The 144179-nt window shown below is 42.2% G+C and overlaps 3 protein-coding genes across 8 annotated transcripts; 2 read left to right on the top strand and 1 right to left on the bottom strand.

Moving 5' to 3' along the window:
* Positions 1–20763: 20763 nt before the first annotated feature.
* On the bottom strand, positions 20764–83469 carry TAF4B (TATA-box binding protein associated factor 4b). Of its 4 annotated transcripts, XM_083451622.1 has the most exons (16): positions 83348–83469; positions 75574–75738; positions 58957–59105; positions 58262–58366; positions 57055–57222; positions 56844–56966; positions 55652–55741; positions 54351–55010; positions 51884–52016; positions 49859–49964; positions 43867–44036; positions 40855–40985; positions 39622–39747; positions 37467–37523; positions 30876–30983; positions 20764–22425 (listed from the first exon to the last, which is right to left on the bottom strand). In XM_083451622.1, exons 3-16 carry the CDS (start codon positions 59068–59070, stop codon positions 22282–22284), a joined length of 2235 nt encoding a protein of 744 aa, XP_083307748.1. In that variant the 5' UTR covers positions 59071–59105; positions 75574–75738; positions 83348–83469; the 3' UTR covers positions 20764–22281. The 4 variants fall into 4 exon arrangements, with proteins under 4 accessions (XP_083307748.1, XP_083307747.1, XP_083307746.1 ...); XM_083451621.1 differs by lacking the exons at positions 75574–75738; positions 83348–83469 and adding an exon at positions 67907–68772 and having other exon boundaries at positions 51935–52016; XM_083451620.1 differs by lacking the exons at positions 75574–75738; positions 83348–83469 and adding an exon at positions 67907–68772.
* Positions 68875–71489, top strand: LOC310682648 (malignant T-cell-amplified sequence 1-like). Its single transcript, XM_083451686.1, has 2 exons — positions 68875–68941; positions 70626–71489. The coding sequence occupies exon 2, from the start codon at positions 70779–70781 to the stop codon at positions 71322–71324; it is 546 nt and encodes a 181-aa protein (XP_083307812.1). The 5' UTR covers positions 68875–68941; positions 70626–70778; the 3' UTR covers positions 71325–71489.
* Positions 83304–106609, top strand: SS18 (SS18 subunit of BAF chromatin remodeling complex). 3 transcript variants are annotated; one of them, XM_083451657.1, is made up of 11 exons: positions 83481–83790; positions 86661–86737; positions 87819–87903; positions 93131–93284; positions 94583–94804; positions 95701–95868; positions 96699–96803; positions 99054–99146; positions 99851–99967; positions 103689–103822; positions 104980–106609. In XM_083451657.1, the coding sequence occupies exons 1-11, from the start codon at positions 83722–83724 to the stop codon at positions 105004–105006; spliced, it is 1251 nt and encodes a 416-aa protein (XP_083307783.1). In that variant the 5' UTR covers positions 83481–83721; the 3' UTR covers positions 105007–106609. The 3 variants fall into 3 exon arrangements, with proteins under 3 accessions (XP_083307785.1, XP_083307784.1, XP_083307783.1); XM_083451658.1 differs by lacking the exon at positions 99054–99146 and having other exon boundaries at positions 83455–83790; XM_083451659.1 differs by lacking the exons at positions 96699–96803; positions 99054–99146 and having other exon boundaries at positions 83304–83790.
* The last annotated feature ends 37570 nt before the right edge of the window (positions 106610–144179 follow it).

A 144179-nucleotide genomic window follows, 5' to 3' on the forward strand; every position in this document is an offset into this window, starting at 1 on the left:
CAGCGCTGGCCCCCAGCCTCTTTGAGTGAGATGGGCGCACAACCCTAGAGTCTGTCAAGACTGGCCCATACGGGCAGGGGTACCTTTACCTTTACCTTTATGTTCTTATGCTAGCAGCAGCCCAGGTAGGTTTTGAGTAGGTTCTTGTTTGATAGTACTGATGCCAGTGGGGCAACAGTCACTTGGATGTGCTGTTAAGGGTGAGTGTGTCAATGCAGAAACTGGAGATTATAATAAATTGAAGCTTGGAGGATGAAGTGAGGAGCCTTTAACGTGTTTTACTCATGTGCAAGCAGTAAACTTGTCCACACTGGGTTGTTACCTGACAGGTCTAGTAAGTATTTGGGAAGAAGCACCAACTGCACATGAAACCAACAGACGGAACCAGCATTCACTGCTGAAGTTGTATCAAAGAACAGCTTGATTCTTCAAGGAAATGTAGTTATTGCTGGTCTCCTTTTAATGTTATACTAAGTTTGGTTTTGCATTTGTAAGCAGATGCTAAAGAGTTTTGAATACACCTTCTTAAAAGTTGTATTTGTAGTATATATTTTTGTCTTATGATGACCAGTTTGCCAAAGAGAGTGTGTGCTTTGAATTGGATTAAATATGGGGAAGGAACCCCCATGATTGCAATATTGACAATTGTTCAAATTATATTTTTATTTTTGTTTAGAAGCTAAAACCAATTACTTCATTCTGTCATTCCTGTCCTGGAGAATTCTATATTATGAATTATTTCTATTGGACAACTGGTATTTGAATGCAGACATTCTTGCTGCCTGAGGTTTATTTACAGTGGAAATGAAACCAAGAAACCTTCAAGGCCCTCAGGCCAGTTGATTTTCTCAGACTTCAATGTGAGTGGTTTATTATTTCTTGAGGGACTGGAGGGATCACCAGTACCAAGATCAATACTTTGCATTAAGGTTTTCTGTTATCTTTGGCTATTTCCTCACTGATCTGGTTACCCAGGCCTCAAAAAAACAAACAAGCACAAACCTGGACATGTTGGATCAGATGTTCTGTATTTAAGGCTGAAACTGTTTCTGCTTCAAATACAGTCTCATTCTTGCATTTGCAATGCAAGATGTCATGGGAAGAGATGGGGAAGCTGGCTGGTTTGTTGTTTGTAAGGGAAGAGAATCCATAGCCCAAGGCACAGCATCTATCTACATTTTCCTACAAACTAACAACTAGCCTTTGTTGATTTGTATGCTAGCTATTATTTAACATCAGGCTGCATAATTGTATTGTGTGACTTTTGCAGGGACCATGTGTGCTCTTCAACAAAAGGGAGAGTGAATGGTTGTGTGTATTTAACTCTTGGACTTGCAATCAGGAATCAAAAAGTAAGGGATATTGAATGCCAGACTAAGTACTCTCTGGCATTTAAGGTAGAACTATGTTTTATATATGGAACGTGGGTGGTGCTGTGGGTTAAACCACAGAGCCTAGGGCTTGCTGATCAGGTCGGCGGTTCAAATCCCCATGACGGGATGAGCTCCTTTTGCTCAGTCCGTGCTCCTGCCAACCTAGCAGTTTGAAAGCATGTCAAAGTGCAAGTAGATAAATAGGTACTGCTCCGGCAGGAAGGTAAACGGTGTTTCCATGCACTGCTCCGGTTCGCCAGAAGCGGCTTAGTCATGCTGGCCACATGACCCAGAAGCTGTACGCCAGCTCCCTTGGCCAGTAAAGCGAGATGAGTGCCGCAACCCCAGAGTCGGTCACAACTGGACCTAATGGTCAGGGGTCCCTTTACCTTTATGTTTTATATGAGAACACAGGAAGCTGCCTTATAGTCTCAGACAAGCAGTTAATCTAGTTTGGTATTGTCTACACTGACTGGCTGTGGTCCTCCATGCCAGGAATTGAACTTCTGTTCTTTCGTGTGCAAAGTTTACCCTCTTCCTCCTTAAAATCTAGTTCAACTTACTCATGCCTTGACCTCATAAAGGTTTTTATTTCCCTGCCATTGCTTCTTATCATTGTCCTACTGCCTACAGGAAAATGCATACCATTATAGTGTCAAGGCTAAGTTGAACTAGACTGGAGGAAGGGAAATTCTCTGCAAGGCTGCTGTTCAGGATGCCAGCTCATCTCTTTGCAGTGTGTACTTGTGCCACATGTGTCCCTAAGATTTAATGTAATGACTTGTGGTGTGTAGCATTGTTGTTGTTTTTGCCATCCCAAATTTCAGAAACTAGTGCTGCATTAGAAATTTTCTCTCCTAAAAGATGGACTACATGCTCAGTATACTTGTTTGGAAAGAAACCTCAGTGGGTCTAGTCTCTATGCATCATAAATATTGCATTCTTGAGACCACTCTTGTTTGGGGGCTTGCGCTAGGATGGAAAATTTGTCCTGAAAATTTATCATAACAGGGGTGAGTTCTTGTCTGCAAGCACCAAGCCAGTGGGCAACTATATTAGAGTTGCTATCCTGAGCAGATGGTGGACTGGAGCAAGAGAGCTATGTTAAAAGAAAAAAGAAAAAAAAGTCTCTGTAGTCTGAGCCGGGGAAGATGACAAATGAGCTACCTCGTAATACAAAAAGGGTACTCTATTATGTTGTTTGTCAGCATTAGTTTTCCAGAGGAAAATCTGCACTGTTGGGATGCCTGGTCTTGCCTAGTCACTGGTACAAACAGCATGTGATTTATAGGCTTACAACATGTTAATTGTCTTTCCTAGCACATTCCGCATGTGGCCAGTGGTTCATTTAAAGGCGAGCTGGGCACATCAGTTCTATGCAGGGCCAGATTTAGGTTTGATGAGGCCCTAAGCTACTGAAGGTAATTGGGCCCTTTATATGTCCAGCTGTCCTTTGTCAACAACAAATTGTCGCTCTTTTTGTGTTGAATATATGCTGTATAGTAATTTATGGACCTAATAGGTATCTAAAGCCATTTGCACACGCAGAATGTAGGCACCCTATATATAGAAATTAGCAAACCAGTGATATTTTAGGGAGCAGGCTAGCAGGCGGGGCCCATTACTTACATCATAGGAGCCTACACAACACAAAACACTGTTGTTGTATGTAGGTTTTTATTTGTTTTCTATCTTATATTTTGGAAATGTACATCGTTGTTTTTTCCTTTAATTTTTGTGGGGGCCCCCAAGAGAGTCGGGCCCTAAGCTATAGCTTATTTAGGTTATACTGTACAAAAAAATCCAGCACTGGTTCTGTGCAACACTCTCATTTTTGGTTGTTTTTGATTTGAGCAATGTTTTCCTTAGTGTGGTTGATAGAGCAGAATTGAACATGATGCAAGAATAGCTGTCTGGTGGGGTTCCTTCTTTCCCAAAGATCTGCATCTGCTACAGTCCTTCCTAATAATCATTTATTTGACTTTATTGTGCAAAATGGAACAAACTGGAGTGACTCTGTGCATGCATGCCCACATAATCACTGAATGCGTTACGCAGCTTCCTGTTTATGTCTTAATAAATACACTGGTCTACAGACCATTGCTTTGCATTATGAAAGGGCTGTGGAAACAGTGGCTTTAACTGAAGTATTGCAGCTCCCTAGTGAGGCTGGTAAGCAATACCACATAGAACGCGAACCAAAGACTGAAATCCAAGTGCCTCTCCTAAGGCTGCCGAGATGGTCATAGCAGTGTCTGGATTAGAGCCTGGCAAGCTACTTGGCTGCTTTGATTGCTTTTGGGAAGCATGTATTAGCACATTTGCTCCTGTTTTACTCCCGTCTCAGCATGGTATATTTTAAAACAGGTAGCATTTGCAGATCCAAGTCAAAAGATCAAGAAATGGTAACACCAAGGAAGTTGCTTCATAATTAGCATTAATACCAAGTACATGTTTGCATAACAGAAATTTAGAAAAGGATTGTCATTTCATGGGTGTGGGGTTTAATCTTGGTGCATGAGGGGATGTGTTGAGTGCGATATGTTTTGTTCTTTAGACATTTGATTCTGCAAATCCGTATTCAAGTTGCACTCTTAAGAAGGTATCTATTACTCCTGTACTGGGAGTATTTTCATTTCAAGGCCAACCAGTGAACATTTTACTTAGTAGTATTTTTTTTTTTAATACATAGATGACCCACATTAAAAGACTATTCAAGAAGCAAACCATTTTTGTCTTAGAGACAAGACTACTGCCACACACACAAACACAAAAATACCCTCTCCTGGTGCATTATTGATCATTAAAAGTTAAAGCCACAAAGCTTGCAGCGTTATCAAGCAATATCTACTAAATCCTGGAAGCATGGAAGATAACTGAAATGTAATCTACTGCAAAGCAGCTCCGCTAGTGATGGATAGCGAAACAGAAGCAGGACTAATGAAAAATTAATGAAAACAGTTAGTTCCATAAGAAAAATGATCTGTTTTCTCCCACCTTTGTATCGATTTTAACTGCCCCTGTAATTGGAAGTGTATAATTTTGTCCTAAGGTAAATATGAAAGGGGTTGGGGTGGGGGTGTTAGGTGAGCATATCATTCTGGACGCATTGCTGACATACTTTCAGCTAGAAAAACAAAGCATTTTCCTTAGGATGTTGAGGCCTCATGTGACTTGAGTCTTCAAGCGCCTTTCCCCCACCCCTCCGCCCGTGTTCAGGCAAACTGCCATGTGTTTGCCTGAAGCCACTTACTGCTTGATCAGTGGACTCTGAACATTTTGCAAGTATGTAGAAAAATATTTAGCAGAAATCTATTCCATGTAATGTTTGTGTGTCTGTGTCCAGCATGTCTTGTGCATTGGGGGGTTAGTTTCCGATTGATCTTCATAATGCCACAAATGTTCCCTCAAGTCATGTTTACATTTCAAAATGTTGCACAAGATGGATGAATGTACAATAAACAGGTCGCAGAAAGACATGAGGACCTAGAAAATACTTGCAGTAGCTCAGCACCATTGCTGAAGTACAGAAAGTGTCCTAGGGTGAGGGCAGAATCTTGGCCATGTCAATTTTCAGCGGTGGACTTGGGTAATATAGCATCCTGAGCGAGGACAAAAGTGACTTCTGGTCCCCCCCCCCCCCGGTGGTTCTTAAGTTTCCTTTCACTGCGCACTTAATTTTATGTCTCCTAGATTCTCTATCATTTTTGTTCTGTAACAATCTCTTGTTTTCAAGCAGAAACTCAATCCAAGCCTGCGAATGAATTGGTGATATTGTTTTCGTTGAGTTGTTTAGTCGTGTCCGACTCTTCGTGACCCCATGGACCAGAGCATGCCAGGCACTCCTGTCTTCCACTGCCTCCCGCAGTTTGGTCAAACTCATGCTGCTAGCTTCGAGATCACTGTCCAAACATCTCGTCCTCTGTCGTGCCCTTCTCCTTGTGCCCTCCATCTTTCCCAACATCAGGGTCTTTTCCAGGGAGTCTTCTCTTCTCATGAGGTGGCCAAAGTATTGGAGCCTCAGCTTCATGATCTGTCCTTCCAGTGAGCACTCAGGGCTGATTTCCTTAAGAATGGATAGGTTTGATCTTCTTGCAGTCCATGGGACTCTCAAGAGTCTCCTCCAGCACCATAATTCAAAAGCGTCAATTCTTCGGTGATCAGCCTTCTTTATGGTCCAATTGGTGATATTACAATGTTCATTTAAGTAGTCTCTATAAATATTCTACTCTCTTGAATATTTGAGCTGTATAGTCTTGGAATCTTGCTGTTAATCTTGCTAGTTCAGCATATTCTGACATTTTACTTTGCCAATCTAGCTTTGTGGGCGTGGAGTCCCCTTTCCATATTTTAGCAATAACGATCCTAGCTGCTACTACCACATATTTTCGTTAATCTTTTTGGGATTTCATTATTCATTATGCCTAGTAGGAAGGCTTCAGTCTCTGAGGAGCTCGAATGCACGACCTGTTTCAGGACGCAGCTAAACCAGAAGTCTGAAACTGTCTTTTAGTTCGACACTCCACCCTAATATTTGTTATTTTCATGCCCCCCCCCCCACTTGCAGCAACTCAATTGCCCATCTGACTGGGGCTTAACTTTGAGTAGGTACCTGTAAATAGGGTTTAAAAACGTTTTATTTTGTGCCCCCTTGGCTCACGTCATGTGGGGAAACCACCTTCACTGTCCTAAATCCAGGACTGCCATATTACATAGAATGCTGCTATAATCCATATATTGCTTCATCTTTATTTATAAGATCACTTTTGAGAGTAGATGCCCATGCCTCTTAATGAACACCAGCCATTTTGGGGGGGGGGGGATTGCACACCATGGCTCAAATTGTGTTTACTCTTTGAAAAATGAGATTATGCAGCACATATTTTCTTACTGCGTCTTCTTAAATGTAGAGCGCAAAACTTTGCTAGCCTCATGTGAAGCCATATAACTGAATGAGTAACATTACATTCCAATGTATTAAAACATACCCTGGGAATGCAGGTCTATGGATTTAAAAGGGGGCAAAGAACTTTTTCCATTTGTAGTATTCCAGTTAGCTTCACTCTGGGTGCTTTTTGATAGACTTTAATATTTGGTTTAAATACTATCTCAGTCTATGCAAGGGTATCTTGTAGCTTTGCAAGGAGAACCGTTTCTTAATCTTAAAAATGAATTGCCTCAATCTGGCAATTTGACACAAATTGTTTTACAAGAATGCTACCAGCACCGAACATCCCTTCCTGGGGAGAGGCCTGATGAAAATCCAGTTAAAGCGCACACTAAATCGGTGAGTAATTAATTCATTAATCACACAAGACAATTAGTGCTTTCACCCCGAGTATATGCTTATTCTTTGCAAGCCCAGGAAGGAACAAGACGGATGCATCTACAGCTGGAGGTATGTGACGTGTCTCTAAACTATGGTCTAAACCTGTGGCCTTATTTACACTTCTGCTTTAATTCAATGATGAGCTGTTTCCCTAATCATGCTGCTTTGTCAAAAGTTTGTTTGCTTTTCCAAATGTCACCACGCTTAAGGCTAGTCAGTAGGTGGAGGCTTTGCTGAAACACCAGCGGACCCTGGATGCAGCTGTGCCTCAAATTCCTGCAAGCTACTCCACCTGTTCTTGAGAGCCCTCCCTAACTCCTCTGTGAAGTGAGGGGTTGGTGCCTGCACCTTGAGATGGATGGCACCACAGGTTTATTGTTACTCTGTGTCAATTTTTCTCAGGTGCTTTTATGAGTCTCTTCTGTCCTGTTTCTGTATTAGTTTTCAGATCCATTTTTTAAAAAGTATTTAGATAACATAGTTATATCAAAATGTATTTTATTTCAAAATATGCATTTTTACGTATGCTTCCCATCCGCCTTAGTTTCGTACTGTATTGGAAAATTTGGAAACTGAAGGATAGTTGTGTCCCATTCGATGTAACAATAGCCTGAAAGATATGGATTAGTTTATTTGCTTAAAAATGCAGGCTGGACTAATTTTTCTTCCATTCCTACCTGCCTAACTAACTCATAGGCTCTGCTATGGAGACCAGGACCAGTGTGATGTAACAGGTTTTCCCTAATTACTACATTTGGAGTGATGTTGGGCCAGCCACTATGTATCAGTGCTATTGTGAATATGAAGGAGGCAGGGGGAGAGAGATGTCCTGCGATCCTTGGAGGAAGAATGGGATCTCCTTCCATGAGGACCTGTGATTTCTCATTTATTGAGGGAAATGCCCCATTCAGCCATTCTTTGAAATACTGTTCCTGTTTAATAAATAAAATGGCTTTCAGGTACATCCATGTGTTCAAACAAGTTCTGGATCAAATTAAGCTCTGTCCCAAGGGGGGGGGAGCGAGTGTAATTTGGTATGTGTCCTCAAAAGGACTTTTCCATCCCACTTCGACCAACAATGCATCAAAATAAAATGGCAGTAGGAAATGTCAAAAGGTGAAATATGTCACCTCAGAATAAATGACGGCAATGCATAAATTGTATGTATTCCTTCTTCACTCTACTCTGCAATCTGGAAAGTGTATCAATATCATCTGATCCTTTTCAGGCGAGATGCCAGGACCTGATACTAGGATAGATGCTCTCCAAACCATCCCGGGTCAAAAAATAAGTTACCGGTACCTTTACTTACAGCACACACAAAGAGGTGAATTAATGTGTTATATGACAAATACCATGCTTTTCTCCCAAAGAAAAGATTGCGCTTGGTTTTGTCACAAAAGGGATATTTGTTTTGCTGCCATCTACAAGAGCTGGTTGGATAGTGTTCTCGAAGCTACCAGCATGAGTTTGACCAAACTGCAGGAGGCAGTGGAAGACAGGAGTGCCTGGCATGCTCTGGTCCATGGGGTCATGAAGAGTCGGACACGACTAAACAACTAAACAACCACCACCACCAGAGCTTGACTTTAAAGGCTGAAGTATGGGCTGAGTGCAAGAAGCAATGCAGGGGGAAAGGCTTTTGAATCTGATGCCACACCTCCAAACTCTTTTTTTTAAAAAAAGTGTATGTGACTCCCGCTCTCACCTTCATCTCCACCCTGCATGCATCTCTGCCATCTCCCAGTCATTGCAGCTCTCTCTCCACCACTCCTTTTTCCTGCATCACTCCATCTCTCTCTTCCCACTCTTGCCTTTGGGCTCTTTTTCCACACCACTCCCTCTGCATGGAATGACCTGCCCGTCTTGCTCCACAAAGCTTCCCTTCCTCAATCACTCCTCAGGCATCTCTCCCAGCCTTCTTTGCCCCCATCTGCTTCTATATAATCATGGCTGCTCAACCTCTTCCTTAAAATAAAATCTTTGGGGTTTCCCCCCTTTTCTTTTTTTAATGAGAACCATGTTTTGCTTGCTACATAAATGAAGGCCCAGGATTATCTAACATGGGTTTCATTTACATTTCTTTGTTGACAGATTGCAGCTGTAACCCAGACTTCATTGTCTGGGTTGTTGTATTTGAAATATATTGTAAGCCATTGCAAGGGTACAAATTCTCCCATCAAATAATGCAGGGCTGAGTAGTGTTGGCTTCTAGATGTCAGTGACAACCTGAGCCACATCTGCAGCTTCTACTTAAAGTACTTTTATGCCGCTTTAACTGAGAGAATTCTGGGAGCTGTCGTTCCTTAAGGGTCAAGACTTTTTCCACGTGTAAGGGGAATTTTAAAAAAATAATGTAAGAAAACAACAAAGAGCTCTACAATTAAGCGACATATAAAGATTATTTTTAAAAATCAAATGGCAAACAAAGGTTTGCAGAGGAAAAAACAAGTCAGGATTCTAGATTTCATTCATTGGCATCCAAGCATTGTCCTCATGGGCTGGCTATGGCTCTCTAGGGTTGCAGCCAGCCTTCCTCAGCCCCACCAGAGATTGATCTTGGGACCTCAGCGTGCAAAAAAGATTCTCTATTTCTGAGCTACAACCCTGCCACCTCAAAGAGGACTTTGGCTCCATGTCTAACATACCACATAATACCAAAGAAATCAGATGCTTTTTCTTTCACTGTAAGAAATACAGATTGTTGTCTGTGGTTCATGGTCTTCTGAATATTTGAATATACTCAGGGCTTTTTTTTTTAAGCCATAATTTGCTGGAACTCAGGTCTGGCACCTCTCAGGTGTGTGCCATTGCCATGATAAGAGACCAAGGGAAGCATTCATAGTGAGTTCCGGCCCCTCTTTTTCTAGAGAAATAACACTGGGTATACTGTGTCTTCTCATAAGTAAAGGCAGCTGTGTTGGGCTCTCAGAAAACAATCCACAAAGTTGCTATGATGGCACCATACCTTGTTCAGGGCATTCACAAGTGTGTGCCAGCTTTGGCACGCTCCAGACTCTGTACTGGACTAGATGAGAAACAAAGGAGGTATTTGCTTGTGGGGCAACAGGGACAAAAAACCTGGTGTCCATATCTGGATCTTGTAATAGTCTCAAGATAGAATGTGGGTGGAGGCAGCAGACATTCAAATAAGGCCCTTTTACATGCTGTGCAGGTATAAGCTTGCACCAAGGCCTATTGGGAAGCAGCACGGCTGATGGTTCTTGCAGAGCACTTTATCCGTTATGCTGAAAAAAGTAATATTAAATGAGTTAGCAGCAGCATCTGCGTTTTCTCCATCTGGCTTTCCACAGAGCAAAGCAGACTGAATTGACCCCCGTGTGGAAAACTTGCAGCCTGACCTGCTTCCTGGCCAGGGTTTGGTCTCCACGCCAATTATTGTAGCAGCTCCTTTAGGCTAGGCTTGTTTCATGAAGCTTCAACTCTTTAAAAGGCCCTCATTGCACAAACAAAGCAGCGCTCCCGTTCCCGGATCGTTTTGAAACATCTATCAGTACATCTGAAATAATCCAGGAACACCAATTTGCTGCAGAGCTGAGAATTTGCATCTTGCTAATAAAACATTTACAGTGTGGGGGGGGGACAAACAAACAAACAAACAAACGGCTGGAGAAGGAGAGGTTTGGAGAGAGGAGGGGGAGAATATATCCGCCTGAGATAAGAAATCTGGGGCAGAAAAGGACACACACCAATTACTGCAGCTTGCACATGCATCTGCCAGCTGAAACCGGTTTCACTGGCAGTTGCCCAAGGACAAACGCCACAGGGCTGCTGACTCTCTGATGCCCTTTGGTGGTATGCCTGGGTAAACCAGACTTTAAAAAAAAAACACACCAAAAAGGGGGTTTGGCATGAAGGCAAGATAGAGCTGTGCTCTTTAATGCCAGCTTCAGATCCTTGTGTTCTCCAAGCATCAATTAAAAATGCCTCAGTCTTGTTCTGCTTGCTTGCCAGAGGACAGGGTGGAATTTGCTTTCTTTCCATAACTCCTCAGATTGCTTTTTACAAGAGCAAAAGTTAGCATTTGCCTGCAGCATGGCAGAGAGAGGGAGAGAAAGGCGGGGGACCCCTGTTTTCCCTCGTTCTTTCAGGCTATTTACCCCCCTCTCTGTTTCTCCTTGCAGAGAAGTAAAGGTATTTGATGTGTTGGCTTGGAGAGGCGCTGCAAAGGGCGGGAAGTGCGGTTAATTTGCAGTGTTTTTCTCAACAGCACCAGCTCTTTCCCGAGGAGTTTGCTCTAATAGCTGAGGCATGTCTGTGGGAATCACGCTGAAGCTGTGAACTAAAGTGTAGGTGTGGGGTGTGGGGGCCTCTTCCAACCTGCCCTCAAAAATCATATCTCATTAACCGTGCCTAACAGAGGAAGCTCTACACTGCCGTCATTTTACATATTTTGGGCTACAGCTGCCCGAGGCAAATGTTTTTAGGCTATTTCATAAAGCTGTCAGGCCAACATGCCTGCTTTTGTTTGAAGGAGGAATGCAAAAATAATCTCTGGTGCATCTCTATTTTGCTAAAAGAGAGAGGGGGAAGCAGGGAGGCAAAAAAAAATCATGCCTTTAAAAAAAAAGTTGCTTAAAAAGGTTGTCAGTATTTTGGTTCTGTTCATTAAACCATACATTTGTGGTATGCCCAGCTCAGTAAGCCTGGCCTCAAGAGTTTTTTTTACACACACACACACGTGTGTGTGTTTGTGTGTTGTCTACAGTGGCACCTCGGGTTACAGATGCTTCAGGTTACAGACGCTTCAGGTTACAGACTCCGCTAACCCAGAAATATTACCTCAGGTTAAGAACTTTGCTTCAGGATGAGAACAGAAATCACGTGGCAGCGGGAGGCCCCTTTAGCTAAAGTAGCACCTCAGGTTAAGAACAGTTTCAGGTTAAGAACAGACCTCCGGAATGAATTAAGTTCTTAACCCGAGGTACCACTGTATATATTTTTCTCTCTTTTCTGCTTCACGCCATGACATCTGCATTCACAGTGTAAAAGGTGAGGAGGGACATAGGGAGGCCTGTTAATTTCTTCACTTTAGTATCATTTAGGAAAGAGAAAATGGTTTGCTAATAACAATGCACGCAAGTATATTTCTTGAGTTTCTGCTGCTAAGCACAGGTCAGTTATTGCCACTGCTAGGCTCACCACAGCTCTTGTTACTAAGTGGTTACACTAGAACACAGTGGGCCAATGCGTAGTCGAAGGGCTGCATGTAGCTTTCAAGGTCTTTTGGGCGCCCCTCACCAACATGTGACATACCCTCATGCCGCCTTCTCAAAGCTAGTTGGAGACATAAGATGAAGGAGCCTCAGGTTGCTTAGGAAGGACCTGAGGGAGGAGGAGCCTTAGAGAGCTGTGAGAAGGCAGACTTTCAGTCCTCGCAACTGCCAGATGGGAAGAGTTACTGTACTCATTAGTGGTATTTGTTTCTTTGAATAAACACTTTGTGAGTTCTTCCTGACCTGCTGATACCCGTCCTGACATGAACATACCTAATTTGATTTTTCTGGTAAAAAAACAAAATGTCAACAAACAAAATGTCAATTCTCCAGCCCCAAATGCATGAAAATAAAATAAAAATGCATTGCACTGGGCAAAATTGCATACAAATGTGTGTATATTAGGAGGAATTTGCAGTACAATTCTGATGAATTTTCATGAGGACTCAGGTTAAAAAACAACAACCTGTTATGAAAATATGAAGACCTGAAATTACATTTGGAAAAATGAGAAAGCAAAATGGACATTTTCCCATTCCAGGCTACAAATTAATACTTATCACAAAGGTTTTCAGGGAGGTGGGTAAGAAAATAGATTTGATGGACGAGAGCATGGAGCTTTTGAAGAGGAAGGTTTAAAAGACCTAACAATGGTAATAGCCTCAGGGTCTATTGTAAGGAGTGGGGCCTACCTACAACAAAATGTTGCTTTGTGGCATTGTCTTGGTTTAGAATGCCAGCCAGCCAGCCATGCTCACTCCCAATCTACTCCATTACAATTCCTGCTATTTGTTTTCACCTCTCTGGCTGGGGACTCATTGGCCTGTTTAATTCTAACCCCCTTCCCAAAGGTGGCGTTTTAGTCAGTTAGTCAGTTTTTGGTAGGCAAAACCCTGAGTCCACCCCCCAAAAAACCTCCCTCTTCTGTATGGGTGGTGCCATTTTGGCTCCATGAATGGTCCACACTCAATGTAAGTGTGCTATTCATGTGTGGCAAGGCTAGGCAGCAAAGGGTGCTCCAGCAAGCCGTTGAACCATAGGCTCCGCATTCCTGAGGGAAAGGATTGAACCTTACCGCTTGCTTAAGAGGGCAACTGGCATGTTAAGAGTTTGCAGGTTGCTTACCTTTTTTATGGTAGCAGAGCCAGGATCACTCTTTCCTCTTCTGAGTTCTCACACCCTGCAACCCCAACTGGATTGTGCTGGCTCTTCCCCATGACTGGTTCCCAGCAAGGCTTAGGACTACCCTGTGTTCCTGCTTGCTGTCCTGTTCTGTCTGATGGGTTGCAAAGACAGCGGGCCCAGGGGCTTGCCTCAGGCTTTCCTTCTTGGGGGAAACAGCTCCTACCACTTTAATGATAGCTTTCTACCTTACAGCTCTTCTCTCTCCCACCCCATGCCCCACTTTGAAGTTGCACATCATGCACAGCCATTTAAATTAGCTGAAGGCAGAGCTGAAACGATTCAATATTTTAGGGCCTTGCAGACAATTCATGGGTCTGTTGGGCTTGTGGGCATTAGCACTGGTGCCCACTTCTGAACACCTATTAAGTATTATGTCTGCTATGAAGAGGGACCTTTAGCCACCGCCCACAAAGACAGAATTAGTACAGGGACATGGAACCTCCCACCCTCTGGATGTCACGGGATTAAACCTGCCATTGGCCATGCTGGCTGCCTCTGATTGGATATGGAGTTCAACATCATCTGGAGGACCATAGCTTCCCCACCCCTCTCATAATACGCAAGTGCGGGTGGTGGTTGGATTCAGCCCTGGCCTTCACAGACTCTAGCTAAAAGTGCTCCCAAGAAAGAAGATCTGTTGGAGCCCTTGGCATCATCTTGATGATGCGTCACTTGGCTTCTCTCTTTTCTTTCCTCCATCTCTCATTTTTACACACTTTCCTTTAATGGTGGCACTTCTCATGCCAAAAATCAAGGGAGAGTATGTCTAATCGACTTATTAAAAGTAAACCTAAAGCAGCACTCAATGTGGCATAGTTTCCCTAAAATGTTGGCAGCTGGCTTTCTTGGGGGGGGGGGGATTTGAACTGAACCATACAAAAATATTAGACATGAACTTTGGAATGTTGGATGATAACATTGTTAATGTATATGTTAAAGGGAACGCAAGCTGAGCAGTTGATGTACATGACAACCAGCCATTGTGCACATTCACCCAACCTCATGGACATGCACATTTGCGATCTGCAATCATCATCTGAGGCCCTTTTTTGTGTGCCTCCTCCACAAGAGTTCCAGAATGTGGCAACGCAAGAACAGGCCTTTACTGCAGTGGCCCCCCATTTGTGGAATGCTCATCCCAGGCACCAGGCAAAAACATTCCTCTTCAACCAGGCCTTTGGCTGATTCTACAGCCTTTTAAATGTGTTTGGAGGAGTGGGCATTTTTGTTTTATTTTTATACTATCTCTGCTTATATTCTGAATTTTTATCTTGTGATCTTCCCTGAGATCTTCAGATGAAGGGCGGTATATGAATTTAATTAATATATGATTTGCTAGTCATTGCACACAATCCCTAACAGGTTGTTGGGAATGTGCATATATTGAGTGCATTTTGTATATTCCCCCAGGCAATCTGCACATTCTCCAGTCAGTATGCAGTCTCCAAGAAACATGCCCCGCCCCTTCTTGTTCAGAAATGTGCATTTGCACTCCCCAGACTGCTTCTGGCCCACAAAATATCCTTCCATTGATCAGCGAAGCAGCAGGAACATTCTAGTTTCTCTACCACTCTACCCTAGACTTCAGTAAGAGCGATCGTGAACACTGCATGTTTATAGAGGGGACCATAACAAGAACAGCCAGGTACACAAATACAGCAAGACAGTATCTCTGCAATTAAAACGGCTGGGAAAGCCATCAGTCCCCATTCCCAGCTGCTCAGCTACAGCCACAGTTCACACCTCGTTTCCCAACCTGAGTGCATATGCAGCAATGGCAGCCATTAATCTCTTGGCAACATTTTCCGCACAGAAAGTGACAGCTCTTGCTGGCACAAAGCCAAGGGAAGGCCTACATACAAATATGCTTTATTTACAACCCTTAAGCATAAATAGAGATCAGTCTCCTATCACCTCTTGCAAAAGCAACCTTGCACCTACTTCCAGACTGCATAAGACTCAAAGCATGCTACCACCTTCAAACTCTATGTAAAGTCATCAACTAGAAACATGCATCAGGACATAGGAACATGCTAAATGATTTGGGTGGAGATTGTTAGCAAGGGAATGCTGGCAAACATCCTGCTGCAACTGTACATCTGCACTTCTGCTTCTGTATATCTTTCCATATGTATCACTAACTAAGGACATGGGAGAAATTAGATTCAGTTCACATTTGAAGACGAGTTTTTCCAATTGGCACTTCCCAAAACAATATGCGGATAGCAACACACCTATCCCTTGAAACTCACACTTCTCTGATTTTTGCAGTTCAGTTCTCCAGCAGCTGAATCATGTTTAAAAATGCATATATTAGGGGGAAAGTGTGAACAAAGATAACTATATTCACAAAAATAACATATTAAAATGCATTATATTGGAGAAAATGGCTTGCAAAATTGTGTCGTCAAAACTACATGGAAAGATTGAGCAGAAAATTGCACTAAAACCCATCAGGATTTTTAATTAAAAAAACAAACAAATTGCTAATTCCTGCAGGAATGTGGAAAACTGGGTATAAGATGGGGAAAATAAGAAATAGAGAGAACCAAAATTGGACAGATCCTTCCATCTCTGTTCACTACATTTCTGGATGCTTTCTATTCTCAGTGTGTTGCACAGTGTTTCCCCAACACAGCAGGAGGCAGAGTGAAACAGAGACAAGCGAGAAAAAGGTCCCCATCGTCTTCCAACTGAGGTTGGTAACACCTAGGAAGGATGCCACCCCACATCCCTCTATGCTGCTTTTTAAGAGCTTGCAGCCCACAGATGCCTTGCTAGCCACTATCACATCCATGATAGCAAACATTCACATTGTATACCAACATTCCTCTAGCATACAAGGACACCTATAAATATGAGTCTAATCAAGATTGCAGAAGTATGTTTATGTCACTAGGGTAGGAGGGAATCTAGTTTTTTCTCATTGCTTATCTAGGTAGCTGGCTACATACAGAGCTACTTAGAAAAAACTTACATCATGTGATGGCCCATCTAATGCCCAATTATATGTACTGTGGTACTTCCGGTTGTGCACGGGATCCATTCCGGAGCTCCAGTTGGATCCTGAGGAGTTCGCAACTGAAGGTGCCGCTTCTGCGCGTTTAGCGAAACCTGGAAAAATACTTCTAGGTTTGCCACATTCACATCCTGAAGGATACACAACCAGAGATGTACGTATCCAGAGGTACCACTGTAGTATCCTTTCTTCACAAATTCCTTACAGCTATGGAGAATCTTTGTTGCTGAACTCCAATTCCCATCATCCCCAGCAAGCTTGGCCAATGGCCCAGGGATGATAGGACTTGTAGTCAACAATAAATGGCCCCCCAACCCTTGCCATAACAGGTCATTATCAGCCCCATTTTACAGACTAGAAGAGCGAGTGGGACCGCGATTTGCCAGCGACCATGGCAGAGTCATGTGCACATTAACTACAATAGCTGCGCTGTGTTCTCACAGCTGAATTTGCTTGGTGAGGCTCAGCCCCTCAAAGCTCTAGCGGAGCAGTGCTCTCGCACAACCCAGAGTGTGCAAATTAAAATGTGCTCCCACAGAAGAATCATTAACTTTGTGTCGTTAGGGACCTGAGGGAGATAGGAAAAGATTTTTGCTGGTGGCAAAGTTTCCAGCATTAGCTAATGAATGTTTATAAAGTACTTTGCATATATAGTACCTTTTATCAGAGGATCTCCAAGTATTAGATTTATCTAGGAGGCCTCAGGCCTAGGCACACTCACACACAAGCTGCACACAGCCAAGGTGGTTCACACCGGGTTTTAAATTTTGATCACATCTTTGTATTATATGCAAAGGACATTTCGTTGTAGTTGAGAGGCAAGCCATACTAACAGGACAAAAAAATATATGGAACAAAAGCATTTTGACAAGGAAGTGAAAGGAAGAGGAAGCGAGTGATAAGTGGCTGTATCAGGTGTGCTGATAGCTGGAGCAGAGGGTCAGATAGCACAGGAATGCTGAAGCTCCTCTCTCCCCTAAAGCTCTTCTTTGCCGAAGGGGAGGAGAGCAACACACCTGATTTGTCCTTCAAATAGTCACACGTTGCAGACTCGGCTGCTGCCTTGCAGACTAGCAAGCCGGGCATTTCTTTCCCAATGACCCTTTGTAATGGCAGAGATGCAGTGCTCTCTGTTCTAGAGTCAATATGCTGCTACATTAAAGAACCATCAGCAGGGAATGCAGAAACAAGAAGATGGAAGGCAGAAACACCCTGCAGGATTAATGCTGGAAGGTTCCAGCAAAACAGAATCACCGGCAGCTACAGAATTCAGTTTTAAAGGGCCATGCCTTACTGCCTCCAACTGTGAATGCAGAACACAGCCATCTTGGCTAGTAGCCATTGGTTTGGGGAATATGCTTCTGTGCTTCATTAACTTTGATATTACTGTGGCCTCAATTTAGGGCTAAGACATTTGGTTAAAACAAATTGGTTATATAAATTTTAATATGCCAATAGTGTGTATTACTAGCTTTATTCTACGTGTGACTTTTGAGGGCCAAACTTGATTTTTGTTTTATTGTTTAAATACCTTCATCCTTAAAAAGAAAGAAAAACAGAAATCCTAAGGCAGCTTTCAGCCTGTTAAACTAAACTAAACTAAAATGCATCCCTTATCTCGGATGTCATTAGTGAGGAAGCCACCACGTTCCTTTATGAAAATCCCCCATAAAACAGTAGTTTGACCACAAGTTGTGCAGAAATGTAATGACTCAAAACACTTAGCATTTCCTCATGACATATTATACACAAAATGGTAAAAATATAAATAAATGCAACTGCATGTGGGACAGCAGCGAGGATAATGTTTGGATGTGGGAAATCCAAGTTCCGTTCAGACCACATAGAACCTAAGCTAAGCTACTTTACAAGACAGAGAGTGGCTGAAAAACTAAGAGGCAGCTCAGAGCTCCTGGAGGACAGGCAGAATTACAAGCTAAGAAAAATAAAGCTCCCAGAACGAGGACTAGCTTGGCATGCTTACATTCTGCAAGCTGCCTCTGGGTGTTCTTTGCCTTTGTGCTTCTCATTTGGGTAATAAGCAGTCTTTATACAAATGCTTGTCCCCTTCCAGGCCAAGACATCAGCACCTCAGCTGTACCTTACCTGTGACAGAGGAAAAGTGGCACACGAGTGACGCTTCTGCTGGTCCCCTTCCTTTACAGCATCCAGAATCTTGGAGGAAGCAGATGCTGAAGTCTTGTGTCATAGGCTGCTACAAGAAACCTGGCTGGGAATGAGCTACTACCAGGGCCGTCTTAAGCATATCCGGCGCCGTGGTGCAAAGATCTCTCCGGTGCCCCCTCCCCTTTCCCAGAGTTGATTTTTTTTTAGGGCTGGAGGAGGCAGGCAGTGGCTGGAGGGCAGCTTCTCTGGCAGGGAAGAGGCAGAGGCTGGACGCAGTGCCTCCTGGCATCACACTGAGCAAGTGAGCAAGGGCACGTGCGCTGCTCTCGCCAAGCGTCAGCTCAATTTTTCCCTTTTCGCCTTCTGGCGCCCTGCAGAATTCGGCACCTGCAGGCTAAAAGGGAAAAAACCGAGCCGACGCTCGCTCAGCGCGCTCATTCGGTGTTCCCCGGACTCTCGCCTGGCGCCCTCCAGAACTTGGTGTCCTGGCACCCCACACCACTAGCCTCAAAGGGTAAGACGGGCTTGGCTACTACACTATTAGCCTTGCCACTGTCAAAGCCCAGCTGCTGGCGATTTCCAAGGCAAAGGCAAGTAAGGAATACTTTGCATAAAGACTAGGGCCTAGTAATGCTTGTGCATTGGAAGAAACTCCATTTTGGAGAGGCATGGTGCACCCCACATTGCAATCTGTATTTTTGAGCTTATTCTGCACTCTTCAATCCCAAGATTCCTCTTCAAAGGTCACCTCAATGTCTACAACAGATCTCAGTAGCTTTAGTTCTTTTCCCACATGAGTTCCCCAGACTAACCCCCTTTGTACATTTTTCCAGCTAAGATACTACCTCGGCTGTCTTCATCTCCTACTAGTGGGTAGGATTGCCTTGCTTGTAAGGGGATTTTCAAACCTCTTTCTTTAGTTAACCAGGGTTGGGGACCAGTCCTCAACCAGGAACACCAGGTTTTTACTATAGTTTCAGTAGCATCAGAAGTATTTAAATGTTCCACTCAGCTCCACTCAAAGAGCTTTCCACAAGTCTGAGGAGGAGAGAAAAAAATATTTGACTTGGAATTTGAAGCAGCCACTTCCAAGTTTGGTAGCAATATGCCACTTCTTCCTAAGGGACAGGTTTATAGAGTCCCCAAGGGCTTCACATAATTTTTTTTTTTTAAATCTGCAGCAATAGTTGTTTTCGGATATCCATCATTGGGTATCCTCAGGCAATGAAAACACCAAGATGTTTTGCAGAAGAAGAAAGGTCACAGGAATCAGAAAACAAGTCCCTTTAAATAGGATTTTATGCATTCAGAGCTATTCCTGCACAAACCTAGTACCATATTTAGGACAAAGGTTGCAAGCCTACACATATAATTTGCTCATTCATTCATACTTTGCCTTTCCCTGAACTTGAACATTCTGATCTTGTTTTAACCCCTATACTTTTAGCAGGTTTGTTTCACTGTATATTTTAATTGTGGGTGCCTTTAATGCTTTGATGGAACTGTATCCATATGTAATTTAAATACGGTCCCATCAAAACACTCACAAGAAGAATTTAAACAACTAGATCAGAATCTTCACATTCAGGGGAATGACATCCCTAGGAGAACAGAGTTGCGAGTCAAGAAAATTTTGGAGGATCGCTGATTCCCCGTCCCTGGCATAAGGGATTACCTACTCACAAAGAACAACTGGAAGGTTAGAAGAGCCAATTGTGCAGAGCTGCAGCAAGTAGCCTTTGTCAGTGGGTACCTTCAGGGCTCGCAGGGCACAATTTCACACAGCACACTTGCCCACCTCTATTGCAATGTTTGGGGATTACTGGCTTGGCTTACGATGTGATAAGGTGACAGAAGACGTGCTTAATTCCTCCTTTCTCCTGGGCTTCCATGGGAGGAAGGCTATGATATACACTGGTTCTCATTAATAGCAACAAATCAAACTAGATGTGTGGGGCAGTCATATAAGTTCACAAATGGCAACACGCATCTACCCTTATCTTATGGTGTTCTGCTGCTTTCAAGCCATTTTTTTGCAGCTCAGTTCCAATACCAAAGGTGAGCTAGGTAATGAGATAATTGCATAAAGCCCTTACAGGTCTAGTTTGAGGGCACATGGTGCAGTTACCTTGCAGAAGCTAAGCAGGTCCGAGTCTGGTCAGGGCCTGGATGAGAGACTGCCTGGGGGAAAGGGAGTTCCTTGATGAGAGGCAGGATATAAATGTAATTAAATGGGATGGGGGAGAGGGAAGAAAGGCTGGTTTCACTTCTCACACATGCACTTTTGAGGGAAAAGACCCCAACTCCCACCTTACATGTGAACAGTGCAGACAAAAATGCTTTAACACAAGCTATATGCAAATTTTGAGCTATATTCTTGAAGTATTCTCTGCTATTGCGGACATTCTGCTTTGATGTGCTGACAGCAGTGACAACAGTGCTGGATGCAATAATGCCATATCTGATGTTTGATGGAGTAAATACTCGTTAACATTTTTAATAAAATAGTTATTTTAATGCAGTATTTAAAATAATTTTAAACATCTGTCAGCAAGACTGAATACACAACCAGGGAAATGCTGTACTTTACATAAATAGTAAAGCTATGCATTTTATTATACAATTATCTTTCTTCTTCTGTCTGCCTTATCCCACCAGTATCTTGCTGACATTTCACACACACAAATAATTCACTATGTAGGTTTAACTAACTTAGTTCAGTTTTTCTAACAGAGAAACTAACTAGATTAGAGCCTCTCAACATTCTGCAGTAGTCCTGGTGTCTTAAGTTAGACGGTTTCCCCAATTTGTAAGGTGGCATACCCAAAAACTTTGAAAGCCTTTAAAAATAAAGACTTTAATGATAAAGACATTCAGCTGCTATCTCTTACCCATCCCAGAATACACCCAATGTTATACATTATGTGCACAGGGTAGTGCAGAATTTGTAGAAAAGTGCAAAAGGTGTCTTCATATGGCTCTCCAAAACCAACTTCTTCTGGAGTGATTCACAGCAGGCAAACCGGCAGGCTCTCTTTAAAGTCCACCAGAACTATCACTTCAGCTCCTTGCAGAGCTTTGTGCTCTCCCACGAAATGCCACAGCAGAATTTTTCTCCCTATTAATCGGATTTCGGAATCGCATCCAAACTTCCAGTTTAAGATCAAATCCCTGATAACTGTATGTCTGCTCTTTGATTCCCATAACGTAGGAAGCAGGAGATCAAATAATTACATTCTATACTTTACATAAAGCAGTGTTCCACACTGCAAGAGCCTCCAAGATAGTTCCCTGCTTTAAAGTCTGCACAGATGCAAAACCGAACGCATCCAAAGTCATTGTTATGCTGGAAATGGAATGGAAAGGGCAATCGGCCTGTGTTAAGTGTTCCACCAGATTTGCCTTTTAGATTTCGGCAACTACATTTCCAAAAGCTGCTCGCCCGAACTCTTACAGTTCCAGCTTGATTCATCCGTCCAGTAGTACTGGCAGCACAAGCCATGCCACTGGGAAGTCCCCTTTTCTTTGGAGGCAATAGATTGCAGATCTCACTTTGGCACTTCTTTGGCTTGCTCCCAAGTGGTTTCTCTTCCAGCTAGCTATAGCGAACTCTAAAAACTAGGACAGCTAGCGAGGTTGAATCCTGTAGGCAACAAACTAGCAAGCTGCTTGCCTGCTGGTTTGTGATTAAATACATTCGTCATACCACCCTTCCCCAACTGCAGCATTACAAGGCACAATATTCATGGGATAATATTGCAGATTGAAATACTGAAACAAGTGTCGCTTATACTGAACTTCGCAGGCTCCTGAAGCCTTCTGTCTCCAGTGCATTCAGGCAGCATACATGTTTCTAGTAACCACCCAGTAGACTGTTCTAGGTGGTTCCCTTCGTTTAAGAAAAAAGGAAAAGGAAACAGGTGATCACTGTAAACCAAGGTTTCAAGATAGTGCAAACAGGTGTTCTTTGGCAACAAATGCTGGCAAGCCCAAACGCAAACTGCCTAGCCGTTACTTCAGAAGAGCTCGGTACAAGGCTAGAGAGTGCTTCAGCTCTTTTTCTTGTTCCATACAGAATATCAAGTCCCTGAGGCAGATGCGTGTTATTCGTGGATGAAGATTTGGTTTTGCAAGGCTGGGTGATCTGTTTAAGCCCTAGAACAGGAGAAAGGAGAGAAAAGGTGAGTAGTCATTAAAAATAAATAAAACTCACTGTACAACGTAAGTGCAACTCCAATAGGATCTTATACTGCATGAGCTTCACCCCTCATTATTTGCCCTAACTTTAGAGGTCTCCCATGCAAGTGATTGCTCGACCGGGCACAGCTGTTTTTGCAGGAAACACATGCAATTCAGTATGCTGAGACCCGTTTCTCAAAGAATTGTCTTCAGGAAAAAATAGGATAAAGCTCTTAAATGGCCTCGTCCTGAATATCCGAAAGGAGACCTCAAAAAACTCCACCCCAGCCTTAAGATCTATTGGAGAGGTCCCATTATCCATACCCAGATGTTTAAAGTGTGACGGCCCATGTGCTGCTCCTCCATGGTAGTATGTGGAACTTTCCTAGGGGTCATGGGGTAGCCAGAGACTCTTTCACTTTTAGGAGAACAGCAAACACCTTCTTAGGCTTCATGTCAAGCTATCTCACACTGCTTTTAAAACTGACCATATAACCTTAGTATATGGTTTCATTATTGCTGGAAGCCACCCAGAGTGGCTGGGGCAACCCTGTCAGATGGGCAGCATACAAAATATTGTTATTATTAACATTAGCTGCTTTAAGTGGGACAGAAATGGGTTTTTTTATTTAATCCAAACCACCTTAAGGATATAGAACAAAAGAATTTTAGACTCGTTTAGAAAGTAGGGAAACAATACAAGTCAACACATTTAAACGCTTGGCGATTGGCATGAAGTATATCCATAGGAAGTGCTACTGCTACTACTTTGACATCAGCAAACAGACTTAAGTTGATACCTGCTTTCTCTCCCAAAAGAAAGACTATTTCTCCCACTAACATGATACAAGACAACACCAGCTGAAAACTGAAATAAGAATGCCATCGTTTTGAAGCTTTCCATTTGTTCAATGGCTTGGAACAAAATAGGCATGGGAGAAATATCGGGGCCATGTACAGGGAGAGAGAGAGGTCCCTCTTGTCTTGGTAAGACACAAAAGGGTCACAGTTCAAAGTAAGACAACCCCTTACGGGGAGGGGAAGCAAGGGGGGTGGCTAGCTTTGTAACACAGCTGCCACTACAGGGTTGAAGAGGAGGTCACTCCAACAGGATGCAGCAGAAAGCTCAAGGCATTATTACAAATGAAACAAGCCTCAGGGGATTCCTCAGCAATCCAATAGCCATGTCCTTCAGAAGTCAAATAACTTTAGGGAGGGGAAAGTATTTACTTTCTAAACAGAGACCAGCTTAGAGGGCTTAAAACTGAGCATTCACACACAAACCTGTTCATTCTCATGTAGCCCTTTGGAAAACAAAGTGTAAAGGACAAAAACCTCAAAATTCCCCATGAGCAATCTCCGTATCTGGATCCATCTCTCCACCCTTGAGAACAGTCATAGCTTGAGCTCATGTAAGGTTTACTCAGAGGTTTGAGTTCAGTGGGACTTCCTTGTGGGATAGTGTGTACTGCAAGGATGGGGAATCTTTTCAACCTGAGGGCAAGCATGAGGGGCTTGTTTTTGATTTTCTTAAACCAGTACAACGCATGTGGATTATGGGTTTTGCCATATTCACAAAAGAGCACACATATTTGTGTATGCTTCTAATCATATGCAAATTTACATCCTCCCTTGCGTGGGGTGAAGGTGACAAACATAAATTAGGAGCCAAGTGCAAGCAAGCAAGCTATGTTTCTGACAAAACAATAATTGTATTTCTATACTAGAAAGGACTTCACCTGTTCAATTTCTGCCTGCCACACAGCTGTTCAAAGCATAAGAGCCCGGCTCTCCCCCCGGTGCCAACCCTAAACCATGCAAATAACACTCTTTTGATTTTCTCTGTAGATTAAAATAATGGAGAAAGACTGCCTGCCCTAGTTCTTCGCAGTTACTCAATGCACGGCATAATTTCTGAAGCATATGTTACACCCTTTGCTCTGAAACCTCTTCCACTGCTTCCATGTTTGAAGGTGCTGGCTGCAATTACTTAGGGATTAAAATAAGTCACTCTGTTGTAAATCTGAGGAGAGTGTCTGAACATGTACATACATGCCGTAAACCAGTCCCAGCATAATTTAACTTGACTCTCTCCCTGTCATCTCAAGTTTTTACTGACCATATAACCCTTGGTTATTATATTTGTCCTGCTTTTTGTGTTGCCTTCATTTTAGCCTCTCTTTCACAGGCCCAATAAGTAGACTACTCATACCACTGGAGACAAGGTTGCCCAGTAATTTACATATCTTCCCCATGTATTCTCTTCTGTTCAAAGTACTGAATTTGCATCATTCACGTGTTGTCTCACAAAGCACAAATATAAGCGCTGCCTTTTTTGTGATGGAACAGAGTACCATCACCTCTTTTTTTACTGGCCATGAGTGTTGGTTAAGGTTAAGTGAAGTTTTCCTCCAACATCTATTTAACCAAGCAACACTTGAGTCTCTCTCAGGGAACTTTCCCAAGGCAACAGATTTGAGCTTCTCCCACACTGGGTGTGGAGTTGTTTAAACTTTGTCAGGATGAACTCGTCATTTTTATGATTATTTTGTATTGTCTTTCTTTTATATTATGTTTTATTGTACTTCTAAATGTTGTTGCATACACCCCCAATATTTTATATGAGGGGCAGTCTAGAAATATTTTTATGAAGTAGATAAATATGATAACTTAATCAAATGCACACACTAGCCCATATAGCTTTTAGCTTACATGTAGAATTTGGAAACAGATGTGCAAACTGAACTCTAAATGGAAGATTGGCATAAAATCTGGGAGACTTATCCAAGCCTTTCATTATGTGCCAAAATAAAAGAACTGTCATGCAAAATCCTATCTAGGGCTCCCCCCCCCCCCAAATAATATACAAAACCAGATTGGTCTCTGGTTTAAGCTGGTATGCATGTTATGTTTTTTAGATGCTTTAATTGCTTTAAAATGTTTTTAGATTGTTTAAAGGATGTTTTCATTTCACTTTAAATTGTATTGTTTAACATTCTGATGTTTGTTGCTATGGCCTCCTTTGGGCGGCAGGGCAGGATACAAATTTAATAAATAAAAGTGTGCTTTTCCACATTGTGAGAATGTGAAGCTGTAGCAAGGTTTTCGTTTTTCCTGCTGCTGTATATGAAAGCTGATGAGTCGTATCACAGACACCAGCCTTCCTCGAATCCAGCCAACAATTTGCTGCATTCTTTTAACAGTTAGCATGACAAATACAAAGTTAACAGACATTAGCAATAATGTTACATGGTTGATGGACTAAGCTAATCATCACTGGTCCAAGAAATACTCAAGGGGCAAAAATACAATTATATAGTATCCATTCTCAAGAGACGATCAGAAGAATGAGCATTAAATTTAAAGGTTCTGCAATTTGTTCCAAAAGCATTTATATAATGTTTTCTTATGCATGTACAATATATACATGTAATGAAGTCATGCCAGGTAAGAGATCCACCCTTGTTTCTCATTTACCGTTGGCAGATAAGCTTGAGTTAGCCAAACAGTGGAATTTCTTTCACTCTCCCCATCAAGTCAATTGCAGAATATTCTCATGAGAAATCTACACAGCAAACTTTGGCCAAATGAAACAATACAAAAAAAGCTCAATAGCTTTTGTGTCTGGATTTTTAACTTTTTGAAATATGGCAACCTTATGCTGTGCTGCATTTTGTTTTTTGAAAAAGTTTTAAACCTACACTGGCTTTTTTAAAAAATATAAAATAAAACCAGTAGAAATCTCATGTAAGACAACTTACTTTAAGGTTTTTATTAGCCAATGCAAGATTAGGGTTTCACAATGAAACCAGAATTCTGAAAACGAAACAAACTTCAGTTGCCAAGAGATTGTAAAGTGGAAAACATGCTTCAAACCAGAGAATTCTGCTTTTTTTCCTTCTTCTTCTACAGGTCAAGTGCCCACAGCACCACTGTGAGGTGCTCCATCAATGTGCCATGTTGAAAAGCAACACTTAGAAAGAACTTCAGTTGACCTTCTATTTCTTACTGGGATGAAAAATTCTCCAAGACAGCTCTCTGACAGTAAAATAAGTAAATGAAAATATTTTACTCTCTGACAGTAAAATAAGTAAATGAAAATACTATACAGCACTTTTGATTTTTAAAAAGGAGAATGAGAACTCTTAGGACACCTCATGGCATGACAGACATGTTTTCACTTGAACAATTTAGGAATAAATGTGTATGTTTATGATCCAATTATCTTCACTCATGCTGGAACTTCACTAAACTGTCAAAGATCTGCAAGAGACTAGGTATTAATATTCTGTTGTGTAGCTTTCCTCCCCCAACTTACATTGTGACATTTCTACAAGTCCTTTCAAATGTAACCAACAGAGTGTTTTACATATTGAGACAAATTACTGGAAATGTAGTGTCAGTTTACTCATGATTATGCCCAAGATTCATGCTTACATGTCACTATCTGTGGCTGCATCAGATCCTTAATCTGTACCTGGAGGTAACAAATACTGTACAAAATGTGTCATGTTAACTTAATAGACGATTATTAAACTGAAATATTCTGGCTCTTTGCCACATCATTTTAGGCAATATATCATCAACTAAATTATAAAACTCTTGACCCTTCACATGTCATCAACGTTTGTGTTATCAATATGTTTAGCCCAGAGCTACAATACAATTAGTCATTTAAATTGCAGATATCTTTCACACAAGAAAATAATTAAGTTCATCTCTGTACAGGAATGGCATTTTATGGGCCTGTGAGCTGCACTGCTTAAACCTATAAATGGCAGTCTAGAATATTTTAGCCAATTTACAGGCAAACATCTGACGTCGTGAGTGTGGCCCAAACTGACAACCTTCTACGAAATTCAGAGATGAAACTGAAACTCCACCATCCACTGACAGATGTGACATACAACACATTTGTTGCTTCCTAGTCTCTTCCAATGAGACTGTGTCTCAGTTACAGAGAGTCCCAAGACGCACCAAGCACTTACAATTGAGGGGACTCAGTCAGCATGCAAGTCAAGGAAGCTGACAAGCTTCTGAACCCAGGAGTAAGGAATCTGCAATCCTCCAGAGGCTGTTGGACTATAATTCCTATCAGCCCAGCCAGTATGCCCTACGGTCAAGAATGATGGGGCAGCAGTAGGATCCACAGCCCTGCTCTAGAATATACATTTTTCTGCACAATTAGCTGAAAGTCAGTCAATTTGTGCATTATTCCACAACCACGAGAGTCAGCGCTTAAGGGGGCTTGAACTGTTACGAAGACACAAGTTTCTTTCTGGCTACCCTGTGCCTGTGTTAAGGAGTACAGAACATTAGCTCCACAATCATGGCAACAACCTGGTTGTCCCCATAGTTTTTGCCAATGCACCAATAGTGTCAAGTATGGTGCACACACTGATACCGAAGAGATAGCTATCAACCCTATTTCACATAGATATGAACATATAGGCACAGTGCTGCAAATGTGATTTTTGAAGAATCAAATCAAAAGGTAAATCTTGCTTCAAACCTCTAATCTTCAGGAGAAGAGTGTCCAGGGTTATGCAGTCAAAATGGCAGCATCAACACAGAAGAGGGTACTCATAGGAACCCTGGGATTGGAACGTCACCACCAACTAATGTTCTATATGTGGCAATGAATGGGAAGACTTCCTTGGGCAGAGTTTAACTGCTTTCACAGGAAAGTGCCAAGGAGAAGTCTGGAAAAAGTGACCTGGCCCTCAGGTAATAATGGCAACCTTCCCAGGAGATGTCTACCCAAAACACTTGGCACGCTGGGAGGGGGATGAGCAACATAAACTAGTTCACTCCCCCCCCCCAACAAAAAAGATGCTTTAGCTATCCATATAACTGTATATATATATATGAATTAAATGCATGCTTCTGCTGCATTACCACTAGTTTTATTTAACACTTATAGAAAGATAAATAACTGGAAACGGTCAGATGTGTGTCAAACTGCTTAAGCTCTTTGACATTTTACAGCTTTAGAAAATAAGTATCTTTGCACTCGATGGATATAGTTCTACATATTTAAATTAGACATGTTTTCTCAAAATATGCTTTTGGTGATTCCTAGTGTGTACAGGCCCCCAAGCCATATTCTTCCATTTCAAGGCCATCCTTTCATCTCTGAACAGAACACTGTTTACTCATCAGGATGTTTTGCTTTCCTTGTTATGCGTATACTGCAAGCATCCTGCTTCTATAAAAAAAAAGATTTCTCAGAGATTATTTGATTTAAAAACTACTTTACAGTCATAACTCTTCAGATCCATTTACAATGCACCTCACCATTTCTAAACCCCAGCAAAGAACCAGGACACTTCAACACTGGTTGGAACAAACTGCTTAGTGGCTGGACCCTTTAGCACTCTAATATCCGACAAACTAAAAAGGAATTTGCACAGGAAGTCCCAGCATCTATGTAAAAGATTAAAGCTCCCAGAGATTTGTGTACTGTAAAATGTTACAACACATGCCACTCTTCCTCTCATGGTTAGAAATCTAAGCCTCTGCAGCATGGGCTGGCAAATATTGGTGGCCACATTCTCCCACTCCCATACCTAGTGATATTAAAGTTATGGCCTGTCTCAAATTACTTGGCAAAATTATATTCAAGAAAGCAGGCCCCATCACACTCAAATATTCAACCTGGGTCATGTTGCTTTTTTTGTAGTTGAATACCAAAATATATTCTTCATACACCTAAAACTGTTAAGTCTTAACACAACATTGTGTTCCCACTTCACAGCTACACTTGCGGGTGAGCTGCAGTTGGTTCTTTCTCCCTGTTGAAAGTCAACTCTGGCCAACCTGGATTAATTTCTGTAGTGCAGGGATAGGGGTCCTTCATGCCTCCAGATGTTGTTGGACTCCAGCTCCCATAGGTCCTTCCCAATGTGACCAAAGGCCAGGATGGTGGGAGTTGGGGTCCATCAACATCTACAGGTCCCCCACCTCTGCTATGTTTGGAGCATCACTCGTAGGTGCTTAGAAACCAAATGAATTAACTGACTTGCTACACATTTTATAGACACCCTTATAAAGATGCAAAGTGTAGGCATAGCATGCCTTAATGAGTGCTTCCCTTTATGTTGCACAAAATGTTGGATGCTATTGTTCTGATGTATAACTCTATTGCCACTGGCATTTTCATCTAGTGTTATGTAGGGTTACAGCACAAGTGTTTAATAAGGTAGGAACAGCATCAGTGACAGCAAGAACATGTCTAAGGGGCAGCCATTATATTATCCTCTAGAATTATAGAAAAGTAAAAGCTAAGAATAATTACTACCTTGCTCTGCTGTAGCCTTCACCTACTTAATAGTAAACACCATGATTTACCTAATGAAAGCCGAATGGTTAAGGGAGGGACCTGGGAAAGTTGTTATACCAAGCTCATGATTTAAAATCTTTTAGCAGTAATTAAGGTAGATAAAAGCTCATTCTACAGGCTGCAAGAAGATAGCCACTAATTTATTAAAATTTCAAGGCACACACCCAAGCTCAAAGGCAAGATAATATCCCTGTTGGTGGACTGATTCACTTTTGTTGGCTAGTCAAAAATTTATTCCACCATTCTTGCCCTGAGAAGCAAAATATCATACCAGAGCTCACTTGTCCCCTGAACATCCTTAAAATTCTGGGCAACATTGTTAGGGAACAGCCATTGGTTTTAAACATCCCATGTGGGTGTCCTCCATTTGCAGGCGATGGGTGCTCCAGTCCAACCTCATCGGAGTACGCCATGTTAGCAAAGGCAAATAGGTATTTCAAGTGAACTTTTAAATTTCGTTGAAATAGCTGGCTAGTTTTATAATGTGGGGGGGGGGGTTTGAAATGTATTCAGATGATCATTCCAGCTTTTTAAAAATATTCGTTTTATATCTAGACTTAACAGCAACCAAAATAGTTAGGCAGAAGAAGAGTTCTCGACTGACGGAAACCCAGGAACTTTCCATTCACCATCATGCAGAAGCAGGTGGGATAACAAGAGCAAATGGATTTTCTTTCATTATTCGGGAACTTATATAGAGAGAGAGAGAAAAAGAGAGAGAGAGAGATGAGATTCAGGATGAGAATTCTGAAATGCTGTGAGACATCCAAGATAGGTGGGGAAAGACTTGAGGCTTGCCTTAGATATCATACAAATGATGCCCATGACATTTGCACAACCACAGCCAACGGAAAAGACACTAGCCACCCTTGTCCTCTTGCTACGTTCTACTACAGGAGTAGTAAAACACCATTCCTTTTCAGAACACAACTCATAACCATGCAGAACTTTTCTGGATGCCAAGAGGCTGCTTCATTGCCGCTAAAACTGATAAATATCAAGTCGCGTGAAATTCCAACAATATACAAAACAAAAACACAGTTCAGCTGGAAGATACTAAACCAAGAAGGGTTACTGCACGTACCTCCAGTCCGGATGAATCCAGTGGCCTCTTTTTTCTTGGCCCAATGGCTGCCAGAGCTGCATAGTTAGCCTCCATTTGCTGCATTTGTGCAAGTTCTAATTGCTGCAACTAATTTAGGAAGAAAAGAGGAAGTTATGAGTAGGTTGGTCTGCAGTACCCTGAAAGTCACGGCTCAACCTGAGTCAGTTAGTCTTAGACTTGGCCAGTCTTCTACAGTTAGAAATTCATGAACCGAGTGTGTTCTTGTTTGCTTGTTATCCCATTTGTATAGCAATAAAAAGGTTCAACAAGAAGCATATTTAGGGACATCATTCTATAGGTCACTATACATTTGTTTCGGAAAAAAATATGTACTTCAGTGGAACATTTACCATTTAAGAAAGTATGTAATAATCTCTTTAATATTAAGCATCCCATTCTCCATTTCCTTTATTAAAAATACAATTTATTCTGAAAGAATCTATTAATACTATTTTAGCTTATGTTTCCTCCGTCTTGCAGGAAGCAGTTTTGATTTATGAATATTTACCTAAACCTCATTCTGACTGCTATTTGTAATAGGCTGAGATGGCTAGAGCAACGCAGGTAGCCACCACGTACATCTCTTAGCACCAGATCACAAATACATACAAGCAAGATACTTGAGAACTCTGCACTGTGACAAGATGCAAATATATGAATCACTTCTACTGAGAAGTATTGCACAGGAGGTATCAAGTTCCAACCTGTTAAATCTGCCATGGCCAATTCACAAAAATAAGTTTACTGCATGTTGCAGACAGACAGTTGTGCTATGTGAACCAGCTCCCATATGCCTTTACACCCTAAATTCATCCCTTGAGGGATGAATTCAGCTACAGCAGCTTACAGCAGGGATAGCTACATGCACTCCCGATGTTGTTGCAACTGCCATCAGCCCTGGCCAACATGGCCAGTTGCCAGGGAGTATGGGAGCTGGGAATCCAAAACATCTGGAGAACCACAGGATAGATGTGTTACTTATCCCTAAACCAGATGAAGCAATGTCCCACCAAGTCTCAAGACTAGTACTCTATAGACTTCTCAGCACTACTATATATTTGCTCAGAAGGCACAAGTCTTGAGATCAGAAGCCAGCCAGAAAGCATTTCAAGCCCATTTTCCCTTCTTCGATTTTTCCATCTGCTACAAGTACAAAGATTTTTTAAAAAACCTGTGTAAAGATCAAATTGCTATGAAAACGTTGCAGAAATTGTAAAATGGTCTTTGTTGCTGCTGGCCTTTTTAATAATAATATATAGGTTTTTTAAAAGTCTGGTCTTGAAGCAGTCAGGAGTTTCTAGGTGACACAATAACCATTTTAGTTAATCTGACCTGAAGCACAAATAAAGTGGAGGCACATTTTTTTAAGCCCTTCCCAATGGTGAAATGGCATTTGCAGCATAGCTGTAATCACATGAAGCAATTTTTAAGAGGGGAAACTGCTCTGTTCTCCTGTTCAGTTTTAAGAAAAGATTTCCTTACCATCTCACAGAAATTGGATTTTTCCACTTTCATAAAACTTGCACACACACACACACACACACACACACACACACACCACATTTCAGTACAAGTAGGAAGGGCAAGTATTTTAGTTTAGGAAGAAGTACATTGACTTGTTGCTTTTGACGCACTTAAACTCTTCAGATGCTAGACAGTTGATGGTCACTTGAACTATTGTTTTATTTTGCCCATGCACCAGGGCATTCTGAATACTTAATGTGCTTTAATAAACAGAAAGCATTATCTACTTCACTGTGGTACAGAGCAAGCATTATCCACCTGATAGGTACAGAAATAATACATTCCAGAGGGCAGTGAAGGCCCCAAACAGCCTTCAAGTGCCATTTTACATTCAAGGGAAGCTGGTTTGAAACCTTTAGCCCTCATAGGTTCATAATTTAGCCAGCAGAATTCCTCTCCATGTTGCCCTTCCAACAGGAGATGCAAATGCAACTAAACTATCCAATGACTGTTGCACCTATTACCACCTGTCATGCCATCTGATATGTAAAACGAGTGACATTAGTTCAGGTCAGATGCAATGGGAAACTAATCTCTCATGGCATGAATGAGGCATGGAAAGTTTCAGGCTTGTATGCACTTCCCTCTTGTCTCATCTACTTGAACTTTCAATCCCGATTTTGAACTGTGCAGTTTTACATGGTGTGCAAATCTGACTTGGTGCATTCTCATGTGGGACAGCAAACAGCCCACAAAAAGAACAACTGCAGCTGAAAGTTTATAGGAACAAAGGCTACTATGTGGTTTTCATGGACTGATGGAAGGTTTTATTGGAAAATGTATACCTACTCAAAACAGAGAACTGTGTTAAGTCTGGGTGTCACAGTTTAAGGAGGCCTTTGGAAAAAAACCTGTAGTGTGTCCAATAGGCAACCAGGACAAAAGGCTTGGAAACCATGTCCATAAAGAACTGTTCAAAGAACTGAGTATGTTTAGCTTGAAGAGAGTATAATGGAGAAACAGGATAGTGGCCTTCAAATATATCAGGCACGTCCAACCTAAAGTTGGTTTCGATCTATCAACAAGTATCAAAAACTGGCAGTGATCTACCACCCTCCAAAGTCATTTAAGTTAAATAAATAAATAAATGGATCTTTATTTCACAGATATAGTAGCTATATTTGGATATCATTATGACAGATCCAAATAGTTACTAGATGGACAAGTAACTAAACAAGTGAGGAAAGTCAAACTATATTTTTATATTAGTTTGCACAGATCTGAGGAGCCAGCTTCTCTTTCTGTGTGTTAACTCTTTCCCTTCTGAGTTGCTTCCTTCCTTGCTCCATGATTCTCCTTCGCTGCTTCTGTCCCCGCCCCCATCAAAGGGAGCCTTCCCAAGCAGCTCCTCCTTGCGCCTCCCTCTGTCTCTGGCAGCCGCCTCCTTCCCCATTGAGAAACCCAGGCTAAACCCACCTCCCCTCTTCCAGCAGCATCACACAGACCTCCCCCCACCTCCCTCGTGCCTCCCTCCATCTCCCCGCATGCGCTGCTCAGAGAAAGGCCCTGCGATTGACCAGAAACAACCTCGCGGTCCACCGAGGTCTCGCAATTGACGTGTTGTACATGGCTGAACTATATGAAGACCTGTCACACAGAAGATTGAGCAGACTTGTTCTCTGGTGCTCCAGAAGAGCAGTGCTAGAAATAATAGGTGGAAATTGCAGGGAAGGTGATTTTGGATAAGCATTAGGAGAAACTTCCAAATAGCAACAGCTTCCCCACTAACAGTGGAACAAACTGTCTTGGGAGTTGGTGGGCTCTCCTTTGCTGGAGGTGCTTAAGCAAAAGTGGGCATCCATCCATCAGGGATGCTGTATGTCCTGCTTTTAGGCAGGGGGTTGGACTAGATCTCCAAAGTCCCTTCTAGCTCAACCACTCTTTAAAAAAAACACCACACACAAACACACACAAAAAACCCAAACAAATACACAAGATGAAAAATGCAATAAAACCAAACACTATTTTACAGCCTATAATATTCACGTATGGACTCTGCAATCTTCCTGCTCTCTTTTAGACCTTTGTTGTCAAAAAGTTCAACTTACTGTCTAGCACAGTGCTTCCCAAACTTGGGTCTCCAGCTGTTTTTGGACTACAGTTCCCATCATCCCTAACCACTGGTCCTGCTAGGTAGGGGTGATGGGAGTTGTAATCCAAAAACAGCTGGAGACCCAAGTTTGGGAAACACTGGCTTAGCAGCTTTTCCTGTTCCTGGTTTATTTTTTAAAAAGAATGTATTCAGCCATCAGCTTCTCAAATTACTTCTTTGCTTGCTTCAGTTTATGCTCATTTATGAGAATCCCCCCCCCCCTCATTTGGATAAGACTTCTATTTTTTAAGGAACCCTTCTTCCCATTTATAGCTTCCTTGACCTTGGCATTTATGCCTGCTTGAATCCTCTTGGCACTTGTTCATCACCATTCTAGTCTGTAGTACTACTGCAGTGATTTAAAAGAAACTTCAAAGCTGCCTGAAGAGGTCTGACCCACCTGACCCACCCCTTCAACTTCCTTTTAACTAATCCCCTCATTTGAGAAGTTTCATCTTTTGAAGGCAGGTGCAAGTGCTGAAATTTCCAAGCAACTTTCCCCTTACATATTGTGGCCACTTTTCCCAAGTGGTCCAGCAACACTTAAACACCATATCATGGGTAGGCAAACTAAGGCCCGGGGGCCAGAGCCGGCCTAATCACCTTCTAAATCCAGCCTGCGGACAGTCCGGCCCCCCACAAAGTCTGTGGGGAAAAAATTGCTGACCCCTGCACTACATCCTGGGTACTGCATGATATTAGGTTAACACCTTGCCTCTTGCTCTGTGGCCTCCATGAGGAATGATTATGACTTAGAATAACTTGCAGCATCTTGAAATTTTGTCCAGCATTATCTTAAACCACATTTTACCTACTCACAGTGTGAGGATTGTTGAAACCACCACCACCACATCTTATGCTCTGGCTACAGGTAAGAGTTGAGAATGAAAGCAATATCTAAAGCTTACCATAAAGCCAGAGGAAGGGTGGTATTGGAAAGGAGAACAGATACCAGAAGGTCAAAGATGAGCTGTTTTGACCAACAGGTCAAACTTGTAATCATCAGGAATGGTTTCAACTTGGAAAGCAATCCCTTTTAGTTATTCCCATCCCAAAATCAACTTTGAAAGTTACCTCTCAAGTTCCATTTCTACCTGGGGAAATGATGGCAAGGCAGCATGACAGTACCAAAGCACTGTTATCCATGGAGTTGTGCATATGAAATACTGATAGATACAACCCTGAAAAGAACCAGAGTGACTCCTCTGGTTGAATGTGCTTCTGGTGTGGGCATGAGTATACGTAACTGAAACGGCATATTACTTTAATTATTATTCCCATTTCCTCCCCCGGTACTGAATTTTGCATTGTAAGCTCTTTGGGGCAGGCAGCTCACCTTTTGCACTCTAAAGCACTACTGAAGACTAATGGGAGTTATGTATAAGGAAGTCAAAACGTTTCCATAACTGGGCGATGCACCATTCTCAAGTCACTCCTCCCCACAAGGTTTAGGGTAGTAAAGTGCAAAACTAAAGGTAAATATCCATTAAGAGTATCTTATAGGGAACTGCTGTCTTGATAGCAAAACTTAGAGGGGCAGAGACGAAGTAGCATTAGGCAAGTAACAGTGGTAAGTTGTAAGTAACATGCATATTTTGATGTATAACGTCAATCCCTCTCAAAGCGCCTAAGGAAACCTTCTGATGCAGAGGGCCCAAATTCCCTCACTTATGCTCGCCTTGCATTCTGTGGGCATTCCTTTACTTTGGTTGGAGTCTGGTGCATAGATGCCGAGACCATTTCACGGGATTGCCATTTGTACTGCCTCTCCTCCTACATTAATCCAAACAACGAGGGCCCTTTAAAGCATTCATAAATAACCTGCTGCTGCTGCTACTACTATTGGCACTTAGAAGCCAACCGTAGCAATGTTAAGCAACAACAAATTTGATAGTTCAAGAGGCACAGTTAAGAAAAAGATTGCTCAGAAAAAAACAAAACCACTCATTTACCACAGAGATCCTTAAAAATGGCATGGAATCAGTCAAGTAACTATAGAAACCAATTTCTTCAGCTCTGTATCACACATCTCACACCTCAATTGTCTTTATTATTGTCTGCTGTCAGATCCTTAATCAGAAATGTGAACAGGCTTGATTTATTCAGCGGGGAAAAGAATCTGTAGGTCAAGTAAAAAAAAAAATCTCACTCACACAGTCTTCAACCTTAGGTATTTTCATTTAATTCTGTTCCCAGTAGCTCTGGGGGCAACTCCAGTGAGATCCAATATTAAGGCTCAATTAAAATAAGCTCCAATTAGTGGAGCTTTTTTCTCTCCGGCTAGAAAAGTCAGGAAATGGATATTGGGAAATGTAAAAAGTCAGCTACTGAGAGGAGGCTGCAGCAGACATAAATGAACTTATTTGTTGATTTCTGCAGTTGCTATGCAGAGGCCTCTGGGAGTAAAAGCTTAACCAGTCTAAGCTATAAACTAAAACCCCTGCAGCTAAACATGAACTGCGTGAAACAAGGGCTCCATTCCAGAACAGAAAACTGCTGGGCCCAGAAAATTAAAAGCCAGAGGCGTTTTCCATTTAAAACTAAATCCCAGTACCGCCTCCCAGCCAAAGAATTATAAGCAGTATCAGATTTACAAAACGAACAATTACCCTGGAAAAATGTAGCCTATTGTACGGTCCCAGATGCTAAATCTCAAAGTGTCTTTTTCCCCCCCTAATCCCACATTATATTCCTACCAAACGCACTGCTGTATAGTTTAGGCCTGTCTAGAAATAGTTCTTTGTAAACTATGAAAATAAAATGTTAAGAGCTCATAATTCATTGACCTCATTTGAAGTGCTGCCCTTGCCTGTAGCAGTTCCTGTCCTTCCCCAAGGCCTCTGCAAATGGTATGCAACAGCAAAATAAACCCTGACCTAATTGCCAGGAGAGGAGGGCTGCCAACCTTCCCTCAGAATACAAAGGCAAAGCGTGGGGACTTGAAAAAGTCATACCTCTTTTGCTTTCTGCTTTAATCGCAGCTGCTCCGGATCTTCTTTATTGGTACGGCTCTATCAAAAAGGGAAGGAAAGGAAAAGAAGGGGGGAGGGAGAGGAAGAAAAAGAAAGACGTTTAATAGAAATTACTAGCACCCAAACACAACATTATCTTTAAATATTTAATAAGTTACAATTTTCTCTTCTGATTGGAAATCTTAGCTGCAGGGAATGAATGCCTCAAGCCAGGTTGGCTCTCTCTCTCTCTCTCTCTCTCTCTCTCTCTCACACACACACACACACACACACAAAACCCCTCTCTTCATCAGGGACTGCTGCCTCCATTCTAGCCCAGAGGAAGCTTGAACTAAAAATGATGCTAACATTGTCAGTCAGGTCCAGCCTAGGCGTGATGATGTTCATGTCAGCAACAGACACTTGGGAAAATGAGAAAAGCAGCAAGGAGGGAGACAAAAAGATCCGGCACCATATTTGATGGGCATGCAGAAGACCTCCTTAAGGAGCCTATTTTTTCAGTTCCTATATTGGGCCATTTTAAAATAGGTCATTTGCAAGAGTTATAATAGGTTACATTTAATAGGTCCCAGGCAGCTACCAGTGGCTCATCCGGTAGGAGAAGGAAAGACTTCTAGGTCCATTAGCAAATTGGTGTAACCTTGAAGCTCCTAGCTCAGTGCATAAGCAACTTGCTGAAGGCCACACAAAGCTCAGTCAGCCCCTGAAATCTAATGTTGGATAATAGGAATGTACCCTTTAAGTTAATTCTAAGGCATGTATGGGGAACCTCAGGCCTGGGGGAGCCCAAAGGTGGCCTCTTCAGTCCTCTATCTGGCCCTCAAAACTCTGTCCAGGAAACACCCATTTCCCCAGGCCACGCTGCTCACCAGCCCTACTTCACACCTTCTTCTTGAGAGTTTTTGCCTGGCTGGAATCTGTCCTTGAACTCTGCTTGCTTTGTCAGAGGATAGGGAAAGGGGTGTGTGTGAGAGAGAGAACTGCCCTACTGTACAAAGGTAAAATTCATATTTGTTGCACCATTGACCTGTGGTTCCAGGAAGGTTGCCAATCCTTGCAAATCATAGCTAGAATTCACCTGTCCCAAGATACAGTCCCCTGCCCAGTAGTTTGCAGGGGGCTAGAGTTACATCTTCATCAGACCCAAGTTAGACACATTGAACACTATATAAAGAGATAACTTCCTGCACTTCTATGCTTGGCTACTGCATTCTGCACAGACCCATGAACATGCAATATGGAGGTCTCTGGCAAGAGGTACCAGCTGCCAAAAACTCAGAAATCTGGTGGGAGATGACTGAAGTGGTTTAAGAAATGGAAGCAGAAGTGTCCTCTAGCTGCTGCTCATCCATTTTTGTCTTCAACATGAAGCAACAAAAAATAATAATAGAAGGACAGGCTACAAACTCCCCACCATCTAATTCTAATTTTTGAGTGTTTGGCTCTGTCTTATATCTGTTTTTAGCAAGAGCAGCATTCAGTAAATGGTCTAGAGTCATACAGCCCAGACATAGGCTTATTACCAACAACTTTGAAATAGTGATAAATAGTAATATAACCAAAGTGTATGACGTTTTCCTATTTGCTTTTAACATCCATCTTATTTTTTTCTATGGGATATCTTTCCTACGCATTTCAAGTGTCAAGGGGGCCCACTGGCACCATACAAAAAACACACAAATGCAAGAAGTGTCCATAGATTACAACAGGTTTAGACTCAGCAGCCCTGTTTAGGGAAGTTTTTAATGTTTGAAGTTTGATCGTGTTTTTAATATTCTGTTGGGAGCCACCCAGAGTGGCGGGGAAACCCAGCCAGATAGGCGGGGCATAAATATAATACAATAAAAATTATTATTATAGAAAATATTGGAAAGCTGGAGAGTAGTAGTCCACTGTTGCGGAAAAACTTTGCCAGAGTTCGAACCTTTTTGGTAAACCTTGGGATCCACAGAGTCCATGAGAACCCCTATGAATCCCTTCTCCGAGGTCCAACTTCTCAAGGTACCCAATTACTGTAAAATACCCATCTCCTACATGGATGTGCTTGTATAGTTCTTTCAGCTGCAGCAAACTGGCAGCAGCTAGGTCTAGGAATATTTAGCTGCCGTAAGTCTTCTGCAAATAACAGTTCTCTCACCTTGGCTGCCCGCAGCAACACCTCTCTCTCTTCTTCATCCTTCCTCTGCTTCTCGATCTGGTCCAACTGCTCAAGAAACCGAAGCTGGGCCCTTGTATCACTAGTTATTGTGTACTTGTCATTCCCCTAAAAAGCGGGGGGGGGGGGGAGGAGAGAATGTATGGTTGTTTTAAAATACAACATGGACCACTGGCCCCCACCCTAGTTGTTAAAAGCAAGTCAGCTTGCATTAACATAACAGACAAATTTAAAAGAAATTCAATGCACATTTGCTTATTACCAAGATTGCATCCGCTTTTTTATTTTATTATTTATTAAATTTAAATTCCATTAAGAGCTGCTTTCCTCCAAAGCGTTTCCAGATTTTCAGTTAGCTTATCTATACTAGCTATTAAAACCAGCCCTCCCCTCCACAAAAAACAACAACCATTTTTGCCTATGTCCAGTTTCAAGCTTCCAAGATCAGAAAACAGGCCCGGCTCTGAACTAAATTGATGCCTGAAGGCAGGGAAGGATGGGGGCATATAATTGGAAGCATGGTGTACCTCAGTGACAGGCGTGCATGCTTGGGTTTGTAGACAGTCCCAGGAGGAATCTTTGGAAACTCTAGTTAAGAAAGAAGCCTGGAACTGCTGCCCGTTAAAGCAGACATAAAGGTAAAGGGACCCCTGACCATTAAGTCCAGTCGTGACCAACTCTGGGGTTGCGGCACTCATCTCACTTTACTGGCCGAGGGAGCCGGTGTACAGCTTCTGGGTCATGTGGCCAGCATGACTAAGCCGCTTCTGCCGAACCAGCGCAGCACACGGAAATGCCATTTACCTTCCCACCGGAGCGGTATCTACTTATCGACTTGCATTTTGACGTGCTTTCAAACTGCTAGGTTGGCAGGAGCAGGGACAGAGCAACGGGAGTTCACCCCGTTGCGGGGATTCGAACCGCCAACCTTGGGATCTTCTTGATCTAAAGCGGACATACACTGGACTAAATGAACCAGTAGGTGGAATTGGTATGTGGTAGCTTTCTTCTGGTTATTTCCATTTCCATGACTGCATTTTATTCTTACAACCTAATAGCCTAGAACCTCCTGCATCCATGAGGAAGCATACTTTAAGGCAGATTTTAGATATAGGATGCCAATACAATTACTTTTTTAATTTTTAATTTTTTAAAAACCACCGACTGGAACAAGACTGTTAGGAGACCAAGAAGCTTAATGATTATTTCCTTTACCTTACAGGTCATCGTACGATGCTGAGCAATTACAGTTAGTTTCTCCAGAAGCCCTCTTAATCTCTCTTGTGTAGCATGGGAGATCAAGTTCAGAACATCTGAATTAACTTCCGTAATGTCATGGCTTTTACCTGTGGAGGCAGAGAAAATCCATTACGTGTTTTAGTACTGGCTGATAATTGAAATAATTAGCACAGCAGGCATTCTGTTCCCCCTGGAAGTCATACCCATTATGAATAAAGGTTTGGGAGATTGTGATTTTCCTGGTAAAGCCACAACTTCAAAGATCTTAGACATTACATTAATAAAACCTAGCCTACAGCTTCAGAAAATAGACATTGTTTCACTTAGCCCCTAGAATCACTTTCCTTGCAAGGTCATTTATAGGACAAAATTAATAAGAATACAGAAATCAAGCCTTGTGGTTGGGAGAAGGGAAGTAGTAGTAGCTGTAGAAATTAGTGCCATATTTGGTTAATTTCAGTAATTAAAAAAAAAACACAAAACCACACGCACAGTTACGTTTTGCCCTGTTTTGACACAGTGCTTGTTAAATCTTGACATGTTAATGAACTGAGAAGCTTTTCGCAACATACTGGGCCTTTTTCATACTCCAGTCCAGCCAACAGCATATGGCAGCTTGACCCAGCGTCTCAAGGCAACAGCTTGGAAAACAGCGAAGTCCAATAGGGCCTTAAAGCGGCCCCCTTTCCTCTTCACCCATAACTGCAGCTTGCCTGGGTGAGCTCTGCTTCTCTCTCGTTCTGCATCCCTTCACTCCCCCTAATATTTTCAGAGCAATGGCACAGAGGCAGACTGCTTTAAGGAAAGCTGCTTGAACCCTACACTAAGGCTAAGCATCTTCTCTGCAGTGCTCTGCAGTAGCGCATGTAACTAATGAAGGCTTCCTCTGGTTGACAACAGACCCTGCTTTCAGCACAGGCTTCGTAAGGTGTAGCAGCTGCCCAGGCAATTCAGTGCCATGGAAGCAAAATTACTATTAAATGCAGACCCAAAGGCATTTTCCTGAACCTGCACTCTCTCCCCTTCAGAGATTTGAGAACTTAAAACAACAAGTATACTAATGCAGAAAAGGCATATTTCATGCCAAGAATAAAATGTACCCTCAAAATAGGTGTGCAAGGGGTTGCTGGCTGCTATCACGAACCTCGGCAGAGAGTAAGACAAGCTACTGTTTTAATATTAAAATGGTCACCTTTTACATTAAGTTGTTTATGGGCAGAAAGCATATTCCAACATTTGGTTTAGGCTGCACTTTACACTTATATGCAAAGCAGCTTCACTGTTGGTAGCTTGCAAACATTTGCGGAAATTAAGATGTTGAGATTTGGGAAAACAAAGAAAACTAGGATTTGTTTAGAGCAGAGATGGCAGATTTGCAACCCTTGGGCCAAATGCAGCCTCCAAAGCAATTCTGTTTGGCCCCTGGTGGCCATGCTAAATTTTAAACCAAGGTGTGTGCCCAAGTTTCATCCATGAAGGACAATGAAAAATGCTACTTGTACAGTATTAAATTCACACTTCTAATGTTTAACTCTTTGGGTTTTGCATGCAGAGTCCCTGTTACTAAACAGCATCTGTGCTCTATATCTGAAACACTTGCAGCTAGATGATTTAGGCTTTGTAGGACCTAGCCACCTAACTTCAGTTTGTGGCCATATGCTTCTGCCATTCTCCTTCCTCTGGCTGAGACCATTTTGGGGCAGGGGAGAAAAGCTGGGGATCAAAGTCAAGGTGGTTTTGGAACAGACTTTCACATGACATACTGGTAACCCCTTTCCAGGAGCAACCTGTGGCCAAGACACACCTGCACCTTCTACCCCCACCTCAACCATAGGGGAAAGGTACGCACACCCAAAAAGATGTTTAAGGGGAAGACAACCCTAGAACATCCCCTCCTATTTAATTGTACCAATAGTGGAATTTGCCTTAAGCACTGCTGTTGGACCTCTTTGCTGTCTGGCTGATGAGTTGGGCACTATCCTTCTCATAGCTGCTTGGTCAAATGGCCCCAGAAGCCTATGTACCAGCACAATGGCTCATGGAACATGTCTCTAATCTACTGCTTCAAAGATGTATTGCTGGCCTGCTCAGAAATAGAACAAAACCCTCAAACATCAGTAAAAAAAATCTCATCAGTAAAGGGATTTCACAAATTGGAAAACACTACCTAGAAAGCCCCGTCAGCAATAAATATCAGGTCTCCCCTGTTGATTATAGGTCCAAGATGGCTTGCGGCCCGAGCCACATAGGGCTGTGTATGCTGGTATTAACACGCTAAACAGAGTCCAGTAGGTCATTGGCAACCTGCACAGCGCTTTCAGGACTGATGACAGTCACATTGTGTTGCCTCACTGAACTAGCAGCTGCATTCTGCACCAGTGGCAACTTCCAGACAGTCTTCAAGGGCAGTCCCACAGAAAGCACATTGCTATAGTCAAGATGGGAGGTCAACAGAGCATGGACAGCTGTAGCCAGGCTATCCCAGTCCGTAAACAGCCATAGCTGGTGAACAAACCAAAGATGAGCAAAAACACTCCTAGCCACACAGACTGCACTTGGGGATGCAGTGACAGGCTGGAATCTATAGGTACTCCCAGGCTGCAAACCTGTTCCTGCAGGGTGAATGAAGCCCTTGCAAGAACAGGTCATCCACCCAATTCCCATGTTTCTTGCTTGGGCACGGGTTGAAGTCTTTGACTGCATGTGTTAACCAAACAGACGTTAGCACTGAGTAGTAAAGACTGCAAAGCACTGGCCAAAATCTATAGTTTCCCATTTTTAAGATTAATATTGCTTCATAATCTCACTTTCAGTGCTCCTGCGATCCAAGCTAATTTGCTATTTTAAAATTTGGCTGCTGAAATACAAGTTCCGTAACTCATTACAGAGCAACGCCAGTACATTCAGGAAAGAGGTGGTGTCAAAGTTAAGATTTATGCAGCCTGTTTTGCATTCTGAAGTATCCCACCCCCGCCCCAATTTTCTCACCCATTTCTAGGATCTTCTTCTGCAGTGCATCTGATGAAAGGAAGAGTTCTTCTGGACAAGACCGGATAATTGCGCCGATTGCTTGAGATTTCGAACCGAATATGCATGCACTCTCTTCACTCAAGTTGACCCCAGCCATAGAAGTCACATCGTTGATGTCATCTTCATCTCTACAAGCAAAAATTTCTATTATATTTTGTATTTGGTTATAAAGGCAAACTGTTCTATTAAATACTGTGCTTACCAACATGGCTGTAGGTCCTGTCACTAACCAGGCTGCTTTATTTCTTTGATCTGCACTAGCTAGAATTTAGCATTGCAAGTTCAATGTTTAGGTAAACTTGGCAACTTTGGCATCGTTTTCTACACATGACATAAGCGGGAAAGTGAAGGCTCCTGAGAAAGTCGTCACTGACCATGATTAGAAGTTTGAGGGCTGAGTGAGCCATTAAAAACAACAACAACTGAAGAGACTTTGTGGGTAGGGAGATTAGGATCAGAGAAGCAAGTGGGAACGTCCTTGTAAAGAATTCAAAATTCCGCAGAGGGAAAACTCTTGGGAAAATGGCAATTTGCAGCACTGAAGTTCAACCCCATTTAGAACAGGTAACTGATTTATTGCCTGGACATGAGAACCACTTGCCCACAAAAACGCTCTTTTGCTAGGGCTTAAACTCAGTTTGTTGCCCCCCCCCCCCATACAGCCCACAACTGCAGCCACACACAGCCGCTCTTAATTAGATATTGTGGAGAAACAGAGCTGTGTGCCATCAGCATACTGATAACACATGGCTCCATATCCCCCGATGACTGCTTCCAATGGGTTCATATAGATGTTAAATAGCACTGGGGAACAAGAGAGTTCCCTGCAGCACCTCATAACAAATGTCACGGGCCTGATGAACATCCCCCCCCCCATACCACTCTTTGGAACTGATGCTGCAGGTAGTATGAACCGGCATAAAACAATGTTCCTGACACCTATGTCACACAGCCGGTTCAGGTCCATGGTTGATGGTATCAAAAGCCACAGAGAAATCAAGCAAAAGCACAAAGGTTGCACTCTGCTTGTTGCTCTCCCTTCAGGGAGACCAAGGTTGATTTCATCCCAACATCAGGTCTGAAACCAGACTAAAATGGGATCAGACTATCAGTTGTATCCAATAATGCCTGCAGCTGCTCTGCCACAACCAGACAATGACTACCACAGACTAGGGAATCCAGGGCGAGCTTTTTTATATATATAGCAGTGGACACAGCACCGGCTCCTTCAAGGTAGGCCCAATACTTTAAGCTTGCCAAGAGCAAGATCGCATAGAAAAATAAGCACAGTCAAGTCAGAAAAGTACTCAATCTTTTCGTTTAAAAATTAAGGTTATCAAAGAAATGAAGGAGAAACAAGGACTTGAACTTGTCTATGTAATGGTTAAAAGAACTTTACTACAACAACAAAATGAGTAACAAAGGTATATTTCAACATGAGTTCAATTGTCCAATTAACCTAATATTTAAAGAGAACTTGATAAGCAAGCTGGGGCCATTATAGTTCATTCTAGTAGAGCATTTGATATGATACCACAAGGAAAAATACTTTCAGCAAGTAAAAAAAGAGTTACAAGTATTGGGGAAAAAAAGTGGGATTTTGTTGGGATTGGTCTTGAACCCATTTGTTCATATTTTAGTGAACATGGTATTAAAAATGCACTTAAGGGTCAGCTGAGTAACATGCTCAAGATTAGGGGGTGGCATGAATTGATCTTTTCACTAGGACCTAGCAAGCAGGTATGCTTGGGACCGAATCCCCAGGATCAGACTGACTGCCAACATCAATAATATTTCCTCCTGTGGTAGTTATGGATTATCCACAGAAACCATTAATATTGGGACATTTATTTTGTCAATTACAGAAGTTGCTTCTCTACTTAAGCATTTTATTAGTTTGGCTCATAACTATGCCTTTAAGTGTGGAGTACACTGATCTAATCAAACTTTCCAATTGAAGCAAGTCCCTCCTGGTTTTCTCATTTAGTACCGTATTTTTCGCTCTATGGGACGCACTTTTTCCCCTTCAAAAATGAAGGGGAAATGTGTGTGCGTCCTATGGAGCGAAGGCGCTATAGTCCCGCGACCCTCTCCCGGCTGGAGAGGTGACGCGCGCCTATAGCAGGAGTCTCTATAGCCGCGCATCACCTCTCCAGCAGGGAGAGCGCGCGCGGGGCTAAAGCAGCCCCCCGCGACCCTCTCCTGGCTGGAGAGGTGACGCGCGCCTATAGCAGGAGTCTCTATAGCCGCGCGCCACCTCTCCAGCCGGGAGAGGCGCGCGGGGCTAAAGCGGGCTTTTGCGAGAGGTGAGGGAATTCCCCCACCTCCCAGGAAAGCCAAGAGAAGCCGTGCAGCCCTTTTAAAGTGCGCTCGGCTTCTGCCGGTTTTGCGGGAGGTGGGGGAATTCCCCCACTTCCCAGGAAAGCCAGGAGAAGCCACGATCTCTTTAAGGGGGTTGCGTGGCTTCTGCGGGCTTTTGGGAGAGGTGAGGGAATCCCCCCACCTCCCAGTAAAGCCAGGAAAGCCCTGCACAGCCTCTCCAGGCAAGGAGAGGCTGCACGGGGCTAAAGGGGAAGCCATCCCGCTCTCTGCCTTGGCTTCCTCCATAGCTGCGCGCAACCCCTCCGGCAAGCAGAGGCTGCACGGGGCTATGGATTCTTTAGCCCCACGCAGCCTCTCCTGGGAGGGAGAAGCTGCACGGGGCTAAATGGGAAGGCAAAACAGCCTTGGCTTCCTCCATAGCTGCGCGCAACCCCTCCGGCAAGGAGAGGCTGCACGGGGCTATGGATTCTTTAGCCCTGCGCAGCGTCTCCTGGCAAGGAGAGGTTGCGCTGGGCTAAAGAGGAAGCCAAAACTCAGCGGGATCCATCCTGCTCTCTGCCTTGGCTTCCTCCATAGCCGCACGCAACCCCTCCGGCAGGGAGAGGTTGTGCGCAGCCTGTACGCTGCTCTTTGGTGCTGGGGGGGGGGATATTTTTTTTCTTGATTCCCCCCCCTAAAAACTGGGTGCGCCCTATGGTCCGGTGCGCCCTATGGTGCGAAAAATATGGTATATCTCATTTAGTAAACTTTTCAATGAAGAAACACACAAAAACTTGACAAACAAGTCTTTAGCACCCTCTGCTGTTCAAATATTGGCCCTGCACTTTTCACTATTTTAATTACACAATTGTTCTAAAAATAAGGACAGGCTTGAGCTAAAGCCTGTAAGATGCCAGCCAGAGGCTGCTAATCAAAATCTGCATGGAGCAATTTAAAATTTAATCTAGGATTAGGTTGGTAGCAGCTACATACTCATCTGTGTTCATTGTCTTTCTTTATATTTAAGAAAGCTCTCACACAGGTAAAAAGCTAAATTAAGACATCTGGACAAAAGTAAGATTGTTCCAGCTTTAGGATGAAGGATTTCAGATTGCCATTCTTTTTACTGAAGCGTGATGCTGCAAAAACAATGGCTCCCAAATGCTGTTCACCATGGACCACCTGAAAATTGCAACAGGTCTTGGTGGACCAACTTAATGTTTTTTTCTGTGTGTTGTAGCGATTTTAATGCGCTGTGCTAGGTGCTGCATGATTTTGATCATATTTTTATTACCCATATATTGTATGTTATTGTGTTACAATTTGAATTCTGTAGAATTCAAATTGTAACACAATGTAATAAATGAAACCAAGAAATAGCAATACAATTAAAATGAATATGAATATTTAACGTGATGTATGCACCACCTTCCACATTCAACCACAGACACCCTATGTGCCACGTGAATGAAGCTCTATGTGATCCACAGATCAGAGTTTGGGGAAAGCATTAAGTCCCCCAAGCCCCAAGTACATAGTCTCTTGTAGGTAGTGTAACTTCCAGCTAGAATCTGCAGACAGAGATAGTGAAATAATCTTCCTTAACAGTCATGAATTATCACAGTTATCTTTCAGTTTTAATTATATGGTAGAAGTTCAATAGAGCATTTGATGCTGCTAACTGCTGGGATATCAGACCTTATGCTACAACTTAGAAGTAGTAGTGAGAACAGAAACTTCCTGCATTACAGCTAATGCAGCTACCCTAACCTTCCACATTTGGAGGGGAAAAGCTCCCTTGCTACAGTCTTTTGCCATAGTATAAAAGGTAAAGGGACCCCTGACCATTAGGTCCAGTTGTGACCGACTCTGGGGTTGCGGCGCTCATCTCGCTTTATTGGTCGAGGGAGCCGGCGTACAGCTTCTGGCTCATGTGGCCAGCATGACTAAGCCGCTTCTGGCGAACCAGAGCAGCACACGGAAACACCATTTACCTTCCCGCTGGAGCGGTACCTATTTATCTACTTGCACTTTGACGTGCTTTTGAAATGCTAGGTTAGCAGGAGCAGGGACCAAGTAATGGGAACTCACCCCACTGCGGGGATTCAAACCGCCGACCTTCTGATTGGCAAGTCCTAGGCTCTGCAGTTTAACCCACAGCGCCACCTGCATCCCTGTCATAGTATACTAGCACTAAATTAGTAGAGTTGCTCTCACATCTTATACCTACGGCCCTCCACCAGATATTGCCAGAGTCTTAGGGCCTACCTTATGTGCATTGAAGTGTCTAAAACTTAGCTGAATGCCATACTTATGCTCTACGGCCCCAGCCAGCATGGCTAATGGTCAGGGATGGCAGGAGTTGTAGTCCCAACATCATCTGAACAGCCAAAGGTTCTCCTTCTGCACAAGATGCCACTGACTTCCTTGCCTCCCTCCCCAAACCCAAAAAATATTATGCATGGCACAGACTTCTACTAAATCCTTGTGCTATTACACCAAAAGGTAGCACAGCACTAGTTTAAGGGGACAGGCTAGAGCCCAATAAAGGAAGGGGCCAAGATCTTCTGGAGTGACTTTTTGCCCCAAGAGTGGACTACACTAATGTGTTCTGAGCTTTCTATGCAACAGAAATCTGAAAGGGATTTTCGTTCCAGTTACTGGCCACATTCAAATGATTTTTCAGGGTGATGAAAACAAATACAGCTTCTTTTCCAACAATCACAGACAACTAGACACATCTGATTTCAATTGAAATGTGTTAATAAATCTCAAGTCTGTATTAAACCCTAAGATTCAGCTAACAGGTATGATACCCTTCTGAACCCTACAAAAAAGCTGCTGGGCTACTTAAAAGGAATAGAGTTTGCTGACTTAGAATTAGCTTAAATCTAATATAGTATATTGACTATCTCAAACCCCAACAGAATAACTAAGAAAAATATAGTATGTAGAGTTATTAATGAAGCTGACTTATTTTCATCAAGGATCAGTGAAATACAATCTTTGTTCATAATTTATGGAATAATGTTATATTACAATTACTTCTTTAAGTGTTCTAACAAGAATTGACTGAATTATCTAATTTCATTAATATTTTTTTGAATATTAAGCGTGCAATTAAAATCCGCTCACGTATACTTTACAATGTATCGTTTGTTCAAGCATTTTATTCATATTGCTTAGGATAAAGCAATCTCAATTCCAAAGAAAACTCTTTAAAATGTGTGAAGTTTTAGTTCCCACAGACTTAAATTGTATTTTCCTTCAGTGAGGTAGTAATACTGATATTTTGCAATGTGCGAATTCCTTTAATGAGTTGGACAGTTAGAAGACAGGATAAGGAGTTCAAAATAAAAGAACTAGGATTAGCAGCTAGATAAATGAAAGCCTGGACTTCAGGAGCATATAACCCAATCAAGCTCTGGAATGTAAATATCTGAAACAGCTGGCAGGGCAAATTTTAGGCTTTTCCTTTCATTAGCACTAAAACATCAGAACCAAGGAAGCAAAAACTCCCATCAGAAATCTTAAATATTTATTTAGGCATCACTCGATTCTCTGTGGCTGTTTGCTTCCCACCCCACACCCCACCTCCCAGCCAGGCTTTTGCATAGTACACAAACTTCCGACTTTGTTTATTTTTTACCTGAAGGATTTTGTTCCGTTCTCCCTTATTTTATTTCTCTGAACAGGAGATGCTTGAAGCGACAGAATTTTGTTTCCTGGCAGGGTAATTTGTTTCACAATGGAACCTGAAAAAAAAAGACGAACAATCCGTAGCAGAAAGCAAAATCCTTAATGACATTCAACGCACAGCGCACCCAAGAACAGATATCTGGAGAGACTGTGTCCAGGATTTTTTTCTGTGTTTTTTTTAATGAAAGCTGCATATTTGCTTCAAGGTCAAAATGCAGTTCCCATACACATTATCTGCTCAAGTTATTTTATCAGGACATGGACACCTGGACAACTGTGCTACAGCCAAGAATATTCCAACATCAAAGGTATCTGTAACTGTTGCCTTTAACAAAAGCTGCTCCCTCTTGCAATTAAGAGAACTCTCCAAGTGATTTTCAAGATAACTGCTTTTAGCACAGTTAATACATTTGCTGTGCAAGGTCCAGCCATCTTTCTTAAAGGTTGTGGATGGGTCAATGGATAGTACTGTGCCAATATTCAAGAGGTAGCATCTATCACTGGGAAAATGCACTTCTGGTATTCAGGATATCATGAGAAAGCTTAGGGTAAATGGTACAAGCCTGGGCAAGCTGCTCCTCCTCAAAACTCCTGGCCACCTTCTAGTGTGGCCAAGGAGACAGAACAGAAGCTTTTGCTTATTCACAGTGTAGTGTTACATCTTAACCCTAAAATGGTTAATCTTATAGATGGTTTGTAATGGAAAGTAGAGCTCTGAACTCCTTGTTGAGAGGAGGGGAACTTCAGCAGCCCGAGGCTCATCCGGGTTCATTCCTATCATCTTAAAACCATCATGATAGCCAAAGCTCAGCTATCATAAACAAATACTGGAATTTGTTTTTCCATGTATCATGGCACCTATTATTTACATATTCATACTTCAGACTTTCATAAAAACATCAAATTGGTATACAACATTTAGGAATACAATCCACACATTCATAAAAACATTAAAAACTACCAACAAATACTGAAAGGTTAAAAAGAGATAATTCATATTAAAAACATAGTTTTCAAAAGACATTGGAAAATAGCGAGAAATGGTTCCTCTGAATCTCTACTGGACGTGAGTTCTACAGGTCTGGAACTGCCACACCCAAGGTCTGTCTCATAGTAAAGGCCAAACAAACATCAGAGGTAGAAGTTCCTCATCAGAGGATCTCAGTGATCCAGATGGAACATAGAATCAGACAAACTCTTAATGTATTTTTGGCCCAAGTTGTTTACAACTTTGAGCCTGGAAAATTGGCAACAAGTGCCGGTTTCTTAGCAGCTGAGTAACATGTTGCAATTAACTACAGTGTGCAACACTAACAGAGATGCCCAAGCCTACCTTATCCCCGTTTTAAACATTTTTGTGAACCTGATGACTTCAGAGTTGAATTACTGCAACCAAGCAACTCTATGTGGGGCTTCCTTTGTGCTTAACCCAGAAAGTGCTGTTAGTGCATACAGCTGCAGTTCACTTGCTGACAGGAATGAGAATCTGTCAGCATGCAACACTCCTGCTCAGAGATCTGCAGTGGTTGTCATTTTCTTACCTGGCCAAGTATATAAAGCCCTTAATGGCTAGGGAGCAGTTCAGTTGCGTGATCACCTTAACCCAAATGTGCCCACTCAACCACTTTGATATGTGGAACTGGTGCCATTACAGGTGCCACATAATACTAGTTCCACAGCTGTAAGAAAACAATCTTTGGACACTTTGGAATTCCTTGCTTATTGACATCAGACAAAACATTGAGCTGTACCCACTGAAATGCAGGACACCCCACCAAGCACAGTGATACATTTGTAAAGTGGAAACAGCATGGTGTGCACTCAATGGTTCAAATCAATTTTTATTTTATTTTATTTATTTATTTTGAATTTATATACTGCCCTATACCCGGAGGTCTCAAGGCAGTTCACAGAAAGCTATGCAAGCTATGGTTTGGGTATGAGGTCTGAAATCAGCCAGATAACTTAACTGTACCTGCAGGAACCTGGCTAGACTGGATCAAAGTGTTTAATGGCATTTTTTCACCTGATTTGTTCACAGCATGGAGTGAAGCCTGTTCGAGTGTGACCACTTTTTTCAAGATACTTCCTGAAGGCTGCTGGACTATCTGGAAAAGTTACACATAAAAGTACTCAGCACACATTGCAAATGTAAAAAGTCACAATATTAGATCAAGTTAGTCATGCACATGAAAGTGCAACACTTGCATCAGGGCTGACCAAGTCATCCAAGATCAAGCTTGTAAATGACATTAGTATGCCAAATGGCTTTAAGAAGTCTGACTACACTCCCCCCTCTTTCAGCAATAATGGGTACAATCATATTGGCAGGGCATATGCTTTGTGAGCATTCCAATATAAACTTATTGCACACTTAAAAGACACCGATAGAACCACTGCTCAGTGTTCTCCCTTCTATCAGAGGCGCCAAAGTTTGCAATATGGAACAGGCCCTTCCCAGTGGCACCAATGAGATTATGAAACTTTCTCCCCTTGGTCTTTCCTGTTTAGGACAGCTGGAATTTGCTTCAGAAGGGATTTGTGGATCTGGTGAATTTATGAACTTGTGTCAAACCGCTGGTGCTCCTCTTCGGTTTTTTTTACTGTTTTATTGGCTGTTTGATGTTGGTTTAAACACATGAAACTGCTTTGGGGATAATGTCAAAAAGCAGGATGAAATTATCTTAAATAAATCTGTTTGATCATAAAATGAGATCAAAGCTACCTACTGCTACGACTCAAAAGGGCAAATATCAGAAGCCATTTTGCCATGGCTCACAGTTAAAGACATTATGTATCCCCAATGTTTTACAAGACTAAAAGTGCCTTCTAACCTCTCCTGCTCCCATATATTCAACGGCTTTCCAGAATACTAACTAGTCTGATGCAGGGGTTCTGCGGTGAAGTTTGAATGGTGTGAACTTTATGCCAAAAGCAGGAGATGCTTAACCCCACCCCCACCCCAAACGTGAAAAAATAAAAAATCAGGGTAAAACTGTTCCATTTCCATGAGAGGAAATTAGATTCTTCCCAGTGACATGAACCTCTAGAAATAAGAACTAGAAGGGCATTTTAAAACTGCCAAGCGAAATATTGATGTTTTCTTCAACTTTGGATCTCCAGCTGGACTACAGATCCCATCATCTGCTGTCACTTAGCCCTAACTCTCAGGAATTATTAAAGCCGCAGTTCCACAGCGTCTAAGGATCCCAAGGATGAAGAGCACCAATTCTAGAGACAGAACAGTCCAGAAAATGTTATAGATCAGACAGAAAAAACACCCCTGTCCTTAAGAGGCCGTATCTGATACCTAATAATGGAGCTCTTCACACACTGTGTATGTACAATTTGCAGCACTGCAAATTTAATAACCTAAGAAAAGTCTGCTGGATCAGGCCAATGGCCCATTTTGTGTAGTATCCTGTTCTCGCAGTAGCCAAGAAGCAGATGCCTGTGGGAAATGCACAAGGAGGACCTGAGCACTCTCCTCTCCTGCAGTTTCTAGCACACTGCTTCCAACCGTGGAGGCACAACACAGCCATCACAGTTAGTAGCCACTGGTAGCCACTGAATTTGCCTGAACCTCCTTTCAAGACATCCAAGATGGCAGCCATCACTGCCTCCCACAGGAGCAAGTACCATAGCTTAACTATGTGCTGCATGAAGTAGTGCTTTCTTTTATCTTTCTGTGAAAGGTTTCCTGCTCTCCTTATCAAACAGAAAATAACTGCACAGTAACTTTAACATCTCCTTCAGTTGGTAGATCAGGGAGAAAAGGGACATCCAACAACAGTACCTATGGTGACCTCAAATGAGACAGACTTAGCAGTGGGGAGCCGAGTCAACCATCACCATTCAACATTTGTACAGCCCTTGAACATTCAAAGTATGTAACATAGTCTTTAATCTGTTCAATAACCCAGTAAAGTAGACCATATCCCCCCCAATCTGTATTATGGGAATGAGGCCAAGATATAATGGTCTGGCTACGGTCAAGTACACAGAATGGGTGAACTGTGCAAACACACACCCAGTTCAAGTATTCATGCTCAGTAAAGTTCTGGTATTGGAATGCTTAGTTTACGTTGTCAAATACCTAGAAAGCTGCTCTGTTTAGTATCTGCCACAGTTTTATTCATGGAGATGGGTGCTAAACATTCCTGATTCTTTGAGTGGACTACTATCAGACAGATATATTCCTCAATGTTGCTTAGTACTCACATATCTCCATACTGCCCCTTTCCTCATATATTATTAACCTTTTACAATGGACATCTCAGGTGTCAAGTTATGCAAGGTACGTAAGGGGCAAATGCACAAGTGCCATTTTAATTATTTGCTGATAAACTGCCTTTGAATTGCTGGCTCGGCTGAACTGCTAAGGTTAGCAAACTTCAGAGCTTTACAGATCAAGAGCAAGATAAACTTATCAGCTACTTTACCTTTACAGCCTGTGACGTCTGAGCTGAATGGGAAAGGACAGAACTGGGATGGACAACTCTGATAGTGATTGGTTTCCCAGCAACTGGCATTATGGATTGGAGAGACGCGGTCACTGCTGTTGTAGCAGTTGTTGCTGCAGCAGTAGTCAAGGTTGGCTTCAGAGCATGTAGAGATGTTGCTGCAGCAGAAGATGGCGGCTTTACAGAACTAGGAGCAGCAAATGCAGGTGATGACGACATTGCAGGGGCATGGACTGGTTTCACAACCTGGAGAGAAGTGGTACCAGTTGCCACCATTGCAGTGGAGGAGACTGGATGTACAGCTTTCACAGTAGTCGGTTTAGTGGAGGGAACGGGACTAGCACCTTGAAGGGAGAGTGTCCCTGACAAAACAGGAGTGGTCTGAACAAGCTGAAGAGAACCAGATCCTCTTGTCACTCCTGATGTACAGAGGACTGGGCCTGAAGTCTGTTGGGAGGGTATCCCCGTCGGAATTTTAAGAGAGGTCACAGTCACAGGAGTGCTGGCAGCAGGTACCAAAGAAGCGGATGATGCTGTGCTACAAACAGGAGGAGCTGTTTGTGGTCCTGATTGTTGAAGACACTGCCGTATAAAGGCCTGTGCGTCAGGCATTAATTGCCGTAAGGCAAGCATACTTTTCTACGCAAGGAAGAAAGCAATAGAAAAAAATTAAGATCCTGCATTTTTCTTCCACCAGTGACACCACACTGTGTCTCATTGAACAGTATCAATGTCACCGCTAAAACATTAAAAAGATAACTAGCAGACCAGCTAAACAATACAAATTATCACATCTGATCGTCAAGGAAGCTTCCTAAAGTTCAGGCTGTTTGCCTTTGCAATCATTAACAAATCTGCACTTTGACAGGAGACTTAAGCACACTGGACAACATCCCAGACACATTTCTGAAGGTGGTCCTGAAGTCCTGCTCTTGTTGCATGTGTGAGAGCCACAAGAACCTGAATGGGCAGGAAGTTTCCCCTGAATGGGTAGAAGTTACCCAAATGGTACATGCAGGTTTGTGCCAGCTAGCCTCACACTACATGGTCTGATATCACAGATTTGGGGAGTCCCAATTCTCATCACAACACCATGGAGGCATGGACAGAATTTCACTGGAGAGGCTCATTTTCCCACACCAACCACTTCATGCTGAGTCCCAGTGTGTTTTGCTTTACAAATTAATTCTCCTGACATTTCAAAACAACCTTTCACCCAGACATCAAGGACCATCACCACTTTGATACTTAAAATGGGGAGCAAATTCATTTAGACATACCTTGAGAAAAGGGAGAAGATAGGGCTGAGGGGAAGACTTTAGCTCAATGTACAGTTTTCTAGTAAATTCTTCTGGTTCCATTTTGGCTTCCTAGATAGGAAAGGAAATAGTTGCACAAATGTAACGTGTCGTTTCTCCAGATGTGCCTAAACTGAACCCACCAATTCACTAACTTTCTAGTACTAACAATTTCATACACTGAATATTCTATTCAACAATTAAATTGAAGAAAGTGTACAGTGTCAGCAGGCTCCCAAAAGGAATCTAAGATGAATTCTTCACTGGTTAAGAACCAGCAACTGTGGGCAATAAGTTAGATTTCTAAGTTGTTACTACAAACTTGGAAATGCACCAAGGTGGTAAAAAAATTGTGCAATATTTCTGCCACATGACTAGAGAGACAGACTGCAGAGAGTCAAATTTCTACCAGTTTGTATCCAGAAGCAGCTAATTTGTATTTGCTGCATGTGTTACTATAACAGGCAGTATTTAACTTGCCTATTCTGAACATGCTCAGGAAAAGCAAAAACAGAGCTACAGAAGCATTGCCATGTCATACACTCTACACCAATCACTCTGTAAAATAGAATGGGATCAGCTTCTGGAAATTATGACACTCCAACATTAATGAGCATGCTGCAGAAGCCTAAAAGTTTTGCAAATGCTAGATATGCCATTTCCCGGACATATCTGGGGTTCGACCATTGGAAATAGAGTCTATGCGGAATTTCAAAAAATCACTAAAAATGTCCAAGAAAACCCAGACGTATGGCAACTCATGTCGGATTTTTCACTTTTTGAAATAGGTCAACCCTATATGCAAACTCATTTTGCAACCAAGTCTTCCCTGTTTAAGGCACATGCATATCTAAACATGATATAGAAAAACTTATTGGGGGAAAAGGAGCCTTTCATTGTTTGAGAGGTCTGCAAGAGTGGCTCACATTATGGTGTCCCAGTACTCAAGCTAGGACTGGAACATTGGCCTGCAGCCAGGCTGCCTGGTGACTGGGATCCTTCCCTTATGCCATGCCCCACTGTGCACTGTAGCCAATGACGTTGTGGCCTCTAGTATGCCCCCATGTACTTAATCCATCCCGTACTTCACACCTTATTTCCTGTGTGCACACAAATCACTTCTGAGTAAATACATTTAGGATCAGGGCACAAATACTTGCAGATGAACTTTTACCAACAGACTTTGTACCAGGTTCTTCACATTCTGCCCCATTTCAGGTGCTTGAGGCCCACTGGATGCCAGTTTTATTAGTGTTGCTAGGAAGTTTTTGCACTTTTCCACATTTTCCAGCATTTCCTGATAGGAAGCCAAAAGAGTAAATTAACTTCTGTTCAGTTCTGAAATACTGGGAAAGGTAGGCAATCTTAGACTACTTTGCACTTACTTTAGAGATGCTGGCCTGTGCTACTGTCCTACTTTCTGTGTCAGGGACTGGCTTTGTAGCAAGAGAGAGCACAGAACAATCAGAAACAGGAGGCTTTGCCACTGGTCCGGTAATCAAAGACTTTGCAGCCACAACTGTGGTGCTGCTATTATTTGTTGATGCTATTGACTGGAAGAAATTAAACATTTAAGTAGCTAGATTCAATTCTGACAGGAAAAAGCAAAACCAAAGCTGCTACATTAATATTAGTATCAGGAAGGCATCTTTGTTCTACTGGTGTTGGTGTCTACTACCCTCCAACACAACTTTCCAAAAATGTCTCCCATTCACACTTTTAGGAGAAAGCAAACAGATACACATAACATGCATGCAGATTAGCTCATGTGAACCTACATTTAGATTTAGCAATAACGATTTTGTCTGACACATAGTAATCCTAGCAACCGTGCACATTTTCATCAACCACCAGAAGCTGAGAATGACCATCACTGAAGAGAGCTCATAAAGCATTGTGTTTAGATGTATTTATTGCTTTATTGCAATTAATGCTTTATTGCAGTCAGATTCAGGCATTAGACACTACCATAGGCTGGGGAATAAGGATGACTAACCCAATCCATATGGCAACTTGAATGAGGCAGATGACTAGGGAGGGGGTCAGTTTTCCTATTCCTCAGTATGTTTTGAGTTACATTGGCAAGTGCACCATTAAGGTAAAGGTAAAGGGACCCCTGACCATTAGGTCCAGTCGTGACCAACTCTGGCGTTGCAGCGCTCATCTCGCTTTATTGGCTGAGGGAGGCGGCGTACAGCTTCCGGGTCATGTGGCCAGCATGACTAAGCCGCTTCTGGCGAACCAGAGCAGCGCACGGAAACACCGTTTACCTTCCCGCTGGAGCGGTACCTATTTATCTACTTGCACTTTGACGTGCTTTTGAACTGCTAGGTTGGCACGAGCAGGGACCGAGCAACGGGAGCTCACCCCATCGCGGGGATTCGAACCGCCGACCTTCTGATCGGCAAGTCCTAGGCTCTATGGTTTAACCCACAGCGCCACCCGCGTCCCACAAAGTGCACCATTGGGTACATGTAAAAAAATTAAAAAGATACATGCAGCATGATTTATAAAGCCACCTTGCCATTTATTAGATTTGTGACCCATTGGGCTAAAATGTTTAAGTGCCAGAAAATAACAAGGAAGTCATACCTGGATTACAGCAGGCTTCTTAACATTTGAATTAACAGAAGGTGTTGTCCAAGTCACTGTTGTATGAGGAGCAGCTGATACTTTCAGTACTTGAGTTCCAGAATTCTTTCAGAAAGATAGAATATATATTGTTAGGTAAAAGCCTCAAAATGAAATCTTGGGTAAGTGGCCAAGCACCATTTCATTCTAACTGGACACATCAGTGTTATCTGTCCCAATTCAAGTAGGCTGGGCAAAAGTCTTTTCTGAACAGGAAGATGCAAACGATGCAGAAGAGGATCCAGTAGCATGCCAAGTAGAGAAGGCTTCTTTCTATGGATAGGCAGAAATGCTCTGACTTAAGAAGCATTTCAGGCTATGACTGTTCAAGTGTTTTTATTTCTAAGTATTGAAATTTTCCCATCCATGTAGTAACAGTAATAGCTGGTATGAGCAAGTTGAATGCAGAGGAAAGAACAGAAAATCACTGTAATATATAGGCAATTAAGGCTTGCTTAACATTTTAAAGTTATTTAATCTCCTACTTATGAGCAAGTGGTGCCAGCAGAAAATGGAAATGATTCCTGCATCTAGACTAGATTCACTTCACTGCTGCACCCACATCCCTGAGAAAGACATACACTGACCCAAGTCCTGTGAATAGCTATAGTAGCAGAAGAAATACACAAAGAAACTGCTATTACAGAGGTATTTACCTGTACAGTCTGTGTTTTGACTGTAGGTGCATTTGCAGGCAATGATTGTCGTACAATTGGGTTCTTTTGGGCCTGGCTTTGAACTTGAGCAAGTGCTTGTTGGGACAGCAGCATCAGCTGTCCAGTGCTGCTTCTAACAAGAACCGTTCCTGCAGGAAAGAAGATACTATCAGATCCTTCCACTGCACATTCTTAAGAGCAAGTACATAAATCTGAGTCTGTATAGTCCAAACTTTTAAGCAAGAAATCGGCAGGATAAACAGTACATGAATTATGCAATATTACAGTGCTTCTATAGTACTGCACACTTCCCTTCTAGGCTCCTCTGTTTAAACAGCAGACTACTACATGCCTGCTGTGCTCCAGTTAGTGTTATGACAGACGTAGCTTATTTGTTTGACCTTTTAAAAATCCATCAAACATATTTAAGAATAAATTCTGAATTGGTTTAGTTTAGTCATGCATCTCTGCTCTCACAGCTTGCAATATAGAGATGTTAAGACACGCCACACCACAATGTTAGTCCTGCTTTTGGCAACGGCTTCTGTATTAAATATTTTTTAATTACACATATTTATAACCCTCCCCCTTTCACTCAGGGGTCCGAGGGCAGGGTACAAACACTTAAAAACCACAAATATATAAAATCAACACAAAACAATCATGAATGAAATCAAACGGCAACAACAACAAAATGAAAATGCAGCCAGGAGAAACAAGTCAAAATGCACCTCACACCCAGCCCCAAAGGCCTGGACAAAGGTGTGTTTTCACCTGCCTTTGAAAAGACCAAAATGTTGGAGCATGATGCACCCAAGGGGAGGTCCTACCATACTTAAAAAGTAATTGTCATAGTCTTGATAGGCAATGCTGTGTGACTGCACACTTCTAAGACCACCTATGTGTTTCTTTTTAGGCAAGAAATCTCATGCTTGATATTCTTCACCAGACAAGGTTCATTCTAAAAAAAAAGGTGAGGGCCTTCTTTTGCTCCAATCAGGAATTTTTAATTAGATACACAACTCTAGAATCTAACAGTTTAATACCAATTTTAAGGCACTTATCCACGTTTATGATATTAAAGTAGTAAGGGGAAGTCTGCCTCATAGGCACACACCCCTCCCCAGAGAGCCAGTGTGGTGTAGTGGTTAAGAGGGGTAGACTCGTAATCTGGTGAACCGGGTTCACATCTCCGCTCCTCCACATGCAGCTGCTGGGTGACCTTGGGCTAGTCACACTTCTCTGAAGTCTCTCAGCCCCACTCACCTCACAGAGTGTTTGTTGTGGGGGAGGAAAGGAAAGGAGAATGTTAGCCGCTTTGAGACTCCTTCGGGTACTGATAAAGCAGGATATCAAATCCAAACTCCTCTTCTTAATCCTACTTCTGCAAACTGTTCACCGCTGGAACAGGGGCGTGTTGCCAACAACAGGATTTAACCCAGCCCTAGTGCCCATTAGCTGATATCACAAACCCCACATTTGGGGGAAATGGCCTTGCAGGCCAAGATTGTCCTATGGCAAATGTTCCCCACCCCTGCTAAATATACTTTTTAATAAGGCTTCCAACTCATCCATAAAAGGGCCAAGAAACCATGCAGAAAGGTATGTTCCTCCTTTCCACATAGGGGCGGTGAGCGTTTAAAGTTACAATAATTTCAGGAGTAATAGCTGGGTACTTGTTAAATCCTCTAAATGGTAGGTGCCGTTAGAGAACAAGACGTTAGAGAGCTGAAAGTGCTGCTCTATTGTCACCTCTAACCAAGGCAGCTTCAAAACCAACATGAAACCTTGTGAAGCTTGTTTGTTTCTAAAGAGAGTGGTATGGCTGTCTATTACACCATCAAGTGATCCTTCTTTCAAAACCCTCATTAACTCTAGGGAGAAACAACTGTCTCAAAGCTCTTGACACCCCCCACCAATGCTTCCCTCAGCTATTCTGCAGGTAGCAAGTCGAGAGCCTAACAAAGGCCAGCCTTTGATATCTTCTCTCAGCTACAGACCACTGCTAGAGAAAATGTTTAATTGGTATGTGTAGTTCCAAGTTGGGGGAGGAAGAAGGATCCGGGACAGCCTGGAAGGATAAACTAGAGCACAAGTAACAGAAGAGAAGGCAGAAGAAAGAAAAGAGGAGGGGGACTGGTAAACATACGTGGAAACTCTGCAGAACCAGAGCAGCACACGGAAATGCCATTTACCTTCCCGCCGCAGTGGTACCTGTTTATCTACTTGTACTTTGACGTGCTTTCGAACTGCTAGGTTGGCAGGAGCAGGGACCAGGCAACGGGAGCTCACCCCGTCACAGGGATTCGAACCACCGACCTTCTGATCGGCAAGTCCTAGGTTCTGTGGTTTAACCCACAGTGCCACCCGAGTCCCTCAAAAAAAAAAAAAAAAAAGAGTAGCAGAGGGTGGGAAAAAAGAGGAAGTAAGAAACATCCAAGTGTTTCCAACCATCAGCAACTCCCAAAGATGTGGGTAAAGAAGTGCTGGGTACAGGAGTATCAATGAAAGCAAAATTGCAAATTAGGGGTCTCATGCTCATCTGCAATTTGCAAGCCTGAAACTGCAATCCTAAACACACATGTCTAAATAAGCTTACAGTGCAAGCTGACACTTATTCATAAGTATGCATGCACAGCACCTAGCTGTAAAAACACATACACACACCAAAAATGCTTTGACATCTCAGTACAAAATGCACAATCTACATAGGGTGTAGATTGCCTGGGTGCCACAAAGCTTTGGTGCCTTTGTTCTACTTTCTACCTTACATTTATTTTTCACTTGTATACATGGGCTGCATAAAAGGCCAAGAGGCACTTTTCGCATCATGTGTCCAAATGTCCTTAAGAACGAAGCATATGGCTCTGCAATAGTTATAATCCTGTCCGCTAACTGCAACATAGTTGTACAACACTGCCATCTAATGGTGCAGCAAGTTAAGTGTGTGTTTTCCCTTCATGAAATTCTAAGCCTATATCACAAGTGCCTGAGAACATGGATTATCTAGCGCTAGTCTACAACACTTGCCCACATTTGAACACCTGCCTGGAAAAACAATTCTAGGGTTGAACCAAAACAAGCGCTCTGTGTGGTGGCCTGATTTCTGTTGCCTTAGAACAGCTGCATAGCAGGCTGGGTGCCCCTGAGCATAGAAAGGAAGGGGAAAGTGCACATCTGGAAGAATCCCAAGAACAGGTAAGCAACATATTACCAGAAGAAAACCTATTTGCTACTTCTCTCCACAGGAGGCAGTGTTTGGTAATGGCAACAAAAGTGTCACTGTGCAGGTACCCTGGCTATTGCTATCTTGCTCATCAGCTTTGAAAATCTTTCTAATAACTGCTAAGCTCGCCCACCCACCCCAACCCAGGAATTATCTGAACAGAACTATATATGCAGAACTATATATGCAGTAGTTTGTATATACTTCTGCTTTGGTTTTCAAAGCAAGAAGCTATTATTGAGCCAGAGAACTTAAAATCAATTTTAATATTTCCCTCTGTTGCCTCCACTTACCTGTTCCTGCATTTTAGACAGGCATGGGGAAGAATAACTATGAAAGTAAGTTGCGGAGCACACTCAGGTCCTCAAAACACAACCCAGTAAAATGCTACTGAGTGGCTTAATCAGCTGAGACCTCTACAAACGCACTTATGACAAGTTCCCTTTGAATGCTAAAGGCCGAAAGTTCAATGGTTCCCATCGTAAAATTTGGGAAATTAGGAGGGGTGGGTTGTTGTTTTTTTAGATATTGGGAAATTCTGAATTGGATAAATTTCCTATGCATCAGAAAACTTTCTGAAACCCTTGAGAAAACCCCTAATGTTTTAGCCTTTCCTCATAGCAGAAAGTTCAGACCCCACATTCTTAAAATGTGAAATTAAGGTTTTTCTGCCACAACTTACATCACTTTACACTTGCTTACACAGAATTGCATTTGCCTCTTCACAACCCATTTGTTTTACCCACCCTGAACAATTTAGTGCCATCAGCAAACTTGTCTACCCTGCCCCTGCTCAAGGGCAACCTTTGCCCAACCTGGTGCCCTCCAGGTGTAGACTATGATGCCCATCACCCCCACAGCCTCACTGGCTGCAGCTGATGTGAGGAGAGGTCCAGTTCAAGTATCTGGAGGGCACCAGCTTGGGGAATGTTGCTCTCTAGGGCCTGGCTCATAAGCTTCCACAATTTTGCTGTTTCAGAGCGTCAGCCTTTGCTGACTACAAAGCAGAAAATGTTACTTCCCAATTCTTCAGCCAAGTTCAAGCATAGTTACCTTAGTGAGTAATGACAATAATAGTGTGCAAGAACAACCTTTCCCAGTGCAGAATGCAAATAAGTTCTTTCAGTACATTATTAATCCTGTATAATAAATACAACTTTCTCAATAGCAGGCCCCCTCACAACTCTCTCTGGAATACCCTGGCCTTTGAGGTGCAATCAGTACCAATGACAACAGACTTTTGACAGCATGTAAAAAGTGGCTTTTCACCCAAGCATTTGGCTAAAGTGGTGCCAGTGTATTCGATGATATAGTAAGTTGTATTTTAAAGAAATACTGCTTTATTGTGTTTGTGTGTGCAACTGCATGAACAATGATAATGGGCTACAAGTATTTTAAATAAACATCCTACTGGCTTTATGAAACTATTATTCACGTGCGTTACTAAACGTCTATTTGGTCAGAGGCTCTTCTTGAAGCTTGCTTTGAGCCTTTTGAGACACAGGGCACACTTGCAGCAACTTTTCATCTTGTATGCTGCTGTCCTCTCCCCCCTCTTCACCCATTCATTTCTTTCTGTGATGACACAACACTCTTGACACTCCCTGCAAGATAGTTAAGAGAATTGCAGCTCTAGCCTGTACTAACAGTTGCCACCAGCATTTTAGACACCCCCAGCCTAGACCCAGGGAAATCCTGATCTGCAGTATTTTTTAAGGAGAAGGGGCAAACTGCACCCAACTCCCCAGAGCAGTCAAGCACATGTGCTATTCAGCCAACTGTTTACAAAAGGAGTCAAAAGAAGCAAATCGCAGAAACAGTAGCAAACAGAAAGCAAGAAAAAGTAGCGACCAAACAGTAGCAAACAGAAAGAAGAAACAAAACCAGTAATTTCTAGACAACCTCGCTGATACAATTTCTAAGTTGGTTTCAGCAACTTGCATACAGCCAGCCTTATACTTAAGCACTAGCCTGCTGGCGGACCATATGCTGCTCATTACGGACTTCCCTTTGGGTCACATCGACTTTACAGTGCAGTGGAGCGTCTACCCAATATTATATTTTACCCTCTTTTTTGGCACTATTGCAGAATCCCATTTTTATTAATTGACAAGTTTAGCTGATTTTAAAATGCAAGACTAAAAAGATGCCCCAAATTAATCAGAATGATTTGTTTTAAATGTACTAATACTATCAGCATTGTGGAAGAGGCATTATTCCCTAGTAGAAGGGGATGATTCTTCCACGATAATGACTACTGTAGCTCATGCTTGCATCTGAACAAAAATTTCTTCAAAAAATAGAGAGTGCATGTGTTAATTAGGTAATTGTCCTAGTCCTCACATAAGTCACTTCTAATGCCAAAGCACAGTAAGTAGATTTCATCCTTTGCTATCCCTAGAGATGCATGTACAGGTTCTTACTTGTCTACCAATCTTTGGATATATATTTTTAAGACACAGAGGGAGACTGCAGATGCATAAATTCATGCTGCCAATTTAAACTGTTGTAGAAAGCATGACAAAATCTGGAAACCATCAGCACAGTTGGGTTACGTAATTGCATTTTGTCTAGAATAAAGGAAATCACTGTGGCAGACAGGCAAAGGTAGAGACAAGGACAAACAAGCTTTGCCTACGTATGGCAATCCATTGAGGCTGAGCATTCAAGGATGTCTCGCTCACGTGGGTTGCAATATCAGCTACTGTTTTTCAAAGCAGTGCAATCTTAGTAAGAAAAACAAAAAAATATTATGGCTATGTCCAACAGCGATGTGGGACTTTCTGGAAATTTTTGAATCAGAAGATGTTTCATCGCCCTAAATTGATGGTTTGATGTATCACGCTTAACTACATTATTAAAAAGGAAGAAGAAAGGAGCTCAGTGTTAATTTAACATGCTGTATAAAAACCTCAACTATTTCTAGCAGCTCAAAATAGATGAATAGAAATATTTGATTAAGAACATGTTATGTTTCAATAAAAATAATGAAAGAGAGCTTTGACTGTATTTAAATGCTTGTAAACACTATTCTATAGCAGCCGCTAATCCCTGGAACTCCCTTCCATAGGAAAGCCATATGGTACATTACTTGATTTTTTAGGAGGGCAGTTAATTTTTTTTCCTGTTTGGACCAGCTCTTGCAGCCCTCATTATTTGGGGTGCTGTGAATTTCTGTACACATGGTATTTTGTTTCTTCTCCTTCCCTAATGCACCCCCGCAAAAAGAAAAAAAAAAATCTGCTCTGGAGGGTCACCCAAACCCTCTAGAGCTGATTTTGAGGGTGTCAATTGCATGTACCGTACTTTTCGCTCTATAAGGCGCACCAGACCACAAGACGCACCATGTTTTTGGAGGAGGAAAACAAGAAAAAAAATATTCTGAATTTCAGAAGCCAGAACAGCAAGAGGGATCACTGCGCAGTGAAAGCAGCAATCCCTCTTGCTGTTCTGGCTTATGGGATAGCTGCGCAGCCTGCATTCGCTCCATAGGACGCACACAAATTTCCCCTTACTTTTTAGGAGGGAAAAAGTGAGTCTTATAGAGCAAAAAATACGGTACATTGAGAAGTTCAATTGCATGTACAGAAGTCTGAGTGGGCAGAAATGCAGCTTTTGATACAGCTCCAAAATATTTTAAGATGTTACAATTCACACACTTTAGACTTGAGGGAAAAAATTAAGGTGTCGAAAACTATTAAATACTCATTTTAGCATGCTAGAATACCTGTATGCATAAGTAATTGTGGTTTCTTAGGAACAGTCATAAGAAATTATGACTTTGGTTGCACATTTTACTAGCATTATTATTCATTCTAGCTGCCTAGCTCAGCATGTATTTTTTTTCATGCAGCCAATCCCATGAAACAATGAATTTCTAAAGCTGAAAACATTATGTAGAAAAAATGGTAGCGATATTTTTTCCAGCAAATTCTCCCTATCACTGATGCCTTCAGTAATGCTCAAATGTTGTCAGTGAAGACACACCACAGGTTGCCTTGATGTAACAAGTCATCCTTAACACAGCTAGCAGCATGGACAAACAGCAACAATTAATACTTGGACAATATGGTAAGGTACATTTTTCAACTTGCTACTTGCTCTGGGCCTGCAGCCACTCTGTCAGTCAATGGCACTCATGGCAAGTAATGTTTGTTGTGGCAAAGTTTGTGTGTGACCAACAATAGCCCTGCCACCACTATGCAGGAGTTTTTTCTGCCACTAGTGTTAAAATGTATATGAAACAAATGAGAGGAGGAAATAAGCTGCAGCTGCTCTGGAGTCTACCAACCTGTGACCTTCCTTCAACAGATACATTGGCACAGATTCAAAATTAGGGCAGGAAAATCAGTGCATTGCCATGTTTCCTCAAAAAGACAAGCAGCACCATGAGATATAGATAACTACCAACTCCAAGGTCACCCACACTCAGTTTGAACTGCAGGATCTCCTAGGATGATCACTCCCTTTCATGCATACCAAGGGAGCAATGAATAAGACTGAAACTTATCAAGTTGCTCCTGATTTCATGACATATGTTGTTGGTGACAAGAAGAGCAATGTCTGAACAGGCCCCTGCAGTGGCACTCCTGCCAGGGGTGCTAATTAGATAACTACTTTCGTATTGTCACATTTGCTACACAGAAATTCTGCCATACCAAAGTCTAACAGCTAATATTTAAGTTTGTTCCAACTCCTAATATTCTCTCATTTTAACACCTGCCATCTGCACCTGTCAAGTAATGAAGAAGTCTGCGTAAATGATAGTAATATCAATTTCTCAAAAAGGCAGAACTTTAATTAGAAAAATATGATACCAATTCAAAGCTGAAGCTAGCGTCAAATCACATTTTAATAGCACAAGATATCAAAGCTTCGACATTAAAAGCTTGGGTGTCAAAACGTTTTGAAAAACTTTTGCAAGTATATCACATATTTGCAAGCAGGCAGGGAGAAGAGAAGGAAACTAAACCTACCTCAGGCAGGCAAAAAAGTTCATGTCAGTTTATTATATGTGGCACAAGCATAACTTAGATGAGCAATTTAGCAACAGTTCAGTGGAATCATTTCACGCAAATATGCAGTTGTGTGAGTGCACTGGGAACTTTTAAGTCACTGATCTGTGATTAGAAAGTGAAACTTTAAAGGGCTTACAATACTAACTTTCTCCCTTTACTTCTATGATAGTCTATGTCACACTTCTAGAACATAAAAAAGTTCACTTAATATTGAGTCAGTGTTTCCATATAAAGACTTAATGCTGTGAACCATACAGTACAGATACTGGAGATGGGTTGCTGGAAACATTTTTTTAAAAGTCCTATCTGATTTTCCCAAGGAATCTGCATTGAATGCGGGGGGAGGGGGGGTGGCAGAGTTACAGGCTGGCATTTTGGTGCCAACAACATTCAGTGGGCAGGTGCTGCGAAAGATCGGAAGGGGCGATGAAGGCTACTCCATCCCCACAATAAACACCATTTAACTTGCTTAGGAGTTGTCCTCCCCCCCCCCCCCATAGCAGAAATTGAACCTGGGACCGTCTGCATGAGAATCAGTTCTTTGCCACGAAGCAATCGGCCCAGCTCTCATGTTTAGAAGGCACATCCCACCACGATGCCCACAACTCGCCACTAGTCCCCTGATGACTTGACCCGTTAGCTGAAAACAAAACAAAACTTGGCGGCGCCTGGCCTCATCCAACAGGAAAGGGAGAAGGCAACTCACCCGGCGGGATCTGGAAGTTCGCAGGTAGCTGTATCGTCACCGTCTGCGGGGCTTTGGGGGCTCCGGGCTGAGGGGCCGGCAGCCTGGTCCCCGCGCCGGGCGTCTTCGGGAGCTGCTGAGCCGGAGGCGCCCCTTTGCCCGCCGCGGGAGCGGACGCCGCTCGGGGCTGCTGGGCGACGGGAGGAGGGACTCTGCTGAGGGGAACTTCGGCGTTCAAGGCGACCGCCGCGGCGGGCGGCGCCGTGCTGTGGGCGCGCGGCGCAGCCGGGGCCTCGCGGAGCCCCCCGGTCCCATTCAAGGCGGCGGCGGCGGCGGTGGCGGTGGCGGGGCCGGCCGCCAAGGCAGCGAGCTCAGGAGACCCGGAGGGCAGGACCCTCCCCGGCACGGCTGCTCCCGGGGTAGTCATGGAGGAGAGGGCGCGCGGCGGAAAGTGCAGGAGCCTTGCGGAGACTCCGAGCGAGTCCACAGCATAGCAGCCTCCGAGGGGGCCCAGGAGCCGGCGAAGCTTCCGCAGCTGACGATGCGGCAAAAGCAGCGGCGGCAGAGTCCCCAGCGAAACAAGCTGCCTCAGAGGCTGCACCGCTCGCGGACCAAGCAAGAGTTAGGGGCACGGCTGCAGAAAACACATGGTCACGCAGCCGCTGCCGGCTTCTCCTCCTCAGAGGCGCGCACGTGTAGCGCCAGGCACTTCTCGCCTGGAGCAGAAGGCTCCAGCCAGGACAGCGGCGCACGCGAGCCGGCAACGCCCTACGGAGCCCCGCGCCGCCTCCAAGACCCGCCCCGAGGAACAGCCCCCAAGCGGCTCCGCTCTCCGTTAGCCATGTTTATATAGCCACGCGGGGCTCCCCGGCGCACGCGCCCTGGCTCTCCTGGAGGCTCATTGGCTACACCGGGCAACCTCGGCTGGGCGGCGTCACGCAGAGAGCACGGCCCCCCGCGCCGCTGAAGAACGCCGGAGGCGGAAAGTTATTGGGGAAATCTCTCTCTTACACCCAAACACCCTCACTCACCGAAGGCGCACGTTGCATCGAAGAAGTAAGTGGAGTTGGTAATGCCAACAGAATGCCTATAATTTAGGGATTTGTACTTTTAAAATGTTTGCTTTGGGGTGGTGTTTTCTTTAAATTGATATTACATGGGGAGTCAGCGCAGTGCACATCCACAGGCACCCCTGCAGCCTTGTAAATAAGCACCCCCAAAGTTACTAGCATGCAAAGAGCAAGAAGCTTTTTACTAATAACGGAGGAGTGAATAACACAGCAGCGTGCTGTTTTTCCGTAAAGAGTGCAGAGGAAGGAAATGGAGCTCTAACCTTCCACCACCCACCTGCTCACTTTTCTGCATAAAATTTCCTGCACTGAGCTGCATGCATTTCCTTGTTACTTACGGCTTCCAGGCTAGTGGTTCAATACAAGTCTACTGTGTTAGGGCTACTCTTAACAAAGTAGTTAGTGGTTTTCAATTTTTGTCTTGAGGCTTACAAAATAAGCAGGGTGCATCCTTTTGAGGACAGGCAGGCTGTTCTGCTTTCTTACAGACATTTATAGATTAATGAAACGATCCTTAATTGTGCTCATTTTGCTTTTTAAAAAACATAAGCATGGATGTGGTTTTGAGAGAGCGAAAAGACTCTCAGGCAGTGCAATTTTATGCTGCCAGTTTACTAGCTGCTGCAACAACTAAATTGGCACATTATATCACTGCAAGTGGGGCAGAACTGTGCATTTGCAGAGACTGCTTGACCACCTACTACTGAACTCTCTTGTGATGCCTGTGTTAATAATCACACTGACATGTGATTTTTACTGGATTTTTACTTATTTATTTTGGTCAATAGCCATTCTTGTTGCTCCTCAACAAACTGCTGCTGGACCACTGAATATATTTTCAACTGCAACTTTTTACACTTACCTAGGAGGGAGTCTTGGTTATCTCAGTGGGACTTACTTCCCCACAAATTATGCCCAAAGTATCTTACAGCATTTCACATTTCAAAATAAAGCTTAGAAACATTTAGAAAGAATGTTAATTTAGCAAATAAATACAAAAAATAAATCCATACAATGCTGCTGCTTCTTTGGCAATCACTCGTAACCGAGTAAACTATACAAATATGGTAAGCTAGTTTAACAGCTTCAAATTAAACAGAAGAGAGAATAATCCCTAATTCAGAATAATCCCTAATAAGAAAGTAGATTACATGTTGCAGACAATGCACTTGTATCCAATAGTGTGGATCTGAGACTTCATCTTTAAACATCCAGAATTTCCACCCCATCTCTCACCTGGCTTTCACCCAGAGGGGCCTTATGCTCACCATTATTGTGGGCTCTTGCCCACAGTAAAGCAACCAATAACTTTCCTTCCACACTCCCCCATCAATAAAGGTATGTTCTTCCAGTCTGGAAATCATAAACAAAGTTTCAGTGTTGTGATGACCCCCAAAGTAGTGGACCTTTTAGCCTTCCTCAAGTTAAAAGGTAAGGGTAACAATGGAGAAACCTGATTTAAAGGACAGGTTTTACAAAGAAAAATAAGCAGTTTCAACATTACCAGTTGAAACTCCCATTAAGCATTTTAGAACATTGCCAATTCTGTGTCTGTGGTTCATGCTGCTCATCATCTTATGCAGACCCAGTGTGTTAGTAATTTAATCCTTAAATATTTCCTACTACTATAATTGGTTAACACAATCTAGCATTTTTCTGCTTATCTGCAGCTGCCAATTCCTAATCAACAAGTAGAAGTGGTGGCGTGGGCTTGAGAGTGGGAACAGGGCCTGCGTGGGAGCTGCTGCTGCTGCTGCTGCTGCTGTTAGTCGCTGGCCTTCCAGGCCCTCAGTTCTTAGGGCTCTCGCAGAAACCCCGGCAAGATGTTCAAAAAATTTGATGAAAAGGAGAATGTGTCCAACTGCATCCAACTAAAAACGTCAGTTATTAAAGGCATTAAGAACCAGCTGATAGACCAGTTTCCTGGGATCGAACCATGGCTAAACCAAATTATGCCAAAGAAAGACCCTGTGAAGATAGTACGTTGTCATGAACATATAGAAATCCTCACAGTAAATGGAGAATTGTTGTTCTTCAGGCAAAGGGAAGGACCATTTTATCCCACGCTCAGATTACTTCATAAATATCCATTCATTCTACCACATCAACAAGTTGATAAAGGAGCCATTAAATTTGTACTTAGTGGAGCAAATATCATGTGCCCTGGTCTGACGTCTCCAGGAGCTAAACTTTATCCTGCTGCTGCTGATACAATCATGGCAATAATGGCTGAAGGAAAGCAACATGCCCTTTGTGTTGGAGTCATGAAGATGTCGGCAGAGGATATTGAGAAGGTCAACAAAGGAATTGGCATTGAGAATATCCACTATTTAAATGATGGTCTCTGGCATATGAAGACATATAAGTGAAGAAGCAGGAAGAATCCATTGGCTTTCAGCTGGGCCTGTTTTTAATTCTTCTTTTAAAATCTGTGGCTAAATGTAAACTCTGTGGTGATGCTAAATAAATCAAATGAATGCTGGGGGGAAAAAACAAGTAGAAATGGCATGTAAATAAAAGTTTGCTTCATCAAACCACTTTAGTAATTCTTCAAAATAATTGCTGTCATTGTGTTCAGATGATATGCTGTTTAACTTATATTCTCCTGCTGAATTGAAATTCAGTATATTGTTTTCCATCTGTCTGAAGTGCTCAAGACTGGTGAATTCCCTTTCAACAATATGAGTCCCTTGGTCTGAGCTACTCAGGAAAAGCAATTACAATATAATTGTAGGTGTTTCCCCCCCCTCTTCGCTTGTGCAGTGCACCTAAATTCTTTTTAATGAGAAAAAAACAAGACATACAAGTTTTATGCAGCTTTGGGACATCATGAACATGTCACAGTTACTATTCAATTATTGAAAATGGAGTTGGAGTAAAATGGAGTAAACCGTACCATGATCATTTTTTTAGGTTTGTGTAAGAAGCTTGGGTTTTACATGTTGCTTTGTCCAACAGAAATATAAAGGTTATAAGAAATAGGGACTCTTTTAAAATGCAAGCAATAAGCCAACCTGTAAGTGAATTGACAAATCCAATTTAGTTGCTTTTGCTGTATGAATTTTTTATAAGCCTATACATGCTCCTTAGAGAGTTTCAAAAATTATGACATCCATTTAATGGTGATTCCTAGGGAATATTCATGGAACTATTTTTTTGAAGATACACAGGCTTCATCTGGTCTTTGAGCCACCCCACCCCCCAAATCTACATCTCCTCCACCCCACACTTCATGGGGCTGCCTTTAAAGACAGTTCAGAAGCTTTTGCTGCTACAGAATGCAACAGCCCAGGGATTGGCAAGAGCCAAATTGGGCATGGGGAACCTGTGGCTCTCCAGATCTTTCTGGACTGCAGCTCTTATCATCCGGGTCCATTGGCAATGAGGTCTGGGGCCAATGAGAGTTGGAGTCCAACAACATCTGAAATGCCACAGGTTCTGCATTCTTGGGCTAAATGGTGCCTGCACTGATAACCTCAAGGCTTGATTACCATAATGTTCTTTGTGTGGGGCTACCCATGTATTTCAGAGGGATGCGGGTGGTGCTGTGGCTTAAACCACAGAGCCTAGGGCTTGCCGATCAGAAGGTTGGTGGTTCGAATCCCCACGATGGGGTGAGCTCCCGTTGCTCATTCCTTCTCCTGCCAACCTAGCAGTTCAAAAGCACGTCAAAGTGTAAGTAGATAAATAGGTACCACTCCGGTGGGAAGGTAAACGGCGTTTCCGTGCACTGCTCTGGTTTGCCAGAAGCAGCTTAGTCATGCTGGCCACATGACCCAGAAGCTGTACGCTGGCTCCCTTGGCCAATAAAGCGAGATGAGCGCCACAACCCCAGAGTCGGTCACGACTGGACCTAACAGTCGGGATCCCTTTACCTTTACCTACCCGTGTATTTCAACCAGAAGCTTTAATTAGAGCGGAATGCAGCAGCCAGTCTGCTTACGGGAGCAGATTACTGGCAACAAGTTACCCCATTATATTATTGCTCTGTATTAAGGTTCTCCAAGACAACTGCCTTGCAACAGTCCCCCCCCCCCCCACTTCTCCAGTACTGGACACAGCATGGATTGCTGTGGTAAATTTCTGTTTGATTCCTCTAAATCACCAGGCCCATACAAAATGAATGTGATCATGTCCAAAGTTTATAAGACTAAGGACGCCGGTGTGCAACAGCCTTTGCCAACCTCATGCCCTCCAGCAGTTTTTGATTTTCTTTTATCAGTCTCATCCTTTATAGCCATGTTGGCTGAGGCTGATGGCAGCTGTAAGCTGTAAGCATCATGAAGGCAGCAGATTGAGGAAGGCTGTTGTGCACCAAGCAAAAATTATTAAATGAAGCTTATCATCTTTCCTCACCTTACCACCGTTAAGTTAGTATGCTTGTTCAGAGGATAGTAATACATTCTGAGGAAATATATATAATAAAATGGCCAATTGTATCTTTTATTAGATACTTTTGATCCTAAGAGCTCTCAGGGTGCAATCCTATATACACTTATCTTGGATTAAGGCCTGTTGAACTCAGCAGGGCTTCCTTCTGAGTAGATCCATGTAGGATTGTAGTGCACTTTACCTTGAGCTCAGTGGGAGTTACTTCCAAGTAAACGTGATTAGGATCAGACTGCACATTACGTAAATCTATGGCCAGACTTGTCTCAGTTCAGAAGAACCAAAATTATTGACTGCATGAAGAAAAACAAGCGAATTGACACAGAAGCTGATGCTACTCACAGCTTGTATTAACAAAATAGTTTACATGCTTCAAGTGAGGAAACTGCTCCCCTCCCCTAAAAATTCTGTGTATGTGCCATATTTTTCCATTTAATTTTCTTATGCCTTGAGTATATCTTTCCCACTGTGGCAGATGCACAGAAGCAATCACGAGAGCTGCAGTATGTTTTCCCTGAAATATTAATTGTAAAAACTATTCTTCAGAATTGTATGTTAACAAAACTGATTGTCACACTGTGGAAATTAGGATGGTAATTTCCCCCTAAATAATACACAAAATTATGTTTTCATATGCTTTCCCAGAACCCTTTCATACCCATAATGTTCTCAATATGGGGCTTCTTACAGTATATTATAAATTAGCATCAATTACTATAGCTCACAGCATTGTCAGTCTAGAGACAGAGACAACAGAAGTCACATAACGTTGTACCACCAGATGCTAGGGGACACCTTGTGCACTTCATGAATTTTCAATTGAAAGGCACAGTTGCCAGTTAGAATAATTTATATCAATTCTATACAGGTGTAGTTTGTTTAGCTCCTATTTAGCCAATCACTCATAACCATAATAGCTGGTTTTGTTGCACCAAAGCAAATGCTTGGGTTTCCTGTTGTTGTTTTGCCACACTGTGAAACCTAATATACAACTGATACATGATTTGAGGTGGAGAAAGCAAGTAAATTTTATAGGGGTTATTGGCTGATTCCTAACTGGTCCCAAGACAGGAGCAAGCTAGCAGTAAATCACACCAAGAAAGTTGGAGTTAACTCTTTATTAGCAAAAACAGGATCTACACAGGAGTGTCAGACCTAATGAGCATAGCAACTCATTTCTGGCGGGACTTGCCCCCATGAAGCAGTTGCAGAGACTGCAAGTTCCCGCCTCCCCGCAGCTGCCTAAGTCCCCTCCTCTCCAGGGTTTTCCCCAAGCAATCTGACACAGCAACTGTGTATAGCTAACATCTCCTCCACCCTTTTCATGACTCTCCTGGTTCTGGGAGACATGGGGGGGGCGGGCAGAAGCAGTGGCGTAGCGTGGGTTGTCAGCACCCGGGGCAAGGCAAGTAATTTGCTCCCCCTAACCCGTGGATTTTAGTAGGGGCAGAGAGCTGCAAGTGCGAGCGCGCCCCCCCCCAGATGTTGCGCCCGGTGCGGCCGGCCCCCCCTGCACCCCCCACTCTACGCCACTGGGCAGAAGAGGAACTTGTTGCAGCAGGAGGGGAAGACACTCATGCCTCTTCAACAGTTGGACTCTGCCTCTTGACCTCCCTCCTCTCCTGCTTCAGCTTCTGCCTCTGCTTCTGGCCTCCTCTCTGCCACAGGCTCCCCCAGCTCACTAAGCCCTGTTACCCCTTCAGCTTCTGACACCTCCTCCTCCCAGGCTTCTTCCTCTTCTCTCTCTGACCACCGATTGTCATCCCAGCACCAATCCCCGGACTCTGAACCTTCTTCCTTTTTGGGGTTCCCCAGCTGGTTCCTCCCACCATTCCTCTTTATCCAACCAGTCCATGATATCTCATGATTCTTTGTGCCAGACCATTCCAAAACACACTGAGTTGGATCCAGATTTGGGGTTGTATTCAACACTGTTGTTCCACTTGTATAATAGGCTTTTGCTTGCATGATGGAACTTCCCTGTCCTCTCTTCTGCAGCCCCCACCCGTTCACTCTCAAAATGTTTTTTCACGTGGTTGAGAAACCCTATAGAACAGTTTTGTGGGTCCTTGAGGAAAGGTGAGGAATAAGTCCCACTGCACAAGCAGAAGTCTTGAATAAGTAGAACAGCAGCATTGACTACAACTAGTGCTATTTTTCTAGAAAAAGAAGTGCTGGAACTCACCATGAACATCTCCCTCATTCTCTTAGAATGGCAATGGCACCCACCTGAGAGTTGTCAGAACTGAGTTCTGGCTGAGAAGAAGCCCTTAGTTTATTGCGCTTGGTCACCATTGAAATCAGCTAGGCACATTAATAACTTAAATCCCGGAGATTACTGTCTCCTAGATTTGAACAGACATATCCAGATGACTCCATGCTCTAGAAGAATGGCTGGAAAGGGAGGAGAGATGTAGAGAAATGCCAAAATAAAAGGCTACAGAAAGAATAATCTCATTATCTGGACAAGTCGCTTCTTGTACACAGTAAGACGCTATTTTAAAATGTCCCCAGGGTTGCAAGTGAGGATTGCTCATAGAAATAAACTCAGAAATCCAAGATTGGGAGCCAATGTGTACTCACACAAAAGACAGCACAAAAGACCTCAACAAGGAAAATATTTTTTTCTGGGAGGTTGATATATTTTCAATATTGCCATTTCAGAACTCAGTTTTGAGTCTATTCTTTAATGTAGAGATTTGCCTGTTTGTCCTATGTAGAATGTGGAAGGGAATTTCTGGCAGATGTCATCTGTCATATCTGTTATATGTCTTTTGCACCTAGTTGGTACATCTTGGGGTTCCAGTAAAAAGTAAAGTTGATCCAAAAGTCTGCCTACCCCTAACGTAGTTGGTAGCAATCAACAAGAATGTCACTGGATATAGGAGGAAACATTAAACAACATTTGTACATGCATCTACAAAACAACCTCATAAGTCTGAAAATTCTGTGCACATAATAATCTGAGTCTGAGAAAACCTTCTAAGGAAAGCGACACACACAAATAGTAATGCAGTCAAGCCTGAAGAGTAAACACACAAATTTGTATTCGAAACTACACACTATAGTGACATGTCTAGCAGCCACTATTATGATGATGATTTATTAGACACGTAACATAAGCACACCACTGTCACACAATCCTAAGGAATGAAGGAATCCCCATTTAGGATCTGTGAGCAGTGATTATTGATTTACATGGACCAAGTCTTTGGCATTTCTCTTTTGCAAAGAGAATCCCATGGCTTTTCCCAATCTGTTGTCCTCCGGTTGTTTTGGACTCGAACTCCCATCAGCCTCTGCGAACATGTCCAGTGATCAGGGATGATGAGAGCTGTAGTTCAGAACATCCGATAGACGCCAGGTTGGGGAAGACTGCTCCATGGTATTCATTACATGACAAGGGCACAATACAAATTACATGCTTCAGAAGTCACCCTATGAAATCAACAGCAGTAGGTGGCTTGTGATGTAAGCAGTATGGAAAGAAGAAGAGTTTGGATTTGATATCCCGCTTTATCACTACCCTAAGGAGTCTCAAAGCGGCTAACAATCTCCTTTCCCTTCCTCCTCCACAACAAACACTCTGTGAGGTGAGTGGGGCTGAGAGACTTCAGAGAAGTGTGACTAGCCCAAGGTCACCCAGCAGCTGCATGTGGAGGAGCAGGGAATCGAACCCGGTTCACCAGATTACGAGTCCACCGCTCTTAACCACTACACCATGGTGGCCCAGTTCCCAACCCTGAATCACACATAACATGTTAATATATGTTGGAACAACCTTGGGTCCCCAAATGTTGTTGGACTACAACTCCCATAATCTCTGACCATTGGTCATGCTAGCTAGGGATGATGTCTTGAATGGAGGCAGTCTAAAAAGATGTGTCATTGGAGCATGTGGGGATAACATAGGTTCACTTCAGAGTTGGTGCCTTCTGCTGGGATGAACTCGAGCCAGATTTTGTTCTGGGTTGCTAATGGAGGCAGAGGAGAGGCACTGACAAGGTGTGAAGTTTCCCTCTCATGAAAGCAAGCAAGTGTAGCGTAGCAGTCTGGGAAATGGATTCACGTACCTTTTCAACCATAAAACTCAATGACCTGGTTTGAACACCATGGTAAGCCACAATGTCTTACTGGCACCACCACCTCCATCTCACTAAGCTGGGGGGCCTGTGAGTCTGTGGTTTGCCTCGGGTGCCAAAATGTGTTGGGCTGGCTGTGGACACCACATACACCACCACAAGCCCTTTGGAGAAAAGAAGGCATACAAATGTGATTAAGAACGTAGAGCCTGCTGGATCAAGTGATGTCACAGCATCCCACCCTGACATTGGCCAGCCAGATGCCTGTGGAAAACCTGCAAGCAGCATTCAAGCACAAGAGCACTCTACCCTTGATTGATACATAGAATTGATTGATACATGAATTGTAGAAAAGAAGAGAAAAGAAAACCTAGGTACATTTTAAGACTTAGGGGAAGTTAGGCACAACACTGCTGTATTTTTTATTTTATTTATGTATGCATTCTTATGAGTAGGAGACTCCCTTTCAAAAAATAAAGTCAGGCCTTTGGAAGATTTTGTCACTAGGACTGTGCCACTTGTTCCCATTAGTGCTGACTGGTGAATGTGGCATGTATTTTTTATTCTAAAATATTTATATTTGCAAACTAACATGTCACAGAACAGAATCAAAATTTAGCATCGCCGTGACTGTCTCTTGTTTCATTATTATCTCTCTGGAAGAGATCTCAGACACTGATGCCCTTGCAAATGTGCTGTGTTGCTTGGTAAGTTCGTTTTTATATCGAGACACAGGGGCTCATATTTCAAGTGTTACTCTCTGAATATTCCACCCAATAACAAATGCAAATCATAAATGTCAGCGCTGAAAAAGCTGGGCAAGACAAAAGAAACCAATAAATGGAATAAACTCAGGGCATATTTCCCTGTTCAGAAAATCCCTCCAATGCAGTAAAACAGCATCATAAGGAAAGTACATCATCTCACCCTACAAAGTTGCTCTCGTGAGCCAAGCTATGGCACCTCATTATCTGTTAAGCCAGTGACTATGGGCACAACCCAGAGAAAGTCAGGAATGCTAAATCGTAAGGAGATCAAGTAGTCTTGAGCAAAGATTAATTGCCAAAGGCTGCAACCCTAAGGTTATTTGGAAGTACCGTATTTTTTGCTCTATAAGACTCACTTTTTCCCTCCTAAAAAGTAAGGGGAAATGTGTGTGCGTCTTATGGAGTGAATGCAGGCTGTGCAGCTATCCCAGAAGCCAGAACAGCCAGAGGGATCGCTGCTTTCACTGCGCAGCGATCCCTCTTGCTGTTCTGGCTTCTGGGATTCAGAATATTTTTTTTCTTGTTTTTCTCCTCCAAAAACTAGGTGCGTCTTATGGTCTGGTGCGTCTTATAGAGCAAAAAAAACGGTAAGCTGTACTGAAACCGGCGGAACTGCATAAATATTGTAGGACTTATTTTCAACAGGGTGATAAGTTTATCTGACTTTCTATTGCACTCAGTTTGAAACAGAGATCTTAGTTTAAAAATAAAAAATAAAATCATGCACAGCCACCCAAGCCCCCACCCAGGGAACACCACAGCCAGCCAGCTAGTGTAGCTGAGGGATCCAAGGATCAGCCCCCCCCCCCGATCTGAAGTTGCTGGTTCCGTTGCCCTACAGCATCCTGTTCTGGGCCATTCTGCTTCCTGCTGCTGGCAGGAACCTTCCCTTTAGCACAATGTTTCTCAGACACTGTGCCTTGGGTCACTTTCAGGAGGTTCTCAGTGCCAGAACCTATCCAGGGCTTCCTCAGTTGCCTGTTCCATCACCCAGCTGTGACTTGGGGCTGGATCAATGGGCTCCAGCAACTCCTTACATGCTAAGTAAATGTTGTTAGGAGAAATGTGGGGTGGGGAGGAAGCTAGGTTTCCCTCTCCTATGGGGAAAGGGCCAGAGAGAGGAGGTTAGAAATTCACAGATAAGGTGGTTGTTATCTTCATCACCACCATCATCAGCATCTGGGAACAGAAAGGAAGGAGATAAGAGGCAAGCTGCTACAGAAGAACGAAGTGAATGTAAAACAGCCAGGAAGAAGGGATGAAAGAAACTTGCAGGTGTTGCGGGGTGGGGAGGAAGAGGTACACTGTGTGTGTAAAAAGAATAGGACAAGAAAATGCAGGAGATGGATAAAAATATGCTGAGACGCAAGTGCATGTGGGAAGGTAAAATATAAAAGCAAAGGCCTTCTCCACTTACAGCCTTTAGATCATAGAATCATAGTATTAGAAGGTACCCTAGCCCAACACCCTGCAGTGTAGGAATACGCCACCATCCTGTACAGGGATCAAACGTGCAACCTTGGTGTTATCAGCACTACTCTCGGTATATTCTGCCGACAACGGCAGAGTGTCTCCTGAGTAAATGCATGTACTTAGCTTGAGTGAAGATGTGCTATGGAACTGCTCACCACAAGGTAAATGCCGTGGGAAAGAATTGAGTAATTTTCAAAGATGGATCACTTATCAGAAAATGCCAGTGATTTCCAGCTGATTGTGTCAAACTCTCTGCTGCTATTTGCCACCATTTTGTGACAGGTGGGCCTTGGTAATTTTCAGTCTTCACTAGGTTTGAGAGGACCTTTACTAGTGATACTCCTCCCTAGCAGCAGAGAGAATAGGACACAGTATCCTTACCCCCTCAGCTATCAACATGGTGAGTGGTGTTGATGGTTCTTATTCAAAAGGAAGCCCCTTTGAAATAAATAGGACACACAACCTGATCTACAGTTCCTCAAAAGTTTTGGTGTCTTCAGTCGCACTTACTTCCAAATATGTGTGCATAGGATTAGACTCTGATCATAAGAGCTTTAAAGCCACTTTTCATTTTCTGCAGCAGCAAAAGGAAACTTGATGTGCCATCTGTGTAAAGCAGGAAACATTACAGGAACTTCAGGCATATAACTGACACACACAAGAAAACGATTTGGCCATGGTGCGTTTTATGTTTTTCTGTTTCATGGTTTACATGTTGCTACAGCAAACACCAGTAGAACAATAATGACCCAGGCTGTCATGGTCATTCATCCGTTTGTCACAAAATCCAAAAATGGATTTGGGTGTCAATCAAATTATTTGTAATGGGGAGGCTGATTAGTGATGATTTCTATACCACTTTATATATTTAAAATATATCTAAGAACTGTAGCAAACAACTGAAGCAACAACAAACAACTTAAACAAAATATTACAAAAATACAGGGTTACATATAAAAATGTTACAATGATACAAATTTACTAATATTGATGTAGCGTATATATAAGTAACTTTGTATTACTGCAACATTTTTATATGTAACTCTACATTTTTGTCAATCAATTCATTTACCTTCTGACACACCCTCCCTCTCAGGCTCTGGGTTCTTGCCCAGGGTCCAAACAAACTTTCAGCTCACCCACAAAAGTCTCACAATAAAGAGATCATGGAAACAGCAGACATCACCCTAGTCTCTCACTCTAGATTTGCTTTTTATGGGCAGGTCCAAGTTGGATGGTACATCCTTAGGCTGCCCACAGCTGTGTCCCATTCAGCTGCACTCTCCACACCCAGTTCAGGTACAGCAGGTTAGTTGAGCGGTCCAGGGGGTCCAGAGGATGGAGAAAGGGCCCCCCTCCACTGACAGCTCTTTCCTCACCGTTTGTCCTCTCCTCCTCCAGATGCTGGCTGAGCAAGTGGTAGCTCAATTGCTTTAGATACACCTGTCAGGTTGTGTGTCTGTATGGCTTTCCTCAGCGATTTCTGTTTCCCTGCGGATGCCATGTGTCCTCTTTTTCCAGGACGCGACCTCTTTTTCAGGGGTAAAATTTGGGACAAATAGCATTTAGAGCCAGTGTGGTGTAGTGGTTAAGAGCGGTAGACTCGTAATCTGGTGAACAGGGTTCGATTCCCTGCTCCTCCACATGCAGCTGCTGGGTGACCTTGGGCTAGTCACACTTCTCTGAAGTCTCTCAGCCCCACTCACCTCACAGAGTGTTTGTTGTGGGGAAGGAAGGGAAAGGAGATCGTTAGCCGCTTTGAGACTCCTTAGGGTAGTGATAAAGCGGGATATAAAATCCAAACTCCTCCTCTTCTTCTTCTTCTTTAGTTGCTTTGAATGACCATCATAGCACCCTCCTTTTTTCTCTGCAAATTAAGGCAAACTGTAGTCTCTGGATGCCCATCCACCTTTCTGCAACCTATAATACCACTGGCCACAAAGACTTGGTGACTCAGCTGCAGAAACTAACTGACATTCAGATGATCAGAATCAAATTGTTCTTCTGGGTTCCTAACCGGGACATCACAGAATGTAACAATGATAACTGCATCTTCTTTGCTGGGTGCTACATGGTTCAATTTCAGAATGTTTACCATTCAACATCTATATATGAGGCTGTTGGCAACATTCTGCAAACTGGAGGCACAGTATTGGTAATGTCTTTACAGTCTTTCTAGTCTTGAAGTTAGACTGCTGCAATGCACTCTTTGCATGGCCAGCTGTAACACTATTAATAAGTACAGTAAAAACAGGAATATACTTGCAGAACTGATAACTGACTACTCAATGTGAATTTATTGCCTAAATTAAAGCAAGTGAAACTGTTTTGAAGGCTGTAGCTTAAACAGGATAATTGTTCTGTCTCCTGCTTTTTACCCTGACATTTGCCAAAACTCATGACTTAATTATTTTTTTCCTGTTCCATAAAATTTGTTTTTGCTGTCCGATGCATGTGGAGACGCAAGATTTCCGCCTCCCCATTCCTTTTTTGATTCTAAAATGAATATAATGAAGTACCAATGGAAAGTAATCAGGTAGAAGCAGAGGAAAACCTCCCAAAATAAGGGCTGGAAGCAAGTTGTTTGCTGGGTGAGGCACCTTACCACAAGTAGCAGTTTTCAGCTTACCAACTTATAAATCAGTTCCTGTGGCTGGGAAATTTTTACTTGTGGCACCAGAACATAATGGGACATGGACCTGGGCATTTTCCGTTGTTGCCCTTAAACTTTGGAATATCCGTCCTTCCGTCATATGTGAAGCATCATCCACTATTTGCTTTGGACATCTTATAAAGACTAAACAAGAAATCCTTGTAAGCTGCTGAAAGAACAGGTGGAATTTAAGTAATTTTTGTGTGTGTGTATATTATTGTGGTGGAGCTATTTCTTTTAACAGCACCCTGGCTGGTAGAAATATACAGAAGTTTCCCCTATAATTGTGATTCCAAGGCAGAAAAGGCTTCAACTCCTAATCTTCTACCTGGCACAGGAGCCCCGCCAGAAAATATCTGGCAACCCTAGGCGCACAACAAGAAGTTCAGTTTCAGTTGCTGACTTGGCAGGCTGTGCCAAAAAAAAAAAAAAAAAAAAAGTTGGGGGGGGGGAAGGGTTGGCAACCCTGACTCGCACCAACGTATTTGAATAATTATTAATAATAATATTATTTGTACCCTGCCCATCTGGGTGGCTTCCAACAAAATATAAAAAATGATAAAACCTCAAAAACATTAATTCAATTTCTTAAAATGTAAAACAACATTGTAAAATGTAAAATGATTGTAAAACAACAATAACAACCTCAAGGCGGTTTACAAAAATAAAATTCACAACTATACTTTAAAAAAAATACAAAAATATGGCATGTGTGTTTTAAATTAATCCCGCGCCCTTTAAAGCCAAGAAGCAAACAGTGCATTGAAGGAGACAGCAAAGATCCCACTTGAAACGGGACTGAGGGTTTCGCTTAGACGTGCTTTGCCGCACGAGCTGGAAGCTCGCTTTGCTTCTCGCGACTTGAAAGGGAAACGCCAGGCTCCGAAAAGAGTGGGCTGGACCAATGATGCGAGGAACTCGGAGGGAGGGGGCGGGAATAAATCAACAGAGAACTTCTCTCCCGACCGCCCCCTCCTCTGGGGCTGTAACATTTGTCATCGCTCGAAGGAGGTCGGGTAGGAACGTACCATTGTCGTAGCGAAGGGGTGCGTTCGCTAACAGTCCTCACGAGCGCATTTTCCGGACGGCAACGGGGACCGTTCCGTTTGGAAACGGAGCTACGGGGAGCTGAGCCGAAAGCAGCGCCGCGCCGCCGGGGCACGGTGGCGCCCGATGTCGCCGTTGGCCAGGACTTTGCTCCGTCCCCTCCCCTGTTTTGAGAGTGGCGATGGCTCGGCCCAACGGGTAACCGCTTCCTCCTCCACAGCTCGCTGCTGTTCTTCCCAGGGCTTTGCCGCCGCTGTCGCCGCTGTGGCCTCAGAGGCGGGAGGGGGCAGGAAGGAGGAGGAGCGGGGAGCCGCCGCGGTGCGCGCCGAGGCCCGTCTTCGCGCGGGGGCCCAAGATGTCGGTGGCGTTCGCAGCCCCCAGGCAGCGGGGGAAGGGCGAGATCACGCCGGCTGCCATCCAGAAGGTGGGCTGAGGGGCCTAGGCCGGGCCAGGCAGCCGAAGCCGGGGCTGGGGCTCATTACAGGGGGGGGGGGCGGGTGAGGGAGGTCGGCGCCCCGGCTCGCGCCTGGGGCTGCTCGGGACGTTGGGAGCCCCCAAAAGTAGTCCTTAGCCGTTTTAATGTGGCGCTTTTCCTTTCTCTTTCCCTGTCCCAACACCTCCCCGCTTAATGGAGGGGTTGCAGTTGTGGCAGCCCTGCGAGGTAGGCCGCTATTGTGACTTCCCCTATGAAGGGGTTGACGGGAGGGGTGGGGTAGAGGTGGCGTTGAATATCCAACACCGACTTTCCACTTTAAATAGTAGTAATGGTAGTAATAATAATAATAATTTATACCCCGCCCATCTGGCTGGGCTTCCCCAGCCACTCTGGGCAGCTTCCAGCAAAATATTTAAGTGCAATCATTCATGAAATATTAAAAGTTTCCCTAAGCAGGGCTGCCTTCAGATGTCTTCTAAAAGTCAGTGGTAGTAGTATTGTGACTTGCATTCGTCGAGATCGGCAGTGCGGTTTTAGTAGTAGGTTTAAAAGTGTGGGATTAGGACCTGGGAGACCAGGGTTCAAATGCCCACTCCGCCTTGATGGCCTCTGGGTGGCCTTGGGCCAGTCACTGCTTCTCAGCTCAGCCGAACTCAATAGGGTTATTTGAGGGTGGGTGGGGGTTAAATGAGGAAGGGGAGAGCCATGGCATGCCACTTGAAGGCCCTGAACATGGGATAGAAATGAAATAAATGATAATAAATGTTGGAAATCGGGAAAGCTCAAGCAGTGGCCCCACACAACATAATCATGGAGTGGAAGAGAAGCGTAGACTAAATGGATTATAGGGGAGGGGAAGGAGGAGTGCATTAGCTGGAATTGCTCAAGAAATTGCAGAAAACCTTATTACATGCATGTGAAAATGTCAGAGATGTCCCACTAATTATAAGTGATTCTCTCTCCTACCTCTCCTCCCCACTCCGAAGGCCCACAGCATCCAGCATGTTGCTAACTCATGATCTACTGAGGTGGGGGGGGGGCACAAATCATTATTTACTGAGTAATATAAGAGCAGGCATTCAGGATTAACGCAGTGGTGAAGGCAGAGTATAAGAGAAATCATAGCTCTTACCTACTGTTTCAGTATGAAAATTGGGGAGCAGTTGATATTAAAAGAACTTGCATCTGGAGGTGTATGTTTCAGCTGAAGTACTTTTACAGTAAGTTAAGTAGTTTAGAAGAGTGAAGATTTTAAAGAGTTGCTGTAAGTTAAATCGTTATGCTTCAGGGAAAATGATGGAAAAGGAGGGTGGGCTGGTAATGGAGAGGTTAGTAATAGGGTATGGGACTGTTAAGATGCTAAAGATATATATGTGATGCAAAAGTACTGTTGAAAACTTGAGAAACCTGATGGTGGAAACGCTTGCAGAACTGGAAAGATCACAGTGGAAAGCATATAGATATTATGGTTTCTGGTGTTGCTTAATTCATGGCAGTGGTAGTTAACTAAGAATTTGATGGTCTGCATTCTTTTGAAGACATTGAGGCTACAGTTTTAACACCAATTCATTGAAGTCCCAGAACTGTTTCTAAATGGCTGAACTAGAAGTTACATTTCTTTTTGGGCATGGTGGATTTTTTAAACCAAACAGTTTCATCTTAAGTCACCTCCTCCCCATCTGCAATATGGAACTAATAAGACTGATCTATCAGTGGTGGTCTCACAATTACAATAAAATAATATATGTGAAGTACTTTCATTTGTTCAAACTGGTGCTTGAGTATTGATTCTGTTTAAGTAAACTACACAGTTTTAAGTTCTATATTATCTCTGGTAGCTAACTTCATAAGTGTAGAATCAAGAATTTGATGCTTTTAACTAACTGAAGTAATAGAAGTAGTTATAGTAGATTTTTTTGTCTTTTACAGTGACTGCATAAGACAAGAAAAATGAAGTGTCATAGCTCCAATTGACATTTCATGAACGCAGAAATTCCTATTTTTTTCCTTCTAAAAATTATGAGTAAATAATTATTGTGGGGGTGGGGAGGGAAAGGAATAATCTATGTATGACTAGGAAACTAAAGTGTTCCAGCAGTTTTACTGCTTCAAAATACAGTGGTGCCTCGCAAGACGAGATTAATTCGTTCCGCGAGTTTTTTCGTCTTGTGAATTTTTCGTCTTGCGAAGCACGGTTTCCCATAGGAAATGCATTGGCAGTTTCCCATAGGAATGCATTGATGGAAGGTGCAAGACGTTTTCGTCTTGCGAAGCAAGCCCATAGGGAAATTCTTCTTGCGAAGCAACTCAAAAAACAAAAAACTCTTTCGTCTTGCGAGGCATTCGTCTTGCGAGGCATTTGTCTTGCGAGGTACCACTGTACCTACGGTAATTGCCCACACTTATTCAAATGAAGCTTCTTTGATTTTAGGTTGTCTAACTTTTCTAATTCTGTCATTCTTGATACCACTATTAAAGTTTAAGTATGCTTAAGATTGTGGTAGAACTTTATGTTCTTGATAGCTAAAAGGGAAACTGGGAAAATCAGTTACATAGTTGCTGTGCCCTCCCCCTTATTGAGGAAAAAGTACAACAGATAAATAGCAGTGGTAATGAAGCTGAACTCGGGATTCCACAAGAGGGACCATGAAAGTTTATGATCTGGGTTGAAAAGACAGATTGTGACAAAATCTAGCTCCAGTTGAGATCAGTAATCCTGTTGCTATGATAGGCAGCGACTCTGAAAGAAGGAAAAGGTCTTTTGCTAAACTTTCAAAAAGAAAAGAGATTCGGAAGGATAGAGTTCAGTGGGTGCTTGAATGGATTGACCTTATTGAGAATCTGTTTTATTATTACAGATGTTGGATGAAAACAACCATCTCATTCAGTGTATAATGGACTACCAGAACAAAGGCAAAACTTCAGAGTGCTCTCAGTAAGTTAATTACCTGAATGTAATTCATGTTCACTCTTGCCATGTTCACGTTAACCATGCTCTAAAGTAATGTGCTGTGCATACAGAACAGGTTTTTCAGGTGCACAAAACACATTATGCAAGCAAGTGCATAATCTCTAACTTCTGCTTATATAGCATTATTGTACAGTATTGGTTGGTACAAGTAATATTTTTTCTGTTCAGTTAGCTGGTTAGTATATCTCAGACATATCCAACTGTTGAATTGTGATCAACCAGTAGATCGGGGGAGTGATCCTGGTCAATCGCGGGAATGTTGTCGCCCCCTGGCACTGGGGGCGTCCCCTGGCCACTGCCACAGCAGGAAATGCCGGGCTGGACGGGAAGCGCGGGGATGTTGCCCGGCCTGGCCGTGACAGTGGCAGCTACAAGACCCAGCGGCGGGGGTGCAGGGACATTCCTTGTCTGCTTGCCTGCCCCCTGGCCTGGCTGCTGTGGCTGCCCCGGCACTGGGTCCCTTTGACAATGAGGGGTAAGGTGGGAGGGGGAAGGAGGGAGGGCAAGTGTGATTGGAATCCACATCAGCTGTGTGGCTCACTTTGACAGAGGGAGGAGGGGGAAGGAGGGATCGGGTTTTTATACTGGGAGTGGATCGCAGTCTCTTGAAAGTTGGATGTGCCTGGTATATCTGCTTTGTGACATGCACATACATATGTGTGGGGCATCATGGTGTAAAATTTTGAATAGGCAAGTTAAGACAATGGTGTGGTCCCTACAACCAGCATTACCCAAAAGACGTCATTCAACTATCAATCTTCTACACAGGAATGTACTTTGGATATGTGGGAATAAGGCTTTTAAGAGCTTTAAGATGTCAGAAGCAGCACTTAGAAGTGGTGCCTAAAACTAATTAATAGCCATTGTGTGGAGACCAAAATTTGAGTATTCTACACCAATTCCTGTTTCTGAGTTGTTTTTAAGTGTAGTCCAGTACAAAGTATTCATAAGATGCTGCCGTTAGAATAGCTACATGGCAGTTTTTGACAGTAGTGACATGAGAATCTTTAACCTTAAACTGTAAACATACTCTGCTTTTTTATAGTTATCAGCAATTGTTGCATACAAACTTGGTCTACCTAGCCACAATAGCAGACTCCAATCAAAATATGCAATCTATACTGCCACCAGTAAGTACCTTGTAAAGACAATTGCGTGTGTTCTTTCTAATGTAAAAAATGTACCTAAAGAAAAGTTTAATCACAAATATCTGTACTAATTTTTCTGCATGGCATCTTCTACCTTGTAACAAACATCTCTGCCCCATATATCTCTATTTGCAGTATATTACTAAAATAGAACCTTGTGAATAACACTTGCTTGATTTCATAGAAAAGGCTGTAATTTTTAATACAGGATCAGTCATAATTAAAACCAGCCCAATTCAGATTGCTGGTTTTGACTTATAAAGTCTTAAATGGCTCAGGACCGCAATACCTGAAGGACCTCCTCTCCCCATATAAATGTCCCAGATTCTAAGTTCATTGGGGGCCCTTTTTTGTGTGCTTCCTCCATGTGAGATCTGAAGGGTGGCAACATGAGAACGGGCCTTCTCTGTAGTGGCTCCCCATTTGTAGAATGCTGCCCCCAGGGAGATTTGATTAGCACCTTCACTATATGTTTTTAGGTGACAGGCAAAAACGTTCCTTTGGCTGATTACTATTCCACAGCCTTTTAAATGTGTATGGGGGAAGGGGGACTCCTGTTTTGCTGATTTGTTTTACTTATTTACTTGTTTTTATCCTGTATTTTATTCTGTGCACTGCCCTGAGATCTTATGATAAAGAGCAGTATATAAATCTAATAAATAAAATAAATGATTAGATTGTACCCTTAGCACAGATTACCAAGTCTCTTTATGGATATGGTACAGTGATACATTTTGTTTTTAAAATACTAACTCCATGCAACTAATTCTTCCAGTTGCTGAAGGGCATAAGGACATAAGAAGAGTCTGCTGGATCAGGCCAAAGGTCTGATTCTCTTTTGAAGCTATCCTAGTTTGGTGGCCATCACTGACTCTTGTGGGAGTGAATTCCATAGCTTAGCGTTATGAAGAAGTACTTTCTTTTGCCCTGAATCTTCCCTGAGTTCTAGTGTTACAAGAAAGAGAGAGAAAAACTTTTCTCTATCCACTTTCTCTATACTATACTTAATTTTATACAGCTCTATCTTCTCTAAACTAATAGGTGCAAAGGTTATAATCTTTCCTCAGACAAGTTGCTCCATCAGCTTGATTATTTGGGTTTTCCTTTTTTGATGCAGTTTGGGATCTCATGTTAGGGTTTTCCATGGGGAAAGTAAAGCTAAATTCAAAGGTGTCCTTTTTTTGCTTGCGTAAGAGGTTGCATAACTACTTGCACAAGTGGAAGCATGATAATTGCTATAGAATCTACTTAGCATAGCATTGCATGAGCTGTAATGCAACTTCTTCTCCAAGCACTTGCAGCTATTTTCCTTCCACCCACAGTTATTTGGAGCCAACCCATTTAATGCAACTTACCCTAATATTCGATTGGTTGAAAATGCCACTTAACACACTACGGTTGTGCCCTATGGTTTCATAGTACCTCATCACAAACCTTACAAGCCTTACAAGAGTTGTTAACCAAAAACACATCACTGTTTTCTGTTACCTCCATGCTAGTTTTTGTTGCTGATGTCCCCAACACACCCTTTTCTTTGCAGCACAGTGCAGCACCATCAACATCGTCTCCCCACTGCCCCCTCTTTTTCAAAAAATATTTTCTATGGTGGCAGCAGCACCACTGCAGAAAACGTCTCTGGCACCTTGGTTCTTAGAGAAGACCAAAAGCCATTAACGAGATCCAGCCTTTCTGCGCAAGAATGCCTGTGGTGGTACTGCAGTTTGCCAGAGTGGCTTAAAAGGACTTTTAAAACAGAAAAAGTAAGCTTTAGAATTGTTAAAGTCTTATCTAGCTGCTGTGGTCAACCAAACACCTAACCACCTTGCCCAAATGCCTGGCTCTGTGAAGGAGCCCCTTTTCCATTCTCAAGAAACTCCCAGGCCAGATAGGGAAGTAGAGATGGTGGCTAGCCAGCTGCCATGGATGACAACCAAACTCGACTTCCACACAAAGTGATGCCTCTACACACCACCAGCTGGAGCCATTGAGTTCGTAGGTAGCAGGCTGGGCTGGTGAGGGGCACATTTTTAGCCAGTGCCTGACTTGGGCAACAGTTGGTGCCAGACCTGTTGTAATTGGGAGGTGGCTGAAATGGTGCCCTCTAGATGCTGTTGGAGTGCCACTCGCATCAGACTAGAGCATTGGTCATGCTGGCTTGGGCAGTTGATGGGAATTGTAGCCCAAAGCTTCTGAAGAGTACCAGGTTGGCTACTTTTGTTATTCATAATAAATTTGAACTTTATCCAAATACAGCTTGGAAGACTAATTAGGTTGACTTCTATTCTCCATCTATAAACTGAGCGGGCGAGGAACTTGGACTGTCCCTTCCTCCCACCCTCTTAAATATGCTGCTCTGGCAGGGAAGAAAGGATGCTATTGTGGCTGCATGCCAGCTGCAAGGTGTTCTAGGAATTCTAGTTATGCCAGTGTTGAGAAAGTTGCACTACACAGTGCTTCTTGCATCTGGTATGGAGCCATAGCAAAATACTAGATGTCTCTAGCTCCCCTTGCTGTTGCCACAATTCTTTTTGTGTGGTGGGTGGGGAGAGATGGATAGATGAGTGGGAAGGGCGATGGGTTGTTGGGCGATCCAAGTTCTTTCTGCATTTGAGGAGAACAGTTTTTTAAGACAAATTCCAAGCTTGGCATGGGGAATTTGCCCATCTCTGCTTGCAACTACCTGAAATCTTTCTTGTACCTAGAGTTAAAAAATACGCTTATTGCAAAAGAATTAGAAGTTAGGCGATAAATAGACAATGGATGAAAGAGTGGAAGAAATGTACAGGCTAGGGCTTTTAAAAAATAGCTGAACACCTAAAGAAGAAATCTGAAAACAGATTCATTTATACTTACCTGTTTTTCTGGGAAAACCTTACTAATATTCTTCAAACTTAAACATTCTGCTAATGTCTGAAAGAATAGTTGTCTTGACATTTTTATGCAGATGTTTATCTTAATATAACATCTTTAACATCCATGAAAGTCATAGCTTGCTTATTTAGTGTTTTTAGATGCCTTAGCTTTTTGAAAATTGGATCCAAACATGTTTTTCCTTAAGCATGAATAACTGTATTTATTGCATGGTTATACACATGTAAACCAAGTACGATTTTAAAAATGTTTCAAAAATCCTTATCCTATACTGGAGTTCTCTATTTAAAAGAATTGACATGTACTGAATTGATGCAAGTTTCAGAATCTTGTTTCTCTTGTTCCTGTATTTATCTACACACATTTAGTTCCAGTGTCTTAGTTAAAAGTGAAACTCATAGTTTCTTTCCTGTTATGTCTGCTTCTGGTAACTCAGTAACCCACTCCCTGACTTTCATGATCTAATTGTGGGTACCAAGGAAACTTAAACTCTTAGGTAAAGAAGTACACTTAATAATCTTGTTTGTGAAAGATGTGTAAGTTTGAAACCTCAGTCCTGAACTTAGCTGTTCCACAAGAATGGCTATATAGTTTCTTCAGGTCTAATATGCATTTTAGAAATGAAACTTAGGAACATAGGAATCTGCCTTTTACTGAGTCAGAGCATTGATCTATTTAGCTCAGCACTGTCTGCTCTGACTGGCAGAAGTTCATCAGGGTTTCAGGCAGGGGACCTTTCAGGATGGAGTTAACACAGATAATGACTTCTTTCCAGAACTGTGCCACTATAGGGCATGACTAGATTACATGTTTCACTGCCACCCCTGGTGTGCCACATTGACAACATATGTCTTTGGGTTCAAGATGCTTCAGGTAGATGTGGTGAAAAAGGCCAAGTTTTGGTGGATTAGGTATAATAGAAGGTCCAAGAAACAAAATTTAATAGGGACCAAAACAGTTTGCTATTGTCTCAAGTGTATAGGGCAGTCCAGCTGTCTGTGCATCCCTCACATTGGCCATCCACATCACATTTCCCATTACCCAGTAGGTTTTTTAAAAAGGTAAGAGTGTGTGGGTTTTGAATAGTTTACCGAGGGTATGTGGTCCTCCAACAACCCCTGGGTTCAGAGGCACTTAAAGCTGCTGGGCCAAAACCAGAAACTAAAAAGTATTAAAATTGCAACTACTGTCATTCTGCTGCAAAGGGCAGGGCAGAAAGTCTTCCTCTCTAGGCTTGCGGGGTTTTTTTTAGCATGGTGACTCCCACCACCACTTATCACTTCCATTGCACCATCATGCCCCCTGTATGTACAGGGTTTACACCAGATGGTAAGTTTCCCCTGGGAATAGTGTCTCATGATTACTTCACAGGTCTGTTTACACAGCTGTATGATAAGAGCCTTCCCTGTTCGTGGGAGATTCTCATGGGAAGTATGATGGGTAGTCTGTCCTTTGAAGTTCCCTTCTTTGACTTTCCTAGAGGAGACTGCCATGCATTTATATACCTTTATTTTGCTTTCCCTCTAAACTTTTGCATTAAGCCTTTTGCTGATGTAATAGGGGAGTTGATTTTTGAAGATTTTCTCTGAAATTCTGCATACCACCTCAAACACCTCGTCAATCCTCCAGAGCAGATTTTCAGGTGGTTGGAAGTAGAGGGGGGAATCAGCAAAAATTGCCTGCTTCCTCTTCTTTGAGTGCAATAGAATGCTCTTCCCTGAGCAGAATTTTTTTGCTCTATCCCAGTGTCCCTGCGGGAATTTATGGGATGACTCGCTTAATCATAGAATCATAGAATTGTAGAGTTGGAAGGGATGACAAAAGTCATCAAGTCCAACTCCCTGCAGTTCAGGAATCTTTTTGCCCAACTTGGGACTCAAACCCACAACCTTACAATTAAGAGTCTCATGCTCCCCACAGGCACCCTGAAGTCAGCTAGTTCAACCCCCTGCCACGCCGAAATCTCAACTAAAGCATCCATGACAGATGGCCATTCAAACTGCTTAGAAACCAGCACCTTCCTAGGGAGTCCAGCACCTTCCTAGGGAGTCTGTTTTCATATTCAACATTAAAGTAAAATCCTGAATTTATTTTGTAGCAGGTACAGATAAAAAGGTTGACATACTAAATAAACAGCCTGAATTGTGAGGAGAAAGTCTGTGCTGGAATGGTCATACTGGAAGATAGTGCTGTGCTGCAAAGTCTTACCAGTCATTGAGGGAAGTTTAATATATCAGGAGAAGCAAGGCACATGCTGAAGAACTTGGTTAATGTACCACATGTATATGATGGGTATTTATTGTACTAACTTCTTCTGTTTCATTAAATTGTCTTTCAGCCACCCACACAGAATATGCCAATGGGTCCAGGAGGAATGAGTCAGAGTGGCCCTCCCCCACCGCCACGTTCTCACAATATGGGTTCAGATGGTATGGTAGGTGGGGGCCCTCCTGCACCGCACATGCAGAACCAGATGAACGGCCAGATGCCTGGTAAGTTTTTTCTCCAAGAAGACATTAACACCAGGGTTGCTCAGCAACTGAAACAACATGTGGGCTCAAGGGATGGAAGATTGTTGATGACAAAACTGCTTTGAATGCCCCCTGAGTACAAGCTCTCTATGTTTGTTAGCTACAGAGCTATGTGACCTGTATTCTGTGTTTATCAGGCTGCCCTTGGGCTTTGATGTAGCTGACACACAGCATTCCTCTGAACAGAACTGGCTAAATTTAGTCTGTCTGAAACCATACAGTTACAGCTGTGTTTAGAAGGCTTTCTGAAGAAAGGTACTGGCCTGTGGTTGAATAAATTCTCACTGAAAGATTATCTCATGCTATCACATCTAAGTTAGTGTGATATGTAGGAGGTGAAGCTGATGGAAAAGTCACTTAGACAGAAAATCAAATTTCTACTAATCTTCTCTATGGTACAATGGCGGGAGGAGGGCTGTATATCAAGCAAGATGTCTACAATACCTCAACATGATTTTTTCTGTTCTAAACTTGAAGTCAAGTTTTTATTACAGAATAAAAGTGTGTGACATGTCAGTGCTTGCAGGATAAAAGCAAAACAGTGTTTCATGTTTTTATCAGTTTTATTAGGCTGTATTTTTCTGGGGAAAGATTGGCAATAGCACACAAAATGTCATTGAAGAAGGAATCCCACCCTACTGTTTGAATACCATAACAACACAAGAAAAGCCATGCTGGATCAGACCAAAGGCCCATCTAGTTAAGCATCTTGTTCTCACAGTGGCCAACCAGATTACTGTGCGAAGCTTGCAAGCAGGATGTGCAAACAACAGCATTCCCTCCACTTGTAGCTGGTATATGGAGGCATATTGCCTCCAAGGATGGAGGAGAATGCAGCCATTGATGGTCCTTTACACCATGAATTTGTCTAATGCTCTTTTAAAGCCATCCAAGTTGGTGGCTATCGCTACATCTTGTGTCAACAAATTCCATTGTTTAACCATACCACTGTTTTAACCATTTCGGGTATTAATTAAAATGTTTCAAATCTGTATAAACATGACTTTGGGTCATCAATAGAGTGCTACATTCAGCATGTACAAAGCTTTAGTCAATGTAGGAAATGCTAACAGTGATGCAAACTGTTACTTCTTTTGGAAGGGCAGTATGACTAAATATGCAGGAAATTTCAATCTTCTAAGTGTGTTGTGTTTAAGTGACAAACCTTATTGAGCAGCCTAGATGATTTTTAAATGAGCATCATGGCTCTGTGATTGTGTGTTTCAAGACATTAATATAGAAATTATTTTTCTTCAAAGGACCTAATCACATGCCTATGCAGGGGCCTGGACCCAACCAGCTCAACATGACAAACAGTTCCATGAACATGCCTTCAAATAGTCATGGGTCCATGGGAGGTTATAATCATTCAGTGCCATCCTCTCAAAGCATGCCTGGACAGAATCAGATGACAATGAGCCAAGGACAGCCTATGGCAAACTATGGTCCTAGACCAAATATAACCATGCAACCAAATCAAGGTAAAAGAATAAATTTCCACTCTTTATTATTATTTTATTATTTCTCTTTAATTAGTTTGTATACCACCCTTCATCCAAAGATCTCAGGGTGGTTCACAGCGTAAAATTCCTCCTTTTCATCAAATAAGATAAAATGATTTCAAGGTGTTTATTTGGAACTGAGTTACGCTATTTAAAAGTAGAGTTGGTTTCTGATCTTTACTTGTTGAAAATGTCTGAAAAATAGGTTTTTTTATCAGTTAAGAGTTCAGAAAAGCAAAGTGAGCCAGACAGAGCAGCTGTGAATCCAAGCAACTTGGATTTTCTACAGTTTGCCACACAGTGAAAACAAGGTTTTTGTGAACAACTGTTTAAATCATAGCAGGTTTTAGTCTGTAGGTAGGAAGAAGTAAAGTTGGCACACCACTGTGATTATAATAAAGAGAAAAGGTACCTAAAATTATATGTTGACAGGTTTTCCAAGTCTTTCACACAGAGGACCTGAAGCAGGGTTTTAGCAAATTGTTAAAGCAAACACAAGGTTGTGTTGCAGGAAATATTAGATTTTAGTCTTCAAGATCCTGTACTATGCTAGGTCAGCTGAAGCCAATGAAACTTTTCTAGCATATTCAACACTTTACAGTATAAGGTTTGGCCATCTTTCTTTTTGAGCAGGTTCTGCCTATCCCTATATGTTTTTGTCTATTAACGACGATATTTTGCATATTAGCCTTAAACTACTTTTTGTTTATCTTGTAGAAAAAGTTTTGCAAGACATTTTGTGTTTCTGGTGCCCCAAAATTGTTATTTGTCAAAGCTGATAATTAGAAAAGTTAATGTTTCTTTTTGTTTGTCTTGAATGTAGGTTATAGTTAGAATGAATGCATAAAATGTTGCTATGGCTTTTCTCACTGTAGGCCCAATGATGCACCAGCAGCCGCCTTCTCAACAGTATAACATGCCCCAGGGAGGTGGGCAACATTATCAGGGACAGCAGCCACCAATGGCAATGATGGGTCAAGTTAACCAAGGAAACCATATGATAGGACAGAGGCAGATTCCTCCATACAGACCTCCACAGCAAGGTAAGATTCAAAGTTGCCAATTTTACCACTTGATTAATTAACACATAAGAAAAACTTTCAGCTGATTTTCTTACCTATATCCTGTTCTCTATATTCTTGACATACATTCTGTATTTATCTAAACCTTTCAGAGAAGGCCACAAAAGTTTATAGTACACAATTTTACGTGTGCACCTGCCTGCTCTGTTTATCATTTCAGGCCTAAAAGAGTTAGCTTTTGCAAAGCTTTTCTGCCTCAGAACATAAAGGCAAATCCCCAAACAAGTGGCTATTTCCAATCCTGTACTATTATGTTTTCCTCAAAATAGTACTTGAAGCCAAAAGGTCACTATTTTGGAATTAAATGTTGAAACCTCTATTTTTCTGTTCTAATTTTCTTTTTTGAATCAAAAATTATATAAAAAAGATAAAACTTCGCTTAAATCTATGTTCAGTATATGGAATACTGTACAATCTGTACTAATGTAGAGTGGAATTGACAAGTTGCACACTAGACAAGATGAGATGGTTTTCAAAAACTATCTGCTTTTTCTTTTCTTTTTTAAAGAGCAACAAGTATGTATATATATACACACATATATAGATACTGTCTTTCTGTTTTTAGAAATTTATATTCGCATCATCTTGGGTATATAATTCAGTCAATTTGCTGTATATATATAATACATACCTGTTTAGTCACAAAGCATTAAGTATGCTTTCTGAAACACAGTGACACGGGTGGGGGAAGTCTTAGATGAGGACTGTTTCTCATAGTAAACTGAGAAATTAGTGAGCGTGCTAACAGAGAAAATAAGTTATTTACATATTGACTGGTTGTGGTTTTTCAGGCCCACCACAGCAGTACTCAGGCCAGGAAGACTATTATGGGGACCAATACAGTCATGGTGGACAAGGTCCTCCAGAAGGCATGAACCAGCAATATTACCCTGATGGTAATTTCTCATAATATTAATTTTCCCATTTTACATACCTGCCCATTACCAGTTATATATAAAGCTATTTGATGAACAACTTTTAGCAGCTGATCACTAGAACACTTCTTATATTTACTAAAGCTTGTAAGTTCAGTAATCTGAAACCCTACGGATAACTTTATTTTACAGCTCACTCAAAGTATAAACTTTGTAACTTCAGTTCTAGTACCCTGATACAGATTTTATTAGAATTCCCTCTTTTGGCTCAAGATATATTAAATTCTTCACTGTTTGTAGGACACTTGATGCAGTCATGTATTATGTCTGCTTTTCAATATCATTTTGCTTATAAAAAGAAATTTTAAAGCTCAATACTCACTTAAGAGCTGTTAACAAAACAACCAATATGCTTTCAAAGTCTTTTCTTTCTGTGTGTTTTAAAGAGCAAGCTGCGGTTGCAATTACTTTGACCCAGTTCGTGGCTGCATTCTATGCTTGCATTGCAGAATTATAGATAACTCCATTTTTCCTTTTAACATTTTTCTGATTTTGGAAATCACGTAATTTTGGGAAGTACAAATTCTGGCTCTTAGCATTGTAAAATTTTCTCGTAAATTAGAAATTCTTATCGTATATCATAGGGAAATGCAAGGATGTTCCTCAGGAAATGAAATTTTTAAATTCAATTTTAATGTATGGTAGTAAGGCAAATTAAAAATATATTGATGGATTCATTGTTGCTGTAAGAGCTAACATGTCACTTTGTACGTTAATTTGTGGCACACAATATAATACCTTTTTCAGAGCAACTATTTGTTGCAAATGAATTGTGTGGTGTGTTTTTCTTAACGTGTTCAGATAGAATTTGCTGATATTTTACCACATTTTTATCATTCATCACCATCATATTCATGGTTTACTTAATCCACATGTCAGGAAATCAGATTTCCACACCCCTAATTATGGTTCAAATTAGAGCCAGTTTTGTAACATGTAAAAATATGGTAAGGCAGAGTCACACAAAGCACTCTTTCAAATTCTATCAATCACTGCTACAACTTCCCCCTTGGAAGTCATACTGTGTCTTATCTGGCTGCTAGATGTTATGCACAAGACCAAACCAAAAGTGTAAGCCGCCAAGAGAACGTGAACTATAGAGTGGCTTATAAATGGTATAAAATACATAAAATTATGTTTTCACCTGTGGCATAAGTAACTTTTGTGAACATTTTCTAAAGTCCATTTGCAGCTAGATGAATTAGAGCCACTATGTTCTGCTCTGTTCTTTTCTGTTTGGCAAATGCCAGAGTTGTCTTGTATAACATGATCTGCAAATCATGTCTTTCATTATGAAAAGGCATTTTTAACTGACAAAAAGTAGCAGGATATGGAATATGCAGTTGATTAAAATTTGGGATGCCTATAATCAGGAATGATTTTATATACCGATAGTAGCCACAAAAGTTGAAAGCATTTTGAAAAATGTAGTACTACTTTTTAACTAAAAGAAGCATATTATTACTGACCATGGTCAATATTACTTAATGAAGTAGATTTCTAATTACAAGCAGGAGAAATATGTGAGAACTTAAAGCAAGCATCAGGTAGGATGTTTCTTTTACCAACTGGATCCTAATGGCAGGTGTCCATAGCATTTACTCATTGCTCTTATATGATAAAGGAGAATTTGGAAGGAAAGCTGTCCTTTCTCTTGTGTCCACCCCCCCCCCCCAACAAAGGATTGCTGTGGATAATAGTTACATTGGGGCAGGGGAAGATAAGTATTATTTTTTAGATATGCCGTACAAAAAAAAAGCAATGAAGTTTTTTGGAAGTTCACTGTAGTGTATGCTGCTTTTAGCAGCATATGGTTTTGAATTGGAAATCAGTAGAACAGGTGTATGATAATTGGTTTCTTTATTCATTCTAATTAAATTCAGGTTATTTACATGTGAAAGGACTAAATGCTTTTATTTTTATAAAAAAAGACAAAAGTACTCCCCACCCCCCCACAACAAAGATGATCAGAAGCTTAAGACTATCCCTCACTGTGATGTTGCTAGAACTACTTCATTAGCTGACTTTTTCATATCACGTGTTAATTCCGTATAAAAGGAAATCCTATTGGTAAATCCTTCTAAATCAATTTGAAGGTTCTTTTTAATGTATTTCCAGCTGACACTGATTTTTCAGTAAGATGAAAACTTCTTAGGATTTTCACTCAGAGGCCATTAACGTTTCTTCCTGTCTCTTGTCGAATTGATGTAGGTCATAGTGATTACGGTTATCAGCAACCGTCGTATCCTGAACAAGGCTACGATAGGCCTTATGAGGATTCCTCCCAACATTACTACGAAGGAGGTATCTATATACCTTCACACACACATGCACACATACATTCCTTTTCCTCTTCCCTTCCACAAAGGAACGAAATCTTGCACAACATAACCTATTTCCTGCCCATGCAAAGCTCTTGTAGACTACTAGTCGCTGGCTGTTGAGAACTGCAGGGAACTTGAAGCATTCAAAATAGTTTCTTGCAGCATCTAAACCTTAATTTGTCATTTCTAACAGCAGTAAAATGACTAAAACACCGTTAGCATCTATTCAAATCGTACCTTTTTATTTAAACATAAATCCATTGGTCCAGTTGTATATTTTGTGTGTATGTGTACATACAAATATAGTGCCATTAGGAAACAGCTTGCTGATTTGTGTAGCTAGTTTGTGCTCTGTAGCTGTCTTTAATTTTGTCCTTTTTTTATTTATTTAGCATAGTCATGGCATTATCAAGTCATGACATCACGTTCCAGTAAACTTAATGCTCATTTGGCAGAGATGCTGAAAAATGCTGCAGTTTAGCCTTGCAAAATCTGGCTTTAACTGCAGTTTGTTTGGCCTTTCCTTCTGTTTTGGTTTGTTTGTTTTCTTGGTTTTGTTCAGTTTTTGAGATCAAGACTGGATTTTCATTTTGTTTTTGTGGTGTTCACTGTGCATATTAAAACAAGTGGGGAAAGAACTAGAAAAAGTGCCTTTAACTGTCCTTGCTTAACCTCATGTTTCAGGAAACGCGCAATATGCTCAGCAGCAAGAAGCCTACCAAGCACCGCCTCAGCAGCAAGGCTATCAACAGCAGCAATATCCAGGTCAGCAAGGTTACCCTGGGCAGCAGCAAGGTTATGGTGAGTAAATATATAGTCAGGGGTATACAACCTATGGCACTATAAGGTTGAGCTTCAACTCCCATGAGCCTTGGCCATCATGGCCAATGGTCAGAGAGGATGGGAGGTGAAATCCAGCCATTTTTGGAAGGCTACGGTTTCCCCATTACTGGGCTTTCTGCTTTTAGTTTACTCCTTTATCCTTTTGCAGCTGTCTGTGGAACCAAAATGTCAATTTACCAGCAGCAATAGAGCATTTATGCACCAACAGTCACAGAAGGTTCAAATCCACAGGCAGTTTATAAAGCAGGATTATACACATACTCCCCATGTGGCTATGGGTAGAGCATGGGGAGTTTTCACTTCTGTTATTAACCAGTAAACCATATGCCTTGAAAAATTTGTTTTCGCTTCTCCACTCTGTTAAAAGTAACATTTGAAAGCAGCAGTTTCAAAATCATTTTTGACATCCTTTGGCTCAGTTCCCTTCCTACACAGCAATTGGGAAGGACGTAGGTAGAATATGCCTAATACACACATTTGAATTGCCATTATTTGAAAGTTAGTCTTGTTTATTTCTGTATAACTGCCAAGTGAAATAAACTCAAGATCACAGCCTTCACGGTGTTAATTTAAAACAATATTTTTGGTCTCCTATAAGTTCTGAAATTGAAACAGACTGTGATAGAGTGCATTTGTGTGTTTTATCTTGCATTTATTCAAATTGAGCAACTCTCAAAATCAGTGTTGCTGATGTGCTAGTTTTTCTAATTTCAGCATCTCTTAATATTTTCTACAGCTTTAATCTGTTTTGTACATAAATAGAAAGATCAGTGCCTAACCTTGCTCTGAACCATTTTGCAATATGAAGTAAACATAATATAGATATTTTCATCCTCATTGAATAACTGCCTAAGATGCAGACAGCAATCTGTGCACGCAAACTGAAGGTCACTGAAGTGAAGCTTCTGTGAACAAATTTCTGCCTGGTTAAGGAATTCATTGGGTTGTATCCAATGCAATATTCGTACAAGGATGCTTATATAGAGGGAATTCTGAAACCTCCCCTTCCCACTGCAGCCCCTTTCACCCTTGAAATACTTTTCCCAAGACTAAGGCATCAGATGCCATTGGGGGCGCTGGCAGAGAATTGGGTAGAGGTAACTTGCACTCTCCCAAGAGTGGCTGGTTTGGTGTGGTGGAGCTGCCCTCCTAACACACCTGTCACTGCCTTCTTACCTGAACAATGCTAGGGCAGGGACCATTGGACTGACACTGCCAGTGTGCCTGCACAGCCCTGCCCCTGCAGCATCTAGGTAAGTGGCAGCAATACCCACCCTGCTGTTGTCATTTCCTCTTTCCAGTATCCAGCCTCCCACTGCAGCCCTCTTGCTCCATTTGCCAGGCCTCAGGAAATGCTTTTCAGGGGGCTGCAGTAGAAAGGAGAGAGTGGGGAATTTAATGTGTGTAAGCATCCTTTTGTTCTTACAGCATTGAATGGACCTGACTGGTAACAGTCAGTGTTGCCTCTTAAACAAACATAAGGCTGCCTCAATTATACCAGATCTAAAAGTAAGGGTGTTGTTGTTAGTAAATTTTTATACCATCCTACATCCAAAAATCACAGGGTGGTTTACAGTTTAAAGTTGTAAGTCAAGGATGATGGGAGTTGTAGTCCAGAAACATCTGGAAAAACAGATTCCCATCATCCCTGAATACCAGCTGGAGCAGTTGCTGCTGCGGAAGACCAGTACCTTCTTAAACTCAACTTTAGATAGCCTTTATAGTGTGACTGCTATATAATAAACATTGGTCAGCATCCAGACTACTGCAGTACTAGTACTTTGTGCCCAATAAGGCTTTTAGCAGGTGTTCCTTGAACACCGGTCTTTCCTTCCACATTGCTGGCACCATGTCTAGTTTTGAAACAGATGGGACTTCCAAGCGTACCTTGTGATATGGCATGAGAGTTTGATGTTCAGAGGAAAGTTGTCAGACATCACGCTGAGCATCCATTTAGGTGTCTTAAGGTACACCATTGAAGTGATATCCTCTATAAGGCAAATAGGACAAACTGGGCAAATGCTGTCATCTCTGGAAAGCCTTCCCTCTACAGCCCTTGTTGCAGCATTGGCAAGCAGTGTTCAGTAGTGTACTTACGTTCATTGTGAGACTTGAATTTTAACTTAATTCCTAGCTGCTGGATTCCATCCTAAACAGCATTCTCTTTTAAACAAGCCAATAACATAATTTTATTCGAAATGTTAATATTACTGTATTTGAGAGAGACTAGATAAATCAGTGATCTGACCCACTATGGAGGCCAAGTACTGTGGATGTAAACCACACGTTTGCAGTTTTTGTTGAACAGACTTCTTTAAGCAGTATGTATTTTTTTTCTGGGTAGAGCAAAGAGGATATTGGAAGTTATTGGTGTCTTTCACCAGTGCAAAATGACAAATGTGTCAGCTTGTAGATACATACTCACTATATGATATGTAACAAATATGCTTCCTAGTGTTGGATCAAGTTAAGTTAATAACTGCGTAAATAGACTTGGCTATATACTAGAGTTCCCCTACTGATTTTTAGATATTCATAGCTCTTTTAGTTTAATTGGATCCTGCAGAGTCTTTATAGGAGGCATCAAAGAATTTGGACACTAGATCCCAACAGCTTTGTTCTAATGTTTTTCCCCAATTGTAGAACAAAGAGATTCCGCCACCAAAAGCTATTGAAAAGGCGGATAGATTGGAAAGTGACAAGTAAAGCTTTGAGAAGAGTTTCTTCACTTGTCTTTGGTGGGCATCTATCTAGTAGGCTCATACCCACACTCTTACTGCCTGCCAGAAAGCAAAAACAACAGGGCGTATTTAATAAGGGGGGGAAAGGGTTGTATTCTTTGTACTTTTTTCCAGAGTTTAAACAGAGGGACATGGTAATTATAATTTGGCCTTGTTAAGTCTCTGCTATGAGCTTAGCTTAACAAAATTGTCATGTTTGTAAAAGAAGAAAGATAACCATATAAAATGACTTGTATCTTTCAAATCTGGATAGCAGAAATCATTCTTGCAAACCTGGAGTTATAATATTATGCAAGGAAGAGTCACAAACTTTATATGATTCATGCGGAAAGGTTGCATCATTTAGGCCTTCCTTGTTTAGAGAAAAGGTGAATAAGAAGGGACATGATAGAGGTGTAAAATTATGTGCGGTGTGTATAAAGTGGATAGAGAAAAGTTTGTCTTCATTTCACATAATAGTAGAATTCAAAAGTATCCAATGAAGCTGATTGTTGGAAGATTCAGGACAGACAAAAGTATTTCACGTTGTATTTAAGCTACAGAATTATCTCACTTAAAAGGTAGTGATGACCACTAACTTGAATAGCTTGTAAAGACGATTATACAAGTTTATGGAGGTCAAGGCTAGCAATGGCTACTAACCACAATGTCTGTTTTTTTACCTCCACTGATGGAGGCAGTAAGCCTCTGAATGCCCATTTTTGGGAATCCCATGCAGGGAAAGTGCTGTTGCACCCAGTCCTGCCTACTGGCTTCCCCATGGCATCTAGTTGGAAATGTGAGAATGGGATGCTGGATTAGAGGGCCCAGTTGGTGTGATCAACAGCCTGTTCTGACTTTTTGAAAGAAATGGTTTGATGATTATGATTTGTTTCTGACTTTGTAGTTTTAATGTTTGAGTTGATCCTTGTTTAATTTTGCTCTATAAAATATTTCAGGTCCTTCTCAAAATGCTCCAGGACCTCAGTATTCCGGTTATCCCCAAGGGCAAGGGCAGCAGTACGGAGGATATCGGCCTACGCAGCCTGGGCCCCCACAACCACCACAACAGAGGCCTTATGGATATGACCAGGTGCAGTTTTTGTGTTCCCATTTTAATATTTTAGCTTTCAATTTGTCATTTCAGGTACAAATTATTGCACATTTCAGTTTTCAGTCTTTGCAGGCTTATAGTGTATCCTCTTTAGCCCTCTTTGAAGGAACAAACTGGTTACAGCTAATCTGACAAAACTAATGTTTAGTGAATTTACTGAAAGTCAAATTCTAAAACAAAATTCAAAGTTAGTGTGCATTATTGTTCTCTAACAAATGCTCAGCTGTGCAGTGTGCCATGTAACCCTCTGTCCTGCAGTGGATGCAGGTTGGTTTAATGCAACACCATAAAAACTTCCCTTCTAGCTTTATCTGTCTTCTGACTTTTATAATATTTCCAGGCCACATAGAATCAAGAGGTGCAACTCTGCTGTTTTATTTATTTAAAAATCATTTCTTGTCAGCTTTTACAAAACACTCAAAGTGGCCTGAGTAAAATTAAGAATACAATTTCACTAAAACAATAAATTTAATTTAGCTACTGGGCTTTGGTGCTGTTCTTAGATACAGGTTGTATACAACTTGCATTTTACTCAGTGTATACACATTGAAAGTAATCAATTAATCAAGTTAGTCATGTTCATTAATTTCAACTTAAATTACTCAGAATAAACCCATTGAAATTAACTAAGTTATGCCCATTAATTTCACTAGTTCTGCTCTGAGTGAAACTTAGTTGAATGCATCCCACAGGGCCTGCTAATAGAAATACTTTATTGTCACTGTACCACTTGTTTACAGCGAGATTAATTATTTATATTTTTATATATTTATATATTGTATTTTTATTTTAATTGTAAGCCACTGTAGGAACACTGTAGTTTTGAAGGTGCAGGCTTTAAATATGGTGAACAAATTCAATCTGCCGGTTTTGTTGGAATGTCAGAACAATAAGTTAAAGTCTGAAGGTCTTTATTGCCAGTTCCAGTTTCTAAGAAAATCAATAGTGTCAAGTTTACAATTGAAATTTTGAAGCAAATCCCATTTGCCATTACTTTAGCTTTAGAAGAAGTGAAAGTTCAGGGGTATGTGCAAATCTTATGACTTTGGGACATATTCCAGGTGTGATGTTATGTTCTAGGAAAATAAGGAAATCAACAGTATATTTACATTCATTCTCTCCCTCTCTCTTCTTAGGGGCAGTATGGAAACTACCAACAATGAAAGAAAAACAAAAATCAGGAAATAACCAGTAAATTTTAGCAGCTGTATTGCCTCTTCAGTATTGTGGACATCTCCTTTTGAAGAGAATATTCTAGTCTATCTAGTTTGGGAAACAAGAGAAACAGAAGAAAAAACAACCCTGCAATGTTGATAAATGGCTGCTTTTCAGTATATTGCCTGTCTGGACTAGTTTATAAACAAAAGTGATAGTCTTTCTAAAATAATTTTGCATCTGTACTCTAGATGGCAATATTGGACAGAGAATACTCAATTTTGCAAGGAGCTTAGAACTGTACATCAAACAAACTGTTACAAGCTGAAATGTGTGAGCAGCATTGTATGTTTATGAAGGTTAAGGGAATTTGATATTTTTCCACAGATTCTTTTGTAAGGGGAAGGGGAAAATTTTTACAGCAGCAATATTTTATATATTATGTTTTTCATATGGAATATGCAAGGCAGTACACTACGCACTGGGCAAGGTCAGAAACCCATATAGATTGGCACATGATGCATTCTTTATTGTGTTAGTCTCATTGTTGTATGAAAGAGAGATGCTCAACATACATTCTTGACAGACTGGTATGCAGAATTAATACCCCATCTATTTAATGACAGGATGATCATGGACAATAACACAGTCTAGTATAAAGAATTAATTTTTAAATATTTTGTGCAAAGCTCTTTTGTAAAAATGGTTTCTAGCAGTGGCAATTTTCTGTAATATTATTATTTTGGTAACAGGAAAATGTTCAGACTGGATTTGTAAGTGTCTTGTAATGGTTTCACATAAATCAAGCTGTGATCTTTTTCTGATTGCAGTAACAAGGAATTTTAAAAAGTGTTCATTTAACCTGGCTTGAATATACAAAGTATTTAAAAACAAATTATAGATAGGTCGACATGTATTTTATTTCATAAGTGTATTTAACTTTTAGTAGGATCATTTCTATGTAACAAAAATAGTATAGGCGCTTTTGTAAAACTTGTCTAAACTTTATCATATGAGAGTTAAGAAAGAAGGCATTTGTTGTTTTATGTCCATTTTCATACTGGTTAATATGAGACCAAGACCAAGTTCTAGTGAGGTTTTTTAAAATGCCAAACTCCATTGTGAACTGCATTAATTTTTAGTGTTGCGTGTGAGTTAGCCATCACTTGGATTAACAGCAGAGCCATAGAGAACACAAAACTGTTTGAGATCAACCTGCAATTGTTTTCTCAGGTGCATCACCATAGAGTGTGTTGCACAGAAATACATGCATTTAGGCTGTCTTGGTAAATATTTTTAAAAATATAACTAAAATTGGCCCAGGAGTTAGATATGTTTATTATGTGTTGCTATATTTTTACATGATAAGCTGAACTTGAATGCATAAGACATAAAAAGATGCATTCCTCCATAATTTTAAATTCAGAACAAATTTCTTTTTTATATTGGTTGCAAATTAAAATCAAGTTTTGAACTGAAAATGTGAGGAACATAGGTATGAACTAAATGCTCTAGGTTCTGTGCCAATTTCCCACCACTGTGTACTTCATTGCTATTTAAAACTCTCCTCCATCACCTCTTAACAGAAGAATAAATTATTTGTGATTTTAATTTTTTCATTTGCTCCTTTAAATTAGATCTGTTTCAGTCTGATATTTCTTTTGCAAGCATTGCTGCAGTTCTTTATTTTGTAGTTGTTGGTGCAGGATAACCAAATAGTATTTGTATTCTAGAACTTTATCAAAATTCTCTTCCCATAGCCAAGTTAATTAGAATTAACTGTTCAGTAATCAGTATGTTGTTGTGCGTAGGCTGTTTGTTACAAAATTCTCTCTGAAAATGATGGTCCATGAGACTATAATCAAGATGACTGAATTAGATAAATGAGTTGAGACAAAAAAACATGCTGAACCCAACCTGCTATAGATATGTTATCTCATTTAAAATAAGCTCAACTGACATTAAGAAATAATTTGTCTTTCCAGCCGATCTTCTGTTGCCTTACTCTCATTTTTAATGGAAACTAAAATTGCAGTTTTAATAAGCAGAATTTCCTCCAGGGTTTCTCTCCAAGGGAATAATGCATTTTCAAGGTTTAATTGTTTTATAACGGTCCTATTTTGTAAAAGTTTTTAATTGGTGGTGACAAACATTACCTTATTCCTATGATATTGTGTTAAAACAACAACTTAGGAGATGGCTTCCCTTTGATTATTGGCATTTTGTTTAATGTATTTTGAAATCTAAACGAAGTAAAATACCAAGAGAGAAGAATACTGCAAAATGACAAGTGTGATAAACGGTTGATGCAAGTGGCTATTCTTTAGCAAATGAAAATCCAACCCAAAATTTTCTGCCACGATTGGCAGAAAAATATAAATTACATAATTATGGGCAGAGGAAATCAATAGTAGCATATAATTGGGGGGGGGGGTGTCAACAGAAGTATATTATTTACACCTGAATTTTTAGGGATATGTATTATATATATACAGCAACTAGGACTGATGCAACTTGGGAGTCCAAGAATATCTGGAGGGCACTAGGTTGACTACCTTAGTTTTATACAATCATGTATACACACATGCACACACAGAATGAAGTTGATGTAACATGATATCCTATGTTAAGAGTAGCATTTCACCATTCTGTTGTAGTGAAGTGAATTCTAGTGTGCTATACTGGTGATTTTTATATTTATCAATATAGATTTTCAAAAGGCCTTTGACAAAGTCCCTTGCCAAAAAAAAAAAAAATTGGAATAAAAACAATGAAGGAAGATTAGGATTTTGCATAAAACAGAGGAATTAATGGGGGGAAAGATAATTGAAATGTACTACTAGTCTATACTAGTCTATATAATTACTGGTTTCTAGTGTCATTTGTTGAAATTTTATCCACAACTTGGGTTGTAGGTCTATAGTAAGTTATTTCCAGCCTTCCCTGTTGGAACGTTCTTTTCCCTGGAAAAAGATAGCCATGTTGTCACCAAACCTTTGGTGATTTCCTGAACACATAAACTTAACAGTGCTCACAGTGGAGCAAGGATAGGGAAGAAAACTTCACTGAAACAGTTGTAATTAAGTAACGGGGTGCAAAGATAATTAGGAACTTGATACAGGTAAAATCATAAGAGGGACTGGATATAGTAATCATATCTGACCTGATTGGTGGCTTTCATCACTGGGAAGAGATGCTAGAAGATTGTGCTGGTTATGAATGCTTGGCTGTGATCTACAGTATAGCCAACAGGGCTAATAGTGTCCGCTTCTGATCATGAAGCCATATTGGTTTCCTAGATTCTCTAGGAACTTAAAAGAAACTTGCCCCAAAGGCTGCAAATGCCCTTCTTGCACCTCCTTTTTACTGTAGTCAAGGTGCCTGCTCACTAGCAAGTGCTACAAAAGCCAATATACTCATCAGTCTAGCTCAGAATTGGGGAACTTGTAGCCCTGCAGTTGTTGCAGCTCCCATCAGCCCTTGCTGAAATAGCCTGTAACTTCCATCACCTCTGACCATTGGCTAGCAACATCTAGAGGGCAACAAGTTCCCCCTCCTGCTGCATCTCGTCGTCCTTCCTTAAGTCCAGCAGCTGTGCATGATTGTCTTTGAAGGGGCATGACTCCTTGTTTGAGCACTTTGTGTGTCTGTAATCGTCCTGTAGAGGTATCCCACTTGATAAGATTCTGGACTTTTGTGCAGCTAACTTTTCTATCAATTTTTGTGCTAGCCACTCTGCTTTGGGGAGCTCAGGTACTAAGGTCCAGAGCATTAGTATGAATTCTTTGCATGGTGTCTTGCACTTGTTCTCAGACCTGGCAGGCACAGTTGATGCACTTCTCCCTCTTCGCTGCATGACAACGGGTAGTTTCAGTGCCAGTGCTCTTCATAGCTAAAATCTGCCCCATTGCACCACACTTTTTGGGGTGCCCATATTGTCCTAAGGCTTTCGCCTAGGTGCCTCCTTCCATGCAAGATATTCTACAAATCCAAATGAAAGATTCCTTTTGCACAAGTACTAAGGCAAACGAGTGCTTCCTACCTACCTTTTCCTTGGTACTCTTGCTTCATACTACGTTTAGATAATGGGCTTCCACTTTCAGGTTCAGGTCTCCCACTGCTATTGAGCAGCCAGACTCATTCCACTTGGAACTCGTAAGGAGTTCATCTCTCCAGGGCCCTTGAAAGTCCTGCCAGAAACAAAACCCTACAGGAAATAGGCACATTAAAAAGGTCTTCTGGAGATAAGTAGTAATAATGAGGTCAGCCTGAGACTGATCATGAGATACTGCATACTTTTGCCAAAAAAGGACCTACCATGGTTTGGACAGGAGAGCAGTCTTTCCTGTTCAAAGCAACATGGGTAAACATGCTTTGGAATTGTGTTGCTAGTAACCTCCACAAATAAATTAATGTACATGGAGGGGTGGTGTTTTTTATATATATCTCCATTCCCCCAGCATCTGCAACAGCTGCTGTCTCTGAGAGTTCCAAGAGCTAGGAGCTGTTGCTACCATCTGCCCAGTGAAGCCTACAAGACGCAAGGAACATCCTATTCCATAAAGAGGACAGAAGAGAAACTCTACCAAAACAGAGTAAAATTATTTCCCAGTTTTACTCTGCAAACCTTTGAAAACTATTCCAAATAAATAAAATGGTCAGGCAGGTAGAGTGCTCTCTCAATGTTAAACAAAACAAATTTCTTATGCTATACAAATTGTGGAAGTCATTTCCCCTCCCCCTTTCACCAGCAGATTTCCAAATGGACCTTATTAAGTCATTGAATGGGTGTAAGGACCGCCGTGTGATCGAAGTGTCTATCACTACAAACCTGTGGTTTTGGAGCTATTCGTGATTGACTTTTCACATACGCTGTCTTCTAGTTTAGTGATATGATGATGGTGATGATAATAGGATTACAGCTCTCCAGATCAAAATCACTGAGATGACTTCGAAATAGATGCTTCCCATTGTAACGGTTTCCAGTGCTGGTCTGCCTCAGCAAAAGCAGCAGATGTGTGGTACCTTTAAAGGCCAACAAAATTATTATGGCATGACCTTTCATGGAGTACAATCTAGTTCATCAGATACATGAAGTCTTAGCTTCAGCTGCAGCCATATACCAGTAGTTGTGTGTATAATGAATGAAATGAAACACAGCACAGACAACTGCTATTCAAAGTGGTCATTCACAGTTCTTAGCCTAGTTTAGTAACTGCTGTTGTGCCACTGATTAGAAAAAAAAAATTCTGGAAGCACATGAAGCAAAGTTACAGTGTAGGAGAGAAAGAAACCCAAAATGCTGTGGTGCCTTCAAGACTTCTTGATATATTTTGACATAAGATTTTACAGGTAACAGCTTACTCTCTCATGAAGTAGCAGTCAGAAAATAATAGATTGACTGATTTAATGGACTGGATTCTGAGAAAGTGTTTCCAGTGACCCAAGCTGACCATACTTGCTCTGAATCCAACCAGAGGCATGGGACCCACACTGGAATCTCACGTGCTTCACCGATGAACATAAAACCCATAAAAGAGTGGTGGCTACTTAGCCAATCTCACATATTTGTCCAATCTCAAGCTGCATGGGGAACCAGTCCCAAATCTGACACAGACTTTAACTGGAGAGTTTGCCCTCAGCAGAAACATGGGTAAGCTCTAAGACCCATATGTTAACCTGATACTGTGCTTTGTGGGGCTTCCTGGGTTGGAGAAAAATGTTCTACAAAACATTTATAATGCACAGATTTAGTGTTTCTTAATGGGATTTCTGAGGCCCATAAGTAAAGAAAAACGTCCAATTTTTGAACCCCATGGAATATAGTTCCCCAAGAAAACGTTTAAGCTGCTACATAGCAAAGCACTGAAGAGTGAGACTAAATTCAAAAGAAGATCATGGCTCTCTGTCTTTAAAAAGAAGGGAAAATCCTGATTTGCATTACCCTTTATTTCTGTATTTCCCTCTTCACCACCTCCACAGCAGGTATGCCTGTTTTAATCCATACAAGTTAGTACTTAGTCTTCACTCCCACATAAACACAATCATTTTGCAAACATGTTCTAATATTAATTACCCCCTTGGCACTAAAAGTCAGGATTTCCTGATGTAGCCCACTAATGTAAAATGCATTAGTGCAAATGCTGTCTCCAAGAGTTTAGATTTAGATTCTCTTAAATAAACAGTGATTACTTCCCCCCTCCTCGCTCTCTCTAAAGGGGGGGGGGGAGATCTATACTATTATCTGCTCCAAAAGTCTAGTTTCTCAAACAAAACTTCTGCCAACCATCACCTTTGATCTTTTTAAAAAAAAAGGTTTAAAAACAATTCAATCTCCAGAGAGAAAATTGTATTTGGCTTCTCTTAAAGAAGGTGGTGCTCAAGTTTTGAAGTCTTCCAAAGGTCATCTTGTTGGCCACTGTGAGAACAGGATGCTAGACTAAGTATGGACCTTTGATCTGATCCTGCAGTGCTGTTCTTATGTTCATCTTAGATAAAATGCACTGTAGGAAGAAAAGGCTTCAAGTTGAGACTGTAGGGGCTGGAACGAGACACATCTGCCCACTCCAAGTCGCCATATGAATGTGTCCTCACTGTCATGGGATTAAACTTCCAAATTTATTTTTACAGTCAAGTGGGGTGCATCATAGCATTTTTGTAATGTTCAATAACAATGCAATTTTTTAAATAATATAACTTTTAAACAGTATACATAGAAAGATGCATACAAGTATTTTACTCGTCAAGATCAAATGACAATCTAACAGACTGAGATTCTGCAATGTATTATGATTATTAATTTTATTACTTGAGAATTTCTAAAGCCCTGGTTTACAGGCCTACTCAACTCTTTATAATCAATGCTCTGTGACTGTATAGATCCATCTATAATCATGCAAAAGAATGCAGCCATACAGAAAGCTTCCAGAGACTTCCAAGGTATTTTGACACCCAGCGATAGCACAAATATTGCAGTTTTCCAATATTCTTTTGCCCTTTGACAAGCTCACCAGCAACGTAGATGACTTGCTCCCATAAAACTACACTTCTAGGCTGTAATGATTTAATTTTAATGGGTTTTTTAAATGCAGACATGATATTTAAGGAAAGTGTTTAAACGAGTTCCTTTTTCCTCCTCATTTGGGCAGCAGAAACAGTGTGCAGGGCCAGAGTTGGGTGCAGCCGGAAACAGCGTCTGTCTGCACAGGTGAATAACTGTCTTAAAGTGTGTGTGTGTGTGTGTGTGTGTGTGTGTGTGTATTCCTTTCCCATTTGAGTTGTGTTTTTTTGTGTTATTTTTAGTCCGATCATACGCAGGAGAGGGAGCCGATGGTGCCAAAGCTCAGATTAGAAATGGAAAGCAAAGCCGGAACTGCTCTGAAAATCAGTAGGTGCTCAGATACTACTGTGCCGAGTGTCATAGAAATGCCTATTAAAGCACCATCTTCATGCTCGGAAGAGCAGAACGAAGCAGTTAAAACCTTGGGCTCTGCCAATTTCCCCCATAGTTTTTGTATGAAAATAATATTTAAGCTGAGTTCTACAGTTCCAGATACTGCTTCTTTCTCGGAGCGAGGTGGGTGCGGGCAATGTTTTGCTCGTGAGGCAAGCGGCGCGCACACCGAGATGTGCCTGCAATGGCAGCACTTTCAGGCAGGAGGGCCACGAGAATAGAGAGATCTTTCCTACCAAGCCTTCAGAATAAGAATAGAAGGCTGCCTGAACTCTCGATGGAGAGCTTAAAGGGAGAGTGAGTGGAAGAATGATTGGCAGCAGGAATCGTGGGTGGCATCGGAGTGAATGATAGCTGGAAAGCATTGAGGAGGAGGAGGACAGTTAGGAAACAGCTGGACATTGAGAGGAGACTGTCTTCAGGGTTAGTGAGCAGGATCCGAGAGAGAGGAAGGATTGATTAAAAGGCCAGTGTTCTAGATAGCTGTTGAAGAGGAGGGCTAGTTGTCAAGCTAAGGCGTTTCACAACCATTATTTCTTATTTTATTAAATTGCTATATCTTTTAGGTGCTATTTTTTATTATAAATACAGTGGTACCTCAGGTTAAGAACTTAATTCATTCTGGAGGTCTGTTCTTAACCTGAGGTACCACTTTAGCTAATGGGGCCTGCCGCCGCTGCCGTGCCGCTGCCACGTGATTTCTGTTCTCATCCTGAGGTAAACTTCTTAACCTGAGGTACTATTTCTGGGTTAGCAGAGTCTGTAACCTGAAGTGCCTGTTACCTGAAGCGTCTGTAACCCGAGGTACCACTGTATGTTCAATGCTTTTAAATGTCTGAAGGTGCTCTGGTCTGGAGGATTCTGGGAGAGCATATTGCACCCCCTGAGTTGGCTTTCTTTTACATAGACCAACCTATATCTGAGTCCTGCTGCTCTCTATAACTCAGTATGTGGTGGTAGCAGGTCATTTGGGACAGTTTTAAGGTAATTCTGTATTTCATAGGGCACCTAAATGGCTGACCAAGTGGCCTCCAGTGACCAGGACCCTGTAGAGAACTTCTGGAATATCACAGAAGGTGAAACTGGCTTTTTCATTATTAGGAAGTAAAGGCATGAAATAGAAGCTCGCTGGAGAAAGGTCCATCCGGAAGAGATGCTTCAATGGAACACAAGGGGCAGCCAATCGGCTCTAACAGAACTGTAGCTGGGTATATGTTTGCACAGGGGATAAGGGACACAGCTGGTTCAAAGGGATCTGCCTGCCTTGAAATGACCACGACACTGCAAATGGCTTCTGTCACCCACAGCAGATAGCAACAGCTGGATGATTATAGTAGTTGGCATCTATATTCTGTGTTCAGACACATTCACTTTTATTCAGCTATGCATTCGAAAGAGAGTGGGAGAGAAGAATTATGAGTGGTTATGGGCTCATATTTTAAGTACTGCATCATTTGTCTACTAGGACTAGAAAAAGCTGAATAGGGCAGATTGAGCTCCAGAAGGTTGTGGTGCGACCAAGCTTGGCTCAGCCCTGAGACATTTTGGTTGCAGGATCCAGCACAGCAATATCTTGTCCCTCATGTTGTCTATATGAAATGGCTTGGAGAAATCATTAGTGGATTGTGGGTGAAGTATAATTGGTATGTGAGAGACTCCTAGCTCTAGGTTCTTTTTTGTAAACTGATTATGGCGAGGCAGTGAAAATCCTGAACAGTGAAAGTCATAGCTTGGTGGTAGAGCTTTTGTACTGCATGCAGAAGGTCTCTGATTCAATCCCTGGCATCTCCAGGTCAGACTGGGAAGTCCCCTGCCAGAAACTCTGGAGAGCAACTGTCTATCCTTGACTAGCTGTCCCAGTGGTCTGACTCAGTATAAGGTACCTTCCTATGTTCCTATACCTGGAGTTTTTTATGGAGAGAATGAAGGCTAATAAATTCAGTCTGGACATGGTACAGTTGATGAACTGAGTTGAGGAAGACTGAGTTGATCCTATCAACATCTCATCTTAAGCCCATGCTTCTCAAACATTTTGAAGTGGAGCCCACCTGAAAATTTACTCAACCTTCCAGTACCCACTTATAAATTTACTTTCACTTTTCAAAACAAGACACAGACACTGTTAGTGGGTGGTTCTCTGGTCCAGAAAAGTGGAATGCAGCTGGTTTGGAGTTTCAATCAAGTGCCCTCAGACCACACTCTAGCTACCTGTCTGACTGCTATGAAGAATCACTTTTTGTGGCACAGGACTAAAAGTGAAAAGTCTGGAAACTCATCAAAGGATAAATTTGGTATAGCATGTTAAGATTAAATAAGTATTTTTCATGGCCTCTTGTAGAAAAAGAGTATGAAATGGTTCTTATTTCTTATTACACTAAGGTATCCTCCACAGGCAATAGATAGCCAAGTAATAAGAAACCTTCCACTAAGGATTTAAAACAAAATATGTTTATTCTCCCTCAACATAGACCATGCCGTAATAGCCTATATTGGCCCAGTTTGCAACAATTCAATCTGCCAGCTCTTAAGACAGTTTTTTCCCCTTATAGAAAAAAAATGGTATTCCCATTACCAGATTATCACCCACCATCTGCTGTATAGATTCTCCAGCATTCTCTGAATGTATGCTTTGTGAGGATCAAAAAGCTCCACATTAAAACAATAAATAGCAATAAAATAATAGTTGTTGTTGTTTAGTCGTTCAGTCGTGTCTGACTCTTCGTGACCCCATGGACCAGAGCACGCCAGGCACTTCTGTCTTCCACTGCCACCCGCAGTTTGGTCAGATTCATGTTTGTAGCTTCGAGAACACTGTCCAACCATTTCATCCTCTGTCGTCCTCTTCTCCTTGTGCCCTCCATCTTTCCCAACATCAGGGTCTTTTCCAGTGAGTCTTCTCTTCTCATGAGGTGGCCAAAGTATTGGAGCCTCAGCTTCACGATCTGTCCTTCCAGTGAGCACTCAGGGCTGATTTCCTTAAGAATGGATGCGTTTGATCTTCTTGCAGTCCATGGGACTCTCAAGAGTTTCCTCCAGCACCATAATTCAAAAGCGTCAATTCTTCGGCAATCAGCCTTCTTTATGGTCCAGCTCTCACTTCCATACATCACTACTGGGAAAACCATAGCTTTTACTATACGGACCTTTGTTGGCAAGGTGATGTCTCTACTTTTTAAAATGCTATCTAGGTTTGCCATTGCTTTCCTCCCAAGAAGCAGGCGTCTCTTAATTTCGTGGCTGCTGGCACCATCTGCAGTGATCATGGAGCCCAAGAAAGTAAAATCTCTCACTGCCTCCATTTCCTCCCCTTCTATTTGCCAGGAGGTGATGGGACCAGTGGCCATGATCTTCGTTTTTTTGATGTTGAGCTTCAGACCATATTTTGTGCTCTCCTCTTTCACCCTCAATAAAAGGTTTTTAAATTCCTCCTCACTTTCTGCCATCAAGGTTGTGTCATCTGCATATCTGAGGTTGTTGATATTTCTTCCAGCAATCTTAATTCCGGCTAGGGATTCATCCAGCCCAGCCTTTCGCATGATGAATTCTGCATATAAGTTAAATAAGCAGGGAGACAAAATACAGCCTTGTTGTACTCCTTTCCCAATTTTGAACCAATCAGTTGTTCCATATCCAGTTCTAACTGTAGCTTCTTGTCCCACATAGAGATTTCTCAGGAGACAGATGAGGTGATCAGGCACTCCCATTTCTTTAAGAACTTGCCATAGTTTGCTGTGATAGACACAGTCAAAGGCTTTTGCATAGTCAATGAAAAATAATAGTACTTGGTAGTAAAAAAAACCCCAAAACCTGGCAGTGCCAACCCCTCTGTCTTTGAACTATAAAGTACTTCACCATTTTAACCTTTGATTATGGACTACTATAGAAACTCGAAAGCCAGCCAAGTGCAGCAGGATCACATTTTTAATGGTGGCAAAAAAGAAAAGCACACCTTGATATCTATTGTTGAGCACTGGGTCAAGACTAAGTTCACTTCCATTGGGTGTATTTTTTTCCAGATCGCAGGACTATTAATTTAATAAACCAGATGTGACAGTCACATGGAACCTATGCGTAGTCCACATGTTCATTTACAGATGTCTGTATATGGGAAGGATGACATGGCCAAGCTCTGCCTGTGGTTCTTATAAGGGCATCAGAAGATCCCTGCTGAATTAAACCAAAGATCAACTAGCCCAGCATCCTGTTCTTGTAGTGACCAACCAGATGACTATGGGAAGCCCACAAGCTAGACATAAGTGCAAGGGTGGTCTCTGTACTTGTGATTCCCAGCAACCAGTCATAGAGGCATATTGTCTCCAACTGTGGAGGAAAGACATAGCCTCCTTGTCTAGTAGCCATCGATAGCCCTATCCTCCATGGGATCTGCATTCTTTATCAACTTCTTGATATTGCAATGGCTGTTTTACATATGTGAGTCACACTTTATCGTAGCACTCCTTGATTTGCATGGTGCCTATAATGTTCCAGGGGATGCGTGTGGCGCTGTGGGTTAAACCACAGAGCCAAGGACTTGCCAATCAGAAGGTTGGCGGTTCGAATCCCCGCAACGGGGTGGGTGCCCGTTGCTTGGTCTCTGCTCCTGCCAACCTAGCAGTTCGAAAGCATGTCAAAGTGCAAGTAGAAGACAAGGCTCCAGCAGGAAGGTAAACGGTGTTTCCGTGCGCTGCTCTGGTTCGCCAGAAGCGGCTTAGTCATGCTGGCCACATGACCCGGAAGTTGTACGCCGGCTCCCTCGGCCAATAAAGCGAGATGAGCGTCGCAACCCCAGAGTCGGTAATGACTGGACCTAATGGTCAGGGGTACCTTTATAATGTCCCAGGCTTTATAAAATAAAATAAAATATTCGGAAGGCTCTTTATCGTGTTATATTTGATTGAAATGTAGCTTGATAGGCTGTGGTTACACATTTACAATCAAAACAGACATATTTATTTTATTTGCTTACCTAAAAAATTTCTATCTTCGGTCCAGCAGGACTCCCAGAACAGCTTGCGGAGAAAATGTAAAACAAGGAAAAAACCAAAAATCAATAAAACAATATAATACATTCCTCAATGCAGCAAAAAGCATTCTAGCATTAAAACAGAACTTTACACTAATAGCCCTGAAAGGGTAAAACACTCCAAACTGCATGCTGAAAAGAAATTGGACTTGGCAGCCAGTAAGTAGGACTGGACCGGACATAGCATTAGGCACAAGGTGGGCAATGCCTCAGATGGCAGATTCTGGAGAGGCGGGGGTGAGTGGTGGCAATGCATTGGGAAGACAAGGCTATGTGTGCCATGTGGCTTGTCATTTGTCCCCTAAGCTAGTCTACTGCCTTCAGGTTGAGTGGAGGTGTAGCAGACTTGCCCCGCTAACTGCCCCCAATTAAATATAGTGGACCCACCACACAATACACCAATTAAGCAAATTTCTACAATTTAACACAAGCTATCTTGTGGGGGTCTTGTGTGAGGGAAACTTCAATTCAGGAAGTCTCAGGCAAGGTCAAACAAGAAAAGTTTTATTTACAAAAACAAAACCAGGGAAAACTTATTTACAATTAGGTTCATATTTGGACAAATCTCTCGGTGGATGGATTGAGGGGTACAGACCGTTGAGGGACTGAAGTAGCTCATAGGTCTAGAGTAGTTCTTCAAGCATATCCCATCCAATTCCAGCTGGCTAACAACAGTGAGGGAAGCTGCCAGCCATCCCCACAGCCATCCCTGGGTGGACTTGAACCACCAACCTTTTGGCTAACATCCAGATGCACTGACACATTGCAACACCTGTTGCTGCAGTAGTTCAAATGATAGTGTTGCCAGAGTGCGAATATTTGTGACTAAGCTCTCTTTCCCTAAGTGAGGCTGCAGCTGGTACACCAGCATTAGTTTTGTGCAACTGAAGCCATTTGGGCACCTGTGAAGTCAAGGCTGGATCTAACCGAACACCCCTGTTGTGAATCTGATCCTTCAGCAGAAGTGCAATGCCATCCAAAACAGACTGAACATCACCTCCCATTGAAGATATTGAAGTCATCAAGCAATGGACTTGCTCATGTGAATTCACCTTCACTCTGTAAGCAGAGTCTAGAATGGCAGTTCACCCCAATGGGCGATTCTATGCTACAATCTCACTGGGGAGAAGAACTACCTTCGAAGAAGAAGCACTGTGCCCTGCAACTGTGTTAGGGAAACTCCACCCTCTTCAGGCCCAGCATGGGTGCCAATTTGGCTTGGAAGGTCATTCTGCACAAACCACACCCACCTGGCCTACACCTGATATCATACATGACATCAGGTGCAGGGCAGGTATAGCTGGGAAGGAACATTTGGCAGCCTAAAGTGAACTTGCAAGTTGGACTCCCTGCCAGTGTCATTCAGGTGATTGGCACTGACAGAGAGCCCTGCTGGGATCAACTACACCAGGGGCTTGCTTTCTTCATTTGTAGAAAGCTGTTTGGATTCTAACCACACGTGTGTGCAGGGCTGGGGTGCAACTCCATTTAGATAATGTAGTTAGAGAATTTCTTCACTTAGAGCAGGTTTGGTGAACTTTTGGCCTTCCGGATGTTGCTAAATTACAGCGCTCATCATCCCTGGCCATTGGCTACTCCTCTGTAGAGGAAAATATATTTTGCTTTGAAGGACAAATTCAAAGTGGACCTGTAATGGATTTCATAGAGGCTCCCTATAACTATTTTTATGTTACAGTAACCAGGTGGTAAGGGACGCGGGTGGCGCTGTGGGTAAAACCTCAGTGCCTAGGACTTGCCGATCGTATGGTCGGTGGTTCGAATCCCTGTGGCAGGGTGAGCTCCTGTCTTTCGGTCCCAGCTCCTGCCCACCTAGCAGTTCGAAAGCACCCCTAAGTGCAAGTAGATAAATAGGTACCGCTTTATAGTGGGAAGGTAAACGGCATTTCCGTGTGCTGCGCTGGTGCTGGCTCGCCAGGGCAGCTTTGTCATGCTGGCCACGTGACCCGTACGTGTCTTCGGACAGTGCTGGCTCCCAGCCTCTTAAGTGAGATGAGCGCACAACCCTAGAGTCAGACATGACTGGCCTGTACGGGCAGGGGTACCTTTACCTTTAACCAGGTGGTTGGTGCTAAAAGTATGTCTTCAAAGGAGGTTGCTGTATCCACTACTGTGTCAATGAACTACAGGGTCAACTACAGGTGTCTTTAAGAGGGCAGGTAACTGACAGGTAGGTCCACCTGTCAAAGTTGGCTTGTGGTGGTTGGGAGACCTCTGGACTGGAGTTTTGCTATGATGGCTGTTCATTTTGACTGCCAGACCCCCTGGTGTTCCTCCTGCTAAACTATTTATATTAGCAGTGTTTGTCTACCTTGCTATGTTAAAATTCTGACGATTTAAAAAATGCATGGCTGTTTCTTACTATGCCAAAAGTTGAGTTCAAAAGGTGCATATTCACAAGAGAAGTTGTTTGACTCCATATTTCTTATTCTCCAGGTCCATGCAAAAGAGTTTTGAGCCAAATTATTATTACTTTTTTTTTTTTACTGGGGATGCTCTGCAAGTGTCGCTTGTGATTTTATCCAGGCTGATCAATATGCCATTTGCTTTTAACTACTGCTTTCTTCCGGAGAACAAGATGCTGGAAGAGGCAGGTGAGTAAGGTCAAAAAGAATTTAGATAAACAGAGGTAGGAAACTACAGAAAAACACGGCAACCAACAGTCCTTCACCAAATGTAAATCCTCCCCCACCTCAAGTTCCAGGCTACAGCAGGTCTTTGTGTAATAATTCTGTTTACATTTTTGTCTCTCAAAGAAAACTTGTGTGCAGTTCTGTTTGGGTTTAGCTACAGAATCTCATGCAACAGAAGACTTGCTGTATGCAAAAGAGGTGATCCCATTGGGGCATTTTCTCACAGCCAGAAATAATAATAATAATAATAATAATAATAATAATTATTATTATTATTATTATTATTATTATTATTATTATTATTATTATTATTTATTTGTATCCTCCCCTCCCCAGCCAAGGCCGTGCTCAGAGCAGCTAACATCCTAAAAACAACACAATATGCATAAAAACAGACATCAAATAATTAAAATGCATCTTAAAATTAATTCAGACAAGTTAAAATCTGGACAGGTGGCAATTATCAGGTTGGAATTGAGAGTGATTAATACTTGCCAGGACCAACTGTTTCCACTGATCATACAAGGACCTATGAGCAGGTTGGGGGCCTCCTTTGGGCTTGTTTTATACAAAGGAAAGTAAGTCAAACTGCCCAAAGGCCTGGCGTAACAGCTCCGTCTTGCAGGCCCTGTGGAAAAATGTCAAATAAGAACTTTACCTTAAAGAAAATTTCAGTGAAGCCACAATGAGCAACTCCGTTATTAGATGCATGAGAACAGTTCGCAACACCAGCTCTAAATGAAGAATTTCTCTAATTTCCCCCTTACTTTCTTTCAGAGAAACGGGGGGAGCTTGGTGCTAACTCTCCTATCATGCATGCCTCAGCACATTATTGTTTTATATTTATTTTTGTTTTTTCAACGTAAGTCAACTCATAGCAGTTTCAAGAAGTACATATTCCATTCTGTCTGTCTATTCAATTGCCTTTTTGTTGCCATACCTAACTATGTAATAAAATTGCAAGAAAGTCATCACATTGCAGTACATGTGGCTGCCAATAAGCAGCCATGTGAACTGCAGTGTGACAACAAAGCAGCAGGTGGGGATGGCGAAGGCAGGAGGGCGAACAGGCAGCCCAAACAAGCCACAGAGGATTGGGGAGGGCAGGGCAGGGCAGTTAGTTCCACAGCAACTGCCCTGCCCCTGCTACCTTATCACAGCACAGATACAAAATCTACAACAGGTCTATGGAAATGTGCATATCTCAACTGAATTCTGTGTCTTTTCTGGACAATATATACATTCTGAAGTCAGTAGGCACAGCCTCCAAGATACATGCCTTTTTTCTATCTCTATTCTGGAAGTATGCAAATGAACTGCAGCCCATGAACTGCTTTTGGCCCACTGTGTAATCTTACATGTTTCACAGCAAGCCCTCCCACTCATCACCCAAGCAGCAGGAGAAAGAGGTAGGGCTCAAGAAAAAGATTAATATTTTTCTGCTGTCCTGCCTTCTTTTCCCCACCCTCAGCTGCTACCCAGTCACCTGAGCACCACAGGGGGCATTGTAGGGAGAAGGAAACCTGAAACCACCCCTCTCCTTCCACAATCCTGCTGTGATTTCTACTCCCCCCCCCCCTCCTTTCAAATTTGGAGAAATGGCTTTTGTGCGGTGGCCATTTGGTTCCAGCTCTATGAGATAAGGACCACCAGGGCTCTATTTCTCTTGGAAGAGGTGCATCTCAGATTGTTATTACACCACCGAGATGAGGTTTTAGTCCAGCTGGTAAAATTGTATGTCCCAGGGAGGAAAAATAGTTGTTTTCACCAATTGGCATTTAACCCAGATAAGCATCAGACCTGCTGCACACTGATGCAGTTTAGTAGAGCCTACAGATTATTTTCACACACTTCCGGAGTGTTTTCAAACACAGTAATATCATCCAAATAACACACTGGACTCCATGCTGGTTCTTAAGAATTAGCAACATCATTCTTTGAAAGGCGCTGGGTGCTGATACAAGTCCACATGGAACATCTTTAAAATGAAATAGTTCATCAAGTGTAATAAATGCTATGAGGCTTCTGTTGCGCTCATGCAATATAACCTGGTGGTGAGCATACTACAAATCAAGCGCAGAGAACATGTTTGCTTCATAGAACATTATAAATATGTCTGTGGATGGCTGTCAGGTTTATTGAGCTCACTGAAACCCACACAAAGTTCCATAGCCTCCTCTTCATATAATGACCACCAACACCATTAGAGAGGAAACCCATTCAGCCAAATCAATCTATTCAGGAATGTTTGTATCTAGTAGTTTCTTAAATTCTTCTGATATAGCACCCTCATCTAAAAATGGTATATGCCATAACATCTGTCTTACAGATGCCACATCATAGTGGCTTAACCAAGTTTCTACTCAAAACGATCCTCCATTTCAGCTAAGACTGATGTTTGTGGCATTTGGCTCAAAAAAAGGTGCAGTGTCTGTTAAATGCAACAGACACCTTGATGAGCTGAGATTGAGAAAAGCACCATGTTATCTGGTGAGCTTATGCCATCAGATAGTATTTTAAGATGGTACAATGCTCTTTGTTACTACTATTTTAACACCTGCCGCTTTGGAAACTAATGGACAGTGGGGAACTTTGCAAGCACATAACCACTAAAAGTCACATTTACAGCCACATACACAAATTTAGTTGTAAGCTGTTATTTCCAAATAGCATGACGCGTAGCTTTGCTTCAGTCAGTGACACCGTTACTAAAATACGGCAAGTAGACGAGATAGAGTAGTTCAGAAACAGCTGAGCCGCTGTCCAACATTTGTTCAATAGGCTGTAACTTTTTTCTGAAGCTTGGCAAAACACATGAACAGCGCACACAATTTGTTGCTCCTGCTATATTTGTGGAGCAAATTTTCTCCCAACTTAAAGCAGTAGCATCTGGCACCACAACTGCATGAATTTGCTAGCTGGACTGGCTGCTACAGTATAGCTTAGCCCAATGTCCGCCATTTGTTTCTGGGCCCAATTCAAGACACTTACAACTTGGTTCCCCAATATCTGAAAGACCACTTTATTAATTATGAGAATATCCAGCCTTAGTACAGTGATTCCACTGAATGGTCATTACAAGATACCTTATGTAGCTTGCAATACGCAACGTAGGTCCACAACCAATGCATGTTTTTTTTTCTAGATGGACATGCAATCTTTCTTTCTTGGGGGTTCCCTTTGTAAGTATTTGCCCTGGGTTGCCATTGGAACTTCTGCAGAGATTCCAGTACTCGCACTGTACCCCCTATATCCAGCCTTACTGACCCAACTTTCTTTTTACTTCTTTTCTAGCCACCCCAGTTTGGCTTTGGCTTTTTCCAGTTTGCTTCTAAAGGCGAGCCTTATGTGAGGCATTGTGTTTTCTCAATACGCTGATCTCTAATCATCTCATCTGCCGTATTTCCAAATTCACATGTAACAATTAGTTCCCTCAGAGCAGCAATAGACTGTAATGATGATTCCCTTGGTTTCTGTTCACGCTGGCAAAATTTGTAGCAATTAGCTACCACTTTCACTTTGGGCACCAAAAGAAATATCCTTTAATGCAGTGAGTGCCGACTCATATTAGCATCCCCAAGAACAGAGGAGAATGTTATACATTGCCCCCTTCTGCTCCAAAGAAGCAGCTAATCTGTACAAGATTTTACTTCATCTCTCTTCTCTCCCCCCCTCCTTAATTCATTCAATTTATTACATTCATATCTCACCTTTTCTTCCAATGAGCTCAAGGTATCAAACATGATTCTAACCATGTTAGCCTTACAATGTCCCCATGAGTTAGGCTAGACTGAAAGACAGGCAAGTCACTAAGTTCCCCCAGTCAGCTTCGTGACTGAGGGAGGATTTGAATCTGGGCCTTCTTGGTCAAATTTATGGGGGGGGGAGCTGTACTACAATTCCCATCAACCCTAGCCAGCAGGGACAATGCTGAGAGATGATGGGTGTTGTAGTCCAGCAAGACTGGGAGGTCCATAGGTTAGCAACCCCTGCTCTAAGCTCAACACCAGGTAGTTCTTAAGCATCCAAATCCAGACATTAAAAGCAGCCAGAGACTCACCTGAGCCTTGAAAGAAGGCTATGAATGAGTTCAGAGGCAGAACAGCCACTTTTGCCATCACAATGTGGTGACAAGAGGTGGAGGCCCAGTCTATGTTTCAACAAGGCTAATTTATGGCTCCTTAGCTCTGTAACTCTGCCTAGAATCAAGTAAGCTCTTTGTCCTCTCTGCTTTCTTCTTCTTCTGTTTTCATACTATGCCTTCTGGTAAGCAGAGCAGCCAGACCTGTTTTTAAGACCATCCGCTCCACCTGTGTAGGAACATAAGAAGCTGCCTTATACTGACTCAGACCGTTAGTCAATCTAGCTCAGGTGCAGGTGCAGAAAGATCGCTTCAGGTGTGGAAAGATCAATTTAAAGGCCAAAGCCATGACATGTTAAATGTGCGGCAGAATTTCATGTATCTGGACTGATTTAAAACATATATATCGCTGGAGAGCCCAATGAGGATTGGAACTGTGGCACATGGTAAGGGTTTTAAGCTCTTTCCTTATTCTATAGTTCTAAAGAAAACTGCTTTGAGGTGGCACTGGCTGAGGTGTGCACTTGCTCTGTCCCCTTGACCTGCTATCTAGGGGTAGGTGCTGCTGCAGGGAGGCAGATAAAGGTTCAACACACAACTGAGAGCAAGTTTCCCTCGAAGGAGATAAATAGGGGAATGCTGTTGGTACATGAGTGCCGTGAACCAACCTTGAAGAGGAACTGATCGCAGGCATGTGAGATACTTACTGATAAGCAGAGAGAAGTTAACCCCATGAACAAAGGACATAACTGCGAGGGTTCTGTAACTAAAAAGGGGCAGGCATAGACAATACAGTAAATATAAGTGCCCTGTAGTGAGAAGAGTCCTGTACAGTACTTTCTCCAGGAAGAATAAAGGGCACACCAGAATCCCTGGGAGGGGAGTGTCAGTAAGCCTAACCAAAAGTCTTAAACTAAAGGGAAGGAGGCAGTAAGCATTCTCACAGTTGCCTCCCTGAAGAAAGCTACAATTGGTGCCATTTTGGTTGTTGTTGTTATTTATTAAATATGTATACCTCCCTATACTCACTCCCCGCCTCTCTGCCTCCACACCCAGTCTTTGTCACACACATCCCATCCAGTGGCTGCTTTAAGAAAACAGCAACCCAGATGCATTGAATGCCATCACAAATCTATTGTAATTAGTCAATTGGAAACTTTGGGACAATGCAACAAGTGTTTCGCTAGCATTTTGGATCAGGGCAAAGGTGGCTCAGGTAAAACAAACGTTAATTAGTATAAAGTTAAGTGAGCAAGGGCTGTGATGAGACTTACAGCAAGCCCAAATACTGCAAGATATTTGCTGGGCAGACTTGATTCTACGACATTTCAGTTGGCAGGTGAGTGACAAACAGTCAAAAATTATCACACCACACCACCAGCAAAAACGGTGAAGCGGATGCAGGCAGCTAAGAGCACGGTGGATGGCCATCAAGAAGGGATGCTGAACTGTTGATGGAAATCAGAGGGGAGCATATACAAAGGTCTGTGTGAAGTTAAATGCAGGTTACTCATGAATCCAGGAAGCTGCAAAGAGAATATCTGTGCAGGCAGAATGTTTCTTCCTTTTAACTGAAATGGCTTTGCTGCAAAGGGCAAGGCAGCATTAGGTCTGCAAAACTCTTGCAGGGGGACCTGGATGGATCCAGCTTCTGGAGATAATTATAAACAAACCAAAATGTGGGCTGGAAAGAGGGAAGCAGCGGGCGGACTGTTTGGGCAACGTGGAGCCTGCACACGCCCAAGTCACCGCATCTCTCACAGGAGAGACACGTGGCTTGGGCACACTGCAGGCCCGGCGGTGAGTGCCGCCTGGCATTTTGTCACCCCCCTCAGTGGTGACACCCGAGCTGACCTGCACCCACCACACACCCCTTCCTCTGCCCCTGCTGCCTCGTTCCCTGTAACTCACTTCTCGCAGTGAGGGAACCACCAGAAGGCCCTTGGAACTGGACCTCAGTGTCTAAGCTGAATGATGGGGGTGGAGATGCTCCTTCAGGTATACAGGGGCGAGGTTGTTTAGGGCCTTAAAGGTCAGCACCAATACTTTGAATTGTGCTCGGATTGGCATTTTCATGTCAACAAGGTTATGTGGATGCTGCAAAGAAAGGGAAGGGACATGCGTAAGGAACACCCATCCTACAACAAGCACTTGTTGTCTGTGTGTGCCCCCAGAGCATGTCGTATTGTGGCCGGGGGAGTCATGTTCCATCTCAGTGCAAGGTAGATCCTTATATACTCCCACTTCAGTTATTATGGATGGAGTAGCAAAAGCAACCTGAACAGCCTTTTGCGCTTTGTAAATTTCAGCACAATTCATCCGTATTCCTGTCGCAGGGCATCATTTAGCGTTAGCAATTTTTGGATCCATCAGTTGCCACCTTTGTGAATGTTGTATACTTGAGCCCTGCTGAAGAAACTGACTGATGTCAACGCTCACAATAAAAGCGGCGTGCTTACTGCCGGGAGTTCATATTGTGTCCTTTCCACATCTGTCACTGCAAATAGTCTAACTGCCCAATTGTCTTCAGGACGTCTGTATGCAGGGCTAACCTTTTCTTCCCCATTGCAGTCTGTTTGTGTGACTTTTATCAGGATTGCAGTGAGGTAGGAAAGAGTTAAGCCTCCTTACGCTCTTCACTATCAAATAAAATCAGCCCTGCTACAATTGCTACCTTTAGCCCCCCAGTTTCCTCCCTGATCACAGAGAGCCACAGGACATGTTCTTCATTGGCCTTTTCTATCCATCTATCTAAACCATTAAGAACATCTAAAAACATTTAAGGACAGCCACAAACCCTCACAGCTAATAATTTCAAGGTTGTCCAGAACAGTCTCTTTCAGCCATCAAATGTCTGGGTCAACAGGAATATATTAAAAATTCTTCCTGAATGTTGTTAATGAGAGAGATGGACACACCTCACCAGGGATGGCATTACACAAATGGGGAACCACCACCAAGAAGGTCCTGTATTTGATCAGGGTCACCTTGGCAGGCCCCTATGGTGGCATCAACTTTTTCCTGCCTTTATAGCATCCATAGCTTTGCTGAGCAGCTCACACAAATGCTCACACAAATACTTTCTGCTGGCTCAAAGGAATCAGCTGCCTAGGGAGCAGGCAGGTACCTCTTGTGCCTTTCCATTTTTCTACTCAGCCTCCAGTCTTCCTGAACTACCTCTGTTCCCCTACTTCTGGGCTTTAACCCCCCTTTCCACAATCTGCACACAATCTGCCTATTATTATAACTTTATTTCAAAATAAAATTCCACAGTGTTGTGTTTTTTTTAAAAAAAATTTAAACTTGAAAGAAAACTTTTTTTCATATGCTGAATAAAGATATCAACTCAGTGTCTTGGTTTCCTTGGCACAGAGCGATAGTTTAGTTCTTAATTCCCTCTCAAGTGACTTAATGGTACTGTATTGCTTAATTATAGCAGTTGCTAACTCCATCCGCTAAGATGTAACACTGGGACCCAAACATCTGCAAGATTGAGGCAGAAGAGGGATGCTGCATAATAAGATCCCAATTTCTGTATTATTTTCCTTTTACTCATGTGTCAACTAGAGCTAGCAGGTTTATGGAGCAATGCAGTAAGGAGATATATATGATATTGTCAAGGGTTAAAAGTATTATATGATGCAAGTGCCCATTCTTGCCTTTTAGACTACAAGGTTCTGGTTTCTGGGAGAGAACAATGTCTGGCCAAATCCTTCCCACAACCACTGCCATTGTGGGTAAGGAACAACAGCTTTCAGTTGGCCAATGTATGCTGCTTAAGACCTGAATAATATTGTGGATTAAAAAAAAACTTTTTAGGCCCGAAGTCATTACATTTGAATGTGGCCCAGCCATTAAGTTATTCTGTGAGATGGCCTACCTCAGAAGGGAGATTGGAAGGTATTATAAAATGGCAGAAATTGTCAGGGACCAGGAGTCAGATTCCTCTTCATCCAGGTGGTGGAAGCAAAGACTCCAGACCTGAAGGGAAGGGAATGCAGCAATAGCCCCAGACGCACCAGATGAACCTCTGGGGCTAGTGTGTCACCCCACTTCTTGGCCCAAGGATATGGTATCACCATCCTTTGACTCCAAGGTCATCAGAAGACTGGAGCTTCTACAACTCATGTGCCCTCCCCCAAAGTACATACAAAAGCCAATTGGACTGGTAGAGGAATCTTACTTCAATATTGGTATAAGGCCAGTATCTTCACTGTACCTGAGGGCCTCCGGCTAGTGTAGCAGGTACAGGGCAGACCACATGGTTTTTACTCTCCACAGCTCAGCATCTGCCGCCTGAGGCAGGTGCCTCGCTCTGAATCATCATTGAACCAGCCCTGTCCCAGCTCCATCATGATAGGAGAGTGATAGAGAAGACTGGGCCCCTTTACGTAGAGAAGCCTGTTACAGCAGAGGTGGTGCCAACAATCAGGCTGCTCCTGCTATTACTATTCCTTGTTCCTTTGCAGGAGTAACGTCAGAGCTCTGTACTTCTCAGAGCACCTGTTGCATCCAGCCTGAACCCCACCGTGTCCAGCACCCTGGTAGAGCCTTTCTACACCACAGAGCAGGTCAGAAGTAGTCAATTAATTTCTGTGTTGCTATATTTTTGCCATTGGGGTGGGCAGGGTCACTATTTATGCTGTGTGTTGAGGAATGTCGGCACTGCTGTAAACCATCTGTTTGCAACGTCTCCTGATTCAGTCAGGGCATTTGAGATCATTTTTCCTGATCCTCAATGGTTTGTCGAAATCAATGTGTATACTTAAATGTGTATACTCAAAGGACCTGTTGATGGCATTTTACCATTGTACTGTTGAGAGTGTATTAACTTATGGTCTGTGAGTGTGGTTTGGGAGCTGCACGGTCAGGGAAAAAACAATGCTGTCCAGGGTTGTAAAAACTGTGGAGAGAATAATTGGGTGCACTCTTCCCACCTTGGATCAAATCTACACTTCCAGGTGTCATAAGAAAGCTGCAGAGATAGTGCAGAATAGTGAGCACCCTGGAAATGATCTCTTTCAGCTTCTGCCTTCTGGAAGAAGGTACAGGGTTATAAAGACTAGAACTAGCTGCCTGAGAAACAATTTCTATCCAAATGTGATTTTGGTTTTAAACTCAGTGTAAGGTAGTCTCTATGGGAGTATATTGTATTTAATTATGGGGTATCAGAGTTTTTAGGGGGCTAACCAGGCTGGAATAGCTGGGATAGCAGGCTTGTTGGTTTTTGAATGTCTGATGTAGATTTTTTAAATTTCGTTGTTCGGTATGGGACAATGACAATAAAGATTATCGTATCGTATCGTAAATCCAAAGACACTGGTTTGATTCCATAGAAATGTAAATAAAACTCTGTTTTGCTCTGGGCTTTTCTTCTTCCCATGGCTTCCCACAGGGGCTGCCTCCTCCATCAAACTTCAGTCACTTACACTTGACTAAAAGATTGTGGGACCTTCCAGAGCAGTATGAAATGTGATGTAGGGTCTACACAGGGATGGGGGGACGGACAGAAAGATGGATTCAGTGGGAATCAGAGAGCCACCTTGTGCTTTCCCCTCCTGCTCAAGGGTCTTTGGATGAAAGTCTTTGACTTCAAAACACCACTTGTTGCAGGATATTGTATTCAATCAGCCTGTTTATTAGTAACAAGCAAAACAGTGTCCTAAGACTGTCAGTCTTAAGGGCAACAATTTGGCATCCAACAGCATTAGGTTTCTATAAATGTTAGTAAACAACTACAAATAAAGTTTTATTTATCCTTATACGTAGATTTTTTTTTAATGATTCGGAGAAAACTTGTTGCATTTTTAAGTAGTGTTGCTATAGAAACTGTTTCCTGGGCATTGGTGAGTTCAGCCCGTTGATAATCTTTTTTTGTTGGCTAGTCACAAGTTTGTATGTGTGTTCATTTGGAGCAAATGGAGGGGGGGGAGTAACAATGTGAAAATAACTTCAGACTCTCAAATGTGGGTGTTTTCAAAATATATGGAATATTGCTCTTTAGCTGCAAAAGGAACAAATTGACTTGAAGATACAGTTCCAAATTTAGAAAGACTTTTGGGGAGTATAGTGCATTGACTAGGTGAATGAACTGTGCAGTCCCCAAGTAAGATCTCATCTCAGCAATGAACTCACTCAGTGGCTTTAGGCAACCTTCTATTTTTATATCCTCAGCTCCACATATACCGTTTGGGAGTTATACTGATGTAGCTTTCAGGTTTTTGGACACACAAGAGTGTTAACGGACACGTGAGTTGCACAGATCTGTTTTTTCTGTGTTGTGCACGTTCATGCACACTTGAGCAGTTTCAACTGAATTCTGTCTCAATGTTTCCCCTCCACAACAGCGGGCAACAGTCTGAATGAATTCACTCTGTGTGCTGCTGCCCCCTCCCCTCAATTGGTAGCTTGTGATCTTCTCTGAGTTTCAGAAATCTGTGGCCCATTGTAGTCAGAGGTCTTTGTTTACATTTTTAAAAATTATTTTGGCGATCCAATTTTTTTGATGTTCCAGATTTGCACAGAACAGTGGGTTAAAAAACACCAAAAAAACACAAATACGTGTCTCTCACCAAGCCCACCGGCAGACCACACCCCTGTCACTACACAAATAAAAATACCACACACACCTTCCCACAAAATCCATTACAGGATGTCCACAGTTGGGTAATATACAATTTTACTTTGGATTCCCCCACCCCTGACTGCATTATTTGAAGATTGGGATTGAGAAAATCTGAATTAAATGGAGATGGGGGAAAATGCCAGTTGGATGAGGAAAATGTCATGTGAAGGATGCATGTGGATATGGGCTGCACCAAATCCATCTTAAACTGTCATGTGTACACAGCCTACTGAAATAGCTAAAGTTAAAGGGAAGGGTTGTAGCTCATTGGTAAAGCATGTTCTTTGCATGCAAAAGGTCATCCCTGGCATCTCTGAATAGGATTGGTAAAATCTGAAACCCTGGAGAGCTGCTGCCAGTCAATATGGATAGTACTAAGTTAGATGAATGGATGTGCAGCTTCCTGTGTTCCTAACTGATTTGAAGTGCTTTGAACCCTTGAAAGCATGATAAAAATGTTAAGCAAGAGTAGTGCCTAAATTTTTAAAACAGGGCAAACTGCGGCTCAAGCTTTCTGGGAAACATATTCCCTCCTCAGGGCCATATTTAATGGTAGACAAATGCCCCAGAGTTGGGGGGCCCATATCATGGGCAGTGGCGCTGCAGTCTAAACCACTGAGCCTCTTGGGCTTGCCGATCAGAAGGTTGGCGGTTTGAATACCTGCGATGGGGTGAGCTCTGTCCCAGCTCCTGCCAACCTAGCAGTTTGAAAGCACACCAGTACAAGTAGATAAATATGTACCGCTGTGGCAGGAAGCTAAACGGTGTTTCCGTGCACTCTGGTTTCCATCACGGTGTTCCATTGCATGAATAGCGGTTTAGTCATGCTGGCCACATGACCTGGAAAGCTGTCTGTGGACAAACGCTGGCTCCTTCAGCCTGAAGCAAGATGAGCACCGCAAATGCATAGTTGCCTTTGGCTGGACTTAACCATCCAGGGGTCATTTACCTTTACTTAACTATCCACCTAGCTGGTGAAGCAAATAGTACAAGCAGTTCATCTTTACTTGAAAGATAGAAATGCAGATTTGCATAGTCAGCATTACATTAAACTACTTCTATAATTATCAATTATATAAGGTTAAGCCCTTCCTATTCAGATAGTCCTTTGGAAACTAGTTGCAGCTGATGTTGACCAGTGGGCTGCTATCAGGGCAACTGGTATGTTAATGCCAGTTCTAATTGTGTTTTATTGTATTTTAATTAATTTGTTTTCAGTACCTGGTATTTTATAACAATGCTTTTAAGATGTTTTGAATCCCAACTTGGGAGAAAGGCAAGATGTAGATATTTAGATAAATAGTAAGAAATAATAAAATAAATGGTTGTTGCTGTTGTTATTTTTTATAAACGTGCAGCTGTGCCCATTAAACAGTGTGTATGTGTAAGAGAGAAAGTGTGTGGTTGTGAGTGCAATATATATCCATGAGTGCAGATGTATCATTTTATGTAACAGAATAAATTACACATGCAAATTGTGTATCGACATTGGGAAACAAGGTATTAATAAGGTATTTTTTAAAAGTTACACGAATGGAGGAGAGATGCTAAAGATGCTCTTTGCCTGAGGTAAAATTTGTCTAGTCATCCCTGACCCCAGCCCGAAACGTATGGATGTCTACTCTGCTTAGGGGAGGCCTGTTCTCCAGGGTTCTTCTAAAACATGCAAGGAGCCTTCATGAGTACAGAAGTCTGTCTTCTCCAGAAGTTCACCATTCATGAGGTGGAGGGTGATGGGAATGGTGCCAGGGGGTGAAGCCAGCTAGCTCCTCCCTACTGCCCCTTCTCCTGTGTTTCCACTGCACCTGAAGAGGGATTTATTTATTTTTAAAAACTATTTCCCATGTTCCCAGGCTTGCCCTTGCCCTGTTCTGGAACTGAGCCTGACATGCAATTGTGATGGTTGGATGAACACTGTGCTTTGCGTATGGCTTAATGGCCTTGCTGTTGTTGTTTTAACAATATGAGCTGAAAATCTACAAATTACTTACTCAAGAGTAGTCTTCTGAGACTGTTCATGGAGCTCTCTGGAGCAAAGTGGTTTTAAAAAATGCAGCCAAGGGAGTCCCCCCGGCCTTTTCTTTTTTGTTGCTGTTGTTACAGTTTAGCAAATAATCCCTAATATGCTGATGGTGGAAACAAAAGCCACTGGAGACTCTCACCCAACTTGGCTTCCCTTCCATTTCCCTTTCAGCAAGAAGTGTGCAATACGTTAAAACCTGTTGACATATAAATTTCTCCCAGGAAGAGCTTGTCTATGCTTAGTTTTCCTCGGGTCCTAAGTGGATGGACAGCTCTGCCAACTACATAAGCCTTAGAGTGTAAGTGCAGCTGGACTCAGGAGAGATCAGCGGATACATATTAAACATGAAGCCAAAGAACCCTCTTATTTCCCAGATGAGGGTCAATTCACACTTAAGGCCAAACAAGGCTCTGCACTTAAACACACAGCAGCCTGCTACGGAGCTTATTTTCTTTTAACTAATTATGGGGGGTGGGAGTTGCTTTCTGCTTGTCTCTTTTCACTTCCCCTAGTGGCAGCCAATAGAGCAGGGAGAGGGAACTTTGACAGGGCAGGTCACTCAAGAAACTGGGGCAAAACACAACTATGGGGCAAAGTTCACTACTACTACTAATTTTATTATTGATATGCCAGCCACTCTGGGCAGCTCCCAACAAAATATCAAAAACCCAATAAAACATCAACCATTAAAAACTTCCCTGAACAGGGATGTTTTCTAAAAGTCAAATAATTGTTTATCTGTTTGAGATCTGATGGGAGGACATTCCACAGGGTGGGCACCATTACTGAGAAGGCCTCTGCCTGGTTCCCTGTAGCTTCACTTCTTGCAGTGAAGGAACCACCAAAAAGGCCCTCAGAGCTGGGCCTCAGTGTGCAGGCTGAAAGATGGGGGTGGAGACACTCCTTCAGGTACAGGGCTGAGGCTGCTTAGGGCTTTAAAACTGAACGCCGACATTTTGAGTTGTGCTATATAATGTGGAATTGTGGGGGGCTTAGATTTTAGAGCAAAGCCATTTTACAGATTTTACACTTACACATAAGAAGTTGAGACACAAACTTCTGGTCGCTCACTAGCTCACTCTTCCTCATGTGCACACATACAAGAAACATGTACAGATATTTTCTCCCTATTCCCTTTTCCCTTCTTGCCTCCCATTGGAACTGGCCTGACTGCTACTGCTGGCTGTTCCCTTGGGCTATGCAACACTATGCAACTACTTCCTTGGGTGTTCCTTGGATCAACAGAGGGGATCCTCTTTGTAGTTCTACAACCCTCAGAAGTTCAGTGGGTTCCAGCCTGTGAGAGGGAATTTTCTGTGGCAGCCCCCAAGTTGTGGAATTCCCTTCCCACAAAGGTGTGTCTGGTGGAGGGTGGGCAAAAAAATCAAATAAATAATACCTACAATACTAATATTACTATTCCAAGATGAATTTTTGCATTGTAGACTGGGCATTTAGTTTTTTGGGAGAACCAGTAGAAGTATCTGGTTCTGTAAGTGCTGGAAGGAAGCAGTGGGAATCTAGAGCTGGAAGTAGAGGAAAAGGCCCTTTGTTTGCCAGGCTCTTGTCAGGAGCTTGAGTCGTGGTGAAGAGTAAATGAGAAATCAAAGCACTAAAGCATTTCCCATCTCTTAAATTGCTCCAATATCCCTGTGCTATTTATGATAATTGCCTTTTTAAAAAAGGAAAGTTTTCCACAATGTCTTTTAAAGAAGTAAAACAACTCTAATTTCTAGCATTAAAACTCACAGCTCCCCCAAACTGAACAGCGAAACATTTCATGATTAATGCACATGTCAAAGATGCTAGTAAATAAATAAATAAAGGGGGCACACCTATATTCTCTCAAATGCACAGAAGGCTTGCTTGTTGTTAGCAGTTCAGTAAAAATGCATGTTATGTTGGGAGCACACAGAGTGTTTCTTCTCCTCCAGTCACCCGTGTTGCCACCTTTGCTCGCTGTTCCAAAGCTTCTGCTATCTTTGAGGCTGCCCCAAGAAATCTCTGTCAAATTTTCAAAGACCAACAAGTGCTAGCTGTGAGTGCAATCGGACAGAAACTGACAGCGCAAGAAGCATGGGCTGAAGAGGCAATCTGCCTGTTGGAAGGAGACGGACTTTGTTGGTGGAGGCAGGGAGACAAAAATGGGACAGGCACAAATCAGAACAACACTGGTGTAGCTGAGGAAATGTTCAGCTAGGGACTTTTCACACAGACGCCCATAATATTTGAACAGTTGCAATACGTTCTGTGTAATATGAAATCCCCTTTATGTCTGACATTTGAATATGGCTGTGGTGCTGATGGTGCAAACACTCTCCAAATAGCTAGCACAATAGTTTGATATGCTACTGTCAAAATAGGAATGCTGGTGCCTCTTATTGTGTCAGCTTGGGTTGGGAGAAGTAGGGGCATGCAAAATGGCAACAGGATGTCTGTTGGAAAACATAGAAAGAGGCCTGCTGGATGAGGTTAAAGGTTCATATGGTCCAGTAGCATCAATAGTGGCCAGTCAGATGTTTCCAGAAGCCCACAAGCAGGGTATGTACGCAACAGGCCACCCTCAAGATTTGACTCTCAGCAACTCCTGTCTAGTTAGGAAAAGCTGTTAATGGTATGGTCAATATGATAATGGAACCAGCTCCAGGGAGAGAAAGGGGCTGCTGTCAGTGGCTGGAGAGCTAGGCAAAGGCAAGAGAGCCATCAGCTGAGGATGTTTTAGCTCTGGTTTGGGAGGAAGCTAGAACAGGTGGCAGAAGATGGCCTGTCCAGCTCTATCATTCTATTATTATGGAGCTTGCACTCAGTTATCATTGCTAATAGCCATGTAATCTCCATGAAATTGTCTATTTCAGGTTGGAGAATATATTTCAGTCTGAGCTATGCATTCCCTTCTGGGTAACTTTCCAGGGAGCATGTCCTGGGGTGTGGTGGCTGGGGAATGGGTGTGGCCTCAGAAGAGTCCATGGGCCAGATCAAGATGCCTGGGTGGGGGCTGAATTTGGCCCCTGGACCTGAGATTCCCAGTCCTTGGTCTATTTGATGCTCCTTACTTTGGCAGTTATCAACAGTGAATTCCATAATTATTATGTGAAGAGCTATTATGGTGCCAATCCATTTTAGTGGGTGACCCCAAGTATTTAGTGTTATGAGCAGGAAGCGGGGGGGGGGGAATCTTTCTCTCTCTCTCTCTCTCCACTTTTCCATTACCATTCATTATTTGAGAAATATTTATTATCTCCCATGTTAGTTTTCTTTGGAATGAACATTTGAACATTCTTTCACCAGTAGGAATTTTTTTAAAAAAAGCTAATGATTAGGAGCTAATGTCTCTCTCTTTATCTGGAGCCAATACAGCAAAATCTCTTTATCCCAAATTCTGAAATATGTAGAACCCACAATACCCACAAGTAGCTTTTATTGTCAGGATATTAAGATCTGCTGATAGCACAAAGGGGGTGGAGAACTTGTGGTCTTCCAGATGTTGTTGGACTCCAGTGCCAATCAGCCCCTGCCAGAAGGGCCAGAGGCTGGGTATTATGGACATTGAAGTAAAGCAGCATTTGTGGGGCCACAGATTTCTCATCCCTTGTCTGGACGAGAAGTAGAGTTCCTCTCCTGTGCTGCCATGCCTTGGTCACAACTCTGCCCCATTTCAGACACAGAGTGATTCAGCGCCATACTGGTGGATTTCTGCTGACACGTCTGTCTCAAGGTTGCAGCATATTTTGTGGTCTGCTATGCTGCAAAGCATCTGATGGGTGGATCTTCAGTACAGGATTGTGCCCGCAATTATCCACAACAATGCAAAAAAAAGGGATAAGCATTTAAAATCCCTAACGTTGCTTTTCTGTAGAAAACCATTATTGTAGATTGTCAGTTTGTCCTGTTTGTTTACTCTTTCCTTTCCTAAACGTCAATTTTTTCTTTCACAAGCTTTTTATTTTCATTTTCCGCAAGGCTTGATATATTCTTGGAAGCTCCTTCTACCACTTCTTAGACCTTAGCTTCTTAACTGAAGCCATTTATTGATAAACAGCATCTCATAGTGAAGTGGTACATCAATAAATTAAAGATTAGTTCAACGTGTCAGGTTTCCCAATGCATTGGGCAGGGTCGGGGGAGGGAATGCTTCTTTAGATAAGTCTGGAGGCGGTGAAATAGCTTCACACAGAAAGAAAACTCTGAAAAGACACACACACAAATACACACACACACTCTAAAATTATTCCTCCTGGTCTATACTTTTGAAAGTCATGTTTTAAGAACAATGGCTACAATCTTGTATATTTTCTATAGTAGGCTGGGACCTGAGGAAAAAATTTGCTGCATGTATTGGGCGTTTTCATTTGAGAGCTTAATTTGCACGGAGGTTGAAGAGATATTGCAAATGGGTTGTTGACAACAGTCTTTTCTTTTCTTTTTTACTTACTGGATTTTCCCTGGGAAGGATTATCTAGATCAAATGGAAAAGAAATATGGCCTGTCATTTTGATGCCAGTGACATGTAGATGTTGCAAGCAAACACACACACACACACACACACACACACACACACACTGCATGCATGAGAAGCACCCACCCAACAACAAACACCCACCTTGAAGAACCTCTCTCCCCCAAAGAATCCTGGGAACAGTAGTTTGCAAAGGATGCTGGGAATTATAGCTCTGTGAGATGTAAACTATAGTTCCCAGGATTATTTGGGGAAAGTCATGTGCTTTAAATAAATGCATGATAGGCATGCAGCCCCAATAACAAATGGGGTTTCGTGCATATTTCCTAGCTCTGACTTGGAAACTATTCTTTTTATTACTGAACTCGAAATAGCATACATTGACAGGCTCCTTTTTGACACAGAGCCTTCTCAGCATCCATGACATTTACCCTCAAAAGCAGAAAACAGGCTATATAGTGTTTTAAAGCATTATATACACCCACTAACGGCTGTGTGACAGGTACATATTCAACAGATACAGGGCTAAATGGTCAACTTTGGCAGCCCTGAACAAATGCTTGGCCATCTTTTCCCTTCCTTCCCTGTTAGGAAGTTTAGATTAGGCTCCTCTTCCTCCCCCCAAAGTGACTGATGCGCACATTTTGGGCACAAATGCCTGCAGGCATTATCCCACTGCTACTCATGGGTTCCTCTAAATATCTGGGTTCCGATCAATAGCCAACGAACACAGAATCAGTTTTATCCATTAGGAAGGTGGCTGCCCTACCTTGTTGGTTCTGAAATTTTGCAGACACTGTGCTTAAGTGTCACTTTCCCAAACATCTGTCTACTTTCATTGATTTCAGCAATTTTTTGAAGGCTTACAATGAGATCCCGCAATCATCTAAATATCTCATTCAGTATCGTTTGGTTGCTTTAGCAAACTGCTGTAAATATTAAAAGTACTGTTGTGAGGGTTTTTTAGGGGGAGGGGCGCCAGACCCATCTAATCCCAGGATCCAGCAAGTGTTAAAATCTAATGAAGCCTTCTGATTCCAGGAAATAGGTAAACTAGCTTCCTGGTGAGGTGATGGGAGACTAAGGGGCTTGGTGCAAGACAGCAAATGGGTGGGGCACCCTCCCTCAACAGAAAAAAAGAAGAGCTGAGAACAGAGTTTGGCAGTGATGTGAGCCAGAGGAAACAGCAAGCTGGAGATAGTCAGAGCCATGTTTGATTTCTGTTTGAATCCAAGGCTGCAGCTATGGGAGAAACAAGACCCTTTAGGGGTGTTACTGCTGTGAATCTCTCCATTGTAGGCTCAAGTTATTTGAGATAAACTTACCCAGACTTCAGTTTACTTGGAAAGAAGGTCAGCCCCTAAATTGTGGAACTCCCTCCCCACAGAGGCATGTCTGACACCTTCACTGTGCAGTTTTTGGTGGATGCTGAAGAAACTTCGACACCAAAGATGGGCTCTTTTTGGACCACTACTTTTGTCACTGTAATTTGCTTTCAACTGTTTTAATTAATGTTGCATTTTAAAATTCTGTAACGTGCCCTAGGACCTTACAGTGAAGGCGATGACGGCAATAAATTAGAAGGATGAGAGTACGTATCCCACTTACAATGAAGATGTGACTTTCCTTTTGAATATTTGCTGATACGTAGTTGGTTCTGCGGACTCCTAATTGACATCTTCATTTATTTGTTTTTAATAGACACTGTTTGACTTTCAATTACCATGCAATTAACAATTCTAGAAATGCTTTTAATTGCATGGCCAATAATTTCCCCACGTGCTTTCAATTTACCAACATAGTGTGTCCTCTGCTGAATCTGGATTAGACTCCAGTATTCTCCCTCCCCTGCCCCCGCAACAATGCGATTGTCTTTCAAAAGGTGCAGGTAGGAAGGCAAAAAGCCTGTAACACGGTACGGAAGCATTCCCAACCGCACCACTCCATCAACTCTCTCATAGCTTTTACAATGTGGTGAATAGCTCGTGATGAGCCATCGCTCCCCTCGCTTTTCTTTAATGGCAACTTTCATGTCCTTTACTAAATTACTTCTAATTATTTGAAATGAAGCACTAATGTGCTTGGCAGCAGCCAAGGAGACATGCTCTTTCCTCTAATTTACAGCCGGATTCTAGACTCCTAACTCATGTTAAATAGTGTCTTAATCTTTACATGGATTCATTGGGATGGGTTTGGTGTATCTTGGCTGCAGGTCAGAAACCTGTCAATGATGGATCCTAAAGGCAGGTCCGCACCATCCAGTTCTGCCATTGTGAATTCTAGCGTACCTTGCTGTATATACACCTAATAACACTCACAGCTAAGCAATTTACTTCTCTGTGAACAGGAGTGTGATGGCAAAGCACACATTCCTTTCCTAAATACAAATGGGGGGAAGTATCCTCTCCCAAATGACCTGTTCATACTAATGTACAGAATCAGTGCATTGAGGAAGGGTTGGGATGGTTCAGACCACAGGGCTGGCTGAAGGTTTCTGAGGCTCCTCAGCTGAGATCAGGCAAGTCCTCTCTCTGACTTTCGCTAATAATCTCACTTACTTACCGTAATTTAGATTTCTCTGGAAGTATGAGATTTTGGAATTGCAGCTTCAGGCTGCAATCCTCTTCGCACTTACCTGGGAATAATTTGAGTAGACATTCATTGGGCTGTGCTGGAAGTGAGCTAACTTTGCTAATAGCAGTTGCTCTAGCAGCAACTCCTGATCTTTAGAACCAGGGCTGAATCGTAGTCAGTCTTGTAGTGGGAGCGGAGAGTGGAAATAACAAAATTTTATTTTTAAAAATGCATTCATCACAAAATTGCTTTTTGTCATCTGGTTACCTTGCATGATTGTTTCATTGCTTCATCTGGTGCAATGGCCCTTGTTAGATAGAAGGGTGCTGTTCTTGAAGAGAATTTCAAAAAGTCCATAAAGTGTCTGTCTGCTGGAAGAATTACAAAACAGAAGCATCTGCCACAGATGGAGCAGGCTGCCAGCTGAGTAAAACAGCAGGGGGACCCGCTGTTGGCCAGATTTGACTATATCAGTGCAGGTGTCACTGCAGTTAATAAGAATTACTATTTTGGCTTGTTTTTAGCAATTTTGGAGGCATGGGGATAATATAGAGGGAACCTTTAAAAGTCATAAATATAAAGGAAAGGAGAGAACCTTTGTAAGCCGTAAAGTGAAAAGTAGGTCTCTCTCTCCTCTCTCTCTCTCTCTCTCTCACACACACACCCCACTCATTCTATTGTCATATGTTTATTCTTCAGCATTTCAGAATCATAAATACTGCAGTGGAACAATGGACTGGACCTGTAATACATTTTGATTCATATTTCTTTTCTCATCCAGTATTGAGGAAACCCTAAGCAAATATAAATAAAGACAAGCCTTGTTTGAGGGTGAGGAAGGAGCTATAAATTTGCTGGGTTTTTGGTGGCTAGGTAAAAGTAAAGGGACCCCTGACCGTTAGGTCCAGTCGTGGCCGACTCTGGGGTTGCAGTGCTCATCTCGCTTTATTGGCCGAGGGAGCCGGCGTACAGCTTCCGGGTCATGTGGCCAGCATGACTAAGCTGCTTCTGGCGAACCAGAGAAGGGCACGGAAACACCGTTTACCTTCCCGCCGGAGTGGTACCTATTTATCTACTTGCACTTTGACGTGCTTTCGAACTGCTAGGTTGGCAGGAGCAGGGACCGAGCAACGGGCGCTCACCCCGTCGCGAGGATTTGAACTGCTGACCTTCTGATCAGCAAGTCCTAGGCTCTGTGGTTTAACCCACAGCGCCACCCGCATCACATGGCTTTTGGTGGCTAAACAGACCTTGTTATCTACAGTAAGCTCCAGAGTATATCGAGGAGCCCTAACAATATATTGTGAGTTAATGCAAATCTGTGTGTCCAATCTACATATAAGATCCACCCTGAAGTATACAGTGCTGATCTGAGACATTTCCTAAGAAATCTCAAATAATATGGCATTTTTGGCCATTATTCGTCTGGGCTGCATCAGCATTTTGTAACTTAAGAACTAGAGTTTGAGTTCATCTCCTTCCTCCCAATCCCTTGTTTTTGAGAAACCCATGCTGGGTCTTATTAATCACAGCATCCTTTTCTAAGTGCTCACAGACTGACTGATTAATTCATTGGAAGGAAGAACAGTGGTATAGGAGCAGGATATGTATCTTCATGCTCCCGAGTTTTTAAAATTCATTTCCAATTAATGTCCACTAAAGTTCCCCTTGCTTTCTTTTAGAAAACTATACAAAGCTTCCCCCACCACGCAGCCAACTTGAGCACTCTGCAATAGCTATCATTTGTTGTTTGGCTCTTTAATATTTAATTTCTATAGGGTGTCAATAGACTGTTTCTGTTGTTTTTTTAAAAAAATACAAAAATTATGTTTAGAATTTTAGTTACAATAATGAATTTCCTTAAGGCAGATGTGGAATGTGAAGAATGGGGAAACACAGTTTGTTGGCTTTTACAAAACACACTTCTGATTTTGACAGTGTTGAGTAATCTTGAGAATTACAAATGAATGAAGAACCCTTAAGGACACTGTATATGTGTGTGTGTTTTCATTTCTGGGCAATGAATGATGAGACCCTTGATACCACTAGTAGAAATAGTTACCACTTTATGTAAAAAGGCTAATTTCACTTATGCTAGCTGAGTTTTGCCTGTCCAAGTGTCTTACTCAATTTAGCATTTCTATAACGCATTCTTGGTTTTTTCTTTCTTCCCAGCAGCAGGAATTGTAGCCATAAATTCCAAACCACTCCCGTTTCTTCTCTTTTGCAAAGTAGAAAGAGGTTAGAATAGAAATGGGGTGCCTGTAGCCACCCAGGTGTTACTGGGCTTCAGTGCCCAGTGGGCCCAGCCAGCAATGCCAATGATCAGGAATGATGAGAGTCAGGACATGTCTGCAGGACACTGCGCTGGCCACCCCTTATTTCAGAACATGCGAATTGAGACATATGTACAATATCTTGAGACCTAAGAGACTAGTGAAGGCTTTTTGTGGATACTGTAACTGGAAATAATTCGTATATAAGCAAAATGTAGCTGGCTACTAAGTTAGCAGGAAACTCTCTCTCTCCTTTTCCATGTCATTCAGATTCCAGGGTGGCCAAAAATAGTAGAGGGCTGTCCTACCTTTAAAGAGGCAGTTTTAGTAGCCAAAGCTTTTCTCAGTTGAGCACAATGAGACGCACTGGCTGAAATTCCCTCTTCTGTGCAACTCTAAAGGTAGGCCCATTTACACTAGGGGACTCATGTTTACCAGTGAAGGCAATCCATAAGCATTTGCTGATTGACAAGTGACAGAGTGTTAAGCTCCAGGCACCTTTACCTTTACCTTTTAAGGCTCTCCATTCGCCAGGAAGAGACAGCCTGGGAAGTGTACTGTAGCTTGACCCAAGGAAGGCCTGAGCCTGATCTTCCCAGAGCAAGTGTCTGCTTTGAGCTATCCAAGGTGCTGAAACTCCATCCAAACCCTTCATGCTAGTTTTCTGACAATGCTACCCTCAGGTATGCATCATGCCCCTTGGAGTCCTGCTTGTGGTCAGCATAGAATAGGATGCATATCTCAAAAAAGCACATTTAAATGGAGCACATCTAAATGAAGCACATTTGCACAAATGAGAACCACTCTGTATGACCAGCAGGGAATTATATGCTTCTTAATCTGAGCAGCTCGTACAGGTGTTTTCCGGCAATGAAGGGCACAGTACAGAGCTGGGTGAGGGGAGAAGAACAGATCTGAAGCAGATAAATAGAGGCAGGCATATCTGCATGAGAGAAAATGTTCCTATCCTATGTTTCTATGCAGGAAGTAGGTGTTAGAAAGATGTGGGGTGGATACTTTTAGAGAAATGGTCCCATGGCAAACACAAGCTGCACCTCAAATCTCACTGATGATAAATGATCCTTTAAAAGTATTAATTCTGTGATCGTTGCCAGTCTTGCAGATTAAAGATTGATTGACTGGGAATTCTTGGATCACACCCGCAACATAGATTTAGCTGCTTTGTTCTGTAATGTCTGGAGTTTCTCCAGCAGCTAAGCCCTTGTATTAGAAGCATAGCCAATTCATTGATGGATTGATTGATCAAAGCTATGCAAGCTGTGAATTCTACTGCTATGGGAGTTCCTTGAAAGGAAGAGAAATGTAGTTAAATTACTGCTGAATTTTTGGCAGATAGCTGCATATTGGAAATACTGTAGGCCTTGTTGTGCCCTTTCATTAGAGAGGTTACAGTGTTTCCAAGAGAAAAGAAGAAGAAAAGAAAAAACTAAGGCTGCATTCCTAAATATATGTCCCAGAGAGAAATTATCATTGAACACAGTGGGACTTACTTCAAAGTCAGCATGCATAGGATTGCATTGTAACACCATGTACAGGAATCACATTCTACAAAATAGAAATGTGGTTTTAGTAGCAGAAGCTTCAGACTGCATATATGGTTATTAACATAAATTCTATCAAGGTAACAAATATGATATACTTCAGTTTTGCTCTTCTGAACGTTCTTCCAAGAAATAAGAAATATAAAGCCAGTGCATGTCATATCAGTGTGACTCTTTAACATGTTAAATTCCCAACTTGGTTTGGTTCAGATCTCTTTTTAAATATAACTTTCCTTAAAAGCTAGCTATGCTGCTATCTTTTTTAAGTTTACAAAATTCCCTAATTCCTTAAGGATATAATCACAGGTCAAATCAAAATATTTCACATTATTCATGATGCAACAAAGAAGTGGGGAGCCTTAGGCCTGTGTGCCAAATGAGGCCCTATAGGTCTCTTTAGCTGCTCCTCAGAACACTCCACAGGCCACATCTCACTGGCCATGCTCCACATTCTGTG

This window comes from Podarcis tiliguerta, assembly GCF_965153285.1.
Source record: "Podarcis tiliguerta genome assembly, chromosome: 7".
Classification (NCBI taxonomy): Eukaryota; Metazoa; Chordata; class Lepidosauria; order Squamata; family Lacertidae; genus Podarcis; species Podarcis tiliguerta.

What these genes read in the sequence shown, in the direction of transcription:
- SS18 (XM_083451657.1), top strand. Translation starts at nt 83,722, where the DNA reads ATGTCGGTGGCGTTCGCAGCCCCCAGGCAGCGGGGGAAGGGCGAGATC. An exon ending in AACCATGCAACCAAATCAAG is followed by an intron (nt 94,805 to 95,700) that starts GTAAAAGAATAA and finishes TTCTCACTGTAG; the next exon opens with GCCCAATGATGCACCAGCAG. An exon ending in GGCCTTATGGATATGACCAG is followed by an intron (nt 103,823 to 104,979) that starts GTGCAGTTTTTG and finishes CTCTCTTCTTAG; the next exon opens with GGGCAGTATGGAAACTACCA.
- TAF4B (XM_083451620.1), bottom strand. Translation starts at nt 68,312, where the DNA reads ATGACTACCCCGGGAGCAGCCGTGCCGGGGAGGGTCCTGCCCTCCGGG. An exon ending in TCAAAACACAGACTGTACAG is followed by an intron (nt 58,367 to 58,956) that starts GTAAATACCTCT and finishes TCTTTCTGAAAG; the next exon opens with AATTCTGGAACTCAAGTACT. An exon ending in ACCTGGTACAAAGTCTGTTG is followed by an intron (nt 55,742 to 56,843) that starts GTAAAAGTTCAT and finishes TTTCCTATCTAG; the next exon opens with GAAGCCAAAATGGAACCAGA.
- LOC310682648 (XM_083451686.1), top strand. Translation starts at nt 70,779, where the DNA reads ATGTTCAAAAAATTTGATGAAAAGGAGAATGTGTCCAACTGCATCCAA.